This window comes from Vulpes vulpes, chromosome 9 (assembly GCF_048418805.1).
Source record: "Vulpes vulpes isolate BD-2025 chromosome 9, VulVul3, whole genome shotgun sequence".
In the NCBI taxonomy this organism is placed as follows: domain Eukaryota; kingdom Metazoa; phylum Chordata; class Mammalia; order Carnivora; family Canidae; genus Vulpes; species Vulpes vulpes.
This window is the reverse complement of record NC_132788.1, coordinates 6,512,651-6,640,000: the sequence shown is the minus strand read 5'-3', so window position 1 is coordinate 6,640,000 and position 127,350 is coordinate 6,512,651. Positions and strand designations below refer to the sequence as shown.

Genomic DNA, 127,350 nt, shown 5'->3' with positions numbered 1-127,350 from the left:
CTTGGAAGCTCTGTATCTCTCCTATTCTGAATGAGAGCCTTGCTGGATAGAGTATTCTTGGCTGCATGTTCTTCTCATCTAGGACCCTGAATATATCCTGCCAGCCCTTTCTGGCCTGCCAGGTCTCTGTGGAGAGGTCTGCTGTTAATCTAATATTTCTCCCCATGTAAGTTAGGGATCTCTTGTCTCTTGCTGCTTTAAGGATCTTCTCTTTATCTTTAGAATTTGCAAGTTTCACTGTTAAATGTAAGCTGTTGAACGGTTTTTATTGATTTTAGGGGGGGACCTCTCTATCTCCTGGATCTGAATGTCTGCTTCCCTCCCCAAATTAGGGAAGTTCTCACCTATGATTTGTTCAAATATGCTTTCTGGTCCTCTGTCCCTCTCGGCACCCTCTGGAACCCCAATTAAACAGATTTTTTCTTCTGAAGCTGTCATTTATTTCCCTTAACCTTTCCTCATGGTCTTTTGTTTTTCTCTTTTTTCCTCAGCTTCCTTCCTTGCCATCAACTTGTCTTCTATGTCACTCACTCTTTCTTCTACCTCATTAACCCTCATCATTAGGACATCCAGTTTGGATTGCATCTCATGTAGTTGATTTTTAATTTTGGCCTGATTAGATCTACATTCTGCACTCATGAAGTCTCTTGAATCCTTTATGCTTTTTTCCAGAGCCACCAGTAGCTTTATAATTGTGCTTCTGAATTGGCTTTCTGACATCCAATTGTAATCCAAAATCTGTAACTCTGTGGCAGAGAGGACTGTTTCTGATTCTGACTTTTGTGGTGAGTTCTTCTTTCTCGCCATTTTGCTCAGTGCACAGTGGCTAAAAACAAGTTGTACTGGAAAAACGAAGAAAAAAAAAGAAAAAAAAGGAGGGGTACCCTTTGGTTCTATATACTGTAATTCCCTCGACTTCCCCTGGAACTTTCCAGCGCTGCTCAGTCAAGAACTTGCTCTTCCCCTGTCCTTCCAGCTGGTCTTCTGGGGGAGGGGCCTGCTGTGCTGAAGCTCAGGTGTGTGCACCTGAGGGAGCTGCCTGGCCCCCTGCCAGGTGCACGGCTCAGTGGGAGCTGTTTACCCCATGAGGCCCCTGTCCCCTGGCAGCCCGCTCTGTCCCAGGCACAGGGTGACGCCAGGAGGAACAACACCACTGGCGGCGGCCAGATCTCCATCCCTGGAGTCAGCTCCTGCAGTGACTCCCCACAGTCTCCCAGTCCACAGGGGCCTGGGTGCTCCAGGGGGCAGGGGGCGCTGACCTGCACAGCACGGGGCCATCCGGCAGCAGGAGCGGCCTTGCTGTCCTGTGCCCTCCCTGCCTCCACCTGTGCCAAGGGGAGCACAGAGTCCAGGGCTGTGTCCCCCGGTGCCCTGGGCTCCGGGGCCTTCGCTGCTGGGATCCTACTCCCGGCCGGGTGGCCCCTTCCACGGGGAGCCGCCCCCTGAGCTGCTCCTGAGGCTCCACCGGGTGCGCGCTCCAGGCCTTTACAGAGCTCAGCCCGCACAGTGCAGAACTCTAACCAGGGCGCCCCTCCTCTGTTAGTGACCCCAGGAACCTGGAGGCCCCAATGCCCCTCCTGCAGTTCTTCTCAGGTTCCCTGCTAAGCGCCTTTCTGTCGGGGAAGAATCTGGTGCGGATTTTTAAAGTTCCTGATTCTCCGGGGCAGGGCTCTCCTGCCCTGAGGCTGTCCCTGCCCCCCTTAGCCTGGCTCCTTGGGGAGGCCACTTGATTCTTTTTTATTCCACCCCTCCCATCCCCCACCCCCCCGCCTTCCTACCTTGTTAGAAGCAAAACCTCTTCTCTCTGTAGCGTTCCAGCTATTCTCTCTTTAAATCTCAGGCCGAATTCATAGGTTTTCAGGATGATTTGAAGTTATCTGGGTAAGTTGGTGGGGACAGGTGACATGGGGACCCTACTCTTCTGCCATCTTCCCTCGCCCCCCCCCCCCGGGGGGGGGTTATCTTCTGATATATCACCCCAGATTCACATCTCCAGCCTCCTATTTTGCAAAAAGTGGTCACTTTTCTATTTGGAGAGTTGCAGCTATGCTTTTCTTAGATCCGTGGTTAAGTTTGCAGGAGTTCAGGATGATTTAGTACTCTCTAGCTGAATTCCTGGGAGCAGATAAAACTAAGGCCTCCTTCTCATCTGTCTTCTTGGACCCTCTCCTGATTGGTTTTTTAAAAATGTGTATTTATTTAATTATTTTAGAGAGAGAAATAGAAAACTTGAGCAATGAGGGGGAAGGGGGGCAGAAGAAGAAAGAGCATCCTGAAGGAGACTCCCCGCGATGAGCACAGAGCCTGACTTGGGGCTCCATCCCAGGACCCTGAGATCAGGGCTTGGGCTGAAATCAAGAGCTGATTGCTTAACCAGCTGAGCTACCAGATGCCCTGAAATATGATTGATTATTGAGTATTTATCTTGTATCCTGCAACAATGCTAAACTAACTTATTTGTTCTAGGATATTTTGTAGATTACATTGGAATTTCTACAGCGACGATCACATTATCTGTGAGTAGCGCAGTTAGAGTTTTCTTTCCAAAATGGAGGCCTTTTATTTTTCTTGACTGACTGCACTGGTTAGAATCTCCAGAACAATAGGAATAGAAGTGGTAGGATGGTCATCCTTGACTTGTATGTGATTAGGAGTAAAGCATTCAGTCATTCATCATTAAGTATGTTGTTAGTTATGGGTTTTTCCACAGATGCTCTTTATTAGGTTTAGTCCTTTCTCTTCCTATCCTAGAATTGTGAAAATTTTGATCAGGAATGGATGTTGGATTTTTTCAGATACCTTTTCAGTGCCAATGGAAATGATTATAAGCCATATAATCATTTTCATAAGGATGATTTATTTATATGGTTAATTACCTTGATTGATTTTCTAATGATAAAACAGTCTTGTATTCCTGGAATAAGACCCACCACCTTTTGTATATTATTATTATTATATATATTTTATATATCCATATATATATGGTATATATATGCATATATATAATTTTTTCTAAACCATATAATCATTTCTATAGGCATGATTTATTTATATGGTGAATTGCCTTGATTGATTTTCTTTTTTTAAAAGATTTTATTTATTCATGAGACACACACACACACACACACACACACACACACAGAAGCAGAGACACAGGCAGAGGGAGAAGCAGGCTCCATGCAGAGAGCCTGATGTAGGACTCGATCCTGGGTCTCTAAGATCATGCCCTGCCCAAAGGCAGGCGCTAAACTGCTGAGCCACCTAGGGATTCCCCACCTTGATTGATTTTCTAATGATAAAACAGCCTTGTATTCCTGGGGTATAAAATATATTTTATATACATTTGTATTTTTAAATTTAGTTTGCTAAATCTGGTGTTGAATTTTTGCATTATATTTATGAGGGGTATTGGTCTTTGCATTTTTCTTTTTTTTTTATTTGATGTCTTTATCTAGTTTTGGTATGTGGCAATGCTGTTCTCATAGACAAACTCTGTGGCCTCATAGAAAGATTAGGAAGTTCTCTTTGGTATTGTTCTCTAGAATATATAATTTCCTGTTTTCAGAGTATATTCTGAATAATAATTTATTTATTTCTTCCTCCAATGTTTGGTAGCTTGTATCAAGGAAGCCATCTAGCTTGAAATTCTATTTGTAGGAACTTTGAATTCAAACTTAATTCAACTTATTTTTACTTAATTTATGTAATATTTCTCTGTTAAACTATAATAGTTTGCATCTTTGAGGAATTTATCCATTTCTCTAATTTGTAGATATAGTGACATAAATTTGTTCTTGGTATTCTTTCTTATTATCCTTTTAACATCTGTGGAATCTGGAGTGATGCCACCTCTCTCATTCCTGATGTTGGTAATTTTTTCTTCTCTCTTTTTTTATGATCAGTTTGGCTAGAGCTTCATCAGGTTAATTCATCTTCTCAAAGAACCAGCTTTTGGGTTCATTGATTTTCTGCTATTGATATCTATTCTGAAGTAAGCCATCCAGAAAGATTGATCATGTGCCTTCATTTTTGTTTCTTAGACATTCATCTGAAAGTCCATCAGTCCCTCATATAAACGGTGACTAAGCAAATATTATTATTTGTCTAGTATTAGTTTGGGCAACTCAGAAGAAGCCATGTTGGCTCCTAACAAAGATTATGCCCCCAGGTTGGCTTTAGAATCCCTCAGTAAATGCTTCTCAGGGTCTTATCTGACATACACCCATAATTGCACTCACACAGTGCAATCCAGTCCAATGGAACAAAAAGTCCTTGTGTGCTTTCCATGTGTGAGGCATAGCATGGGTCCTGTAGAAGGAAAGTGCAAATATGAAGAAGATATACCCTCTGGCGTCAACAAGTACTCAGTAGAGTTTGGGAGACAGATACAAAGATTCCTGCAGGTGGGTAGCAGGCCAAAGTAGGTCAGCCTTCAGCAGAGAGGTCTAGACAGAGGAATGCAGAAGCCCAGAGGAAAGAGAGAGGATGCCTAGCAGAGTGCTTCTGGCAAGCTTCAGGCAAGTGACCACCCACTGCATGTGATGTGTGTAGGGAAAGTGATTGAATATAGAGGACAGTCCTATTCCATCTGTCAATCCCTAGAATGGTCCATGGAGGCAGGATTTGGCACTCTTAACCTTTTGTAGCCCACAAAGGGTTTGGAAGTGGAAAAACCGGTGGCAATGCCAGGCTTTTTAGAGGCTCTTGCGAATACAGTTCCATTGTCCATGAGGACGCTAGTGGTAAGTGACTTCATGTCCTCCTTGGAAACTGGGATGCCAATCTCTTTCTGGGCAAAATTGTCATGTATCCTGAGGATAACCCAAGCTTTCCTTGGAAAAAATCACCTTAATTGATATTTACTTTCCTTTTTATCACTCTGAGTCCTCAACATGTTGTCTAATAATTCTGTTTTTAGAAGAACATTGCCATGCCATACAGTGCATGATCTTTGTCCAAGGCATGGATCAAATGGTACTGCTATCTGGAAAATTTACAATTGTGTTTGTCAGCAAATGCTACTCATTCATGATTGTTCTTACCAATGCATCACTGGCAATGAGTGTAGTTTTTTTTTTTCATGAATGTGTAAATACACGCCCTCTGCTGGGCGGGCTTTGTGGCTGTACATCTTCCAAGGACTGACTCTATTACACCAGCTCAGAACCCAAGCAGCTGGATTGCCCTGGGCTGCAGTTTTCCAATGGCTGCCACAATTTTGACCGGCTTTCCTCTGTTGTGTGTGTGTCTCCTGCTGACATCTGGCTTTGCTGAGGCAGGCAAGCTGCTGGTAGTACCCATGGATGGGAGCCACTGGTTTACCATGCGTTTGGTTGTGGAGCAACTCATCCAAAGAGGGCATGAATTGGTTTTAATCATACCAGAGGTGAGTTGGCAACTGGGAAAATCCTCCAATTTTACGGTGAAGACTTATTCCACTGCTTACAATCTGGAGGAGTTGAATCAGATGTTCAAGACTTTCTCTGACTCTCACTGGAATATTCGGCAACAAAGTTTACTTACTATGTTCTTAGATTCATCCAGTGATGTTTTTGAACACCTTTTTTTACATTGTAAGAATTTGTTTAGTGATCCAAAATTAGTAGAATACATAAAGGAGAGTTCTTTTGATGCAGTGTTTCTGGATCCTTTTGATATGTGCGGCTTAATTGTAGCCAAGTATTTTTCACTTCCATCTGTGGTCTTCACCAGGGGATTATTTTGCCATTTTCTTGAAGAAAGCACACAGTGCCCCAGTCCTCCTTCTTATGTTCCCAGAATTTTTTTAGGGTTTCCAGATGCCATGAGTTTCAGAGAGAGAGTGTGGAATCACATCTCCCACTTGGAGGAACATTTATTTTGCCACTATTTTTTTAAAACTCCTTTAGAAGTTGCATCTGAGATTCTCCAAACGGCTGTCACGCCTTATGATCTCTATAGCCATACGTCAATTTGGTTGTTAAGAGCTGACTTTGTTTTTGACTATCCCAAACCTGTGATGCCCAACATGGTCTTCATCGGAGGCATCAACTGCCAGGAGGGAAAGCCATTGCCAAAGGTAAGTTACCTCTTCTTTTGTGTAGTAAGAATAATCTGGCTTTGGACATTAAAAAAAAGATTCCTTATTGAACTGTCATTTCTCATTTACAATCATCACATCTGGAAATCTTTCTCTAGTTAAATGAATTATTTTTGCCAATTAATTGCATCATGTGTCAACAAATCTTATAAAGCTGTGCTCTTTGATATGCACATGTATACAATTGTATAATTGTACATAATTTCCAGCCTGTGTTTTGTAGTACTATCCTTGTGAAACTACCAAAGAACACAGTAAGAAATGAAATTTCCCTCTTTGTTAATCTAATGCCATCCTTTATAGGAAAATGCCCTTAGAAGTTTAGTATGGTGCTTGTCCCATTTTTCTGAAATTATTTTATATATATGCATATATCTAATGCAAGGTCTCATGCCTGTTTTATTAAAATAAAATCTAATAATGGATTGGACCTATTGTTCTTTATCTTGGGTTTTCCACTTACTAAAAAATTATGAACATCTTTAAAGTCAATCCATACAAGTCTGTTGCATTCCTTTTATTGAAGATTTTATTTATTTATTTATTTATTTATTTATTTATTTATTTATTCATTCATTCATTCATTTGAGAGAGAGAGAGCGCACAAGCACAAGCAGGGGGACAGCAGAGGGAGAGTGAGAAGCAGACTCTTCACTCAGCAGGGAGCTCAATGCAGGGCTAGATCCCAGGACCCTGGGATCATGACCTGAGCCCAAGACAGACACTTAACGGACTGAGACACGCAGGCGACCCTTTCGCATTCTTTCTAATAGCGCATAAATTCTTTACTTTGGATGCACCACAATTCACTCAACCAAGTCATACTGATATTGAAGCTTTTTCCCCACTGTGTCCTTTATGAGCAAGACTGCACTAAACATTCTTAAATAATTTGTTTGCATTCTCACATTTCCACATTCTTGCTCTTCTCTCTGTAGGCTGAATGTCCTTAGGAGTAGGGGTTGCTGGGCCAAATGGTACACGCATATTACCTTTTAATTAATTTGACAAATTGCTTTCAAAAGATTGAACAATCTGACACTTTGGTCAACAAGAAATGAGAGCTCTAGTTTTTCCATACCCTCTCCAGCTTCAGATGGTGTCAGATTTTTAAAATTCTTTTGGCAAAAGAATTCTATATAGCTGCTTCAATTTTCAAAGATTGTCCACTTAATTTCATCTTATGGGAATTATGTATTCACATCCTTTAATCGTTTTTCTAGGGCCATTTGTCTTTTTTACAGCTAATGATTTTAAGTCTTTTGAGTAGAAGGACTATTATTATTACACTTTTTATGAAGTCTAAGTATTTTTTCATTGGCTCTTCTTCATCTTTTGTCATATATGGTTTTTCATTTTTGGTTAGTCAAACTTGTTAACGTTTTTCCTTTTGGTTTCTGGGTTTCAACTTGTCTGGGTTTTCCAAGCCAGAAATATACAAATGTCTTCCATGCTATTTCTTAGTATTTTTAATTCCCCCATTGTTAAGAGTTATACTTTTTTATGGTGAAGAATTTACATGGTGTAATGATCTAACTTTGTTACTTTTCTAAATGGGTAGTCATTGTCCCAATATCATGTAATAAAAATATCCATCCTTTATGTGTGGAATTGAAGTGTGTCTTTATTGTATTTTAAATTTACATATATGTTTGCACGTACTTTGAACTCTCAGTTTTGTTCCATCAATTTATTTATTTACTCATGTGCCAGTATCATATTTTGATTGTAGTAGCTTTAGTGCAAGTTTTAACATGTTTTAAAGTAAGCATCATACTCACTATTTTTCTAATTTTTCTTGGTGACTTTTGTAATTTACCCTCCTTCACAAAATTGAAAAATGTTTTGTCTATTTCCAAAAGTAAAAATAAAATATTAGGGTTCTGTTTATATGACGTAAAATACTTTTATTAATTTGAGTCAGATTGGCATTCTTTTTTGCTTTGAAGTTTTCCCATTTAGGGTGTAATATTTCTCTTTATTTATTCAGATCTTATGTCCTTTGATAAAAGTTAGCATTTTACTTCATATATCTTTCACTTTTTTTTTTTTTAATTTTTATTTATTTATGATAGTCACACAGAGAGAAAGAGAGAGGCAGAGACATAGGCAGAGGGAGAAGCAGGCTCCATGCACCGGGAGCCTGACGTGGGATTCGATCCCGGGTCTCCAGGATCGCGCCCTGAGCCAAAGGCAGGCGCTAAACCGCTGCGCCACCCAGGGATCCCTATCTTTCACTTTTTTAATTGAAATTTTTTCCTGGGCATGTCATTACTTTTGAAACTGTTGTGAACAGGGCATTTTTCATTGGTATTTTGAACTGATTATTAGTAATTAATCTATAGCTTTGGTTTTTGCACATTTATCTTTTATCTAGCCACATTCCTAATTTCTGGCCTTAGTTCCAAGATTGTTATGTACACAATATCATCTGCCAGTAGTAATCCTTCCCCATATTCATGCCTCTTATTTTGTGTTATTGGAGCATGTACCTCTTAAACATTGTTGAACAATTAGTTCAAAAAAAAAAAAAAGAACAATTAGTTCAGAACAATTTTTTAGTAGTTCCTGAATAATGTTAAATAGTTGGTCCAGGCAGTTTGATTGGGGTTCAGTATTTGGGATTGATAAGCTCCTGAAAAGTTCAAGAGTAAGATTCCTAGGGAATGCATTGCATCAAATTCCAAATTAAGAACCTGGTGGCATGTTTCAGTTAATTACCTTATCGGGATGTATTATACATTTTATCTACTGATCATGCGTCTTAAGGCTAATTACGTTTTGTAACATCTTATCTTCTCATACACTGGGAGCCTGATTTTCCTCTTTGAACTAAGGAGTGGCTGGGAATGGATCATGCCCTCAGTGAATCTGTGTTGTGGACATGCTGCTTATATAACTCAGACTACCCAGAGCTTGAACCACTTCTGGCTGGGATAGCGTTTTGTAACGGGGCTCTGTTCACCATGCCTGGACTATTGCAGGCACCAGGGTCTTCACATAGCTGAGGAAATTGTGCTCAGATTATGTATACACACCCATGTATGAAACCTAAGAAGATAATGATGGGTTTATTTAGCATGACTGCAAGCAAATGAGAACCAAGGCATCTGTTGGCCTGTAGGATGTACAGACTTATATAATGCATGCCATAGGTATCAGAATTTTGGGGAGGGGTATAAGAAAATTAAGCACACCCATCATCCTTACATTAAAAGTACATTAAAAGTGTTGTAAGAGGGAACATGTTAGTTTGTTTGTGTAAATTAACGATGCTGCACCAGAGATTGGCAAAGTTTTTTTTTTTTTTTTTTTAAAGGGCAAGAAGGCAAATATTTTAGCTTTTGCAGGATCACATACAATCTCTGTCTTGTAACTTTTTTGTTCATTGCTTTATTTGTTTACAGTTCTTAAAAATTGTAAGCTCCATTCTTAGCTCATGAGCTATACAAAAATAGGTTGTTCAGATTTTCCCATCCCTTTGGAGATGGAGTACAAGTTTTCTGGGTTCCCCTAGGGGATGGTCAGTAATAAGATACTGAGGGAGAAGAGGGATCTAGTAAGAAAAGGTAAGTTTTACTCAGCATGATACCCTCCAGTTCCATCCACGTTGAAGCAAATGGTGGGTATTTGTCGTTTCTAATGGATGAGGAATATGAGTGAAGTAAGTCAATCGGAGAAGGACAAACATTATATGTTCTCATTCATTTGGGGAATATAAATAATAGTGAAAGGGAATAAGGGAAGGGAGAAGAAATGTGTGGGAAATATCATAAAGGGAGACAGAACATAAAGACTCCTAACTCTGGGAAATGAACTAGGGGTGGTGGAAGGGGAGGAGGGCGGGGGGTGGGGGTGAGTGGGTGACGGGCACTGAGGGAGGCACTTGACGGGATGAGCACTGGGTGTTATTCTGTATGTTGGTAAATTGAACACCAATAAAAAATAAATTTATTTTAAAAAGAAAAGAAAAGGTAAGTTTTAGATATATGGTAATACACTACTCACCCTAAAAAAAGCCATTGCATCACCAGGTCATGAGAAGTTTTAATAAATGAGCTACTGGTACAAGACAGAGTTACTTAAAAGAGTAATACATTTGAATTTAAAACATTCGAGAGGTAACCAAAGTCCTTCTGATTCACAATGGGCCTGTGGTTTGTGGTGCATTTAACTTTATGGAAAGTACTGTGATTGGACACAAAGGTCTTGTTTTCTGCTTCTGTATTTGGAATTCCAACGTCATCATCCATCCATCTTCACATCAATAACAAGAGCACTGGATGCAGGGAGGGCTAATTTTGTAATGCTCCTGACCCCCAGGTACCTCTATTTTAGGATTTGCACATGTCCCTGAACCCTTGTGGTGGATGGGGTCTCAGTCTTGGGCCATCTGAATCCCATTCTCCTTGGTTCTATGTCTCCTGGCTTTTCCCTGGGCAGAGGCATAGATCTTGTCCCTCACTTCCAAAGGGATGGGACATTTCCTGGGTCACATCCCTGGGCTTCTTCTCCCCTGTACATCCCTGCAGGGCTTCCACTGGTGCTTTGCAAAGACAGACAACAAAAGGTTTTTCTTTCTTCCTGAAGACACTCGTTTCCATAGACTTTGTTGGGAAGCTATCAGGCATGTTACTAAGAGATGCTGCAGTGTGATGATCCTACACTGACATTTTCCAGACAGACTTGCATTGAGGATACAATGGAACTAGGTCTGTGCTACAGCTGGGAGGGCCAGAGGAGCTCTGGTCCAGGGCACAGAGTCGGGAAGTGGAAATGCCCATATGGTGCGTGGATGTGCACAGAAAGGGGAACGTGGAACCCCATGGCCAGGGAAATCTGGGAGTGCTCCAGAGACGAGATGATTCAGAGCTGGGACGGGAAGCCTATCTGGAAAAGTGGAAGGAGTGTCTGACCTTACAGATAGGCCTGCCTTACCCTTTTATGGTCTCTTGGACATAGGCCAGTGGCCCCTTGAACACTCAGTCTCAGCCCAGCCTGGCCTCTCTTCAAGCTAGATCAGAAGTGGGGCACACAGCAGCCTTGGAGAGGTGGGAAGAAGTAAGAGCTAACCTTTCTTTAGAGTGGCCGTCAGGTACCTGGGCCTGGAAGCAGAGGGAGTCTGAGCACAGCCCAGGGGTGTCAGTGGTGTCCTGAGTTGAGCTCATATTAACTTGGAATTGCTGCTGATACACCCAGGCTGGTAGAAGCCAGGTAAAGGCTGCCCAGAGGCACCTGTTTGTGGCTGTTGTATGGTAATGGGGCCGCAGGCGGCTCTAAATCCTGCTGCCATGGCTCCTTAGGCAGTTGTTAGTAAGCCAGCTGGCAGAGCAGTGCCACCCTCATCCTGTCTGGCATCATTTGCCTGTCTGTCTTCTCTGCTGGAAGAGCTCTCCTGGAGGCCAGGGTTGAGCCTTCATCTTTTTGTTTTTTCTTTAATCTGTTTCCTTTTTAAAGAAGGTTTAGATTCACAGCAAAGTTGAGTGGAAGAGGCAAACACATACCATATATTCTGGATCCTTATTGGTCCCTAGAGTCTAGTCCTGTGTTCTCGCTCCAGCACATTCTCAGCAGATGGTTGGTATATAAGTGACTTGTCAGCCACCAATGGGAAAGTGAAATCATGTTCTTTGTGAAATCTGGGTAATTAGGCCTGTCAACTAATTAGCATGGTTTTCTGCTCTTGGAAGAACAGGCTATGGTTCTCTCGATGGCAAGGAGATCAAGTTGCATAATTCTGAGGCTGAGCTTTCCAGGTTTGCTCTGTGTCAGCAGAAGTGCCCGGTACCACCCAGTTACCACCTACCCTCTACCCAGGTGATATGTAGTAAAAAATCAGTGATAGCTACAATTGGGCGGTGCATGTACTATTCCAAGCACAGATTATTTCTAATTAAGAATTAATTCATATATCCTAAAGGTTGCCCTTCAAAAATATGTAGCTCAGCAGTGGTTAGTATTTTCACAGAGATGAGAAACCATTAATATTGTCTAATTCCAGGCCATTTGCTTGCCCCCAGAGGAGAGTCCCTGCCAGTTGGTCATCACTTCCATCCCTCCAGCACCTGGCAACCACTCACCTAATTCTGTCTCTATGTCTTTGCTGCTGCTGGACATTTCACAGAAATAGAATCACCCAATGTATGGTCCTTTGTAATAGGCTTCTTTCACTTTGGTTTCAAGGTTCGTCTATTTTGTGACACGAACATTTCAAGGCTTAAATATTCCATTGCTCAGACCTCACATTTTGTCCATTTATCAGTGGCTGGACCTTTGGGTTGTTTCTACTTGATGGCTGTGATGAGTGCTGCTGCTGTGAACATTCGTGTACAATGAATCTGAGCCCAGATCTTCTGTGTTGGAGCCCATGAGCCTAACCTTGCTCAACTGCCTCCCTGTGCAGGCTGGAGACTTCTCAGGGCACATCGTGCCCCTGGTCTCTGGGGAACATTAGAAGCAGTTTAATTTGCTGAGGGTGGTCTTGACTTAAAGTACACGGCTTCTAATCACTCAGTGGACATGACATTTGTTGGCTTTGTGGAGCTTTTGTTTGGCGGTGGGGAGATGGCTGAGTGTGTGGGTGGGCTTAGGTTTTCATTCAGAATCACTGGGACTTCTTCTGCTTTCCTAGGATCCAGCATGCCTCCTGTGCCAACAGGCATAGGTTATGGCAAGACCTTGTATGATAGTTCAGGTGTGCATGACTAGCTGTGGGCGAGTCTGTTCTAGCCACGCCAGAAACCACCTTTCACTTGCACAGCCCTGTATCCACACCCATCACCCTCTTTAACCTCCCTCAGTCATGTGGTATATCAGGCAGGAGAAACGTGATCTTCCATCTCTGGGTCTCAGTTGAGAAGCCTGAGAGTCAGGAGATGGGTCATGCCCCAGGCTGACAGGTGGCAGGGCTGGAAGGGGACTCCAGGCTGCTCCAGGGCTCTCACCACCTTCTGACTCCACTTAAACTTCTCAAATCTTAATTTCCTAAAGGGAAGTGATCAATCACATGCTCATAATGTCATTGATAAATTTCTTCTCAAAATAGAGCACCTGGTTCTTTAATTTCATATGTGCATTCTCACAACTTGGAAAGAAGCAGGCAGGTGAAATGTAGGAGAGGTGCCTGGGTGACTCGGTAGGTTAAACATCTAACCTGTGGTTTCAGCTCAGGTCTTCATCTCAGGCTTGTATTTTCAAGCTCCATGATGGGCTCCACACTGGGCAGGGAGCCTCCGCTAATAAAAGAAGGAAAGAAAATTCAATTAAGTGTAGGAATAAAACAGGCAAAACAAGGGCTTGTTCATTAGTCAGCAAACATTTTTGGAGAGCCTACTGTATGCTCAGCATTCTAGACACTGGGCATATAGCAGAGAACAAAATAAATATTGTCCCTGTCCATAGGGTGTCCCATTCTAGTACAAGTGAGGAAGTGTTCTGCAGCTATCGGGGGTGTGGATGTTAGAGCTTCCTTTTTGTTCTGAGTACTGGCTGGTCAGTTGCTGCCATCAAATGCTTGTCATGTGAATCCTTCGTATTTTTTGATATTTCTACTTTTTCTTGCCCTTTAATTTTTCCACCTCCTTTTCTGTCCCCCTTTATTCCTCCTATACTCTTGTGTTCACAGTGCAGAGCTGATTCTTTCACTCATTGAGAGATTTTAGGGGTTACTTTCTGACCACCAGGGTGCCCCTTAGTTCATATCACATAGGACCTAGCTGCCTGATGACAGCCAGAGGAAGCCCCTCCGAGGGACCTGTCCTGGGCATCCACAGATTACAGATTGACTCACTAATCTCACAGCCCCCTGAGGGAGGTACAGATGCAAGCCCCATTTGAGGGAATGAGAATCAGGCACAGAGGGGTGGGGTTGCACAGCTTGGAAGGGGTAGGCTAACTCCAAAATTTTTGCTTTTAATGGCAGTCAGTGTAGGAATCGTGGTGTTAGAGGATATATTTTCAGGACTAGAGTCTGTGGTGCTTTTTTTTTTTTTTTTTTTTGGCTGTTTTTTTTTTTTCTGAGTTTGTCTTCTGATGGAACAGAAAATCCTAGCAACAGGAGTTCATCCATGAGAAGGGAGGGAACTAGATTTTTTTAAAAAGGTGAGACCAATGAGAATGGAAGGACAACCTGCCTGAACACATGGGATGCAGCTAAGGCTGCCCTAAGAGGGAAGTTCATGGCAATACACACGTTACGAAAAGAAAGATCTTAAATAAACTATTTAACTTATACCTCAAGTAACTAGAAAAAGAACAAACTAAGACCAACATTAATAAAAGGAAGGAAACAATCAGACCAGAAAATAGGGGAAATAGAGGTTAGAGAGGCAATTGTAAAGATTAATGAAACTTGAGTTTGTTTTTTAAAAAACAAATAAATTGACAAACTTTCAGCTGAACTAAGGAAGCAAACAGAGAAGGTTCAATTGAACAAAATAAAAAATGAAAGTGGAGATATCATAAGGGATGTCACAGAAATACAAAAGTCCATAGGAGATTCCTATTCACCATTCCCTACCAACACATTGGACAGCCTACAAGAAATTGATAAATTCCTAGGAACTTGCAACCTACCAAGACTGAATTATGAAGAAATATGAAATCTAAACAGCCAGTAATGAGTAAGGAGATTGAATCATTAATAATATGACTAATTTGATTATTAATCAATCATTAATCAAATGAATCATTAATCAAAAATCTCCTAACAAGAGTAACTTTTGGACTTAGGTTTTAAGTATCCTACAATTGATGTCAGCTCAGGTTTCGATCTCAGGGTCACAGGCTTAAGCACGACATAACCCCAGGTTATGCCTACACTGCTAGTCTCAAGAGACCTATGAATTGCCAGGGGCTGGGCCTGTGCTTTCTCCAGGGCAGCAGCCACTGGGTAGGTACTTGTGGCTATGGGCACTTGAAATGTGGCTCATCCTGAGATGCACTGTAGTGTAAAATACAGACCAGTTTTGGAAGACTTAGTATGGAAAAAGGAACCTGAAACATCTCATTTCTATTTGATTTCTTTTTTTTTAAATGGAACCTTCTTTTTTTTAAATTTTTATTTATTTATGATAGTCACAGAGAGAGAGAGAGAGAGAGAGGCAGAGACACAGGCAGAGGGAGAAGCAGGCTCCATGCACCGGGAGCCCGACGTGGGATTCGATCCCGGGTCTCTAGGATCGCGCCCTGGGCTAAAGGCAGGTGCCAAACTGCTGCACCACCCAGGGATCCCTTCTATTTGATTTCGTGTTGAAATGATCACATATTGCATAGACTGGGTAAAATAAAATATACTATTAAAATTAATTATACCTGTTTATTTTGGTTTTTACATGTGGCTACCAAAAAATTTTAAAAAGATGTATGTAACTCCTATTGCATACCTAGAGGACAATGCTGGATAGATGGTCGTACCCAGGGCTTTTGCATAGAACCTATTGATAAATAATAGATCTGACCCTTCACTGGTGTTATTAGGGAAAGGACAGCAGAGACCCGTGTGTGATTCTTAATTCATGGATCAGGAACACCAGGTTAGTAGACTTGCATACCAACCCCAAATTACAGATTCTGGGCCTGGGTGGATGTTTCTCTTCCACTTGGTTGCTCGCCAGAGGGATGCTCCAGAAGGGCCATCTGCATGCAGCCTCCTTTCGTGCAGAATGACACCTGTCATGCACCTGTTATGCAGAATGACATGTTAAAGACACCTGTCATGCAGAATGACACCACACCCAGAGGCCCACCTGAGCCAGAGACCCCACAGATGCAGTAATAGATGTAAACAAGAATTGCTTAAGGCCAACTCTTCCAAGGCCTATAGTTTCTTCTTAAATATTCTGGGATTTTTGCCTCTATTGGCTTGGATGAGTTAAAAAACCAAGACCCTGACCTGAAAAACTTGCAGTTAGTTTCCTTTGTACACTGTATCACTTATTATGCAATGTATGTGTTATGCAAAGCTATGAATAAGAATCTTTCCAACTGAAGGTCCTGTCCTATTAAAGTGGGTTATAAAATGTATTCACAGGGGGGTTGGAATCAACATTTAGAGAGAGACAGAGAAGAAAAGACAAGCAATAGCATAGGATTGGATTGGGTGGAAAAAAGCAGAGTTGTGAAGATAAAGGCTGTCATGTGGAGTTTTGTTTCAGATACATAGATCCATATTTGTGTATTGATTCAATGTTATATGTAAATTATTGCTACAAGGCCTCGGCCAAATTGTTTGAAAGCCACTCTCTTTGATCATCTATTGATCTTGTGCCAGCCTCTGCAAACCCATTTGTGCAAACTTTATACAGCGTGGGCCAGTGGTCGCCAATGTGCAGAACACTAGAATCAAAGAGAAGAACTGCTATTGATATACGTATTTAAGTAATGTGTAACAACGTCACTGACGTAAAGGGTATGTGATAAAGTGCACAGATGTGACATATAGGATTTAATGTGTTCTCACATACGTAAAGTCCAGCGAAATCATCATGACAATCAGGAGAATGATCAGCAGTATCAGTATCCTGGGGCTACTGTGACAAAGTACCACCAACTGTGTGGCTTACAACAATAGGCAATGGCCATCTTCTTAGGGGGACACCAGGAATATGGCATGAGGAGTCTGTTACACCTCAGGATGACCTCATCTTAACGAACTGTATCTGCCATGATCCCATTTCCAAATAAGACCATCTTCTGATTCCTCGGTTTAGGACATCAGTACATCTGTTCTGGGGAGGACATGATTTGACCCCTAACAAACTGCAAATGTTTCCTTGTGCCCATTTTTTTTTTTAAGATTTTACTTATTTATTCAGGAGAGACACAGAAAGAGAGAGGCAGAGACACAGGCTAACAGAGAAGCAGGATCCATGCAGGGAGCCCGATGCGGGACTTGATCCCGGGACTCCAGGTTCTCGTCCTGAGCCAAAGGCAGACACTCAACTGCTGAGCTACCCAGGTGTCCCTCCCTGTGCCCATTTTTAATTCTCCCAGCTCCACCCCTCCCTGAATCCTCCCCTTCTCAACCCGCCTCCCTGGACAACCAACCACTGATGTCCTTTATGTCACTGTAGAACTTATTGCATTTTCTTAATTTTGCATACATGAAATTATGCAATATGGACTCTCTTGTTTGACATAGCTTCTTTAGCAAAATTATTTTGAGATTCATCCTTGTTGTGTCATGTGTAGTAAGTAGTTCATTTCTTTTTTTTTTTTTTTTTAATTTTTATTTATTTATGATAGTCACAGAGAGAGAGAGAGAGAGAGGCAGAGACACAGACAGAGGGAGAAGCAGGCTCCATGCACCGGGAGCCTGATGTGGGATTCGATCCCGGGTCTCCAGGATCGCGCCCTGGGCCAAAGGCAGGCGCCAAACCGCTGCGCCACCCAGGGATCCCAGTAGTTCATTTCTATTTATTGTAGAGAAGCATTGTATTTATGGATAACAGCGCAGTTTATCCAGTCACATGTTGATAGGTCTTTGTGCTGTTCCCAGTTTTCTGTGGCTCAAATAAAGTGGCTCTGAATATTCGTATCCCATATAAATGGTTTTTGGAAGTTTTGTCCTTTTATATGATGGTCCGTTAGGTGCGGCCATAAGAGGAGACACAGGAGAGGCTCAGGGAAACAAAGTTTATATTACTCACAAGTCCTAGAGAAAGGGGCTGCCACGCAGGGCTACATGGGGAAGCACCAGGGTTGGTGAGGAGGCAGAAGCAGCAGGAGCCAGGACAGGGCCTGGGTCACTGACTTCATTGGTGTTTTCATGGAAAGGCAAGTCAGGGCAGAGCAGACGGCCTAGGACTGGCTAGTGTGAAGAACTCTGGTGGGTTCTAAGCTATAGGGGTGTTCCCTGGTTGCCTGGTCCCTAGGCCTGGGATGATGAAGGCAGAGGAATATTGTCTCCTATGGCTCTGGATTGGTAGTTTGCATCTCAAAGGCTTACAGTGGGCTGGGCTTCTTGGGATCTCTAAGAATCAGGGCTAGGGAAGGATGTGTGTGTGTTGGTGTCTCCCCAGCCAGAAGGTTTTGTAAGATGTCAGAGCTTCACCAGAAAATGAAAAGTATCAGCCACTCAGGAAGTGTACTTTCTTTTCTCCTGGGTGAATACCTAGGAATGGGAAGCCTTGGGCTGTATGGCAGGTGTAGGTTTCTAAGAAACTGCTGATCCACTGTAGGGTCTCACCAGCAGCAGATGAGTGCCCAGCCCTTCCAGAGAGTCACCAACAATGGGTGTGGTCTCTCTTTCACATTTCAGCCATTCTAAGATGTGTGCAAATTAAATTGTAGCTATAACTTGACATCTCTATTGAGCAATGATGTGGAGCACCTTTCCATGTGCCTGTTTCCCATCTCTATTGTCTTGTGGTGAAATGTCTGTTCAAATCTTTGTGTATATAAAAAAAATGTTGGGCAGCCCCTGTGGGGCAGCAGTTTAGCGCCGCCTGCAGCCTGGGGTGTGATCCTGGAGGCCCGGGATCGAGTCCTACATTGGGCTCCCTGTATGGAGCCTGCTCCTCCCTCTGCCTGTGTCTCTGCCCCTCTCTCTCTGTCTCTATGAATAAATAAAATCTTTAAAAAAATGTTTCCCTATTAGTGAGATTCAAGAGTTCTTTATAGATTCAGGACATAAGTTCTTTTTTTTTTTTTTTTTTTAATTAACTTTTATTGGTGTTCAATTTACCAACATACAGAAAAACACCCAGTGCTCATCCCGTCAAGTGTCCACCTCAGTGCCCGTCACCCATTCCCCTCCAACACCCGCCCTCCTCCCCTTCCACCACCCCTAGTTCGTTTCCCCGAGTTAGGAGTCTTTATGTTCCGTCTCCCTTCCTGATATTTCCCAACATTTCTTTTCCCTTCCTTTATATTCCCTTTCACTATTATTCATATTCCCCAAATGAATGAGAACATACACTGTTTGTCCTTCTCCGATTGACTTATTTCACTCAGCATAATACCCTCCAGTTCCATCCACGTTGAAGCAAATGGTGGGTATTTGTCGTTTCTAATTGCTGAGTAATATTCCATTGTATACATAAACCACATCTTCTTTATCCATTCATCTTTCAATGGACACCGAGGCTCCTTCCACAGTTTGGCTATTGTGGTCATTGCTGATAGAAACATCGGGGTGCAGGTGTCCCGACGTTTCATTGCATCTGAATCTTTGGGGTAAATCCCCAACAGTGCAATTGCTGGGTCGTAGGGCAGGTCTATTTTTAACTCTTTGAGGAACCTCCACACAGTTTTCCAGAGTGGCTGCACCAGTTCACATTCCCACCAACAGTGTAAGAGGGTTCCCTTTTCTCCGCATCCTCTCCAACATTTGTGGTTTCCTGCCTTGTTAATTTTCCCCATTCTCACTGGTGTGAGGTGGTATCTCATTGTGGTTTTGATTTGTATATCCCTGATGGCAAGTGATGCAGAGCATTTTCTCATGTGCTTGTTGGCCATGTCCATGTCTTCCTCTGTGAGATTTCTCTTCATGTCTTTTGCCCATTTCATGATTGGATTGTTTGTTTCTTTGGTGTTGAGTTTAATAAGTTCTTTATAGATTTTGGAAACTAGCCCTTTATCTGATATGTCATTTGCAAATATCTTCTCCCATTCTGTAGGTTGTCTTTTAGTTTTGTTGACTGTATCCTTTGCTGTGCAAAAGCTTCTTATCTTGATGAAGTCCCAATAGTTCATTTTTGCTTTTGTTTCTTTTGCCTTTGTGGATGTATCTTGCAAGAAGTTACTGTGGCCGAGTTCAAAAAGGGTGTGGCCTGTGTTCTCCTCTAGGATTTTGATGGAATCTTGTCTCACATTTAGATCTCTCATCCATTTTGAGTTTATCTTTGTGTATGGTGAAAGAGAGTGGTCCAGTTTCATTCTTCTGCATGTGGATGTCCAATTTTCCCAGCACCATTTATTGAAGAGACTGTCTTTCTTCCAATGGATAGTCTTTCCTCCTTTATCGAATATTAGATGACCGTACATTTCAGGGTCCACTTCTGGGTTCTCTATTCTGTTCCATTGATCTATGTGTCTGTTTTTGTGCCAGTACCACACTGTCTTGATGACCACAGCTTTGTAGTACAACCTGAAATCTGGCATTGTGCTGCCCCCAGCTATGGTTTTCTTTTTTAAAATTCCCCTGGCTATTCGGGGTCTTTTCTGATTCCACACAAATCTTAAAATAATTTGTTCTAACTCTCTGAAGAAAGTCCATGGTATTTTGATAGGGATTGCATTAAACGTATAAATTGCCCTGGGTAACATTGACATTTTTACAATATTAATTCTGCCAATCCATGAGCATGGAATATTTTTCCATCTCTTTGTGTCTTCCTCAATTTCTTTCAGAAGTGTTCTATAGTTTTTAGGGTATAGATCTTTTACCTCTTTGGTTAGGTTTATTCCTAGGTATCTTATGCTTTTGGGTGCAATTGTAAATGGGATGGACTCCTTAATTTCTCTTTCTTCAGTCTCATTGTTAGTGTATAGAAATGCCATTGATTTCTGGGCATTGATTTTGTATCCTGCCACGCTACCAAATTGCTGTATGAGTTCTAGCAATCTTGGGGTGGAGGCTTTTGGGTTTTCTATGTAGAGTATCATGTCATCGGCGAAGAGGGAGAGTTTGACTTCTTCTTTGCCAATTTGAATGCCTTTAATGTCTTTTTGTTGTCTGATTGCTGAGGCGAGGACTTCCAGAACTATGTTGAACAGCAGTGGTGAGAGTGGACATCCCTGTCTTGTTCCTGATCTTAGGGGAAAGGCTCCCAGTGCTTCCCCATTGAGAATGATATTTGCTGTGGGCTTTTCGTAGATGGCTTTTAAGATGTCGAGGAAAGTTCCCTCTATCCCAACACTCTGAAGGGTTTTGATCAGGAATGGATGCTGTATTTTGTCAAATGCTTTCTCTGCATCTAATGAGAGTATCATATGGTTCTTGGTTTTTCTCTTGCTGATATGATGAATCACATTGATGGTTTTACGAGTGTTGAACCAGCCTTGTGTCCCAGGGATAAATCCTACTTGGTCATGGTGAATAATTTTCTTAATGTGTTGTTGGATCCTATTGGCTAGTATCTTGTTGAGAATTTTTGCATCCATGTTCATCAGGGATATTGGTCTGTAATTCTCCTTTTTGGTGGGGTCTTTGTCTGGTTTCGGAATTAAGGTGATGCTGGCCTCATAGAACGAATTTGGAAGTACTCCATCTCTTTCTATCTTTCCAAACAGCTTTAGTAGAATAGGTATGATTTCTTCTTTAAACGTTTGATAGAATTCCCCTGGGAAGCCATCTGGCCCTGGACTCTTGTGTCTTGGGAGGTTTTTGATGACTGCTTCAATTTCCTCCCTGGTTATTGGCCTGTTCAGGTTTTCTATTTCTTCCTGCTCCAGTTTTGGTAGTTTGTGGCTTTCCAGGAATGCGTCCATTTCTTCTAGATTTCCTAATTTATTGGCGTACAGCTGTTCATAATATGTTTTTAAAATCGTTTGTATTTCCTTGGTGTTGGTAGTGATGTCCCCTTTCTCATTCATGATTTTATTAATTTGAGTCTTCTCTCTCTTCTTTTTAATAAGGTTGGCTAATGGTTTATCTATCTTATTAATTCTTTCAAAGAACCAACTCCTGGTTCTGTTGATCTGTTCCACAGTTCTTTTGGTCTCGATATCATTGAGTTCTGCTCGAATTTTAATTAACTCTCTTCTTCTGCTGGGGGTGGGGTCTATTTGTTGCTTTTTCTCTAGTTCCTTTATGTGTAAGGTGAGCTTTTGAATTTGAGATCTTTCCAGTTTTTGAATGGATGCTTGTATTGCGATGTATTTCCCCCTCAGGACTGCTTTTGCTGCATCCCAAAGATTTTGAACGGTTGTATCTTCATTCTCATTAGTTTCCATGAATCTTTTTAATTCTTCCTTAATTTCCTGGTTGACCTTTTCATCTTTTAGCAGGATGGTCCTTAACCTCCACGTGTTTGTGGTCCTTCCATACTTCTTGTTGTGATTAAGTTCTAATTTCAAGGCATTATGGTCTGAGAATATACAGGGGACTATCCCGATCTTTTGGTATCGGTTCAGACCCGATTTGTGACCCAGTATGTGGTCTATTCTGGAGAAAGTTCCATGTGCACTTGAGAAGAATGTGTATTCAGTTGAGTTTGGATGTAAAGTTCTGTAGATATCTGTGAAATCCATCTGGTCCAGTGTATCATTTAAAGCTCTCGTTTCTTTGGAGATGTTGTGCTTAGAAGACCTATCCAGGGTAGAAAGAGCTAGATTGAAGTCACCAAGTATAAGTGTATTATTATCAAGGTATTTCTTGAGTTTGGTTATTAATTGGTTTAAATATTTGGCAGCTCCCACATTCGGGGCATATATATTGAGGAGTGTTAAGTCCTCTTGTTGGATAGATCCTTTGAGTATGAGATAGTGTCCCTCTTCATCTCTCACTATAGTCTTCGGGGTAAATTTTAATTTATCTGATATAAGGATGGCAACCCCTGCTTTCTTTTGAGGACCATTTGAATGGTAAATGGTTCTCCAACCTTTTATTTTCAGGTTGTAGGTGTCCTTCTGTCTAAAATGAGTCTCTTGTAGACAGCAAATAGATGGGTCCTGCTTTTTTATCCAGTCTGAAACCCTGCGCCTTTTGATGGGGTCATTAAGCCCGTTCACATTCAGAGTTACTATTGATAGATATGAGTTTAGTGTCATCATATCTATTCAGTCCTTGTTTTTGTGGATTGTTCCACTGAACTTCTTCTTAAAGGGGAATTTTAAGAGTCCCCCTTAAAATTTCTTGCAGAGCTGGTTTGGAGGTTACATATTCTTTCAGTTCCTGCCTGTCTTGGAAGCTCTTTATCTCTCCTTCCATTTTGAATGAAAGCCTTGCTGGGTAAAGTATTCTTGGTTGCATGTTATTTTCATTTAGGACCCTGAATATATCCTGCCAGCCCTTTCTGGCCTGCCAGGTCTCTGTGGAGAGGTCTGCTGTTACCCTAATATTCCTCCCCATAAAAGTCAGGGACTTTTTTTCTCTTGCTGCTTTAAGGATCTTCTCCTTATCTTTGGAATTTGCAAGCTTCACTATTAAATGTCGAGGTGTTGAACGGTTTTTGTTGATTTTAGGGGGGGATCTCTCTATTTCCTGGATCTGAATGCCTGTTTCCCTTCCCAGATTAGGAAAGTTTTCAGCTAGGATTTGTTCAAATACATATTCTGGCCCTCTGTCCCTTTCGGCGCCCTCAGGAACCCCAATTAAACGTAGGTTTTTCTTCCTCAGGCTATCATTTATTTCCCTTAATCTATCCTCATGGTCTTTTAATTGCCTGTCTCTTTTTTCCTCAGTTTCCCTCTTTGCCATCAACTTGTCTTCTATGTCACTCACTCGTTCTTCCACCTCGTCAAGCCTCGTCGTTAGGACTTCTAGTTTGGATTGCATCTCATTTAATTGATTTTTAATTTCTGCCTGATTGGATCTAAATTCTGCAGTCATGAAGTCTCTTGAGTCCTTTATGGTTTTTTCTAGAGCCACCAGTAGCTGTAAAATAGTGCTTCTGAATTGGCTTTCTGACATTGAATTGTAATCCATATTTTGTAACTCTGTGGGAGAGTGGGCTGTTTCTGATTCTTTTTTTTGAGGTGACGTTTTCCTTCTAGTCATTTTGCTCAGTGCAGAGTGGCCAAAAACAAGTTGTATTGGGAAAAGGAGAAAAAGAGAGAGAAGGAAAGAAAAGAGAAAAAGAAAAAAGAGAAAGAGGAAAAAAAAGGGGGGGGGGAAGAGAAGAAAAAGAAAGAAAAAGAAAGAAAGGAGATAAAAGAAAAAAAAGGGGGGGGTGGGGCGGGGTAAGCAATCAGAAATCAAGAAGAAAGAAAGAAAAAAAAAAAAGCACAAAACAAAACAAACAAATAAAAAAAAAACACACAAAAAAAAACCAAAAACAAAAACAAAAAAAACCAAAAGCAAAAACCACGGGGAGTATCTTCCGATTCTGTGTACTTTAAGTCCCTTGACTTCCCTTGGAACTTGTCCCTCTAGCTGGTCTTCTGGGGGAGGGGCCTGCTGTGCTGATTCTCAGGTGTGAGCACTTGGGGGAGCTGCTCTGCCCCTGCCTGGTGCAGGGCTCAGTGGGGGTTGTTCACCCCGTGAGGCCCCGGGAGGAAGCCACAGTGGCGGGGGCAGCTCTGGGACCCTGAAGTCAGCCCCCGCAGTAGCTCCGGGGCTCTCCGTCTGCAGGGCCTGGAGGCTCCCAGGCGGGGCCGCTGATCTGCTCAGCTCGGGGCAGGAGCGTCCTCGCTGTCCTGGGCCCTCCCGGCCTCTGCCTGTCCCGGGGGGAGGCCGGATCCTGGGCTGTGTCCCGGCGCCCTGTGCTCCGGGGCCTGCGCTGTTGGATTCGCGCTCCCGCCCCATAGCCCCCTCAGCGGAGCCGCCGCCCGAGCCCCTCCGAGCTGTTCCCGGAGCCGCGCCGCCCCCTCCGCGGAGCTTCTTCCTCCGCCCGAGCCGCCGCCGCTGAGCTGTTCCCGGAGCCGCGCAGCCCCCTCCGCGGAGCCGCCGCCCGAGCCCCTCCGAGCTGTTCCCGGAGCCGCGCAGCCCCCTCCGCGGAGCCGCCGCCCGAGCCCCTCCGAGCTGCTCCGGGTCCCGCCGAGCGCTGCAGCCCTTAGGGAGCTCGGCGCACTCTCCGGGGCGCAGTTCCTCTGTTACTGTCCCCGGGAGCCCGAGGGCATCCCCGCCTTTCTGGGGATCCTGCTCCAATTCCCCGGGAGGCCTTTCCGCGGGGAAGGTCGGTGCAGCTCCTGCTCCTCCGGGCCTGGGCTCTCCTGACCTGGGGACACTCGCCCCAGCCTCAGCCCGGCTCCTCGGGGCCCCTCCCCCTTGGAGGCCTTTTGTTCCTTTATTTCTTTTTCCCCGTCTTCCTACCTTGATAGAAGCGCGGACTCTTCTCACTGGAGCGTTCCAGCTGGTCTCTCTTTAAATCTCAGGCCGAATTCGTAGATTTTCAGGATGATTGGATGGTTTTCTAGGTAATTTGTTGAGGACAAGTGACTTGGAGACCCTGCTCTGCCGCCATCTTGCCCCTCCCCCCCAGGACATAAGTTCTTAATCAGGTATATGCTGTACAAATATTTCCTCCCAGTCTGTAGATTTTCTGTCTATATATTCTTTTTCTATTCTATTGTTTTCTTTTCTTCTTTTTTCTTTCTTTCTTTCTTTCTTTCTTTCTTCTTTCTTTCTTTCTTTTCTTTTCTTTTTTAAGGATTCTATTTCTTTATTTAGAGAGAAAGTGTGAGTGTGGAGAAGAAGCAGAGGGGGAGGGACAAGCAAAGGGGAGAGGATCTCAAGAAGATTCCCTGCAGAGCATGGAGCCTGACTTGGGACTCCATCTCACCCCCTCATGATCTGAGCAGAAACCAAGAGTTGGATGCTTACCTAAGTGAGCCATCTACTTGCCCTGGATTCTCCTTTTTTAAAAGTAAAATTTTAATTTTAGAATAAACTTAGATTTACAGAAATGTTGCAAAATGCAGTTGAAAATATTCCCGTATACTCTGTACCTACCTTCCCCTATTGTTAACAGCTTCTTTTACTACAGTGCCTTTGTCACTACTAATGAACAAATATTGATATGATTAAAGTCTATATTTTACTCAGATTTCATTTATTTTTACTTAATGTCCTTTTTCATTTCTTGGTTCCCATCCAGAATATCATATTATAGTGTCTCCTCTAAATTGTGATGGTTTCTCAGGCTTTCCTTGATATCGATGACATTGGCAGTTCTGGGAAATATTGTTTGGGAATTTTGTAGAATGCCCCTCGATTTCAATTTGTCCTTTTTTTTTTTTTTTTTTTTAAAAAAAATCATGATGAAACCAGACTTTAGGTATTTAGGAGGAAGACCACAGAGGTGATGTCTTTTCTTGCTTTCTGGCTGATAGATATTTGATTCTTGAAAAGGCTATTGTTTTCTGTACTGAATGGCCTTTGCATCTCCATAAAAGATCAGCTGTCCATATATCTATGGATTTATTCTGGACTTTCTAATCTGTTTCAATGATCTGTTTATGAAACACTTGATTACTCTAGCTTTACAAGAAGTCTTGAAATGTGTTAGGAAGTGTTAGTCCTCTGTCTCAGTCAATTGTTGGATAGACTCTTTAATTATGACATAGTATCCTTCCTCATCTCTTATTAGTGTCTTTAGTTTAAAATCTAATTAGTCTGATGTAAGGCTTGCCACCCCAGCTTTCTTTTGACATCCATTAGCATGATAAATATTTTCCACACCCTCATTTTAAATCTGGAGGTGTCTTTGGGTCTATAGTGAGTCCCTAGCAGACAGCATATAAATGGCTATTGGTTTTTTCTTCAACCTGACACCCTGTGTCTTTTGATTGGGCCATCTAGCCCATTTACATTCAGAGTGATTATTGAAAGATATGGGTTTAGTGGCATTGTATTACCTGTAAAGTCACTGTTTCTGTGGATTGTCTCTGTTCCTTTCTGGTGTGTGTTCCTTTTTGCTCTCACTTTGCTAAATGTTCCCTTTTAATATTTCTTGTAGGGCCATTTTGGTGATCCAAATTCTTTTAGTTCTATTTGTCCTGGAAGCTTTTTATCTCTCTTTCTATTTTGAATGACATCCTAGCTGGATAAAGTATGCTTAGCTGCCTTTTTTTTCATTTATCACCCTGAATGTATCGTGCCAGCCCTTTCTGGCCTGCCAGGTCGCTGTGGTTAGGTCTGCTGCCAGCCTAATGTTTCTACCTTGCAGGATATGGACTTCTCCTGAGCGGCATTCAAGATTTTCTCTTTGTCTCTGAGACTTGCAAGTTTCACAATGATATGTTGGGGTGTGATGGATCTTTATAAATTTTGAAGGGGGTTCTCTGTCCTGGTGGACTTGAATGCCTCTTTCCTTCCCCAAATTAGGGAAGTTCTATGTAGAATTTGCTCCAATATACCTTCTGCACCCCTCTCTTCCTCTTTTTCTGGGATCCCATATTCTAATATTGTTTCCCTTTATGGTATCATTTATCTCTTGAATTCTCCTTTGGTGATCCAGTTTTGTTTTTCTCTCTTTATCTCAACTTCTTTATTCTCCATCATTCTGCCTTCTATATCACTAATTTCCTCTTCTGCGTCATTTATCCTAGCGGTTAGAGCCTCCGTTTTTTATTGCATTTCATTAATAATCTTTTTGATTCTGACTTATTTAGATTTTTGTTCTTTTATTTCTCAGAAAGGGATTCTGTAGTCTTCTATGCTCTTTTTGAAGCCCAGCTAGTATCTTTATAATTGTTATTCTGAATTCTAGTTCTGACATATTACTTCTGTACCTACTGATTAGGTCCCTAGCAACCAGTACTGCCTCTTGTCCTCTTTTTGGAAGTGAGTTTTTCCATCTTGTCATTTTCTCCGAGAAGAATTGACGGATAGAACAAAATACTAAAATGGCAACAAGGACCCCAGAGAAATATACACTAAACAAATAAGAAGAGTCTTGAGACAACAAAAAACAAACAAGCAAACAAAAAAGGAATATAACCAGACAGGTGAACAGAATAGAGCAGTACCAGGATCCTGTGTGAATTTTAGTCTGTTTGTTAGAAAACTAGATCCCAAAATTGTGACCACAGAAAAACTGATCAATGTACAAAAAGTACAATGAAAAGATAGAATGTAACTGTAAAAATGAACATTAAAAGACAAAAAAAAAAAAGAGAGAGAAGGAATATAAACAGACAGGTGTACAGAACAGAGCAATACGCTATATCCTGAATGTATTTTGGTTGGTTTGTTAGAGGAAACTACATCTCAAAATTGTAAAGAAACACACACACACACACACACACACACACATACAAAATTAAAGACAAAGATGAATATTAAAAAAAAAGACTTTATTTTTTTTTATTTTTTTTAAAAAAAAGATTTTTAATAAACAGAAAAGAACCAAAAAGAATGCAGAAAATCATAGCAAATATGATCAGACAGGTGACGAGAACAGAGCTATATACTAGATTCTGGGTGTATTTTGGTGCGTTGGAAGAAACTGCATCTGAAATTGTAAGAGAAATAAAAATGAGATATATACAAAAGTAAAAGCAAATATAATGACAATAACTGTAAACATGAATATTAAAAAAGATTTTATAAAAAGACTTGATAAAATAAGATATGGAAAAAGGAAATAGAAAAATAGGGCAGCCCCGGTGGCGCAGAGGTTTAGCGGGGTGTGATCCTGGATATCCGGAATCGAGTCCCACGTGGGGTTCCCTGCATGGAGCCTGCTTCTCCCTCTGCCTGTGTCTCTGCCTCTCTCGCTCTCTTTCTCTCTCTCTCTGTGTCTCAATAAATAAATAAAATCTTAAGAAAGAAAGAAAAAAACAAAATTGAAAGACAAAGAATAATGGGATAAAACCCATGAATTCTATGTCTTATATTCCCCAGCGCTGGGTGTTTGCAGTTCTCAGTGTTCAGTAAACAGAGTCTTGGCTGGATGTTCTTGCTGATGTTCTGGGGCAGGGGCCAGTTGTGTTCATTCTCAAGTGTCTGCCCTGGGGGGGATTGCAGCTCCCTTGACAGGGGGCCAGGCTAAGTAACCAGCTCCCAATTGCTCCCTGTGGCTTTTGTTCCCTGAGGTCTTACCTCACCCTTGTAGAGGATGAGAGGTAAAAAGGCAGCCTTCCAATCTCCAGCAGACTTCTAAAAGTTCAGATTTTGTGCTCCACTGCTCTAGCACTTTCTGGTAGCCAGCTTATGGAGTCTCCCTCCTCCCAGGGTTTATCTTCTGATATATCACCCCAGAATCACATCTCCAGCCTCCTGTTTTGTAAAAAGTGGTCACTTTTCTATTTGGAGAGTTGCAGCTATTCTTTTCTTAGATCCGTGGTTGAGTTTGCAGGAGTTCAGGATGATTTAGTACTCTCTAGCTGAATTCCTGGGAGCAGTGAAACTAAGGTCTCCTTCTCATCTGTCTTCTTGGACTCTCTCCTGATTGTTTTTAAAATTTTTTATTTATTTATTTATTTATTTTAGAGAGAGAAATAGAGAAGGTGAGCAGTGAGGGGGAAGGGGGGCAGAAGAAGAAAGAGCGTCCTGAAGCAGACTCCCCGCGATGAGCACAGAGCCTGACTTGGGGCTCCATCCCAGGGCACTGAGATCAGGACTTGGGCTGAAATCAAGAGCTGATTGCTTAACCAACTGAGCCACCAGATGCCCTGAAATATGATTGATTATTGAGTATTTATCTTGTATCCTGCAACAATGCTAAACTTATTTGTTCTAGGATATTTTGTAGATTCCGTTGGAATTTCTACAGAGATGATCATGTTGTCTGTGAAGAAGGCAGTTAGAGTTTTCTTTCCAAAGTGGAGGCGTTTTATTTTTCTTGACTGACTGCACTGGTTAGAATCTTCAGAACAATAGTAGAAGTGGTAGGATGGTCATCCTTGACTTGTATGTGATTAGGAGTAAAGCATTCAGTCATTCATCGTTAAGTATGTTGTTAGTTATGGGTTTTTCCACAGATGCTCTTTATTAGGTATAGTACTTTCTCTTCTGATCCTAGTTTTCTGACAATTTTGATCAGGAATGGATGTTAGCTTTTGTCAAATACCTTTTCAATGCCTATGGAAATGATTATAAGCCATATAATCATTTTCATAGGGATGATTTATTTATATGATGAATTACCTTGATTGACTTCTAGTGATAAAAGAGCCTTGTGTTTCTGAGATAAGACCCACTACTTTTTGCATATTATTATTATATATCTTTATATACCATATGTATGGTAAATATATTTGCGTGTATATATATATTTTTCTAAACCATATAATCATTTCTATAGGCATGATTTATTTATATGGTGAATTGCCTTGACTGATTTTCTATTGATAAAACAACTTTATATTCCTGCGATAGAATATATTTTATATAAGTTTATATTATTTAATTTAGTTTGCTAAATTTGGTGTCAAATTTTTGATTTATATTTATGAGGAGTATTGGTCTTTACATTTTTCTTTTTTTGATGTCTTTATCTAGTTTTGGTATGCGGTAATGCTGGTCTCATAGACAAACTCAGTGGCCTCCTAGAAAGATTAGGAAGTTCTCTTTGCTTCTGTTCTCTAGAATATATTATTTCTCTTTTCAGGATATATTCTGAATAATAATTTATTTCTTCCTCCAATATTTGGTAGCTTGTATCAATGAAGCCATCTGAGTTTGAAATTCTATTTGTAGGAACGTTTGGATTCAAAGTTAATTCAACTTAAAATATACAAATTATTTTTACTCAATTTATGTAATATTTCTCCGTTAAACTAATAGTTTGCATCTTTGGGGAATTTGTCCATTTCATCTAATTTGTAGATATACTGACATAAATTTGTTCTTGGTATTGTTTCTTATTATCCTTTTAACATCTGTGGAATATGTAGCGATGCCAACTCTCTCATTCCTGATGTTGATAATTTTTTCTTCTCTTTTTTTTTCTGATCAGTTCGGCTAGAGCTTCATCAGGTTAATTCATCTTCTCAAAGAACCAGCTTTTGGGTTCATTGATTTTCTGCTATTTTATATCTTATTGATATCTATTCTGAAGTAAGCCATCCAGAAAGATTGATCATGTGCCTTCATTTTTGTTTCTTAGACATTCATCTGAAAGTCCATCAGTCCCTCATATAAACGGTGACTAAGCAAATATTATTATTTGTCTAGTATTAGTTTGGGCAACTCAGAAGAAGCCATGTTGGCTCCTAACAAAGATTATGCCCCCAGGTTGGCTTTAGAATCCCTCAGTAAATGCTTCTCAGGGTCTTATCTGACATACACCCATTAGTGCACTCCCACAGTGCAATCCAGTCCAATGGAACAAAAAGCCCTTGTGTGCTTTCCATGTGTGAGGCATAGCATGGGTCCTGTAGAAGGAAAATGCAAATATGAAGAAGATATACCCTCTGGCGTCAACAAGTGCTCAGTAAAGTTTGGGAGACAGATACAAAGATTCCTGCAGGTGGGTAGCAGGCCAAAGTAGGTCAGCCTTCAGCAGAGAGGTCTAGACAGAGGAATGCAGAAGCCCAGAGGAAAGAGAGAGGATGCCTAGCAGAGTGCTTCTGGCAAGCTTCAGGCAAGTGACCACCCACTGCATGTGATGTGTGTAGGGAAAGTGATTGAATATAGAGGACAGTCCTATTCCATCTGTCAATCCCTAGAATGGTCCGCAGAGGCAGGATTTGGCACTCTTAACCTTTTGTAGCCCACAAAGGGTTTGGAAGTGGAAAAACCGGTGGCAATGCCAGGCTTTTTAGAGGCTCTTGTGAATACAGTTCCATTGTCCTTGAGGACGCTAGTGGTAAGTGACTTCATGTCCTCCTTGGAAACTGGGATGCCAATCTCTTTCTGGGCAAAATTGTCTTATGTATCCTGAGGATAACCCAAGCTTTCCTTGGAAAAAATTGGAAAAAATCACTTTAATTGATATTTACTTTCCTTTTTATCACTCTGAGTTCTCAAAACATTGCCTAATATTTCTGTTTCCAAAAGAGCATTGACATGCCATACAGTGCATGATCTTTGTCCAAGGCAAAGATCAAATGGTATTGCTGTCTGGAAAATTTTCAAGCATGTTTGTCAGCAAATGCTACCCATTCATTATCGTTCTTAGGAGTGCATCACTGGCAATGAGTGTAGTTTTTTTTTTTCATGAATGTGTAAATACACGCCCTCTGCTGGGGCGGGCTTTGTGCCTGTACTTCTTCCACGGACTATTACACCAACTCAGAACCCAAGCAGCTGCATTGCCCTGTGCTGCAGTTTTCCAATGGCTGCCACAATTTTGACCGGCTTTCCTCTGTTGTGTGTGTGTCTCCTGCTGACATCTGGCTTTGCTGAGGCAGGCAAGCTGCTGGTAGTACCCATGGATGGGAGCCACTGGTTTACCATGCGTTTGGTTGTGGAGCAACTCATCCAAAGAGGGCATGAGTTGGTTTTAATCATACCAGAGGTGAGTTGGCAACTGGGAAAATCCTCCAATTTTACGGTGAAGACTTATTCCACAATTTACAATCTGGAGGAGTTGAATCAGATGTTCAAGACTTTCTCTTATTCTCAGTGGAAAACTCGGCAGCAAAGCTCACTTTTTTGGGTCTTAAGTCCATTAAAAGACAGTCTTCAACCCCATTTTTTACATTGTAAGAATTTGTTTAGTGATCCAAAATTAGTAGAATACATAAAGGAGAGTTCTTTTGATGCAGTGTTTCTGGATCCTTTTGATGTGTGCGGCTTAATTGTAGCCAAGTATTTTTCACTCCCATCCGTGGTCTTCACCAGGGGATTATTTTGCCATTTTTTTGAGGAAAGCACACAGTGCCCCAGTCCCCTTTCTTATGTTCCTAGACCGTTCTCCATATTGTCAGATGCCATGAGTTTCAGAGAGAGAGTGAGGAATCACATCTTCCACCTGGAGGAACATTTATTTTGCCACTATTTTTTAAAAACTCCTTTAGAAGTTGCATCTGAGATTCTCCAAACAGCTGTCACGCCTTATGATCTCTATAGCCATACGTCAATTTGGTTGTTAAGAGCTGACTTTGTTTTGGACTATCCCAAACCTGTGATGCCCAACATGGTCTTCATTGGAGGCATCAACTGCCAGGAGCGAAAGCCATTGCCAAAGGTAAGTTACCTCCTCTTTTGTGTAGTAAGAAAAATCTGGCTTTGGACATTAGAAAAAAAAAAAGATTCCCACTGAACTCCAGATTTGACATTTACACTCCTGAACCCCAGATTTGACATTTACATTTGGAGATTTTTTTTTTCCTGGTTGAAAGAATTCTTTTGTGCCAATTCATTGATTCATGCATTAGCAAGTCTTATAAAGCTGCCCTCTTTGACATGTATTTGTATACAATTGATATAATTGTATATAATTTCTAGGGTGCATTTTGTAGAACTATCCTTTGGCAACTACTGAAAAACACACTAAGAATTGAAATTTCAGTTTTTTTAGAAAAAATCTAATGCCATAGATTTTGCCATACAGGAATAATCCTTTTTTAAAAAGATTTTATTTATTTATTTATTTATTTATTTATTTATTTATTTATTTATTCATTCATTCATGAGAGACAGAGAGAGAGAGAGAGGCAGAGACATAGGAAGAGGGAGAAACAGGTTCAGTGCAGGGAGTCCAATATGGGACTCGATCCTGGGACTCTGTGATCAGGCCCTGAACCAAAGGCAGATAGTCAACTGCTGAGTACCCAGCTGTCCCATATAGGAATAATCATATTGCCATGTAGAAATGCCCTTAGATATTTTGTATGGTATTTCTCCCATTTTTCTGAAATTATTTTATGTATATGCATATATCTAATGTAAATTATCACACCTATTTTATTAAAATAAAATCTATAATGGATTGTACCTATTGTTCTTTACCTTGGTTTCTTCACTAACTAATAAATTATGAACATCTTTATAGTCAATCCATAAAAATCTGTTGCATCTTTTTAAAAAGATTTAATTTATTCATTTGAGACAGAGAGAGAGAGAGAGCACAAGGAGGGGGGGACAGCAGAGGGAAAAATAGAAGCAGTCTCCTCGCTGAGCAGGGATCCCAATGCAGGCCTACATCCCAGGACCCTGGGATCATGACTTGAGCCCAAGGCAGAAAGTTAACTGACTGAGACACCCAGGTGCCCCTGTTGCATTCTTTTTAATATTTACATAAAATTCTTTACTTTGGATATGCCATGGTTCATTCAACTCATCCATACCGATAGATTTTTAATCTTTTTCCCCACTGTGTCCTTTATAAGCAAGACTATACTACACATTTTTAAATAATTTGTTTGCATTCTCACATTTCAACAGTCTTGCTGTTCTGTCTGTATAGGCTGCATATCCTTAGAAGTAGGGGTTGTTGGGTCAAATGGTACACCCATATTATCTTATAACCAATTCAACAAATTGCTTTCAAAAGATTGAACAATCTGACACTTTGGTCAACAGTACATGAGAGCTCTAGTTTTTCCATACCCTGTCCAGCTTCAAATGTTGTCAGACTTCTAAAACTCTTTTAACCAAAAAAAAAAAAAAAAAAAAAAAAAAGAAGAAGAAGAAAGAAAAGAAAAAAAATTCTACATAGATAGATTGGTCATTGGATTTCATCTTTTGGGAATTGTGTATTCACCTTCTTTAGTCCTTTTTCTAGGGCCATTTGTCTTTTTTAGAGAAATGAGTGTAAGTCTTTTGAGTAGTAGGACTACTAATATTAACACTTTTTGTGTTCTGCAAATATTTTTTGACTATTCTTTATCTTCTGTCATATAGAGGTTTCATTTTTGGTTGGTGAAACTTGTTACTGTTTTTCCTGGTGATTTCTGGATTTCACCTTGTTTAGGTCTTTCCCAAGCCTGAGATATATAAACACTTTTCCCATACTATGTCTTAGTATTTTTAATTCTTCCAGGGTTAATACATTTTTTACAGTGAAGAATTTATATGGTACAAGGATCCAACATCATGTAATGAAGAAATCCATTCTTTATCTGTTGAAATGCATCTTTATCATATTTTAAATTTCCAGATTTATTTACTCTTTTGAACTCTATTTGTGAACTCTCAGTTTTTTTCCATCGATTTATTTATTTACTCATGTGCCAGTATCATATTTTTATTGTAGTAGCTCTATAGTCTGTTTTAATATGTCATAAGGTAATCCCCATACTCACTGTTTTTCTAAATTTTCTTGGTGATTCTTGTTTTTGACTCTCCTTCACAAAATTGCGAATTGTTTTATCTAGTTTTAAATAAAATAAAGCAATAGGGTTCTGATTATATGACAAAATGCTTTTATTAAATTGAGAGAGAATGACATCATTTTGCTTGGAACTTTTCCTATTTAGGATTGTAGTATTTCTCTTTATTTATTCAGATCTTACTTTATATGTGTCAATAAACTTTTGCATTTTACTTCATATGCCTTTCACTTTTCTTGTAACATTTATTCCTAGGCATATTACTATTTTTGAAACTATTGTGAACAGGGCATTTTTCATTGCTATTTTGAGGTGATTATTAGTAATTAATGTATAGCTCTGGTTTTTCCACATTTATCTTCTATCTAGCCACATTCCTAATTTCTCTTCTTAGTTTCTAAGACTCTTAGGTATACAATGTCATCTGCCAGTAATAATCCCTCCCCAAATTCATACATCTTATTTGCCTTATTGGAGCACGTCCTTCAGAAACATTGTTGAACAATTAGTTCAGAACAATTATTCAATAGTTCCTATTGAATAATGTTGAATAGTTGGTTCCGCCAGTTTGATTTGGGGTTCAATCACTGGGATTGACATGGTCTTGTAAAATTCAAGAGTAAGATTTCTGATGAGTACATTGCATCTAAATCCAAATTAAGAACCTGGTGGCATGTTTCAGTTAATTATTTTATTAGAGACTTACTGAAGGCTCAGTAAATTTTGCAAAAGTCATGTTTTCTCATATAGTGGGAACCTGATTTTCCCCTTTGAATTAAGTAGTGGCTAGAAATGGATCATGCCCTCAGTGAATCTGTGTTGTGGGCATGCTGGTTATGTAACTCAGACTACCCACAGCCTGAAGCATATCTGGGAAGGATAGCATTTTGTAAGGGGGCTCTGCTCACCTTGAAATGAGCCGAGCCACCAGAATCTTCACATAGCTGAAGAAACTGCACTCATACTAGGTACACGTGCCCATATATGAAACTTAAGATAATGATGGGTTTATTTAGCATGACTGCAAGTAAATGAGAACCAAGATATCTGTTGGCCTGTAGGATGTATAGACTTTTATAATACATGCCAGTGATATCAGGAAATTTGGATGGGGGGGGGAATAAGAATAATTAAACTCTTTCCATCGTACTCACATTAAAAGTGAATTTTAGTGTTGTAAGAGGGAACATGTTAGTTTGTGTAAATTAATGATGCTGCATCAGAGATTGGCAAACCTTTTTAAAGGGCAAATATTTTAGCCTTTGCAGGGTTATATATGATCTCTGTTTAATAACCTTTTTGTTTGTTGCTTTGTTTGTTTATAGTTCTTTAAAATTGTAAGTTCCATTCTTAGCTCATGAGCCATACAAAAATAGTTTGTTCAGATATTCCCATCCCTTTGGAGATGGAGTACAAGTTTTCTGGGTTCCCCTAGGGGATGGTCAGTAATAAGATGCTGAGGGAGAAGAGGGATCTAGTAAGAAAAGGTAAGTTTTAGGTATATGGTAATACAACACTCACCCTAAAAAAAGCCACCGCTGCTCTCTTTTTTGTCACTCTATTTAATTTGCATTTTCTAGAATTTTGCATAATGGAATTATGCAATATGGACTCTCTTGTTTGACATAGCTTCTTTAGCAAAATTATTTTGAGATTCATCCTTGTTGATTCATGTGTAGTAAGTAGTTCATTCCTATTTATTGTAGAGAAGCATTGTATTTGTGGATAACGTGCAGTTTATCCAGTCACATGTTGATAGGTCTTTGTGCTGTTCCCAGTTTTCTGTGGCTCAAATAAAGTGGCTCTGAATATTCGTATCCCATACAAATGGTTTTTGGATGGAAGCATTCTGTGTCCTTTTATATGATGGTCCGTTAGGCGCAGCCATAAGAGGAGACACAGGAGAGGCTCAGGGAAAGAAAGTTTATATTACTCACAAGTCCTAGAGAAAGGGGCTGCCATGCAGGGCTACATGGGGAAGCACCAGGGTTGGTGAGGAGGCAGAAGCAGCAGGAGCCAGGACAGGGCCTGGGTCACTGACTTCATTGGTGTTTTCATGGAAAGGCAAGTCAGGGCAGGGCAGACGGCCTAGGACTGGCTAGTGTGAAGAACTCTGGTGGGTTCTAAGCTATAGGGGTGTTCCCTGGTTGCCTGGTCCCTAGGCCTGGGATGATTAAGGCAGAGGAATATTGTCTCCTATGGCTCTGGATTGGTTAGTTTGCATCTCAAAGGCTTACAGAGGCCTGGGCTACTTGGGATCTCTAAGAATCAGGGCTAGGGAAGGATGTGTGTGTGTGGGTGTCTCCCCAGCCAGAAGGTTTTGTAAGGTGTCAGAACTTCACCAGAAAATGCAAAGTATCAGCCACTCAGGAAGTGTACTTTCTTTTCTCCGGGATGAATACCTAGGAATGGGAAGCCTTGGGCTGTATGACAGGTGTAGGTTTCTAAGAAACTGCTGATCCACTGTAGGGTCTCACCAGCAGCAGATGAGTGCCCAGCCCTTCCAGAGAGTCACCAACAATGGGTGTGGTCTTTCGTTCACATTTCAGCCATTCTAAGATGTGTGCAAATTAAATTGTAGCTATAACTTGACATCTCTATTGAGCAATGATGTGGAGCACCTTTCCATGTGCCTGTTTCCCATCTCTATTGTTTTGTGGTGAAATGTCTGTTCAAATCTTTGTGTATATAAAAAATGTTCCCTATTAGTGAGATTCAAGAGTTCTTAATAGATTCAGTATATAAGTTCTTCATCAGGTATATGGTGTACAAATATTTCCTCCCAGTTTGTGGATTCTGTCTTTATTGTCTTCTTTGTTTCTTTCTTTGTTTCTTTCTTTCTTCTTTTTCTTTCCCCTCTCTCTCTCTTTCATTCTCTTTCTTTTCTCCTTTTAAAGATTTTATTTCTTAATTTTAGAGAAAGAAAGAGAGAGAGTGTGTGAGTGTGGAGGAGAAGCAGAGGGGGAGGGACAAGCAAAGGAGAGAGGATCTCAAGGAGACTCCCTGCTGAGCATGGTGCTGGTCTTGGGACTCCTCACCACCCTGTTTTCATGATCTGAGCTTAAACCCCGAGTTGGCTGCTTACCTAAGTGAGCCATCTAGTTGCCCTGGATTCTTCTTTTTTAAAAATAAAATTTGGATTTAGAATAGACTTAGATTTACAGAAATATTGTAAAATGCAGTTGAAAATATTCCCATATACTCTGTACCTACCTTCCCTTACAGTTAACAGCCTATTTTACTACAGTGCCTTTGTCACATGAATGAACCAATATGATATGATTAAACTCTATATTTTACTCAGATTTCATTGATTTTTACCTAAAGTCCTTTTTCATTTCCTGGATTCCATCCAGAATATCATATTATAGTGAGTGTCTCCTCTAAATTGTGATGATATCTCAGACTTTCCTTGATTTTGATGATATTTGAAGTTCTGAGAATTATTGTTTAGGTACTTTGTGGAATGCCCCTCAGTTTCAGTTTGTCCTTTTTTAAAAAAAATCTTGATGAAACCAGACTTTAGCTATTTTGGGAGGAAGACGACAGAGGTGATGTTTTTTCTTGCTTTCTGGCTGATGGATATCTGATTGTCGAAAAGGCTATTGTTTCCTCTACTGAATGGCCTTTGCATCTCCATAAAAGATCAGTTGTACATATGTCTATGGATTTATTCTGGACTTTCTAATCTGTTTCAATGATCTGTTTATGAAGCACTTGACTACTCTAGCTTTACAAGAAGTCTTGAAATGAGAAGTGTTAGCTTTCTGTCTCAGTAGGCTCAGGTGCTGTCACAGAATACTATAGAGAAGTTCAAAAGTTTGAAGTCCAAGATCAGGTTACTGCCATGTTTGCGTTCTGGTTAGAGCCCTTTTCTGGGTTGCAGTCTGGTGACTTCTTGTATACTCTCATGACAGAGAGAGAGAGAGAGAGAGAGAGAGAGAGAGAGAGACATGGTCTCTGTTGATCCATAAAAGCACTGATCCCATTCATGGTGGCCCCAATACCTTATCTAAATCCTAATTACCCCCAAAGCTCCACTTCCTTATACCATCATATCAGGATAGAGTTTCAAATATGAATGTTAGGGAGATATAAGTATACAGTGTATGCCATTTCCAAGTTTTTTAAAGTTATTTTGGCCATTTTAGATCTTTTACATTCCCATATAAGTTTTTAAATCAGTTTTCCAATTTCTGCAAAAATGCCTGCTGGGATTTTGGTTGAGATTATATTGTATCTACAGATCAATTTGGGAGAGAATTGTCATCTTAACAACTCTGGATCTCCCAGTTCATGAACGTGATTTATCCCTTCAGTTATTTATATTTTCTTTAATTTCTCTCACTAATGTTTTGTGGTTTTCAGGGTACAGTGTTTCACATCTTTTGTCAGAGTTATCCCATAAGTATTTCAAAATTTTGATGCTATTTAAATGATATTTTGAAATTTTCATTTCTGATTGTTCATTGCTTGTATATAGAAATACAATTGGTTTTTTAGCTCCCTAGAACATTTTATTAATTTACTTTAATTTTTAAAATTTTCTTTAAATTCAATCAATTAATATAGAATATATTATTGGTTTCAGAGGTAGAAATCATTGATTCATCAGTCTTACATAATACCCAGTGCTCATTACATTCTGTGCCCTACTTAATGTCCATCATTCAGATGCCCCATCTCCCACCCCTCTCCGCTCCAGCAACCCTCAGTTTTTTCCCTAGGATTAAGAGTCTTTTATGGTTTGTCTCCCACTCTGATTTCATCCTGTTTTATTTTTTCCTCTCTTTCCCCATGATTCTCTGTTTTGTTTCTTAAATTGCACATTTGAGCGAGATGACATATTATTGCCTTTCTCTGATTGAAATATTCCACATAGCATACTGTCCTCTAGTTCCATCCATGACATTGCAAATGGCAGGATTTCATTGTTTTGATGGCCGAGTAGTATTCCATTGTATATATATCCCAAATCTTTATTCATTCATCTGTCGATGGACATCTGGGCTCCTTCCATAGTTCGCCTAATGTGGACAATGTTGCTATAAACATTGGGGTGCAGGTGCCCCTTTGGATCACTACATTTGTATCTTTGGAGTAAATACACCATAGTGCAATTGCCGTGTTGTAGGGTAGCTCTATTTTCAACTTTTTGAGGAACCTCCATACTGTTTTCCAGAATGGCTGTACCAGCTTGCATTCCCACCAACATTGACGAGGGTGCCCCTCTCTCTGCATCCTCACCAACATCTGCTGTTTCCTGACTTGTTAACTTTGTTGAATTGCTGTATGAGTTCTAGCAATGTTGGGGTGGAGTCTTTTGAGTTTTCCACATAGAGTATCATGTCATGTGCAGAGTGAGATTTTAACTTCTTTGCAGATTCTGATGCCTTCTCTTTGTTTTTGTGTCTGACTTTTGAGGCTAGGACTTCTAATACTATGCTGAATAGAAGGGGTGAGATTAGACATCTCTGCATATTACTAACCTTAGGGGAAAAGCTCTCAGTTTTTCCCCATTGAGAATGATATTGACTGTGGGCTTTTCATAGATAGCTTTTATGATATTGAGGTATGTTCCCTCTATCCCTACCTGGTGAAGCGTTTTAATCAAGAAAGGATGTTATACTTTCTCAAATGCTTCTTCTGCATCTATTGAAAGGATCATATGGTTCTTCTCCTTTCTTTTATTAATGTAGTGTATCCCATTATTGGTTTGTGGATGTTGAATCACCTTTGCAGCTCAGGGATAACTCCCACTTGTTTGTGGTGAATAATCCTTCCAACGTACTGTTAGATCCTATTGGCTAGCATTTTGCATTCATGTTCATCAGTGATAATGGTGTGTAATTTTCCTTTTGGTGGAATATTTGTCTGGTTTTAGGATCAAGGTAATGCTGTGCTCCTAGAAAGAGTTTGGAAGTTTTCAATCCATTTTTTTTTTTGTTTTGTTTTGTTTTGAAACAGCTTCAGGAGTATAGGTATTAATTCTTCTTTAAATGTTTGGTAGAATTCCCCTGGGAAGCCATCCGGCTGTGGACTCTTGTTTGTTGGGAGGTTTTTGTTTACTGCTTCAATTTCCTTGCTGTTCAGGTTGTCTGTCTCTTCCTGTTTCAGTTTTGGTAGTTTACACATCTCTAGGAATGCATCTATTTCCTTCAGATTGCCTAATTTGTTGGCATACAGTTACTCATAATATGTTTTTATAATTGTATGTATTTCTTTAGTGTTGGTTGTGATCTACCTTTTTCATTCTTATTTTAATGTTTTGGGTCCTTTCTCTTCTTCTTGATATGTCTGGCCAGGGGCTTATCAATCTTATTAATCCTTTTAAAGAGCCAGGCCAGGTCTTAGTTTCGTTGATCTGTTCTACTGTTCTTTTGGTTTCTATTTCATTGATTTCTGCTCTCATCTTTATTTTTGCTCCTCTCCTGCTGGGTTTAGGTTTTATTGGCTTCTATCATTGGCTGCTCCCATATTAAGGGCTTAAATATTTACAATTGTTAGATCTTCTTGTTGGATAGACCCCTTAATTATGACATAGTGTCCTTCCTCATCTCTTATTACAGTCTTTGGTTTAAATCTTATTTGTCTGGGGATCCCTGGGTGGCGCAGCGGTTTGGTGCCTGCCTTTGGCCCAGGGCGCGATCCTGGGGACCCGGGATTGAGTCCCACGTCGGGCTCCCGGTGCATGGAGCCTGCTTCTCCCTCTGCCTGTGTCTCTGCCTCTCTCTCTCTCTCTCTCTCTGTGACTATCATAAATAAATAAAAATAAAAAAATAAAAATAAATCTTATTTGTTTGATGTAAGGTTTGCCACCCCAGATTTCTTTTGACATCCATTAGCATGATAAATATTTTCCACACCCTCACTTTAAATCTAGATGTATCTCTGGGTCTATAGTGAGTCCCTAGCAGACAGCATATCAATAGTTATTGTTTTTTTCTTCAATCTGATCACAGTCTTTTGATCGGAACATTTAGCCTATTTACATTCAGAGTGATTATTGAAAGATATGGATTTAGTGGCATTGTATTACCTGTAAAGTCACTGTTTCTGTAGATTGTCTCTGTTCCTTTCTGGTGTGTGTTACTACTGGGCACTCTCTTTGCTTAAAGGGTCCCTTTTAATATTTCTTGTAGAGCTATTTTGGTGATCCAAATTCTTTTAGTTTCTATTTGTCCTGGAAGCTTTTTATCTCTCTTTCTATTTTGAATGACATCCTAGCTGGATAAAGTATGCTTGGCTGCATATTTTTTTTCATTTATCACCCTGAATATATCGTGCCAGCCCTTTCTGGCCTGCCAGGTCGCTGTGGTTTGGTATGCTGCCAACCTAATGTTTCTACCTTGTAGGATATGGACTTATTCCCCTGAGCTGCATTCAAGATTTTCTCTTCGTCTCTGAGATTTGCAAGTTTCACTATTATGTGTTGTGGTGTGATCTAATTAATTGATTTTGAAGGGGGTTCTCTGTGCCTGGTGAACTTGAATGCCTCTTTCCTTCCCTGGGTTAGGGTAATTCTCTGCTTTAATTTGCTCCAATATCCCTTCTGCACCCCTCCTTTTCTCTTATTCTGGGATCCTAATTATTCTAATATTGTTTTCCTTTATGTTATCACTTGTCTCTCGAATTCTCCCCTTGTGATCCAGTATTTGTTTTTCTCTCTTTTTTCCTCCCCTGTAGATTCTTCTTTCTTTCTTTCTTTCTTTCTTTCTTTCTTTCTTTCTTTCTTTCTTTCCTTTTATTGGGGGTTTCTACAGAGATGATCACGTTATCTGTGAATAAGGCATTTAGAGTTTTCTTTCCAAACTGGATGCCTTTTACTTTTTCTGACTGACTGCATTGGTTAGAATCTCCAGAACTTCTATGAATAGGAGTGGTAGGATGGTCATCCTTGACTTGTATGTGATTAGGAGTAAGGCATTCAGTCATTCCTCATTAAGTATGTTGTTAGTTATGGGTTTTCATAGATACTTTTATTAGGTAGACAGTGTTCCCTTCTTACCTTGTTTTCTGACAATTTTGATCAGTAATGGATGTTGGATTTTGTCAAATACTTTTTCTGTGCCTATGGAGATGATCATATGGTTGTATTTTTCAGTCTATTTTTATGGTGAATTACCTTGATTGATTCTCTAATGTTAAAACAGCCTTTTTTGGTGTAAGTCCCACTATCTTTTTGTATATAATTATTATATAGACCTCATATTTTTATATACATTATATTATTGAATTTGATTTGCTAAAATTTGGTATAGAATTTTTGCATAATATATATGAGGGTATTGGTCTATAAATTTTTCTTTCTTTCTTATGATGTCTTTATCTAGTTTTGGTATGTGGCAATGCTGGTCTCAGAGACAAATTCTGTGGTCTCATAGAAAGATTAGGAATTTCTCTATTTTTCTGTTCTCTTGAAATATTATTTGCTCATTTCGGGATGTATACTGGAATAATAAATGGTTTTATTTCTTCCTCCAATATTTGGTAGTTTGTATTAGTGAAGCCACCTGGGCTTGAAGTTTTATTAGTTGGAAAGTTTGAATTCAAACTTAATTCAACTTAAAACATACAAGGTACTTTTATTCAGCTTATTTATTATTTCTCTGTTAAACTCTAGTAGTTTGCATCTTTTGAGGAATTTGTTCATTTCATCTAAGTTGTAGAATATATTGGCATAAATTCATTCTTGATATTCTTTCTTATTATCCCTTTAGCATCTGTTGAATCTGTAGTGATGCCACCTTTCTCATTCCTGATATTGGTAATTTTTTTCTTCTCTCTTTTTTTTCTAATCAGTTTAGTTAGAGCTTTATAAGTTTAGTTCATCTTTTTAATGCACAAGTTTTTGGGTTCATTGATTTTTTTCTATTTTTCTTCTATTTTCTACTTTATTGATATGTATTCTAAAGGATCCTCCTGGAAAGGAAGATCATTTGCTACCATATTATTTTTCAGACATTAATCTCAAAGTTCCTCAGTCACAGAGGAAAATGGTGACTAAACAAATATCTAGTAACCTAGTTCAGTCATCTCCGAAGGAACATGCTGGCTCCTAACAAAGATTATGCCCCCAACTTGACTGTAGAATCCCTCACTAAGACTCAGGGTCTTATCTGACATACACCACTGAGCTCACTGATAAAGGTGTGTAGAAAACTCACATAATGCAATTCAGTCCAATCCAACAAAGGGTCCTTGTGTGCTTTCTCTGTGTGAGACATAGCATGGGTCCTGTGGGAGGAGGGTGCAAATATGAAGAAAATACATCCTCTGGCCTCAATGAGTGCTTGGTAGAGTGTGGGAGACAGATACAAAGATTCCTGAAGGTAGGTAGCAGGCCGAGTGGGGCAGCCATCACAGAGAGGTCTATAGAGGAATGCAGAGAGGAATGCAGAAGCCCAGAGAAAAGAGAGAGAATGCCTAGCAGAGTGCTTTTGGTAAGCGTTAGGCAGGTGATCACCCACTGCATGTGATGTGTCTAGAGAAAGTGATTGAATATAGATGACAATCACATTCCATCAATCAATCCGTAGAATGGTCCATGGAGGCGGGATTTGGCATCTTAGCATTTTGGAGCCTCAGAGAGTTTGGATATGGAACAAACACATGGCAATGAGAGGCATGTAAGGGACTCATGTGAATACAGTTCCACTGCCCACGAGGAAGGTAGTGGTAAGTGACTTCAGGTCTTTCCTTGGAAACTTGGATGCCAATATCTTTCTGGGCAAAATTGTCTTATGTATCCTGAGAGTAAAAACCAAAATTTCCTTGGAACAAATTGCAAAGATATCACCTTTTTGAAGTTTATTTTTCTTTTGATCGCTCTGAGTCCTCAAAGGCATTGCTTAATAATTCTGTTTCCAAATGAGTTTTGCGTGACATACAGTGCATGATCTTTGTCCAAGGCAAAGATCAAAAGGTATTCTTATTTGGAAAGTGTACAAGTATGTGTGTCAGCAAATGCTATTCATTCATTATTGTTCTTACCAGTGCATTACTGGCAATGAGTGTAATTTTTTTTTTTACGAATGTGTGGTTACATCCCCTTTCCTGGGACAGGCTTTGTGTCTGTACTTCTTCCCTCAATTCTATCACACCAATTCAGAACCCAAGCAGCTGGATTGCCCTGGGCTGCAGTTTTCCAATGGCTGCCACAATTTTGACCGGCTTTCCTCTGTTGTGTGTGTGTCTCCTGCTGACATCTGGCTTTGCTGAGGCAGGCAAGCTGCTGGTAGTACCCATGGATGGGAGCCACTGGTTTACCATGCATTTGGTTGTGGAGCAACTCATCCAAAGAGGGCATGAGTTGGTTTTAATCATACCAGAGGTGAGTTGGCAACTGGGAAAATCCTCCAATTTTACAGTGAAGACTTATTCCACAACTTACACTATGGAGGAGTTGAATCAGATGTTCAAGACTTTCTCTTATTCTCAGTGGAAAACTCGGCAGCAAAGCTCACTTTTTTTGGTCTTAAGTCCATTAAAAGACAGTCTTCAATACCTTTTTTGTTGTGCCCAAGATTACGTATCTGAGAAACCACCAAGGAGCTGACACCGATGCAAACACATGAGGGTTTATTTACAAGCTGGAGCTTGTGTCCAAGTATACCCGACACAGCAGAGCAGGGACTTGGACACTGAGGGGGGTTCCAGCTTAGTTTTATGGGCTGGTCTAGGGGACCTCTAGAGGTGGGGGAGGAATTTCTCAAGCTCTGTTCTCATTCTGATATGGGGCTTTTCACAGGGGCCTGAGATGGCTGTACTTGTGCTAACGCTGAATTTAAGGTGGAATGGCCTAATTTTCAAAGCCTCCACATTTCCGCCTCTCAGAGGAACCTAAGGAAGGACCAAATCATGGGTCCAGGTTGCTCTCAGAGTGAGCCAGGGGGAATGATTAAACCAGGATTCGAACCAACCTTGTTGCTCTTCTCGTTCCCGTTTACGTCTCAGTGAAGAAGCAACCTCCTATGTTTAAGGCAGCACATAACCCCCCCCACCCCCCCCACCCCCGTTGTAAGAAGACTAAGTCTAATCCCCTTCTATTTTGAAGGACAACTTCAGACTAGGGAGTCTTGGAGGTGGGAAAGAGGTGAGAACAGTGCAGTCTTAGCTTAAGGGGATTGTCCTTGTCCAGTTGGCTTTTCCAGTCTGGAACAAAATCCTTGTGAATGGCATGTGGATCAGCTGGCCGGATGTGGGTGTAGCAGACCCAGGGAGTAATCCCGTCGACCTTGAGAGTGGTGGGAGTGGTCAGGATCATGATGTAGGGTCCCTTCCAGCAAGGTTGAAGTGTTTGGTGTTGGTATCTCTGGACATAAACCCAGTCACCTGGCCGGTATTGATGGGTGCCCGGGGGTGGCCAAGTCTTGTAGAGGCCCTCAGCTTAGGCCACACCTGCTCATGGGTTCGTTGTAACGTTTGGAGGGAGAAAAGAAGTTGGTGATCATCAAACTCAGCAAGCACCTCAGGTTTTAAATTGGGGATAATAGGTGGAGGAATACAGAACATGATCTCATAGGGGGTCAGTCCCATCTTATATGGAGAGTTCCTCACCCTATATAGGGTGAAGGGGAGGAGAGTTACCCAGTCCCGGCCAGTCTCCAGGGCTAATTTATTTAAGGTCTCCTTTAATGTTCTGTTCATCCTCTCTACCTGTCCTGAGCTTTGGGCCTTATATACACAATGTAATTTCCAATCTGCCCCAAGTACTAGTGCCACTCCCTGTGTTACCTTAGAGACGAATCCTGGGCCGTTGTCTGATCCAATCTTAACAGGAAAACCATACCTCGGTAAGATGTCTTCCAGCAGTTTCTTGGTTACACTCTGTGCTGTTTTATGTTTGGAGGTAAATGCCTCTGTCCATCCTGAAAAAAGTATCTATGAACATCAGTAAATACCTGTATCCGCATTTTCTAGGTTTTACCTCAGTGAAGTCCACTTCCCAGTAGGCTCCTGGGCGGTCCCCTTAGAGCCAGGTGCCCGGGTTAGATCCATGGGCGGTGGCATTAGTTAACTGGCATGAGTGGCAGCTCACCACAATCTGCTCAATCTTTGCTCAAGAGTCTTTAATAGTGATCTTTGCATGTCATATGAGGTCTTCCATCTTCTTTGTTCCCATATGAGGACTCCGATGCATTTTTGGATAGGACTCGCCATCCTAGTTCCTCCGGCAGGATGATGCTGGAGTCTGCGGCCCTCCATCAGCCACGCAAGCACTGGGTCATAGGCAAGCGTTTGATCCAGTGTAAGTCAGCATCAGCATAGTTGGGGGTGTCTGGCAGGGTCGATGCCCCCAGATCGGGTCCGTGGTTACGGCTGCCCCCAGGTATCTGATTCCTTCTTGGACGAAACTGCCGCCGTCCATATACCAGGTGGTGTCCGCGTTTGGCAGTGGCTGGTCCTGGAGATCAGCTCTGATTCCATGCACCTGTGCCAAAATTTCTTGACAGTCATGCAAAGGGGGGTCCCAGTCTGGGTTAGGGAGACGAGAGGCATGGGGTATTGGTGGATCCTGACAGGGTCTGCCCCCGGCTTTAGTTCTATGTATATGGCCGGTCGGTGCCGGGCCAGCCCAATCCTCCCAGTTTCTGCCCATGCTTGGGGAAATTCCCGCAGCCAATGGTCAATGTCAGTCATTGGGGCTGAGGGCGTTTGATGGAGACGATATTCGTCTTCTAAACGCAGGATAAGCACCTGAATCAGGTGCCCCTCCTTGTTTAGGATTTTTGCCCCTTTGAGATGGAAGTGAATTTGTGCCCCCATCTTGGTGAGCAAATCCCGACCTAACAATGGGTAGGGACACTCAGGGATGACCATGAAGGAGTGGGATACCTGGCCCATGCCGAGATCCACAGTTCTTCGGGTAGTCCATGAGTACTGTTTGGTGTCCGTGGACCCTTGCACCCATGAAGTCTTGCTTGCCAATTTCCCTTGGGGTTGTAATAAAACCGAATGTTGTGCCCCAGTGTCCACTAGGAATTCAACGGGTTGCCCCTCCACTCTGAGAGTTACCCTGGGCTTGGGGAGGGGTGCCAAACCCCGACTCCCCTAGTCGCCCAGGTCCTCCATCTCCAAGATCTTGGCAGGGGCCTTAGATCTTTTGTTAGGGCACTCTTTCACCCAGTGGCCCTCTTCCTTGCAATAAGCACATTGGTTTTTGTTCAGCTTAGGGCACTCCTGATGGGGACCAGGGCCATCCTCCTTACCTACCCCAAAGCCAGCTTATTGAGGTGCCTCCGTCTTTCCCATGGGTCGTCCATGGTTGTGGCCAGCAGGATCTTGACCAGGTTTCAGGTCTGCCGGTCACTTAGTTTGGTTTGCTGCTCTTTCAGACTTTCTCTATTATTATAGACTCTTTTTGTTACTATTACAAGCCCTGCAAGCTCTTCTCTCCCAGTCTCTCTACTCTTTGCAATTTCTTTTTAATGTCCGGAGCAGCCTGGTTAACAAAGGCCATGATAATTGCGGGGCTTCTGGGCTCGTAGGGGTGCACTGCCTAAAAGCCTCCATGACTCTCTCTAAGAAGGCTGCTGGACTGTCGTCCTTGCCCTGTCTCACATCATAAACCTTGGCCAGATGGGTAGGCTTGTGTGCGGCAGCCTGGTGACCTGCCAGCAGAGTCTGGCGGTAGAGCCGGGGCCTCTCATTACCTTCAGCCAAGTTGTGGTCCCAGGTGGGGCAGGATAAGGGGAAGGCCGCGTTTAAGAGGTCTGGGTTTTGGGTGGGCTGTCTGTCTTCTCCCAGGACAGACTTCCGGGCTTCCACCTGAACTCGTTCTCTCTCTTCGGTGGTGAAGAGAACCTACAAGAGCTGTTGGCAGTCCTCCCAGGTAGGCTGGTGGGTAGAGAGAACAGTATCTAAGAGCCCAGTTAGATCTCTCAGATTATCAGAGAACTTTGCACAGACAGTTATGACAAGGACACAGTAAAGCAGACAAACATTCCAGTGCGGCCGCGGAGACAAAACAAAAAGTAAACTGAAAGGCTGCCAGCCGGCCCTCCTTACAGACGAGGACCCCATCCTTCTTACAGACGAGGACCTCTGTCCTCCTTACAGACGAGGACCCATCCCCCTTACAGACGAGGACCCCGTCCCCCTTACAGATGAGGACCTAAGTCCCCCTTACAGATGAGGACCTCCACCTCTTACAGATGAGGACCCCATCCTCCCTACAGGCGAGGACCTCCGTCCTCCTTACAGGTGAGGACCCTGTCCTCCTTACAGATAAGGACCCTGTCCTCCCGGCAGGGGCAAGGGACCTCTCCTCAAGACCCCTGGTTGACAGCCCACCAGCGCGTCCACCTAAGCCAATGTCGACCCAATACAGATTGGAATTCCTACAGGTAAAAGTACAATTTAGAGCTCTCAGAGAATATGCACGCAAAAGGTGGAAAAAGTTGAATGCACTCACCATGTGTGAAACCCTCCGGATGGGGTTCTGGGGGTCTCTCGGATCCCGGACAAGTCCCCAAGTGTTGTGCCCAAGATTACATATCTGAGAAACCACCAAGGAGCCGACACCGATGCAAACACATGAGGGTTTATTAGCAAGCTCGAGCTTGGGTCCAAGTGCACCCGCCGCAGCGGAACAGGGACTTGGACCCCGAGGGGGGGGGTTCCAGCTTAGTTTTATGGGCTGGTCTAGGGGAACTCCAGAAGTGGGGGAGGAATTTCTCAAGTTCTGTTTACATTCTGATATGGGGCTTTCAAGGGCATTAAGCTCTATTCTCATTCTGATATGGAGCTTTCTAGAGTGTTAAGCTGTAAGCTGTTTTTTCCTGTAACTGAAGCAAGGTAAATGTCAGCTCTTCTTCACAGGGGCCTGAGATGGCTGTACTTGTGCTAACGCTGAACTTAAGGTGGAATGGCCTTAATTTTCTCGGCTGCCACATTTTTAACATTGTAAGAATTTGTTTAGTGACACAGATTTTTTTTAAAGATTTTATTTATTTATTCATGAGAGACAGAGAGAGAGAGGCGCAGAGACACAGGCAGAGGGAGGAGCAGGCTCCATGCAGGGAGCCCGATGTAGGACTCGATCCCAGGTCTCCAGGATCATGCCCTGAGCCACCTGGGCTGCCCTAGTGATACAAATAGAATTCCTAAAGGAGAGTTCTCTTGATGCAGTGTTTCTTGATCCTTTCGATGTGTGTGGCTTAATTGTAGCCAAGTATTTTTCACTCCCATCCGTGGTCTTCACCAGGGGATTATTTTGCCATTTTCTTGAAGAAAGCACACAGTGCCCCAGTCCCCTTTCTTATGTTCCTAGACCTTTCTCCATGTTGTCAGGTGCCATGAGTTTCAGAGAGAGAGAGAGTGAGGAATCATATCTCCCACTTGGAGGAACATTTATTTTGCCACTATTTTTTAAAAACTCAAGAAGTTGCATCTGAGATTCTCCAAACAGCTGTCACACCTTATGATCTCTATAGCCTTATGTCAATTTGGTTAAGAACTGACTTTGTTTTGGACTATCCCAAACCTGTGATGCCCAGCATGGTCTTCATTGGAGGCATCAAATGCCAGGAGGGAAAGCCATTGCCAAAGGTAAATTACCTCTTCTTTTGCATAGTAAGAATAATCTGGCTTTGGGCATTAGGAAAAAAAAAAAAAAGATTCCTACTGAACTCCAGATTTGACATTTACATTCCTTACATTTGGAGATTTTTTTTCCTGGTTGAAAGAATTCTTTTGTGCCATTTTATTGATTCGTGCATTAGCAAATCTTATAAAGTTGCCCTCTTTGACGTGCATATATATACAATTGATATAGTTGTATATAATTTCTAGGGTGCATTTTGTAGTATCATCCTTTGGAAACTACTGAAAAACACAGTAAGAAGTGAAATTTCACTTTTTAAAAATTCTAATGCCATCTCTTTTAGGAAAATGCCCTTAGCAGTTTTGTATGCTGCTTTTCTTTTCCCATTTCTGAAATTATATATATATACACACACACACATATATCTAATGTAAATTGTCACATCTATATTATTAATATAAAATATAGTAATTGATTGGACATATTGTTCTTTACCTTGCTCTTTTTTTAAAAAAAAGATTTTATTTTTTTATTCACGTGAGACAGAGAGAGAGAGGCAAAGACCTAGGCAGAGGGAGAAGAAGGCTCCTTGCAGAGAGCCTGATGGGAGACTAAATCTGAGCCAAAGGCAGAGGCTCAACCACTGAGCCACTTAGCCATCCCCCTTGCTCTTTTCACTTTCTAATAAATCATTAACATCTTTATAGTCAGCCTATACAAATCTGTCACATTCTTTTTAATAATAAAATTCTTTATTTTGGGTACACTATAGTTCATTCAACTCATCCATACTGATAGATATTTAAGCTTTTCCCACTGTTTCCTTTATAAGCAAGACTATACTAAACATTCTTAAATAATTTCTTTGCATGCTCACATTTCCACATTCTTACATTCTTTCTCTTCTCTCTGTAGGCTGAATGTCCTTAGGAGTAGGGCTTGCTGGGCCATATGGTACACGCATATTACCTTTAATTAATTAATTAATTTAATTAATTAATATTTAATTAATATATTTAATTAATTTGAGAAATTGCTTTCAAAAGATTGAACATTCTGACACTTTGATGAACAGTACATGAGAGCTCTAGTTTTTCCATACCCTCTCCAGCTTTAGATGTCGTCAGACTTTCAAAACTCTTTTAACAAAAAAAATTCTACATAGCTGCTTTGATTTTCATACATAGATTGGTCACTTGATTTCATCTTTTGGGAATTATGTATTCACCTTCTTTAGTCGTTTGTCTAGAGCCATTTGTCTTTTTATAGCTAATGACTGTAAGTCTCTTGAGTAGTAGGACTATTAATATTAACACTTTTTATGTATTGCAAATATTTTTTGACTACTCTTTATCTTTTGTCATATAGAGTTTTCTTTTTTGGTTAGTGAAACTTGTTACCATTTTTCCTAGTGGTTTCTGGATTTCACCAAGCCTGAGATATATAAACATTTTTTCCATACTATGTTTTAGTATTTTTAATTCTTCCAGTGTTAATACGTTTATTACAGTGAAGAATTTACATGGTATAAAGATCTAACATTATTATTTTTCTAGATAGTCCATTGTCCCAACATCATGTAATGAAGAAATCCATTCTTTATCTGTTGAAATGCATCTTTATCATATTTTAAATTTCCAGATTTATTTACTTTTTTTTTAAAAGATTTTATTTATTTATTCATAGAGACACAGCTAGAGAGAGAGGCAGAGACACAGGCAGAGGGAGAAGCAGGCACCACGCAGAGAACCCGATGCAGGACTCAATCCCGGGTCTCCAGGATCACGCCCTGGGCTGCAGGCAGCACTAAACCGCTGCGCCACCAGGGCTGCCCTTATTTACTTTTTTGAACTCTACTTTTGAACTCTCAGTTTTGTTCTATCAATTTATTTATTTACTCATGTGCCAGTATCATATTTTTATTGTAGTAGCTCTAGAGTCTGTTTTAATATATAATAAGGAAATCCCCATAGTCACTATTTTTTCTCTATTTTCTTGGTGATTCTTGTTTTTGCTTCTCTTTCACAAAATTGCAAATTGCTTTGTCTAGTTTCAAAAATAAAATAATAGGGTTCTGTTTATATGACAAAAAGGTCTTTGTTAATTTGAGAAAGATTGACATCTTTTTGCTTTGATGTTTTCCTACTTAGAGTTGTAATATTTGTCTTTATTCAGATCTTACTTTATGTGTATTAACAAAAGTTTGCAGTTTACTTTATATGCCTTTCACTTTTCTTGTAACGTTTATTCCTAGGCATATTACTATTTTTGAAACTATTGTGAATAGGGCATTTTTTCATTGCTATTTTGAAGTGATTTTTAGTAATCGATTTTTAGTATAAAAATTTTTAGTAATTTTTAGTATAAAGTAATGTATAGCTTTGGTTTTTGCACGTTTATCTTCTATCTAACCACACTCTTAATTTCTCTTCTTAGTTTCTAAGACTCTTAGGTATACAATATCATCTTCCTGTAGTAATCCTTCCCCGTATTCATGCTTCTTATTTTGCTTTATTGGAGCATGTACCTTCAAAACATTGTTGAACAATTAGTTCAGAACAATTATTTATTTTTTTAAACTTTATTTATTTATGATAGTCACAGAGAGAGAGAGAGAGAGAGAGGCAGAGACACAGGCAGAGGGAGAAGCAGGCTCCATGCAGGGAGCCCGACGTGGGATTCGATCCCGGGTCTCCAGGATCGCGCCCTAGGCCAAAGGCAGGCGCTAAACCGCTGCACCACCCAGGGATCCCCAGAACAATTATTTGATAGTTCCTGAATAATGTTAAATAGTTGGTCTGGCCAGTTTGATTTGGGATTCAGTCCCTGCAATTGACAAGGTCTTGACAAATACAAGAGTAAGATTCCTGGTGAATACATTGCAACTAAATCCAGATGAAATATCTTATGGTATATTTCAGTTAATTATTTTATTAGGGACGTATTGTACATTTTATCTACTGATCTGGCTGTTGAAGGCTCAGTAAATTGTAAAAGTCACATTTTCCCATATAGTGGGAACCTGATTTTCCCCGTTGAACTAAACAGTGGCTAGGATTGGACCATGCCCTCAGTGAATCTGTATTGTGGGCATCCTGTTTATGTAACTCAGATTACCCACAGCCTGAACCACTTCTGGAAAGACAGCATTTTGTAAGGGGGCTCTGCTCACCTTGTCTTGCATACCACAGGCACCAGAATTTTCACATAGCTGGAGAAATTGTGCTCAGATTACACACACACACACACATACATATATGAAACCTAAGATGATAATGATGGGTTTATTTAGCATGACTGCAGGCAAATGAGAATGAAGGTATCTGTTGACCTGTAGGATATGCAGACTTATGTAATGCATGACATTTACCTCAAGAAATTTGGGGGGGGGGCAAAATAATCATTAAGCAATTCCATCATCCACACATTAAGAGTGAATTTAAGTGTTGTAACAGGGATCATGTTAATTTGTGTAAATTAAAGATGTTGCATCAGAGATTGGTAAATTTTTTAAAACATTTATTTTATTTTTTTATTGGAGTTCAGTTTGCCAACATATAGCATAATACCCAGTGCTCATCCCGTCAAGTGCCCCCCTCAGTGGTAAACTTTTTTGTCAAGGGCATGAAGGTAAATATTTTAGACTTTGTAGCATCATATTCCATCTGTATCTTGTAAACTTTTTGTCTGTTTGTTGGCTTGTTTGTTTACTGCTCTTTAAAAATATAAAATCCATTCTTAGCTCATGAGCCATACAAAAATAGGTTGCTCAGATTTTTCTATCCCTTTGGAGGTGGAGAACAAGATTTCTGGGCTCCTTCAGGGAAAAGTCAGAAATGAGAAGACTGAAGAAGAAGGGGGATCTAGTAAGAAAACATAAGTTTTAGATAAATGGTAATACTTTATTATCCCTGAAAAAAGCCATTGCACCACCAGGTCATGAAAGTCTATTAGTAAATGAATGCTACTGGTACAAAGCAGGGTTACTGAATTTGAATTTAGAGCACTCAAGAGGTAACCGAAGTGCTTCTGATCAGCTGTGGGATCATGACTGGTGTTTGCAGTTTTTTTTTTAAGATTTTATTTATTTATTCATGAGAGACACAGAGAGAGAGGCAGAGACACAGGCTCCATGCAGGGAGCCTGATGCAGGACTCGATCCCAAATCCTGGGATCATGCCCTGGGCCCAAGGCAGGCACTTAACCACTGAGCCACCCAGGTGTCCTTGTGTTTGCAGTTATTTTTAAAGAAAAGTACTGTGATTGGATGCAGAGGTCATGTTTCTCCTAATACAATTGGGGTTGCAACATCCCCATTCATACATCTTTCCATCAATAACAAATACATGGAAGTAGGATAATTTTGTAATGCTCTTGACTCCCAGGTACCCCTATTTTAGGATTTGCACATGTCCCTGAGCATTTTGTAATGCTCTTGACTCCCAGGTACCCCTATTTTAGGATTTGCACATGTCCCTGAACCCAAAGTTAATGGGGTCTTTGACTGGCTCATTTGACTCCCTTTCTCTTTGGTTTTTTACTTCTGGCTTTTCCCTGGGGGCAGGGACAGAGACCTTGTCCCTCACTCCAAAAGGATGGGACATTTCCTGGGTCACATCATTGGGCTTTCTGTCTGCTGCACATCCCAGCAGTGCTTCAACTAGTGCTTCCTGAAGGTAGAAAACAAAAGGCTTTTCTTTCTTCCTGAAAAGACACTCATTTCCATAGACTTTGTTGGGAAGCTATCAGGCATGTTACTAAGAGATGTTGCAGTGTGATGATCCTACACTGACATTTTCCAGACAGACTTGCATTGGGGATGCAATGGAACTAGGTCTGTGCTACAGCTGGGAGGGCCAGAGGAGCTCTGGTCCAGGGCACAGAGTCGGGAAGTGGAAATGCCCATATGGTGCGTGGATGTGCACAGAAAGGGGAACGTGGAACCCCATGGCCAGGGAAATCTGGGAGGGCTCCAGAGACGAGATGATTCAAAGCTGGGACGGGAAGCCTATCTGGAAAAGTGGAAGGAGTGTCTGACCTTACAGATAGGCCTGCCTTGAACTTTTATGGTCTCTTGGACATAGGCCAGTGGCCCCTTGAACACTCAGTCTCAGCCCAGCCTGGCCTCTCTTCAAGCTAGATCAGAAGTGGGGCACACAGCAGCCTTGGAGAGGTGGGAAGAAGTAAGAGCTAACCTTTCTTTAGAGTGGCCGTCAGGTACCTGGGCCTAGAAGCAGAGGGAGTCTGAGCCCAGGGGTGTCAGTGGTGTCCTGAGTTGAGCTCATATTAACTTGGAATTGCTGCTGATACACCCAGGCTGGTAGAAGCCAGGTAAAGGCTGCCCAGAGGCACCTGTTTGTGGCTGTTGTATGGTAATGGGGCCGCAGGCGGCTCTAAATCCTGCTGCCATGGCTCCTTAGGCAGTTGTTAGTAAGCCAGCTGGCAGAGCAGTGCCACCCTCATCCTGTCTGGCATCGTTTGCCTGTCTTCTCTGCTGGAAGAGCTCCCCTGGAGGCCAGGGTTGAGCCTCCATCTTTTTGTTTTTTCCTTAATCTATTTCATTTTTAGGAGAAATTTTAGATTCACAGCAAAGTTGAGTTGAAGAGGCAAAGGCACACCATATACCCTGGATCCTTATTGGCCCCTAAAGTCAAGTCCTATGCTCTTAACCCTACACGTTCTCAGCAGATGGTTGGTAAGTAAGTGACTTGTCAGCCACCAATGGGAAACTGAAATCATGCTCTTTAGGCCTCTCAACATTAGGCTTGGCTTTCTGCTCTTGGTAAGAACAGGCTGTGGTTCTCTTGATGGCAAGGAGATCAAGTTGCAGGATTCTGAGAGGCTGAGCCTCCCTGTTTGCTCTGTATCAGTGAAAGTGCCAAGCACCACCTGTTTACCACCTGCATCCTTGCCCTCTACCCTGGGATAAGATCCCAAATGCTTTCCAAACCAGTGCTATACTGGATCACTCAGAGGATTTTAGAGATGTGTAAAGCCATATATGATTTCATAGCTACCTACTATATAGAGATCCATAAAATATATTGAACCATATACAGTTTTGTATGTTTGGCTATTCATATCTTCAAATATTTTAAAATTTTATGGTTTTATATATCTATTAAAGGGTGTATATGTATGAAAGGCTTTAATATATGTAAAAGGTTATATATTTATAAATGTGCTTCTATTTTTGCAACATATATTTATAAATATAATTTTAAAGTAAGTTTATTCTTGCTTTATACCCAATGTGGATTTTGAACCCATGACCCTGAGATCGAGTCACATACTAAAAAAAAAAAAAAAAAAAAAAAAGAGTCACATGCTTTCCTGACAGAGCCAGCCAGGTGTCCCAAAGTAAGCATAATTATTTATGAGGAATTCTGATCCTATAGAGGAATTCTGAAATTAAGTAGACTCCCTTAACAAAAAAACACTGGATATGGCATAACTGCAAAAGTCCATTTTTATCAAAAGACCTATGGACATTGCATATTTCTCCTGCCTTGTTTCAGATGGGCAACATGTCTCTTGGAAAAAGCACATAGTTTGTTGTACCTTGCTTGAGAACAGGAGTCATAGTCTCATCTGTCTGATAGAAGAAAACATAGCCAGATGATAGTGTGTTATGCACATGTGCATTTTAGTGTGTGCATGTGTGTGTTTGTAGTCCCGTGTCTCAAGTGCCATGAGGGAGATTTTCCTAAGAGTCTCCTACAACAAAATCTCCTTTAATCTGTCCAGGGGAGTTATATTCAGGGATGTAATTAAATACTTTCACATGGATGGCAGATTATCATTCAGGAAAACACTAAAGTAGTTTTAGTGGGGGAAAAAATCATTTCCAGAATTTTTCAATTTTTAGTGAGTTCTAACAGAATTGATTACTGGGTCCAGCTAGAAAGAATTCAGTCTGAGTCTATACAATTCAGGGCAGTTGCTCTAGCTCTGGAGAAATGGAAACAGGAAAAGTTTATGCATGCTTCTTCATTTCTCTCAGCTTCTGGCTTCATCCCAAAAGTCAAATTCAAATTCAAATGGATCTGTTAGTGGGGAAACCCAGAACCTCTCACTAAGATTATTTATTTCAACTTTTTATTATCAAAGTCTTCAAACATGCACAAAAGGAGAGACTGTAGAATAATTAACACCCATATATTGATCCCTAGGTTAAATAATTTTCAATATTTTAAGTATTTTGCTGTACTAATTCATCTATCCCATTGTCTCTTTCTTAAATTTTTTGACTTCTTTAATTCTTTTTAAATTAAAAAAATTTTTAAAATTCATTTATTTATTTGAGAGATAGAGAGAGAACAGTGTGGGGGGAGAAGGGCAGAGGGAGAGAGAGAATCTCAAGCAGACTCCCCACTGAGTGTGGAGCCCAATGCAGGGCTCGAGCTCATCATCCTTAGATCATGACCTGAGCTGAAATCAAGAGTTGGATGCTTAACCAACTCAGCCACACAGGAATCCCTCCTTGACTGTTATTTTTTAAAGGAAGTTCTTGACGTGTCATTCCATCCCCAGACTTCACCAAATATAAAAAATAAGGAAAATTTTGTTATTACATAGCTGCAGTATCATGATCACACCTAACAAAATCAATAATTCTTTAACATTATCTAATTTCTAGACTATTTGTTAAATTTCCCCAGTTATCTCTGTATCTTTTAAATACAGATAAATGGAATAGAATTACAAATTTAGAAATAAACCTATACATCAGTGGCCAATTGATCTTGACAAAATGTCAAAATTGTACAGCAGTAGAAGAATAGTCTCTTCAACAAATGGTGCTGGGACAGCTGGATATCCACATACAAAGAAATGAATATCAACCCTCGCCTGACACCATATATAAAAATTAAAATGGATCAAAGACCCAAATATAAAAGGCAAAACTATTAAACTTTTAGAAGAAAATATTGAACTAAATCTTCATGACCTTACTTACATTTGGCAATGGTTTCTTAAGTATAACACCAAAAGTACAAATAACAGACAAGGAAATTGATAAACTGGACTTTACCAAGATGAATGACTTTTATGCGCACACAATTAAGAGCATGAAAAGACGACCCATAGAATGGGCGAAAATATTCACAAGTCACATATTTGATAAGATTCTGGTATCCAAAATAGGTAAAGAACTCGAATGACCCAATTAAAAACAGACAAAGACTTGGAATATAGACATTTTTCCAAAGAGGATGTATGAATGGCCGAGAAGTACAGGAAAAGATGCTCATCATTAGGTACTAGACAAATGCAAATCAATATCGCAATGAGATACCAATTCATGCCTGATATGAATATACTTTAAAAAAGAGGGGGGGGGGGATAAGAATTGACAAGAATGTGGACAAGCTAGAACCCTCATCCATTGTTGGTGGGAACATAAAACGATGTAGCTGCTGTAGAGAACAGTTTGGTAGTTCCTCCAAAAGTTAAACGTAGAACTACTGTATGACCCAGCAATTCTGCTCCCAGGTATGTATCTAAAGAATTGAAAACAGGTACTGAAACCGAAGCTTCTATAGGCATGTTCGTAGCAGCACTGTTCGTAATAGTGAAAAGGCAGAAACAACCCAAATGTCTTTCAAGTGGTGAATGGATACACATAATGCCGTCTATTCATATAGTGGAATATCACTCAGCCGTAAGAGTGGATGAAGACCTGATATCTGCTCTGTAATATGAATAAACACTGAAAATGCGATGCTCAGTGAAGGAACCCAGACACGAAGGGCCATATGTGCTATGATTCCATTTTGGTGAAGTACCCAGAATAGACAAGCCCACAGATAGAACACAGATGAAGGGTCGCCAAAGGCTCAGGAGAGGGGGAAATGGGGAACGGCTGCTTAATGGGGAACAGATTTCCTTTAGGGCGATGAAAACGTCCTGGAACCAGACAGTGGTGATGGTTACATGGCGCTGTGGCTGAACTAAATGCTACCAAATTGTCTGCTTCAAAATGATTATGATGAATTTCATGTCATGTGAATTTGACCACAATTTTCTTATAAAGGGAAATGATGTCTTTCAGCAGCTGGTTTGTTTGAACAGAATACAAACACGCTTCCTATGTTGCATCATTTCTTCTAACACTCCATTAATCTGTAACAGTTCCCTCCCCTTTCATAACGGCTGTACCTTTTTGTAGTTAACTGGGTCAGGTGTCCTGGAGGATACTCCCTCTTCCAGTCTGTGTCATTGCTCTCTGGCGGCAGTGTGGAAGCTGTTCTTGGAAACTGGAAGGTGGTGTGGGTTTGACGGATCCAGGTTCCACTGTTTGACAGGCACACTTCATCCACAGTGGGGTGTACTTCGTATTGCATCACGCCGGAAGGTACCTGGCTCTTCGAGTGGAGAGTCACATTGTCGTGTGTCTGCTTTGGCTTCCTGGCGGTCCTGAGGGACCCAAGACCGGGTGACCAAGCCTGGGTCATACTGGACAAGTGTGAGCCAATAATCTTTTGGTTTGGACTTGGGCCCCCAGGGCATGGTTGGCACAGTTGACGAAGCTTTGTGCCATCTAGCCTCTGCCCACCCCTCTGTTGCGTCTTTTCCCCTGTTCCTATTCCAGCCACACTGCGTGCTTCTGGTCTCTCACCCACCACGTTCCGCCGGGCCTCAGGCCTGCTATCACCTTTCCTTCCAGCACTTACCACAATGGCAATTAATGAAGTCTTCAACAACACTGTGTGGTGTCTGTTATACCCCTGTGTGCTATCAGCTCCACGAGGGCAGGAACCACATCTGGCTTTTCCGTTGCCCTGTCCCTCGGTGCTGGTGCTGAAGGATCGAGGCCTTGGGAGATTGTTGAAAGAGGAAGAAAGGCAGGTGTCCCGAGTCAGACTCCTTAGCTTGTGGATTTTACCCTCCTGTTAGGAGCACAAAGCACCTTGCAGGACAGAACAGGTGGAAGTGCTGGCCCGTGTTTTATGTTTCTGTCAAACCGCTTTCCAAAAATTCGCATCTACTCTTCGAGGCCTCCCATTGTGAGGGAGCAGGGCAGAGCAGATTGGTCACCTCAGGGAGCCACCTGGTAAGTGAGAAATTGCCAGTGGCTGGGAGGACTTTTAGGAACAAGAGAGTCCACCTGTGCTTGCAAGTTGTTATCTCTGTGCTGCATTGATACAGCTCCCTCCTTAGGGACCCTTGACCTTCATGAAGGTTTTGCTTTGAGAAACAGCCTGGCATTGAGAATTGCTTCGGGGGTGGCATCAAGGGACTGGGTCCCTTGTTTGATTTGAAATAAAAGGATATCTGGAAGACAGAGAAGAGAAGACCAGGAATCAGCAAGAGCTTCATTCAGGAGTCAGAAGGTTTAGGGGAAGGGCCTGGGACTCTTGGCAGGGTGTGTCATCTAGACCATGAGGAGCAAGATGATCTCAGCTGATAAGCGCATAGAACCGACTCTAGATTTCAGAAAATCCCTCTGCATACATTTCTCCTTTGCCATCTCCTCCACCCTTTTTGCTTTTCCTCTCTATTCTGTTCCTCTTCTCCATCTCCTTTCCCACCCATGTCTTTCCTCTCTGTGTCATCTCCTCACCTTGAGCCCTGCCACCAGGGCTCCGAAAGGAAGGATGTGCACGGGCGGGCTCATGCCTGGAGGCTGTGGGGGGTTAATAAGGAAGCAGTAAAGCTGAGCCTCCAGTCATGGTTTAGACGCCGGAGGACTTGGAGGACGTACATTACAGGGTCTGAGCATGAGCTCTGGAGCCATCCCAGCCTGGGTTCATAAACACGCCAGCTCTTTCACGTGGCAGCAACCGGAGTTCCTAAGTGGGTGAAATAGGGATAACGCAGTACCACCACGCAGAGCTCTTTTCCAGACTAAATGCAACAGTGCATGGGATGCGGTAAAGAATCGGTGATAGCCATAATTGGCTGGGGCACAGATCATTTCCAACCTCCATGATATTAGGCACATGATCAGATATCAATAATCCCTTCTTGTTGGGAGGCTTTCATGAATTAACTTAACCCTCTGATGGGTGGACTATCCCCTTAGGGAGAGTTTGCAAATTAAATATACCAAAAGCTAAGGAATGTTAATATTACTAGCAGCCCCATTCCACACACACATAATGAAACTGAGGCAGAGAGAGGTTGAGAGGCCTGCCCATGGTCACATCTCTAAAACGCAAGGAAGCCAGGACTTGAACACAGACAGATGTTCTTTTTTTCTTTTAATTGAGATACAATTCATGTATCATAAAGTTTGTGTGTTTAAAAAATGTGCAGTTAGGTGGTCTTTAGTATTTTCAAGGTATGAGCAACCATCGTCATTCATTCCAGGCCATTTCATTGCCTCCAAATGAAACCCCTGCCCACTGGCAGTCACTGCCATCCCTCCAGGCCTTAGAAACCACTCATCTGCCTTCTGTCTTCATGGATTTGCCTATTCTGGACATTTCGCAGAAACAGAATCACCCAGTATGTGGACCTCTGTGATTGGCTTCTTTCACTTTGTTTTCAAAATTCATCTGTTTTATAGCACAAAAGCAGTACTTCATTTCTTTTTATGGCTGAATAATATTCCGTTGTATGGACCTCACATTTTGCTCATTCTTCAGTGTCTGGACACTGAAGAATGTGTCTTCAGTGTCTGGACACTGTTCAGTGTTTGGGTTGTTTCTATTTGATGGCCATGATGAGCAATGCTGCTGTGAACGTTCAGGTACACACGAACCTGAGCTCGGACCTTCTGATGTTGGAGCCCAGGTGCCTAACCTTGCTTGACTGCCTCCCTGTGTAGACTTGAAACTTCTCAGGGAACATCATGCCCCTGGTCTCTAGGGAATATTAGATGCAGGGAAATTTACTGAGGGTGATCTTGACTTACATCACATGGTTTCTAATCACTCAGTGGACATGGCATTTGTTTGCTTTGTGTTGTTACAGACAAACAGGCAGGTGCCTCCTTCCCTCTTTTTTGGTTATTTAACTATCACAAAAGGTCCGTCATTGAACAAATATCTGTGTGTGAGGCTTGCTGCCCAGTAGGGGAGGCAGATGTTTATCAATTACAAATCATGAAACATGCTTTGAAGGAAAAGGAAGTTTTTTTTTTTTAAGGATTTATTTATTTACTTTAGAGAAAGAGAGAGAGAGAAAGAGTGAGGATGAGTGGGAGGGGCAAAGGGAGAGAGAGAGAGAGAGAGAGAGAGAGAGAGAGACTTTCAAGCAGACTCCCCACTGAGCACAAAGCCTTATCCTGAGGCCTCATGACCCTGAGATCTTGACCAGAGCTGAAATCAAGAGTTGGATGCTCAACCAACTGCACCACCCAGGCACCCCCAAAAGTAAAGGGTTTATTTATTTATTTATTTATTTATTTATTTATTTATTTATTTATTCATGAGAGACAGAAAGAGAGAGAGGCAGAGGCACAGGCAGAGGGAGAAGGAGGCTCCCTCCATGGAGACAAATTTGGGACTCAATCCCAGGACCCCAGCATCACAACCTGAGTCAAAGGCAGATGCTCAATCACTGAGCCACCCAGGCATCCCAAGGAAAGAGTTTAAAGAGAACTGATAATAGCAGACTTGCAGGCTGAGGAGGAGCAATCTTGGGTGAAGTTGGGGAAGGGTGTGCCAAGCAGAGGAGCAGGTGAGACACGAAGCCTCATAGTGCAAGGTCTTTAATGTTTGGAACCCGGGCATGTTCTTCCTCCTTTACCCCGTGTTTGTGGGTCTCTTTACTCTAGTAAATACAAGCAAGTGGAAATCTTATTGACTACGTCCTTTGAGTAGTCCCTTTGTCATGGCTAGTGGCCATGACACTCCTCACTACTCCAGGCTTCTGGAACCACCACCCATGTCAATGCAAACCTCCCTGAGTGGGGATAGACACAGTCCTTACAGTAGGACAAGTGCCCATTGGGGATGTCTGGCCAGGTAAGCCATCTTTCTCTGGACTGCCATGTCCCAGCCATGGATGGTCCAGACTTGACCATGTTGGACTTGCACCAGGACCTGGGCACAGAGCACAGAGCACAGAGCACTGATTTCTGCAGCCTACCCAATGGATTAAACTGCCCCAGGATCCCACATTACATACACTGTCGTATCACTTGATGAGCTGAACCATAGCGGACCATTCAAACATAGACATATTTGTGTAGTTATTTAATAAAACATTTATTAATTTGATTGTGCCATTTTTTGTACTCTGCATTTAGCAAATGTCCTTTTTTCAGGTCCCAAGCACTTTTCAGATGCTTTTAAATCTTGTAGGTCCAGGCTCCGTTCTCATAGGTTGTGGGTGATTGGAGGGCCAACCTTTCTAAACACCTCCTGCTCCTATTATGTCATCACCTCCATGCACACCTATGATTCCCCCTGTATGCAAAATGCCAGGTGTCCTCCACTGACCTTTTTGGGAAATCCCAGGATCTACCTCCTTCTCCCCACTAATACATGGCCATGTCCCAAGGGGGTCTGCAGGAATCCCCGAGAAGATACTGGCCTTTGCCCAGACTCTTCATGATGCCTGAAGACAGGTCAAGCTCCACATGGCCAGGGCAGTTCCTACCAGCTTATGTTTAGGATCTCTGCAACCACTGGGACTGACAGACCGACCCACTGGATTCACACACACACACACACACACACACACACACACACACACACACACCATTCTTAGGAATAGCCCAAATAGCCCAATCTCAGAAGGAGGATTAGAAATGTTTTCTTTTCTTTTTTTTTTTTTTTAAGATTTTCTTTATTCACGAGACATATACACACACACACACACACACACAGACAGAGAGAGAGAGAGAGGCAGAGGGAGAAGCAGGCTCCATGCAGGGAACCTGATGAAGGACTTGATCCCAGGTTTCCAGGATCATGCCCTGGGCCGAAGGCAGGTGCTAAACTGCTGAGCCACCCAGGGATCCCCTAGAAATGTTTTCTAAAGCTCTCTTAATTTGCAAGACATCTCTCTAGTGATGTTTTGCAAAGTGAGGTTAGTTCCTTTCCTTCATCTCCTTCCCCCAATGTATTGTGGGCCTGCTAGGAATGAGAATGGACGCCCTCCTTCCCATCCCCCGGAAGTTATGTGCTTCTCCCAGGCTTCTTGTTTAACAACACAAAGACCAGAGCAAGGCTTTGCTAGGAAGAGCCCAGGCCAAGGTCCTCAGCAGAATGGGGGTCTGGTGTGAAGCAGTTGAGGTTTATAGCACATCTGGCTTCTCCTATGTCTACATACTTGTGTAAGTCTTTCTGCCTCCCCGTGTACTGCTCTTAGAAAGGACCTGTTTAATTCACCCCTGCCCTGGAGGGATGGACCTACTCTGTGCTCACTTTGTAACCATCTTGGGGTCTTATTGCGATCTAGATGGAGTCAAACCAGAATGCTGCCCTCCTCTTGGCTCTGATCATTGTGAATGGAAATCCTGCTGGTATCCCTCCCTGTAGGTTACAATGAATTTGCATCTTGGCTGCAAATTCCCAGGGCCAGCCCTGTGCTTGAGATAATCCCTTCCATGCCACTCCTCAGGCTCCTCCTGCTTTCCAAGATCCCAGCATGCCTCCAGAGTCATTGGGCATGGGTTATGACAAGACCTTGTGTGACAGTTCAGTTGTGCGTGACTAGCTGTGGGCGAGTCTGTTCTAGCCAGGAACCACCTTTCACTTGCACAGCCCCATATCCACATCTATCACCCTCTTGGAACTCCCTCAATCATGTGGTATATCAGGCAGTAGAAACGTGATCTTCTCTCTGGATCTCAGTTGAGTAACCTGAGAGTCAGGAGATGGGTCATGTCCCAGGCTGACAGGTGGCAGGGCTGGAAGGGGAGTCCAGGCCCATTTGTTTAGTCTTCTATCTGGGCGCTCACTGGCACAATTGCCTTTGAAAAAAAAAATCCCCTGATCTAGAACAGTGATTCTCAAAGTGTAGAAATGGGGGGATTCCCGAAGGCCTTTCAGGGGATCCCTGAAGTCAAACGATTTCATAATACTGCTGAGATGTTACTTGCTTTTTCTATTTCATCTTCTCACCATGGTACTGTGGAGTCTTCCAAAGGCACCGCGACACATGGTATTGCAAAGGCATAGTGCGGAGGTGGGTAGCAGAGTCCCTCCGTCATGGACAAAGTCAGACATTAAAGGGGCTTGCTTGCAGAACGTGTGAAACAGTGTTCCGCCTCCGACTAATTTTTTGTTTGTTTGGGGAAATATAGTACTTTTTCCCTAAAGTTGTCAGTCATGTTAACTTGTCTTGGGTTTAGTCTTGTTACCGTAAATGAATGAGGAAGTTCCTTTTTATATGTGTTGATTTCAGTTTCTAAAACGGTTCATCTGAGTAGACATGACCCACACAAACAAAAGTTTTCTAGGGTCTTCTATCATTGCTAAGAGTGTTAAGGAGGCCTGAGACGGTAAAGGTTTGGGAATGGCGGATCTAGAAGGGGCCAATTCTGTATTTCCTTCTGAGCTGCGGAAGTTCCCTAAAAATGCCCTTTCCATAGGTGGCAAGCTCAGTTTCTCGCCCGTGCAAGGATAATCGGACGTGTACTTTGGGGTTTGAATTGGGTGAGATGATAGATGGGTGCTATGGGTTAACTCGTGTCCCTGGAAAGACATACACAGGGCGAAGGGTGAACGTGAAGGTAGAGCTGAAGTGATGCCTGTCTACCCCCTGTAACGCCAAAGATCACCGGCAAACCACCAGAAGCTAGGAGAGAGGAACGGATGCTGCCTCGGAACCTCCAGAATGATTCAACTCTGCTGATGCCTTGGCCTCAGACTCTGGCCTCCAGAACTATGGGAAGAAATTTCCGTCGTTGAGCCAGCCAGTGTGTGATACTTTGTTGCAGAGACCCCAGGACCCGAGACAATGGGAACCTGTTCTGCAAACCAGAAAGTTCTGTAGGTGTCAGAGGTCCTGATGTTAGAGCCTCCTTTTTGTTCTGGGTACAGGCTGGTCAGTTGCTACCGTTAAATGCCTTGGCATCTGAAGCCTTCCCATTGTTTGATATTTCTACATTTTCTTCCCTTTTGATTTTTCCACCTCCTCTTCTCTCCCACTTTATTCCTCCTATACTCTTGTGTTTACAGTGCAGAATTGGTTCTTTCACTTGTTGCGACTTCTTAGGGGCTACTTTCCAATCACCAGGGTGCCTCTTAGTCTGTAGCATATAGATCCCAGCTGCCTCATGACAGCTCCCGAGAGGGAGCCTCTCGGTGGGACCTGTCCCAGGCACCCACAGGTTACAGATTGACTCACTAATCTCACAGCCTCCCCTCCCACCCCGGGCAGGGGGAGGTACAGATGCCACCCCTGTTTGAGGGATGGGGAGTTCAGGTACAGAGCGGTGGGGGTTGCACAGCTTGGAAGGGCTAGGCTGACTCCAAAATCTTTGCTTTTAATTACAGTCAGTGTGGGAATTTGGTGTTAGAGTGACTATCTTCAGGATTAGAGTCTGGCTTCTGATGGAACAGGAAACTCCCAGTAACAGTGGTTGACCCAAGAGAAGTGGGGAGCTAGATCGGACTCCCCTCTGCCCCTTCAGCTTCATGCTGCCCACCTTTTAATCCAGCTATCGCTGTGGTAACCAGGTCACCGGAGTGTGGAGTCAGCAGCTCCATCGTGTTGTTTCAAGTCTTGAATTTGGCATCTGTTGACACATGCTTTCTGAGATACGTCGAGGAAGTGGCGAAGTGCTAAGAGCTATTCGTCTGCGGGCATCGTGACCATGCAGGGGATCCAGGAAGCTCAGGGCAGGGGACTGCTGCCAACCTCCAGGGGCCTCCCAAGCTGTCCTCAAAATATGACTGAGTTTGGGGTGGAGAGACAGAACGGTGGAGAAAAAGAGAAAGATAAACCCAAAAGCTCAGCTGAAAGCTGATAAGGGACCTCATTGGCTCGAGATGGCTATGTGTATAAAAATGGTTAAATATTAATTTAGGTTCTTTTAAAACAAAGGGCAAAATTCAGAGCAAGGTGAGGTAGGCAGGGGCTGTGAAGAGAACGAGTTAGTTTAGGGAAAATAGCCAGGAGTCCCGAGAATTATTTAGAGGGGGAAACTGTTGATTCTCGTGGCTACCTGTCCTCCCCCCAGATGGCTCGCCTCCTTCATTTGTTTCAAAAGGTTTTCTTCCTAGTGCTCTGGGGGGAGGCTGTAGGTGACAAGCTTCTGGTGGTCCCTCAGGACGGAAGCCACTGGCTCAGTATGGAGAACATAGTTGAGCTCCTCAGTGAGAAGGGGCATGACATTGTGGTGCTGGTGCCAGAAGTCAATTTGCTTCTGAAGGAATCCAAACACTACACGAGACAAATCTACTCAGTGCCATTTGGCCAGGAAGAGTTGGAGAACCGTTACCGCTCTTTTGGAAAGAATCACTTTGCTGAGAGATGGCTCCTGAACGCTGCTCAGATGGAGTACAGAAATAGCATGCTTGTGATTGACATGTGCTTCACCAACTGCCAGAGCCTTCTGGAGGACTCGGCCACGCTCAGTGTCCTCAGGCAGAGCAAGTTCGATGCCCTTTTCACAGACCCAGCTCTGCCCTGTGGGGTGATCCTGGCCGAGTACCTGGGCCTGCCCTCCGTGTACCTCTTCAGGGGCTTCCCATGCTCCCTGGAGCATACTATCAGCAGGAGCCCAAACCCTGTGTCCTACATTCCCAGGTGCTATACTCAGTTCTCAGACAAGATGACATTTCCCCAACGGGTGGGCAACTACCTCGTTAATTACCTGGAGACCTACCTGTTCTACTGTCTGTATTCAAAGTACGAAGATCTTGCATCCAATATCCTCAAGAGAGATGTGCACTTACCCACCTTGTATCGGAACGGCTCCATTTGGCTGTTAAGATATGACTTTGTGTTTGAGTATCCCAGACCAGTCATGCCCAACATGGTTTTCATTGGAGGGACCAACTGCAAGATGAAGGGAGTCCTGCCTCAGGTTAGTGGTTTTTTTTTTTTTTTTTTGGTTGCTCTGTTTCTTCATGGGCAGACATTATTCTGATGTGCTCAGTCTTCTCTCATCACTTGGCTCTTTGAGCCAACTCTCACTTGGGAGGGCTTCCTCAATGAGGAGATGCCAGGATCAGAGTAGAGGGGCGTGGTGGGGGTCTGAGGCTGAGGTTCTTTTTCTTTTCTTTTTTTTTTTAAAGATTTTATTTATTTATTTATTTATTTATTTATTTATTTATTTATGAAAGACACTGAGAGGAGGCAGAGACACAGGCAGAGGGAGAAGCAGGCTCCCTATGGAAGCCTGATATGGGACTCAATCCCAGGAACCCAAGATCCCGACCTGAACCAAAGGCAGGTACTCAACCACTGAGCCACCCAGATGCCCCAAGGCTGAGGTTCTGAATGAAGCTGAGGCTTTGGGGGAAGACAGGGTATATGCCTGACAATAAGAGGAGGTACCTTTAGCTGGGTCATCTGGGGACAGTCATGGAGCATATAAGGAGCCTTGGAAATTTCCAATCTAATCCTACACCCACCCATTGAGGAAACAGGTGAGGGCTTGACTAGGAGGACACAGAGCTGTAAGGACAGTCCAGGTGGAAACTCATTCTCCCAGTTCGGTACCATGCCTTTTTCCAGGGTCCTGAACCAGAGATCAGCAAACAATAGCCAGGGGACCAAATCTGCCCAAAGCTAAGAATGGTTTTTATTTATTTTATTTATTTTAAATTTTTTTAAAAAGATTTTATTTATTTATTCACGAGAGACACACAGAGAGAGAGAGAGAGAGACAGAGACACAGGCAGAGGGAGAAGCAGGTTCCATGCAGGGAGTCTGATGTGGGACTCGATCCCTGGTCTCCAGGATCAGGCCCTGGGCCAAAGGCAGGCATTAAACCACTGAGCCACCCAGAGATCCCCCTGGTTTTTATATTTTTAAAGGAATGTTAAAAAGAGCAACCACAAAGAATACGGGATGGAGATGTATGTGACTCACTACCTGACCCTTTACAGAAAAAGTATGTTGACCTCTGACCTAAGGCAAATGGTTTTAGATGCCTTCCTGACATATGGGAAGAGAGCCCAGAGTTACTTTGGAAATTAAAAACTTGTGAGGTTTTTGTATTTGTATTTATACCTCTGAAAGGCTTCAGATCACCCTTTCCCAGCAGAATTCTCTTTTTCAATGCATTTTTCATCAGAAAGAAAATCCCAAGCAGGTCCCAAAGACTCTTATCCCTCTTCTTGAATATCTGCCAATTTCTTTGTTGGCACGTTGGACAGTTGGCCATGCCTATAAGAGCTGGTAGGAGCAGGGGCAATGAGCATAATCAGACTGGTTCCAGGAAGCATGGGGCACAGAATACAAATCCCACATGCCAGGGAAATTTAACCCAGTAGTCAGTCAATAAGCAAAAATATCATAAGAAATATATGGCATAAGAAGGAAACAATCGCATTTTTGCAAAAAGAATTGCATGTAGTCATATTGAAAACCAGACTGTAGGGAATGTGTTTTTTGAGCATCATGAATTTACATGGGATTCTCAGTTATTACCCAAATATTACCACAGAGAACATTCTGTAATACACAGTATATAATTATCAACTTGTATTTGTATATTGAAAATTAAAGTGATCAAAATCAGAGTTTTTTTGGCTTAAATGATCTAACCATTTCAACACTCTGGGAAAAAAAAATGTGTACTTTGCAGTGATGGAAATGTTTTGGAATCATGTAGATGTGGTGGTTGTACCACATGGTGAGTGTACTAAATGCCTCTGAACTGTTCGCTTTAATATTGTTGATGATGTTATGTGACTTCATCGAAAAAAATTGCTTAAAAAAAAGAAGATACATCATAGATCAGGAAAAATAAAGGCCTAATTTATAGCTGAAAACAAACCACCACCAACAAAAAACCCCGCATACTCCTTAGTAGGCAAATAACTTTATCAGGTAATACTAACCACAATACAAGTGTCCATTAAAGTTTGGAGACATATTTGGCTTCAGAAATAATCCAAGAAATCCAGACTATAAGCAATGAAATTCAATTTTGAGAAAAAAAAAAAGAAATTTTGCTGAGCAAGTCAGCAAGCACGTTTCATAAGTAGCTATGGGCTTAATTATAAAACCAGTATAATTAAGTTTCTTATTATGCTTCTGCTACTGTGCAGAGCCTTTTGAAAACCAGAGCTTTGTGAACACTCTGCATAAATAATGCTATGATTCACCACCTGGGGAGGTGTGCTTATTCTCAGGGTAACTTGTGTGCTCCCAGGCTTGCATGTATGACAGAGCATGAGATCACTCCCCAACGCCCAAGGTAGCGTGACTGACTACGGCTCCTCCTGCCTCCTCTGCCTAGGGAGGGACTGGGGACCTCAGAGGGTTCCCTGGTTGGTTTGGCCCAAGATGCTCTTGGAGAAGCTGCTCAGGTGCCTGGTTCCCACTGGGAGACCCCAGATGTCCTGAACCCAACGCCTCCTCTCCAACCCTGAGTTGCGACTCATCTGTCCCATGGCTAACTTCTTTGCCTTAGGTTTCCAATATCTCCATTAAATTAAAAAAAAAAAGTTTTATTAATTTAAGAGATCTCTACACCCAATATGGAGCTCAGACTCAAGCCCCTGAGATCAAAAGTAGGACGCTCTACCGACTGAGCCACCCAGGTTCCCCCCAAATCTCCATTTTAGAAGAGAGTTTGGCATTACATTTCACTATTAGAAGGGCCATTGAGGTGTTTTTCTTAGAACAAAGGATTTCAGGGGTAAATCCCAGTCTCTTCCAAATGCAAAGCAGAGAACTGCTCAAAGCTTCAGGAACAGGTTTCCAATCTCCCTTTTAGGGGCTACACAAACCCAGGGAGCTCAGGCTCCCATACCAGCACCACCTCTCTGCCCAGGCTGCTCTGTGGGAGGGAATGCATCAGAGTCCAGCCCTAGCTTATACCTGGGTGGAAAGGGCTAGCTTTCCCTCCCCATTGGCTCCAGAGATTCCACCCTCGTCCCCCTTATGTTGGTGGAGTAAAAGTGATAAGACTTGGATTCAAGCCCAGCTTTGTGGCTGAGGCAGGTGGCTTATCTCTGGCATTGTTCATGTCTCCATCTGTGAAATGGGAACACTCTAAAGGTCAGGGTTTGGGGCAGGCAAGATGGAGTTCATTGGAGAATTTTGAAAACCACAAATGCAACACACGTAGGACAGGCTTCTTTAGGCTGGAATAACAGGACAGAGCCCCCCCATGCAGGAGAGAGTCCTATTCTCCTGTACACGAGCAAACCAAAGTTACCAGGCAAGACAGATGAGCTGCCTAAGGCCACGGGGTGCAGCGAGGAGCTGAAGCAGGACGAGAACCCACCTCCTTGTCACTCTCCCATCCCAAGGCCACATGTTTGCCCAGCACTCATTTTCCAAAGATATAAGACCTGGAGTGTAGCAGACTCATGAAGGGAAGAAATGAGGTTGGACAATGAGTCAGCAGATTTGAAGAGCTTCCTCCTGGCCAAGTGACCTTAGATTTCAGTCTTCTTATCTCAGAATGGGGTGGAGATCATGTGCCTTGCTCCTCACAGGGCTGTTTGAGGATCACTTGGGCAGCATGTGGAGGTGCCTGATAGACTGGTAGGGAAGCCATGGTCTCTGGCCCTCCCTTCTCTTGACCTTTGTGCAATGCTGAGTGAGCTGATACAAACAGCTTGGCTTTCTTGCAGCATCTTAGGGGGAGTGTTTTCGCAGAAAGCTAGATCCCAATTCCCAAGGACTAGCTCTTTTGTTCCCGGGTGTCCCCTTCTGGAATCATCTAGATAGCATTTCTCAAACGGGAAATTTTGCACCCCTGGAAGGCAACTTTTGGAGACATTTTTGGTGTCACAATTAGGGGGTGAAACTGACATGTAGTAGATAGAAGCCAGGGATGCTGGTAAAAGTCCTACAAAGCACAAGAAATAGCGACCCACCCACTCCTAACGAAGAATTAATTATCTGTTCCCCAATAGTGCTGAAGTTGAGAAATACTGGTGATCTAAATCAGTTCCATGTGAGTATCAGTGACTTCTACCCAGGGCCATAGCTGAGTGATGGGGGGCCACAAGAATCCTCTGCCCATTCCCTGAGCCATGTGGTCTCCCTTCAGGGGTCTCTACAAGCAATAGTCACCCAAGCTGCAGCTTCCACGTTTTTTGGTTGAGCTGAGGACTGAATTCCAGTCAAGTCAAAGCAACAAAACGCCAAAATGCCAAGTCATTCTTAATAGGTACTTTTTAAAGTACATAATTAAGGTCAATGTCTACAATACTTTTTGTGGTTTGCTTTTCTTTCAAAAAGGATTTTGAAATGTGTTTGTATTTATGACTGATTGGACATGTAGAACATTTTGATAGTATTGTTTCTGTTAATAATTATCCAGAGTAGCACAATGCTAGCATGAGTCAGCCTTTTTTAAAAAAGTATCCTACATGAGTATCTGAAAAATTTCAACCTTGGTTGATTAATGATTTGTGTAATTCTAAGAGAATGAGATTAAACGGGTTTAAAAAACAAACAACGTTCCTGAGATATAAGTCATAGATCATACAATTCATTCTAGGAAGGTTTACAGTTCGATGGTTTTTAGCATATTCTGAGCAACCATCACCACAATTGGTTTTGAAATGTTTGCAATCACCCCTAAAAAACCCCCTGCCCAGTGAGTAGTCACTCTACAGCCCCTGCCAACCACTGATCTACTCTTTGGTCTTTATGGATTTGCCTATTCAGATCATCTCAAACAAATGGGATCACAGAATATGTGACTGGCCTTTGTATTTTTATTTAATTATTTATTTAAAAAGATTTTATTTATTCATGAGAGATGCAAGGAGAGAGGCAGAGATATAGGCAGAGGGAGAAGCAGCATACCAGTAGGAGCGTGATGCAAACTCAATCCCAGGACCCCAGAAACATGATCAGAGCCGAAGTCAGACACTCAGCCACTGAGCCACCCAGGTGGCTGAACACCCAGGTGCCCCTCGACAGGCTTTTTAAATATAGCAGAATATTTTCAGGATTCATCCAGGATGTGGTATTGTATTTTATTGCTGAATAATATTTCCTTCTATGGATATACCACACTTCATGTACATACTCATCAGTCGATGGACTTTTGTGTTTTTTCTATTTCTTGGCCATTGTGAATCCTGCTGCTGTGAACATTCCTGCGGACATATGTTCCAATCTCTTGCATATGTACTGAGGAGCGGAATTGCTGGGTTGTGTGATAAACCTTTGAGGAACGGCAGGATTGTTGTTCAGAGTGCCTGCTTCCTTTGTTTTATTGTGATAAAATACACATAAAGTAAAACTGACCTTTTTAAAGTGTGCTCTCCAGTGGTGATTGATACACCCGTGATGTGATGTACATCATCACCATTATCTAGTTTCAGAACATTCTTATCACCCCAAAAGGACATGCATGTGCCTTTCTAAGTAGTCACTCTGATTCTACCCTCCCCAGCTCCTGGCCACCACGAATCTGTTTTCTGTCTATAGATTTGCCTATTCTGGCGATTTGATGGAAATGAAATCATACAGGATGTGGCCTTTTGTATCTGGCTTCTTTACTTAGCTTAATGTTTCAAGGTTCATCCATATAATAACACGTGTCGGTACTTAATTTCTTTTTTAGAGATTTATTTATTTATTTGTGGAGGAAGGGACAGAGGGAAAGAGTGAGAGAGAGAGTCCTTAAGCAGACTCTTCACTGAGTTCGGAGCCTGAAGCGAGGCTCAATCCTGGGGACCTGAGACCAGGACCTGAGCCAAAATGGAGTCACATGCTTAAGTGACTGAGCCATGCAGGTGCCCTGATACTTCATATCTTTTGTGGCTGAATAATATTCCCTTGTGTGGATGGACCACCGTTTCTACATTTATCAGTTGACAGATATTTTCTTTAAAGTTTTATTTATTTAAGTAATCCTTCTGTACACCCAATGTGGGGCTCAAACTCATGACCCTGAGCTAAGAATTGCATGTTCTTCTGACTGAGTGAGCCATGCGCCCCCGCTGATGGACATTTCTATGATCTGTTGATGGGTTTCCATTCTTTGCAATTGTGTACAGTCCTGCTATGAGCATTTCTGTACAATATTGTGTTGAACAGTTGTTTTCACTTTTTTTTTTATTATAGCCACCCCAGAGGGCAAGAAGTGATATCTTATTTTTTTTTGCATTTCCTTAGTGACTATTGATGTTGAGTATATTTTCATAGGCTTGTTGACTGTCCTTATATCTTCTTCAACAGTAATCTATTCTGATCGCTTTTGTATTTAAAAAAACTATTTCGGTTGATGTTGTTGAGTGTTGGAGGGAGTTTTTGGGAGGATGTTCATGCGGGTTTACAAGGGGGATGGTTCCAGGCATTTGGAGGCTTCTCAACTCCTCCTCGGAAGGAGGAGTCTTCAGAATGAATGTTCTACCCACCATTCTTTCAGTCGGACTGGTTTCCAAGGATGTGGCCTTGAGGGAGTCAGGTGTTGACAGTATACTATCCAGATGGTATACATAAGTGAACCAAGTTAATGTGTCTATATAGACTTCTAGATTTGGCAGGCAGCAGCAGAGATCTACTGGTCTTGTGGCCATTCAAGACAAGCCTTGTGAGGAACATCCCTTGCTTCTTAGCCCTGCCAACATCCATCCAGATCAGCCTGCCTTGTTTTCAGTGTGTCCTTGCCTCCATATCCAGCGGCCAGACTGTGAACCAACAATTGGTGAACTAGCCAGCAAGCTGAAGAAATGGGCTCTGGGAAAGAGATGTCATGAGAGAAACCCTGAGTTAGCTGTTGACCTTTTCATAGGATGAGGGGCACCTACGTCAGACGCTTATGGACTGCCATGTGAGTATGGGGACACATGAAAACACGCGCTGGATCGATGGGCGTGTGGCGACACTGCTCAGGGCAGCCTGTTGTAGAGAGTGGAAACAGATGACTGTGTGCTGGGCCGGCTGCTGTGGGGGGCAGGTCAGCAGACCACTGAAATTCAACTAGAGGCTAAAGCCTGAATCACAAGGTTGGAAGAGGGCTGAGGTTGCAGAAGGAAGTGCGATGCCCACTGGTCTGCTGGCTTTGAGGCTGATCAACAAGGTATGGGTTGGACCCCATGATAGAGACCACAGAAGGAAAATGCCCCTGGAACTTTGGTCCAAGCTCTGGAAGGGGGTGAAACCCGATGATGAGTAGTGGATTGACTGAGGTGCTGGCCATTTCCTGGCCACGTGGGTACAATGGCATTAAGACAATCTCCCTGTTAAGAGGGAGAAGCTATGCAGTGGGTGAGGCTAGAGGTAGGAGAGGTGGCTGCTAAGAAGTGTAAGGAAACTCTACCCTCCCTCCTGGTTACCCTTGAGGTCCTGTGCCATCATCCTGTCCCCTTTGTCTCCTTCCATTTCTGCCCTCATTTGTTTGCTGCCCAAGGCCTTCAGACAGCATTATTTAGAAAAACATTTTGCAAGAGTTTATAATCATTATCTGTGGGACCAGCGACTGAGAGGAGCTACTCCTGTATTACCAGAAGCCCCAAAGGCTTCTAGGTGATTTTGAAAACGTTGTTTTGTCAAGTTTAAAATCCCAGTGAGATTCTGTTTGGCTTTCATGCTTATGAAATGAATCTATTGCTTCACTGGGGACAGAATCAGGAGCATTACAGTGTGAAATCTTCCCATCCAGCATGTTGCAGTCTCTTTATTTATTCTACCTAGATTGATATCTTAGAGTTGTTAAAGAACGAAAGTCCAACCTGTAAATTTGCAGATCAATTGGCCTTATTAAGGATTCATGAAGTGAGCAGCATCCCATCTAGGAAGCAGAGGGGAGCTCTGAGGCCTTGTATGAAATGGGTGGTTTTCACGGGAAGGAGGGCCAGGAAGTGAAAGACCCTAGTCCCTAAACAAGGTAGCAGGAGACAGGAGAAGAGGAGTGGAGTCAGGGACTGATTGGAGGCTTTGTGACAGCTCCCCTTGTTCCAAGGTGACCAGGCTCTGGAGGAGGGTGCTCTGTGGTCCCTTATGTCATCCATAAGGGTTATCTTGCCGATTTATGCTTTAGATAACAAAAGATCTTATTCTGAGAAGTAAGTATGGATGCTCAACAAGTCTTGCAGTGTGTTCACATGTGCACTGCAGGATCCTTCAAGGTATTTCCTTATTTGACAGGCACTTCAAGTAGGTTCTTTTCCATGTGTTCCACACACACACATGGGTGTGTTCCATGTTCCCCACAAATGAGAGGAAAGCACATCAACAGTTTGCAGCTAAGTTTCCATCCCACAGAGAGGTTATGCTTGAGACTGGGGCATTGGTGACTCTCCAGAGCTCAGTCACAGCTCTTGGCACAGGATCAACCAGGAACTAGGAGGAGATCCAGTGAATTGGGCATCCACAGCCCTGTTTTGGGAATTGGATAGCGGGCAACAGAGTCAATTAGAATGTTCCTTGGAGAGAGCACAGAGGCAGGTGAGATGTTTCCTAGATAAGGGGGATTGATTTCTCCTTGTGTGGAAGCAGAAGAGTGGGGCCAGTGGTGGAAGAGTGGGACAGGCCTAGTCTGTAATGATTAACACAAGGAGGGCATGCTGCCTGCCAGCTACCTGCCCTGCGAAGCGGCTCAGTGATAAGATGAAGTCAAAGAAGATAAATGTAGGAGGCATAGCCTGATCTGCAAAGCCGGCTGCTTTGGGCTCCTACAGACATGGCTGCAGGGTTCCTGGCTCCCCTGCCAGTGCTCACGGGGCTGTTGCTCATCCTGTATGTTGGACGCTGGGTTGAAGGCGGGAAGGTACTGGTGGTGCCTATGGATGGCAGCCACTGGCTTAGCATGAAGACGGCTGTGCAGAAGCTCCATGCCAGAGGCCACCAGATGGTGGTGGTTTCCCCAGAGTTGAATATGCATATCAAAGAAGAGAATTTTTTCACCCTGACAACCCATGCCATACCTTACACCCAGGAAGAATTTGATCACCTCCTACTGGGTCAGAGGTACCTGGTTTTTGAAAGAATGCCTTTTCTAAAAAGATTGTTGAAAACTATGGAACGCTTGAAAACTGTTTCTTCCTTTTATCAAAGGTCTTGTGAGGGCCTTTTGCATAACAAGAACCTGATCAGGCACCTGAATGCCAGTTCCTTTGATGTGGTTTTAACTGATCCTGTTCACCCCTGTGGGGCAATACTGGCTAGGTACCTGTCCCTTCCCTCTGTGTTTTTTTTGCGGAACATTCCATGTGATTTAGATTCTGAGGGCACACAGTGCCCAAACCCTTCCTCATATATTCCCAGATTATTAACAAGGAATTCAGACCACATGACGATCCTGCAAAGGGTCAAGAACATGCTCTACCCCCTGGCCCTGAAGTACTTTTGCCACTTTTCTTTCACTCCTTATGCAAGCCTTGCCTCTGAGCTTCTTCAGCGAGAGGTATCCCTGGAGGACATTCTCAGCTCTGGATCTGTGTGGCTGTTCAGAGGGGACTTTGTTCTAGAGTATCCCAGGCCAATCATGCCCAACATGTTCTTCATTGGAGGCATAAACTGTGCCAACAGGAAGCCATTGTCTCAGGTCTGTATTGGATCGTATGTGCGATCAGTGTTCCAGGTGGAACACTTATGTTTTTTTAAAGCTTACTTCCAGGTGCTTGCTTATCTGCCAGTCTTTGTGAGATTTCTTCTACCTCTTGTTCTCCTGTGAGTTCTGTGAAATAAATGTTAAAGTACTTCCACTCATGTAGTAAAGGTTTGCAATGGTCACAAAGAGAATTGAGAGGCAGGGGTGCAGGTCTGTGATGGGATCGACAAGCGCCAGCATGGTCAAACGAGACTTTCCTTTCTTCTTCTTCTTCTTCTTCTTCTTCTTCTTCTTCTTCTTCTTCTTCTTCTTCTTCTTCTTCTTCTTCTTCTTCTTCTTCTTTCTTCTTCTTCTTCCTTCTTCTTCTTCTTCTTCTTCTTCTTCTTCTTCTTCTTCTTCTCCTCCTCCTCCTCCTCCTCCTCCTCCTCCTTCTCCTCCTTCTCCTTCTCCTTCTTCTTCTTCTTCTTCTTCTTTCTCCTCCTCTCCTTCTCCTTCTTCTTCCTCTTCTTTCTTCTTTTTATAATTTATTTATTCATGAGAGACACGGAGAGAGGCAGCGATACAGGCAGAGGAAGTAGCAGGGTCCCTGTAGGGAGCCCAACGTCGGACTCGATCCTGGGACTCCAGGATCAGGCCCTGGGCTGACGGCAGCGAAACCGCTGAGCCACCCGGGGTGCCCTAACAGGCTTTTTATTTTTTTATTTTTATTTATTATTTTTTTTAAATTTTATTTTATTTATTTATGATAGGCACACAGTGAGAGAGAGAGAGAGGCAGAGACACAGCCAGAGGGAGAAGCAGGCTCCATGCACCGGGAGCCTGACGTGGGATTCGATCCCGAGTCTCCAGGATCGTGCCCTGGGCCTAAGGCAGGCGCCAAACCGCTGCGCCACCCAGGGAACCCTAACAGGCTTTTTAAATATAGCATGATATTTTCAGGATTCATTCAGGTTGTAGTATTGTTTTTTATTGCTTAATAATATTTCCTTCCATGGATATACCACACTTCATGTACGTACTCATCAGTCGATGGACTTTTGTGTTTTTTCTATTTCTTGGCCGTTATGAATACTGCTGCTGTGAACATTCCTGTGCAGGTTTTATGTGGACATATGTTCCAATCTCTTGCATATGTACTGAGGAGTGGAATATCTGGGTTGTGAGATAAACCTTTGAGGAATGGCTGGATTGTTGTTCAGAGTGCCTGCTCCCTTTGTTTTATTGTGATAAAATACACATAAAGCAAAACTGACCATTTTAAAGTGTGCTCTCCAGTGGTGATTGATACACCCGTGATGTAATGTACATCATCAGCATTATCTAGTTTCAAAACATTCTTATCACCCCAAAAGGACATGCATATGCCTTTCTAAGTAGTCACTCTGATTCTACCCTTCCCAGCTCCTGGCCACCACGAATCTGTTTTCTGTCTATAGATTTGCCTATTCTGGCGATTTGATGGAAATGAAATCATACAGGATGTGGCCTTTTGTATCTGGCTTCTTTACTTAGCTTAATGTTTCAAGTTCAGCCATATAATAACAGGTGTTGGTACTTAATTTCTTTTTTAAAGATTTATTTATTTGTGGAGGGAGGGAAAGAGTGAGAGAGAGAGAGTCGAGTCCTTGGGCAGACTCTTCACTGAGTTCGGAGCCTGAAGCGAGGCTCGATCCTGGGGGCCTGAGACCAGGACCTGAGCCAAAATGGAGTGAGATGCTTAAGTGACTGAGCCATGCAGGTGCCCTGATACTTCATGTCTTTATGGCTAAATAATATTCCCTTGTGTGGATGGACCACTGTTTGTACATTTAGCAGTTGACAGACATTTTCTTTAAAGACTTACTGAGGTAATCTCTGCACTCGATGTGGGGCTCAAACTCACGACCCTGACCTAAGAGTTGCATGTTCTTCTGATGGATTGAGCCAGGCACCCCTGCTGATGGACAGACATTTCTATTACCAGTTGATGGGTTTCTACTCTGTGCCATTGTCTATCCTCCTGCTATGAGCATTTCTGTAAAGGTTTTGTTTAACAGTTGTTTTCAGTTCCTTTTTATTTTTTTATTTTTAATTTTTTTATTTTTTTAAAATTTGTATTTATTTATGATAGTTCAGAGAGAGAGAGAGGCAGAGACATAGGCAGAGGAAAGCAGGCTCCATGCACTGGGAGCCTGATGTGGGATTGTAACCCGGGTCTCCAGGATCGTGCCCTGGGCCAAAGGCAGGCGCCATACCACTGCACCACCCAGGGACCCCTCAGTTCCTTTTTATTATAGCCACCCTAGGTGGCAAGAAGTGATATCTTATTTTTATTTGCATTCCTTAGTGACTATTGATGTTGAGTATATTTTCATAGGCTTGTTGACTGTCCTTATATCTTCTTCAATAGTAATCTATTCTGATCCCTTGTGTACTTAAAAAAAACTATTTCTGTTGATGTTGAGTGTTGGAGGGAGTCATTAGAAGGATGTTGATGCAGGGTTACAAGGGGGCTGGTTCCAGGCATTTGGAGGCTTCTCAACTCCTCCTCAGAAGGAGGAGACCTCAGAATGTATGTGTTGTCCACCATTCTTTCAGTTGGACTGGTTTCCAAGATGTGGCCTTGAGAGAGTCAGGTGTTGTGGACAGTATACTATCCAGATGGTATACATAAGTGAACCGAGTTAATGTGTCTATATAGACTTCTAGATTTGGCAGGCAGGGGCAGAGATCTACTGGTCTTGTGGCCATTCAAGACAAGCCTTGTGGGGAACATCCCTTGCTTCTTAGCCCTGCCACCACCCATCCAGATCAGCCCGCCTTGTTTTCAGTGTGACCTTGCCTCCATATCCAGTGGCCTGTTTGTGAGCCAACAATTGGTGAACTAGCCAGGAAACAATTGGTGAACTAGCCATTTTTATAGGATGAGGGGCACCTATGTCAGACGCTTATTCACTGCCATGTGAGTATGGGGACACATGAAAACACAGGCTGGTTCGATGGGCGTATTGGCGGGGCTGCTCAGGGCACCCTGTGACAGAGAGTGGAAACAGTTGTCTGTGTGCTGGGCCGGCTGCCGTGGGGGGCAGGTCAGCAGACCACTGAAATTCAACTAGAGGCTAAAGCCTGATTCACAAGGTTGGAAGAGGGCTGAGGTTGCAGAAGGAAGTGCGATGCCCACTGGTCTGCTGGCTTCGAGGCTGATCAACAAGGTATGGGTTGGACCCATGATAGAGACCACAGAAGGAGAATGCCCCTGGAACTTTGGTCCAAGCTCTGGAAGGGGGTGAAACCCGATGATGAGTAGTGGATTGACTGAGGTGCTGGCCATTTCCTGGCCACGTGGGTACAATGGCATTAAGACAATCTCCCTGTTAAGAGGGAGAAGCTGTGCAGTGGGTGAGGCTAGAGGTAGGAGAGGTGGCTGCTAAGAAGTGTAAGGACACTCTACCCTCCCTCCTGGTTACCCTTGAGGTCCTGTGCCATCATCCTGTCCCCTTTGTCTCCTTCCATTTCTGCCCTCATTTGTTTGCTGCCCAAGGCCTTCAGACAGCATTATTTAGAAAAACATTTTGCAAGAGTTTATAATCATTATCTGTGGGACCAGCGACTGAGAAGAGCTACTCCTGTATTACCAGAAGCCCCAAAGGCTTCTAGGTGATTTTGAAAACGTTGTTTTGTCATGTTTAAAATCCCAGTGAGATTTTGTTTGACTTTCATGCTTATGAAATGAATCTATTGCTTCACTGGGGACAGAATCAGGAGCATTACAATGTGAAATCTTCCCATCCAGCATGTTGCAGTCTCTTTATTTATTCTACTAGATTGATATCTTAGAGTTGTTAAAGAACGAAAGTCCAACCTGTAAATTTGCAGATCAATTGGCCTTATTAAGGATTCATGAAGTGAGCAGCATCCCATCTAGGAAGCAGAGGGGAGCTCTGAGGCCTTGTATGAAATGGGTGGTTTTCACAGGAAGGAGGGCCAGGAAGTGAAAGACCCCAGTCCCTAAACAAGGTAGCAGGAGACAGGAGAAGAGGAGTGGAGTCAGGGACTGATTGGAGGCTTTGTGACAGCTCTCCTTGTTCCAAGGTGACCAGGCTCTCGGGGGAGGGTGCTCTGTGGTCCCTTATGTCATCCATAAGGGTTATCTTGCCCATTTATGCTTGAGATAACAAAAGATCTTATTCTGAGAAGTAAGTATGGATGCTCAACAAGTCTTGCAGTGTGTTCACATGTGCACTGCAGGATCCTTCAAGGTATTTCCTTATTTGACAGGCGCTTCAAGTAGATTCTTTCCTGACCATTGCAAGAAATGTCCTGATGGAAAAGGAGCAAAACCTACGAGCTAGTGTCCCCTCCCTGTTTAAAGAAAGCTGCCTTAGCAGTGTTATATATTTTTCTGGGTGTGTTCCATGTTCCCCACAAATGAGAGGAAAGCGCTTCAACAGTTTGCAGCTAAGGTTCCATCCCCACAGAGAGGTTATGCTTGAGACTGGGGCATTGGTGACTCCCCAGAGCTCAGTCACAGCTCTTGGCACAGGATCAACCAGGAACTAGGAGGAGATCCAGTGAATTGGGCATCCACAGCCCTGTTTTGGGAATTGGATAGCGGGCAACAGAGTCAATTAGAATGTTCCCTGGAGAGAGCAGAGAGGCAGGTGAGATGTTTCCTAGATAAGGGGGATTGATTTCTCCTTGTGTGGAAGCAGAAGAGTGGGGCCAGTGGTGGAAGAGTGGGACAGGTCTAGTCTGTAATGATTAACACAAGGAGGGCATGCTGCCTGCCAGCTACCTGCCCTGTGAAGCGGCTCAGTGATAAGATGAAGTCAAAGAAGATAAATGTAGGAGGCATAGCCTGATCTGCAAAGCCGGCTGCTTTGGGCTCCTACAGACATGGCTGCAGGGTTCCTGGCTCCCCTGCCAGTGCTCACGGGGCTGTTGCTCATCTTGTGTGTTGGACGCTGGGTTGAAGGCGGGAAGGTACTGGTGGTGCCTATGGATGGCAGCCACTGGCTTAGCATGAAGAAGGCTGTGCAGAAGCTCCATGCCAGAGGCCACCAGATGGTGGTGGTATCCCCAGAGTCGAATATGCATATCAAAGAAGAGAATTTTTTCACCCTGACAACCCATGCCACACCTTACACCCAGGAAGAATTTGATCACCTCCTACTGGGTCAGAGTTACCTGGTTTTTGAAAGAATGCCTTTTCTCAAAACATTTTTGAAAACTATGGAAGGTTTGAAAGCTGCTGCTTTGATTTTTCAAAGATCTTGTGAGTCGCTGATGCATAACAAGAACCTGATCAGGCACCTGAATGCCAGTTCCTTTGATGTGGTTTTAACTGATCCAGTTTATCCCTGTGGGGCAATACTGGCTAGGTACCTGTCCCTTCCCTCTGTGTTTTTTTTGCGGAACATTCCATGTGATTTAGATTCTGAGGGCACACAGTGCCCAAACCCTTCCTCATATATTCCCAGATTATTAACAAGGAATTCAGACCACATGACGTTCCTGCAAAGGGTCAAGAACATGCTCTACCCCCTGGCCCTGAAGTACATTTGCCACGTTTCTTTCACTCCTTATGCAAGCCTTGCCTCTGAGCTTCTTCAGCGAGAGGTATCCCTGGAGGACATCCTCAGCTCTGGATCTGTGTGGCTGTTCAGAGGGGACTTTGTTCTGGACTACCCGAGGCCAATCATGCCCAACATGTTCTTCATTGGAGGCATAAACTGTGCCAACAGGAAGCCATTGTCTCAGGTTTGTATTGCATCCTATGTGCGATCAGTGTTCCAGGTGGAACACTTACGTTTTTTTAAAGCTTACTTCCAGGTGCTTGCTTATCTGCCAGTCTTTCTGAGATTACTACGTTTGTTCTCCTGTGAGTTCTGTGAAATAAATGTTAAAGTACTTCCACTCATGTAGTAAAGGTTTGCAATGGTCACAAAGGGAATTGAGAAGCAGGGGTATAGGTCTGTGATGAGATCAAGAAGCGCCAGCATGGTCAAACGAGACTTTCCTTTCCCTTTTTTTTTTTTTTAATTTATTTATTCATGAGAGACACAGATGGAGGCAGAAATACAGGCAGAGGAAATAGCAGGGTCCTTGCAGGGAGCCCAACGTGGGACTCGATCCCCAGACTCCAGAATCAGGCCCTGGGCTGACGGCAGCGAAACCGCTGAGCCACCCGGGGTGCCCTAACAGGCTTTTTAAATATAGCATGATATTTTCAGGATTCATTCAGGTTGTAGTATTGTTTTTTATTGCTGAATAATATTTCCTTCTATGGATATACCACACTTCGTGTACCTACTCATCAGTCGATAGACTTTTGTGTTTTTTCTATTTCTTGGCCGTTATGAATACTGCTGCTGTGAACATTCCTGTGCAGGTTTTATGTGGACATATGTTCCAATCTCTTGCATATGTACTGAGGAGTGGAATATCCGGGTTGTGAGATAAACCTTTGAGGAATGGCTGGATTGCTGTTCAGAGTGCCTGCTTCCTTTGTTTTTTTTTTTTTGCTTCCTTTGTTTTATTGTGATAAAATACACATAAAGCAAAACTGACCAATTTGAAGTGTGCTCTCCAGTGGTGATTGATACACCCGTGATGTGATGTACATCATCACCATTAACTAGTTTCAAAACATTCTTATCACCCCAAAAGGACATGCATGTGCCTTTCTAAGTAGTCACTCTGATTCTACCCTCCCCAGCTCCTGGCCACCACGAATCTGTTTTCTGTCTATAGATTTGCCTATTCTGGCGATTTGATGGAAATGAAATCATACAGGATGTGGCCTTTTGTATCTGCCTTCTTTACTTAATGTTTCAAGTTCAGCCATATAATAACAGGTGTTGGTACTTAATTTCTTTTTTAAAGATTTATTTATTTGTGGAACGGGGGGCAGAGGGAAGAGTGAGAGAGAGAGAGTCGAGTCCTTGAGCAGACTCTTCACTGAGTACGGAGTCTGAAGCGAGGCTCGATCCTGGGGGCCTGAGACCAGGACCTGAGCCAAAATGCAGTGAGATGCTTAAGTGACTGAGCCATGCAGGTGCCCTGATACTTCATGTCTTTATGGCTAAATAATATTCCTTTCTGTGGAATGACCACCGTTTGTACATTTAGCAGTTGACATTTTCTTTAAAGTCTTACTGAAGTAATCTCTGCACTCGATGTGGGGCTCAAACTCACGACCCTGACCTAAGAGTCGCATGTTCTTCTGACGGATTGAGCCAGGCACCCCTGCTGATGGACAGACATATCTATTACCAGTTGACGGGTTTCTACTCTGTGCCGTTGTCTATCCTCCTGCTATGAGCATTTCTGTAAAGGTTTTTTTTTTAACAGTTGTTTTCAGTTCCTTTTTATTATAGCCACCCTAGGTGGCAAGAAGTGATATCTTATTTTTATTTGCATTTCCGTAGTGACTATTGATGTTGAGTATATTTTCATAGGCTTGTTGACTGTCCTTATATCTTCTTCAATAGTAATCTATTCTGATCCCTTGTGTATTTAAAAAAAACTATTTCTGTTGATGTTGAGTGTTGGAGGGAGTCATTAGAAGGATGTTGATGCAGGGTTACAAGGGGGCTTGTTCCAGGCATTTGGAGGCTTCTCAACTCCTCCTCAGAAGGAGGAGTCCTCAGAATGTATGTGTTGTCCACCATTCTTTCAGTTGGACTGGTTTCCAAGATGTGGCCTTGAGAGAGTCAGGTGTTGTGGACAGTATACTATCCAGATGGTATACATAAGTGAACCGAGTTAATGTGTCTATATAGACTTCTAGATTTGGCAGGCAGGGGCAGAGATCTACTGGTCTTGTGGCCATTCAAGACAAGCCTTGTGAGGAACATCCCTTGCTTCTTAGCCCTGCCACCACCCATTCAGATCAGCCCGCCTTGTTTTCAGTGTGACCTTGCCTCCATATCCAGTGGCCTATTTGTGAGCCAACAATTGGTGAACTAGCCAGGAAACAATTGGTGAACTAGCCATTTTTATAGGATGAGGGGCTTATGGACTGCCTATGTCAGACGCTTATGGACTGCCATGTGAGTATGGGGACACATGAAAACACGGGCTGGTTCGATGGGCGTATTGGCGGGGCTGCTCAGGGCACGCTGTGGCAGAGAGTGGAAACAGTTGTCTGTGTGCTGGGCCGGCTGCCGTGGGGGGCAGGTCAGCAGACCACTGAAATTCAACTAGAGGCTAAAGCCTGAATCACAAGGTTGGAAGAGGGCTGAGGTTGCAGAAGGATGTGCGATTCCCCCTGGTCTGCTGGCTTCGAGGCTGATCAGCAAGGTATGGGTTGGACCCATGATAGAGACCACAGAAGGAGAATGCCCCTGGAACTTTGGTCCAAGCTCTGGAAGGGGGTGAAACCCGATGATGAGTAGTGGATTGACTGAGGTGCTGGCCATTTCCTGGCCACGTGGGTACAATGGCATTAAGACAATCTCCCTGTTAAGAGGGAGAAGCTGTGCAGTGGGTGAGGCTAGAGGTAGGAGAGGTGGCTGCTAAGAAGTGTAAGGACACTCTACCCTCCCTCCTGGTTACCCTTGAGGTCCTGTGCCATCATCCTGTCCCCTTTGTCTCCTTCCATTTCTGCCCTCATTTGTTTGCTGCCCAAGGCCTTCAGACAGCATTATTTAGAAAAACATTTTGCAAGAGTTTATAATCATTATCTGTGGGACCAGCGACTGAGAAGAGCTACTCCTGTATTACCAGAAGCCCCAAAGGCTTCTAGGTGATTTTGAAAACGTTGTTTTGTCATGTTTAAAATCCCAGTGAGATTTTGTTTGACTTTCATGCTTATGAAATGAATCTATTGCTTCACTGGGGACAGAATCAGGAGCATTACAATGTGAAATCTTCCCATCCAGCATGTTGCAGTCTCTTTATTTATTCTACCTAGATTGATATCCTAGAGTTGTTAAAGAACGAAAGTCCAACCTGTAAATTTGCAGATCAATTGGCCTTATTAAGGATTCATGAAGTGAGCAGCATCCCATCTAGGAAGCAGAGGGGAGCTCTGAGGCCTTGTATGAAATGGGTGGTTTTCACGGGAAGGAGGGCCAGGAAGTGAAAGACCCTAGTCCCTAAACAAGGTAGCAGGAGACAGGAGAAGAGGAGTGGAGTCAGAGCCTGATTGGAGGCTTTGTGACAGCTCCCCTTGTTCCAAGGTGACCAGGCTCTCGGGGGAGGGTGCTCTGTGGTCCCTTATGTCATCCATAAGGGTTATCTTGCCCATTTATGCTTGAGATAACAAAAGATCTTATTCTGAGAAGTAAGTATGGATGCTCAACAAGTCTTGCAGTGTGTTCACATGTGCACTGCAGGATCCTTCACGGTATTTCCTTATTTGACAGGCGCTTCAAGTAGATTCTTTCCTGACCATTGCAAGAGATATCCTGGTGTGGAAAAGGAGGAAAACCTACGAGCTAGTGTCCCCCTCCAAGTTTAGAGAAAGCTGCCTTAGCAGTGTTATATATTTTTTGGGTGTGTTCCATGTTCCCCAAAAATGAGAGGAAAGCGCTTCAACAGTTTGCAGCTAAGGTTCCATCCCCACAGAGAGGTTATGCTTGAGACTGGGGCATTGGTGACTCCCCGGAGCTCAGTCACAGCTCTTGGCACAGGATCAACCAGGAACTAGGAGGAGATCCAGTGAATTGGGCATCCACAGCCCTGTTTTGGGAATTGGATAGAGGGCAACAGAGTCAATTAGAATGTTCCTTGGAGAGAGCACAGAGGCAGGTGAGATGTTTCCTAGATAAGGGGGATTGATTTCTCCCTGCGTGGAGCAGAAGAGTGGGGCCAGTGGTGGAAGAGTGGGACAGGCCTAGTCTGTAATGATTAACACAAGGAGGGCATGCTGCCTGCCAGTTACCTGCCCTGCGAAGCGCCTCAGTGATAAGATGAAGTCAAAGAAAATAAATGTAGGAGGCATAGCCTGATCTGCAAAGCCGGCTGCTTTGGGCTCCTACAGACATGGCTGCAGGGTTCCTGGCTCCCCTGCCAGTGCTCACGGGGCTGTTGCTCATCTTGTGTGTTGGACGCTGGGTTGAAGGCGGGAAGGTACTGGTGGTGCCTATGGATGGCAGCCACTGGCTTAGCATGAAGAAGGCTGTGCAGAAGCTCCATGCCAGAGGCCACCAGATGGTGGTGGTATCCCCAGAGTCGAATATGCATATCAAAGAAGAGAATTTTTTCACCCTGACAACCTATGCCACAACTTACACCCAGGAAGAATTTGATCACCTCCTACTGGGTCAGAGTTACCTGGTTTTTGAAAGAATGCCTTTTCTCAAAACATTTTTGAAAACTATGGAAGGTTTGAAAGCTGCTGCTTTGATTTTTCAAAGATCTTGTGAGTCGCTGATGCATAACAAGAACCTGATCAGGCACCTGAATGCCAGTTCCTTTGATGTGGTTTTAACTGATCCAGTTTATCCCTGTGGGGCAATACTGGCTAGGTACCTGTCCCTTCCCTCTGTGTTTTTTTTGCGGAACATTCCATGTGATTTAGATTCTGAGGGCACACAGTGCCCAAACCCTTCCTCATATATTCCCAGATTATTAACAAGGAATTCAGACCACATGACGTTCCTGCAAAGGGTCAAGAACATGCTCTACCCCCTGGCCCTGAAGTACATTTGCCACGTTTCTTTCACTCCTTATGCAAGCCTTGCCTCTGAGCTTCTTCAGCGAGAGGTATCCCTGGAGGACATCCTCAGCTCTGGATCTGTGTGGCTGTTCAGAGGGGACTTTGTTCTGGACTACCCGAGGCCAATCATGCCCAACATGTTCTTCATTGGAGGCATAAACTGTGCCAACAGGAAGCCATTGTCTCAGGTTTGTATTGCATCCTATGTGCGATCAGTGTTCCAGGTGGAACACTTACGTTTTTTTAAAGCTTACTTCCAGGTGCTTGCTTATCTGCCAGTCTTTCTGAGATTACTACGTTTGTTCTCCTGTGAGTTCTGTGAAATAAATGTTAAAGTACTTCCACTCATGTAGTAAAGGTTTGCAATGGTCACAAAGGGAATTGAGAAGCAGGGGTATAGGTCTGTGATGAGATCAAGAAGCGCCAGCATGGTCAAACGAGACTTTCCTTTCCCTTTTTTTTTTTTTTAATTTATTTATTCATGAGAGACACAGATGGAGGCAGAAATACAGGCAGAGGAAATAGCAGGGTCCTTGCAGGGAGCCCAACGTGGGACTCGATCCCCAGACTCCAGAATCAGGCCCTGGGCTGACGGCAGCGAAACCGCTGAGCCACCCGGGGTGCCCTAACAGGCTTTTTAAATATAGCATGATATTTTCAGGATTCATTCAGGTTGTAGTATTGTTTTTTATTGCTGAATAATATTTCCTTCTATGGATATACCACACTTCGTGTACCTACTCATCAGTCGATAGACTTTTGTGTTTTTTCTATTTCTTGGCCGTTATGAATACTGCTGCTGTGAACATTCCTGTGCAGGTTTTATGTGGACATATGTTCCAATCTCTTGCATATGTACTGAGGAGTGGAATATCCGGGTTGTGAGATAAACCTTTGAGGAATGGCTGGATTGCTGTTCAGAGTGCCTGCTTCCTTTGTTTTTTTTTTTTTGCTTCCTTTGTTTTATTGTGATAAAATACACATAAAGCAAAACTGACCAATTTGAAGTGTGCTCTCCAGTGGTGATTGATACACCCGTGATGTGATGTACATCATCACCATTAACTAGTTTCAAAACATTCTTATCACCCCAAAAGGACATGCATGTGCCTTTCTAAGTAGTCACTCTGATTCTACCCTCCCCAGCTCCTGGCCACCACGAATCTGTTTTCTGTCTATAGATTTGCCTATTCTGGCGATTTGATGGAAATGAAATCATACAGGATGTGGCCTTTTGTATCTGCCTTCTTTACTTAATGTTTCAAGTTCAGCCATATAATAACAGGTGTTGGTACTTAATTTCTTTTTTAAAGATTTATTTATTTGTGGAACGGGGGGCAGAGGGAAGAGTGAGAGAGAGAGAGTCGAGTCCTTGAGCAGACTCTTCACTGAGTACGGAGTCTGAAGCGAGGCTCGATCCTGGGGGCCTGAGACCAGGACCTGAGCCAAAATGCAGTGAGATGCTTAAGTGACTGAGCCATGCAGGTGCCCTGATACTTCATGTCTTTATGGCTAAATAATATTCCTTTCTGTGGAATGACCACCGTTTGTACATTTAGCAGTTGACATTTTCTTTAAAGTCTTACTGAAGTAATCTCTGCACTCGATGTGGGGCTCAAACTCACGACCCTGACCTAAGAGTCGCATGTTCTTCTGACGGATTGAGCCAGGCACCCCTGCTGATGGACAGACATATCTATTACCAGTTGACGGGTTTCTACTCTGTGCCGTTGTCTATCCTCCTGCTATGAGCATTTCTGTAAAGGTTTTTTTTTTAACAGTTGTTTTCAGTTCCTTTTTATTATAGCCACCCTAGGTGGCAAGAAGTGATATCTTATTTTTATTTGCATTTCCGTAGTGACTATTGATGTTGAGTATATTTTCATAGGCTTGTTGACTGTCCTTATATCTTCTTCAATAGTAATCTATTCTGATCCCTTGTGTATTTAAAAAAAACTATTTCTGTTGATGTTGAGTGTTGGAGGGAGTCATTAGAAGGATGTTGATGCAGGGTTACAAGGGGGCTTGTTCCAGGCATTTGGAGGCTTCTCAACTCCTCCTCAGAAGGAGGAGTCCTCAGAATGTATGTGTTGTCCACCATTCTTTCAGTTGGACTGGTTTCCAAGATGTGGCCTTGAGAGAGTCAGGTGTTGTGGACAGTATACTATCCAGATGGTATACATAAGTGAACCGAGTTAATGTGTCTATATAGACTTCTAGATTTGGCAGGCAGGGGCAGAGATCTACTGGTCTTGTGGCCATTCAAGACAAGCCTTGTGAGGAACATCCCTTGCTTCTTAGCCCTGCCACCACCCATTCAGATCAGCCCGCCTTGTTTTCAGTGTGACCTTGCCTCCATATCCAGTGGCCTATTTGTGAGCCAACAATTGGTGAACTAGCCAGGAAACAATTGGTGAACTAGCCATTTTTATAGGATGAGGGGCTTATGGACTGCCTATGTCAGACGCTTATGGACTGCCATGTGAGTATGGGGACACATGAAAACACGGGCTGGTTCGATGGGCGTATTGGCGGGGCTGCTCAGGGTACCCTGTGGCAGAGAGTGGAAACAGTTGTCTGTGTGCTGGGCCGGCTGCCGTGGGGGGCAGGTCAGCAGACCACTGAAATTCAACTAGAGGCTAAAGCCTGAATCACAAGGTTGGAAGAGGGCTGAGGTTGCAGAAGGATGTGCGATTCCCCCTGGTCTGCTGGCTTCGAGGCTGATCAGCAAGGTATGGGTTGGACCCATGATAGAGACCACAGAAGGAGAATGCCCCTGGAACTTTGGTCCAAGCTCTGGAAGGGGGTGAAACCCGATGATGAGTAGTGGATTGACTGAGGTGCTGGCCATTTCCTGGCCACGTGGGTACAATGGCATTAAGACAATCTCCCTGTTAAGAGGGAGAAGCTGTGCAGTGGGTGAGGCTAGAGGTAGGAGAGGTGGCTGCTAAGAAGTGTAAGGACACTCTACCCTCCCTCCTGGTTACCCTTGAGGTCCTGTGCCATCATCCTGTCCCCTTTGTCTCCTTCCATTTCTGCCCTCATTTGTTTGCTGCCCAAGGCCTTCAGACAGCATTATTTAGAAAAACATTTTGCAAGAGTTTATAATCATTATCTGTGGGACCAGCGACTGAGAAGAGCTACTCCTGTATTACCAGAAGCCCCAAAGGCTTCTAGGTGATTTTGAAAACGTTGTTTTGTCATGTTTAAAATCCCAGTGAGATTTTGTTTGACTTTCATGCTTATGAAATGAATCTATTGCTTCACTGGGGACAGAATCAGGAGCATTACAATGTGAAATCTTCCCATCCAGCATGTTGCAGTCTCTTTATTTATTCTACCTAGATTGATATCCTAGAGTTGTTAAAGAACGAAAGTCCAACCTGTAAATTTGCAGATCAATTGGCCTTATTAAGGATTCATGAAGTGAGCAGCATCCCATCTAGGAAGCAGAGGGGAGCTCTGAGGCCTTGTATGAAATGGGTGGTTTTCACGGGAAGGAGGGCCAGGAAGTGAAAGACCCTAGTCCCTAAACAAGGTAGCAGGAGACAGGAGAAGAGGAGTGGAGTCAGAGCCTGATTGGAGGTTTTGTGACAGCTCCCCTTGTTCCAAGGTGACCAGGCTCTCGGGGGAGGGTGCTCTGTGGTCCCTTATGTCATCCATAAGGGTTATCTTGCCCATTTATGCTTGAGATAACAAAAGATCTTATTCTGAGAAGTAAGTATGGATGCTCAACAAGTCTTGCAGTGTGTTCACATGTGCACTGCAGGATCCTTCACGGTATTTCCTTATTTGACAGGCGCTTCAAGTAGATTCTTTCCTGACCATTGCAAGAGATATCCTGGTGTGGAAAAGGAGGAAAACCTACGAGCTAGTGTCCCCCTCCAAGTTTAGAGAAAGCTGCCTTAGCAGTGTTATATATTTTTTGGGTGTGTTCCATGTTCCCCAAAAATGAGAGGAAAGCGCTTCAACAGTTTGCAGCTAAGGTTCCATCCCCACAGAGAGGTTATGCTTGAGACTGGGGCATTGGTGACTCCCCGGAGCTCAGTCACAGCTCTTGGCACAGGATCAACCAGGAACTAGGAGGAGATCCAGTGAATTGGGCATCCACAGCCCTGTTTTGGGAATTGGATAGAGGGCAACAGAGTCAATTAGAATGTTCCTTGGAGAGAGCACAGAGGCAGGTGAGATGTTTCCTAGATAAGGGGGATTGATTTCTCCCTGCGTGGAGCAGAAGAGTGGGGCCAGTGGTGGAAGAGTGGGACAGGCCTAGTCTGTAATGATTAACACAAGGAGGGCATGCTGCCTGCCAGTTACCTGCCCTGCGAAGCGCCTCAGTGATAAGATGAAGTCAAAGAAAATAAATGTAGGAGGCATAGCCTGATCTGCAAAGCCGGCTGCTTTGGGCTCCTACAGACATGGCTGCAGGGTTCCTGGCTCCCCTGCCAGTGCTCACGGGGCTGTTGCTCATCCTGTGTGTTGGACGCTGGGTTGAAGGCGGGAAGGTACTGGTGGTGCCTATGGATGGCAGCCACTGGCTTAGCATGAAGAAGGCTGTGCAGAAGCTCCATGCCAGAGGCCACCAGATGGTGGTGGTTTCCCCAGAGTCGAATATGCATATCAAAGAAGAGGATTTTTTCACCCTGACAACCTATGCCACAACTTACACCCAGGAAGAATTTGATCGCCTCCTGTTTGGCCTGAGTTACCTGGTTTTTGAAAGAATGCCTTTTCTAAAAACATTTTTGAAAACCATGGAAGGTTTGAAAGCTTCTGCTTTGATTTTTCAAAGATCTTGTGAGTCGCTGATGCATAACAAGAACCTGATCAGGCACCTGAATGCCAGTTCCTTTGATGTGGTTTTAACTGATCCAGTTTATCCCTGTGGGGCAATACTGGCTAGGTACCTGTCCCTTCCCTCTGTGTTTTTTTTGCGGAACATTCCATGTGATTTAGATTCTGAGGGCACACAGTGCCCAAACCCTTCCTCATATATTCCCAGATTATTAACAAGGAATTCAGACCACATGACGTTCCTGCAAAGGGTCAAGAACATGCTCTACCCCCTGGCCCTGAAGTACATTTGCCACGTTTCTTTCACTCCTTATGCAAGCCTTGCCTCTGAGCTTCTTCAGCGAGAGGTATCCCTGGAGGACATCCTCAGCTCTGGATCTGTGTGGCTGTTCAGAGGGGACTTTGTTCTGGACTACCCGAGGCCAATCATGCCCAACATGTTCTTCATTGGAGGCATAAACTGTGCCAACAGGAAGCCATTGTCTCAGGTTTGTATTGCATCCTATGTGCGATCAGTGTTCCAGGTGGAACACTTACGTTTTTTTAAAGCTTACTTCCAGGTGCTTGCTTATCTGCCACTCTTTCTGAGATTACTACGTTTGTTCTCCTGTGAGTTCTGTGAAATAAATGTTAAAGTACTTCCACTCATGTAGTAAAGGTTTGCAATGGTCACAAAGAGAATTGAGAGGCAGGGGTGCAGGTCTGTGATGAGATCAACAAGAGCCAGCATGGTCAAACGAGACTTTCCTTTCCTTTTTTTTTTTTTTTAATTTATTTATTCATGAGAGACACAGAGAGAGGCAGAGATACAGGCAGAGGAAGTAGTAGGGTCCCTGTAGGGAGCCCAACGTCGGACTCGATCCCGGGACTCCAGGATCAGGCCCTGGGCTGACCGCAGCGAAACCGCTGAGCCACCCAGGCTGCCCTAACAGGCTTTTTAAATATAGCATGATATTTTCAGGATTCATTCAGGTTGTAGTATTGTTTTTTATTGCTGAATAATATTTCCTACGAAGGATATACCACACTTCGTGTACCTACTCATCAGTCGATGGACTTTTGTGCTTTTTCTATTTCTTGGCCATTATGAATACTGCTGCTGTGAACATTCCTGTGCAGGTTTTATGTGGACATATGTTCCAATCTCTTGCATATGTACTGAGGAGTGGAATATCTGGGTTGTGAGATAAACCTTTGAGGAATGGCTGGATTGTTGTTCAGAGTGCCTGCTTCCTTTGTTTTATTGTGATAAAATACACATAAAGTAAAACTGACCTTTTTAAAGTGTGCTCTCCAGTGGTGATTGATACACCCGTGATGTGATGTACATCATCACCATTATCTAGTTTCAGAACATTCTTATCACCCCAAAAGGACATGCATGTGCCTTTCTAAGTAGTCACTCTGATTCTACCCTCCCCGGCTCCTGGCAACCACAAATCTATTTTCTGTTTATAGATTTGCCTATTCTGGCGATTTGATGGAAATGAAATCATACAGGATGTGGCCTTTTGTATCTGGCTTCTTTACTTAGCTTAATGTTTCAAGGTTCATCCATATAATAACACGCGTTGGTACTTAATTTCTTTTTTAAATATTTATTTATTTGTGGATCGAGGGACAGAGGGAAAAAGTGAGAGAGAGATTAGAGTCCTTGAGCAGACTCTTCACTGAGTACGGAGCTTGAAGCGAGGCTCGATCCTGGGGGCCTGAGACCAGGACCTGAGCCAAAATGGAGTGAGATGCTTAAGTGACTGAGCCATGCAGGTGCCCTGATACTTCATGTCTTTATGGCTAAATCATATTCCTTTCTGTGGATGGACCACTGTTTGTACATTTATCAGTAGACAGACATTTTCTTTAAAGTCTAACTGAAGTAATCTCTGCACTCGATGTGGGGCTCAAACTCACGACCCTGAGCTAAGAGTCACATGTTCTTCTGACGGATTGAGCCAGGCACCCCTGCTGATGGACAGACATTTCTATTACCAGTTGACGGGTTTCTACTCTGTGCCGTTGTCTATCCTCCTGCTATGAGCATTTCTGTAAAGGTTTTTTTTTTAACAGTTGTTTTCAGTTCCTTTTTATTATAGCCACCCTAGGTGGCAAAGTGATATCTTTTTTTTTTTTTTTTGCATTTCCTTAGTGACTATTGATGTTGAGTATATTTTCATAGGCTTGTTGACTGTCCTTATATCTTCTTCAATAGTAATCTATTCTGATCCCTTGTGTATTTAAAAAAAACTATTTCTGGTGATGTTGAGTGTTGGAGGGAGTCATTAGAAGGATGTTGATGCAGGGTTACAAGGGGGCTTGTTCCAGGCATTTGGAGGCTTCTCAACTCCTCCTCAGAAGGAGGAGTCCTCAGAATGTATGTGTTGTCCACCATTCTTTCAGTTGGACTGGTTTCCAAGATGTGGCCTTGAGAGAGTCAGGTGTTGTGGACAGTATACTATCCAGATGGTATACATAAGTGAACCGAGTTAATGTGTCTATATAGACTTCTAGATTTGGCAGGCAGGGGCAGAGATCTACTGGTCTTGTGGCCATTCAAGACAAGCCTTGTGAGGAACATCCCTTGCTTCTTAGCCCTGCCACCACCCATTCAGATCAGCCTGCCTTGTTTTCAGTGTGTTGTGAATCCATATCCAGTGGCCGGTTTGTGAGCCAACAATTGTTGAACTAGCCAGGAAACAATTGGTGAACTAGCCATTTTTATTGGATGAGGGGCTTATGGACTGCCATGTGAGTATGGGGACACTTGCAAACACTGGCTGGGGGATCCTTGGGTGGCGTAGAGGTTTAGCGCCTGCCTTAGGCCCAGGGCGTGTTCCTGGAGACCCGGGATCGAATCCTACGTCGGGCTCCCGGTGCATGGAGCCTGCTTCTCCCTCTGCCTGTGTCTCTGCCTCTCTCTCTTTGTGACTATCATAAAAAAAAAAATTAAAAAAAAAAAAAAGGAAAACACTGGCTGCTTCGATGGGCGTGTTGGAGGGGCTGCTCACGGCCCCTGTGGCAGAGAGTGGAAACAGATGACTGTGTGCTGGGCCGGCTGCCGTGGGGGGCAGGTCAGCAGACCACTGAAATTCAACTAGAGGCTAAAGCCTGATTCACAAGGTTGGAAGAGGGCTGAGGTTGCAGAAGGATGTGCGATGCCCACTGGTCTGCTGGCTTCGAGGCTGATCAACAAGATATGGGTTGGACCCCATTGTAGAGACCACAGAAGGAAAATGCCCCTTGAACTTTGGTCCAAGCTCTGGAAGGGGGTGAAACCCGATGATGAGTAGTGGATTGACTGAGGTGCTGGCCATTTCCTGGCCACGTGGGTACAATGGCATTAAGATAATCTCCCTGTTAAGAGGGAGAAGCTGTGCAGTGGGTGAGGCTAGAGGTAGGAGAGGTGGCTGCTAAGAAGTGTAAGGAACCTCGACCCTCCCTCCTGGTTACCCTCGAGGTCCTGTGCCATCATCCTGTCCCCTTTGTCTCCTTCCATTTCTGCCCTCATTTGTTTGCTGCCCAAGGCCTTCAGACAGCATTATTTAGAAAAACATTTTGCAAGAGTTTATAATCATTATCTGTGGGACCAGCGACTGAGAGGAGCTACTCCTGTATTACCAGAAGCCCCAAAGGCTTCTAGGTGATTTTGAAAACGTTGTTTTGTCAAGTTTAAAATCCCAGTGAGATTCTGTTTGGCTTTGATGCTTATGAAATGAATCTATTGCTTCACTGGGGACAGAATCAGGAGCATTACAGTGTGAAATCTTCCCATCCAGCATGTTGCAGTCTCTTTATTTATTCTACCTAGATTGATATCTTAGAGTTGTTAAAGAACGAAAGTCCAACCTGTAAATTTGCAGATCAATTGGCCTTATTAAGGATTCATGAACTGAGCAGCATCCCATCTAGGAAGCAGAGGGGAGCTCTGAGGCCTTGTATGAAATGGGTGGTTTTCATGGGAAGGAGGGCAGGAAGTTATTAGTAAAAGACCCCAGTCCCTAAACAAGGTAGCAGGAGACAGGAGAAGATGAGTGGAGTCAGGGCCTGATTGGAGGCTTTGTGACAGCTCTCCTTGTTCCACGGTGACCAGGCTCTCGGGGGAGGATGCTCTCTGGCCCCTTATGTCATCCATAAGGGTTATCTTGCCCATTTATGCTTTAGATAACAAAAGATCTTATTCTGAGAAGTAAGTATGGATGCTCAACAAGTCTTGCAGTGTGTTCACATGTGCACTGCAGGATCCTTCACGGTATTTCCTTATTTGACAGGCGCTTCATGTAGATTCTTTCCTGACCATTGCAAGCGATGTCCTGGTGTGGAAAAGAAGCAAAACCTAAGAGCTAGTGTCCCCTTCCGTGTTTAGAGAAAGCTGCCTTAGCAGTGTTATATATTTTTTGGGTGTGTTCCATGTTCCCCAAAAATGAGAGGAAAGCGCTTCAACAGTTTGCAGCTAAGGTTCCATCCCCACAGAGAGGTTATGCTTGAGACTGGGGCATTGGTGACTCCCCGGAGCTCAGTCACAGCTCTTGGCACAGGATCAACCAGGAACTAGGAGGGGATCCAATGAATTGGGCATCCACAGCCCTGTTTTTGGTATTGGATAGAAGGCAACAGAGTCAATTAGAATGTTCCCTGGAGAGAGCACAGAAGCAGGTGAGATGTTTCCTAGATAAGGGGGATTGATTTCTCCCTGCGTGGAGCAGAAGAGTGGGGCCAGTGGTGGAAGAGTGGGACAGTTCTAGTCTGTAATGATTAACACAAGGAGGGCATGCTGCCTGCCAGTTACCTGCCCTGTGAAGTGACTCAGTGATAAGATAAAGTCAAAGAAAATAAATGTAGGAGGCATAGCCTGATCTGCAAAGCCGGCTGCTTTGGGCTCCTACAGACATGGCTGCAGGGTTCCTGGCTCCCCTGCCAGTGCTCACGGGGCTGTTGCTCATCTTGTGTGTTGGACGCTGGGTTGAAGGCGGGAAGGTACTGGTGGTGCCTATGGATGGCAGCCACTGGCTTAGCATGAAGAAGGCTGTGCAGAAGCTCCATGCCAGAGGCCACCAGATGGTGGTGGTTTCCCCAGAGTCGAATATGCATATCAAAGAAGAGGATTTTTTCACCCTGACAACCTATGCCACACCTTACACCCAGGAAGAGGTTGATCGCCTCCTGTTGGACCAGAGTTACCTGGTTTTTCAAAGAATGTCTTTTCTAAAGACATTTTTGAAAACTATGGAAGGTTTGAAAGCTGCTGCTTTGATTTTTCAAAGATCTTGTGAGTCGCTGATACATAACAAGAACTTGATCAGGCACCTGAATGCCAGTTCCTTTGATGTGGTTTTAACTGATCCAGTTTATCCCTGTGGGGCAATACTGGCTAGGTACCTGTCCCTTCCCTCTGTGTATTTTTTGCGGAACATTCCATGTGATTTAGAATCTGAGGGCACACAGTGCCCAAACCCTTCCTCATATATTCCCAGATTATTAACAAGGAATTCAGACCACATGACGTTCCTGCAAAGGGTCAAGAACATGCTCTACCCCCTGGCCCTGAAGTACTTTTGCCACTTTTCTTTCACTCCTTATGCAAGCCTTGCCTCTGAGCTTCTTCAGCGAGAGGTATCCCTGGAGGACATCCTCAGCTCTGGATCTGTGTGGCTGTTCAGAGGGGACTTTGTTCTGGACTACCCGAGGCCAATCATGCCCAACATGTTCTTCATTGGAGGCATAAACTGTGCCAACAGGAAGCCATTGTCTCAGGTTTGTATTGGATCCTATGTGCGATCTCTGTTACAGGTGGAAGTTTACTTCCAGCTCCTTTTTTGTCTACCAGTCGTTCTGTGATTTCTTCATCTCATTCTCATGAGAGTTTGGTAAGATAAATATTAAAGTACTTCCACTAGTGTTGTAAATGTTTGCAATCGTCACCAAGAGAAATGAGAGGTAGAGGTGAGGGTCTGTGCTGGTCTGAACCAGCTCTGGCATTAGCAACCAATACTGCCCTTTTGGAAATGCACTGTCTTCATGTTTGTGCAATTTTCTTTGTGCAGGAACAGGGATGCTGATTTGTGAGCGGATCTATCAGGAATTGTTTTGTGTGTGTGTGTGTGTGTGTGTGTATGTTTTTTAAGATTGTATTTATCTACTTGAGAGAGCGAGAGAGCGCGATTATGACTATGGTAAGGGGCAGAGGGAGAAACAGGCTCCTTGCTGAGCAGGGAGCCCAATGCAGGGCTGGATCCCAGGACCCTGGGATTTCAACCTGAGCGGAAGGCAAATGTTTAACCACTTAACCCGTTGAGCTGCTCAGGTGACTCCCATCAGGAGTTTTTGCTTATTCAATAGAAGGAAAAAGGCACTGCAGATTGCGTTTGTTGACATAATAGCTTTTAGTGGCCCTGTCTTGGAAAGAATTAGAGTGTGACCCGATCACAGGGGACCTAACCTCCACAAGGAAGTAGAAGTGTCAGAGAACTTGAGTAAATAATGTGGGAGTGAGACAATGCAGATGAGACAAGAAGGGGTCCGTGCGAGCCATAAGAAAAAGAAAGGAATTCAGCTTTTGAGAGGTGGAGCTGTGCTGACTAGTTTTCTGACCTGGGGTTGAGATCTGGTGTATGGCATGGGCACGATCAGTATTGGACTGCAGGTTGGCTAAGTCTTTCACTTGTGATGCTGAAGCCATTAGAGGATGGTGGGAGGGACTAGGATGGAGATCAAGCTATGAGCGTATAAACCCAGTGAAGGGGGTGGGCAGTGATGAACATCTAAAAGGGGAAGGGGATGTTCAGAGGGGTGACTGCATCACCAAGCCCACCCCACCCCACATTTCCATGGTAGGAACTACTGCTTTACTAATAGTTTCACAGGCAACTTACATTAATCCTGGATATTTGGGTTTAATTGAAGTAGGACTCATGGGAGCTATTTGTTTCTTAGTCCACTGAGTTAGCCATCTTTTTTTTTTTTTTTTTTTTTTTTTTTTTTTACCATTTATGCCATATTCACTTTGTTTATGTTAACTTCCATGACTTTAGATCTTTACATGGTTTTTGTATTCTTATTCCTGCAGCTCTTTTTATGTATATATTATTGCACAGGACCCTAATGTCATTTCTGTTTTTGCCGATACCAAAAGGGATTTATCCTACTTGGCTTTCTTTTTCCCTCACATAATGCATTTATTCACTTATAAAATATATATATATACTTAATAGATTTGTAAAAGTTGAAAAATAGAAAGGCATTTAAGAAGTCATTGTTGGTTTTTTGCTTTAAAATTTTTTTTAGGGCAGCCTGGGTGGCTCAGTGATTTAGCCTCCCTTGGCCCAGGGTGTGATCCTGGCGACCTGGGATCGAGTCCCATGTCGAGCTCCCTGCATGGAGCCTGCTTCTCCCTCTGCCTGTGTCTCTGCCCCTCTCTATCTTACTGTCTCTCATGAATAAATAAATAAAATCTTAAAAAAATATTTTTTAAAAAAATTTAAATTCCAGTTAGTGGAATTTAAATAATAGTATAATATTAATTTCAGGTGTAGAATTTAGTGGTTCAGGACTTCCATAAAACACCTGGTGCTCATCCCCAACAAGTGGACGCCTTCATCCCCATCTCCTCATTCTCCCATCCCTCCACCCACCACCCCTCACATAACCACCAGTTTGTTCTCTGTATTGAGTATGTTTCTTGACTTTTCTTTTTCCTCCCCCATGTTTGTTTTGTTTCTTAAATTCCACATACGAGTAAGATCATATGGTATGTGTCTTTCTTTGACTTATTTAACTAGCATTATAGCTAAATAAGTCAGCTCCATCCATATGTTGCAAATGGCAAGATTTCATTCCTTCCTATGATTGAGCAAAATTCCATTATATATCTAAATATATATTGCATCCTTTTTTTTTGAGAGAGAGAGAGAGAGGGACAGAGAGAGTGTCTGCAGGGGTGGGGAGGAGGAAAGGTGCAGAAAGAAGGAAAGAGAACCTCAAGCAGGCTCCATGCCCGGCATGGAACCCTATGTGGGGCTCAATTCCATGCCCCTGAGATCATGACCTTAGCCGGAATTAAGAGTTGGATGCTTAACTGACTGAGCCATCCAGCTGCTCCTATACCACATCTTTATCCATTATTATTTTTTTTAACCACCCATTCTTTTGATGGACATTTGGGCTCTTTCCATAATTTGGCTATTGTAGATGCTGCTGCTATAAACAGGGTGTGTGTATCCCTTCAAACTAGTACTTTTGTATTCTTTGGGTAAATATCTAGTAGTGCAATTGCTATATCATAAAGTATTTCTATTTTTAACTTTTTGAGAAACCACCATACTATTTTCTGGAGTGGCTACATCTTTTAGTTTTTCTGTGAATATATTCTTTGGAGTTAACCACACTGGTTCAAATTTTTCCTCCCATTTTTCTAGCTGAATGGGCTGGTGGGCAGCCTCACTATTTTCACAATGAGCACACAATAAATATTTTCTATTATCATTATTTAAAAGGTGCCCAGCAGGACAAAGTATGTCATCTGAAGACCTTTAGATGTTTGTGCCAATTTATTTGGTACATGAAAGATAATTTACACTGAAATTCTCAAGTGTTTTATGTGATAGGTGCACTGTTCCCACTTTTGTTCCACTAAATTCTTTTTTTACTTTGAGATCTTGTCACTCTTGTTTGGTTTGGTTTACCCTTAGATGTGACTTCTTTACCTAGTTTATGGAAACTTTTTCCAAGTATGAAAGATCAATATGTAAGTCTTTCATATTTTTGCTCCTTTCTTTCTTAAGATTTATGATGGGTGAGGGGCACAGGGGTGGCTCAGTCAGTTAAGCACTCGACTTTTTTTTAAAGATTTTATTTATTTGACAGAGAGAGAGTACAAGCAGGGGGAGCAGTAGGCAGAGGGAGAGAGAGAAGCAGGCTCCTTGCTGAGCAGGGAGCCCAATGTGGGGCTCCTAGGGTCCTGGGATCGTGACCTACGCTGGGCATGGAGTCTACTTAGAAAGACTTATGATGGGTGAACTTATTTTGTTGGTTTTCTCAAAGAAATAATTTTGGGAATTGTTTTTTTTTTTTTACTTTTTTTTTCTATTTCATTAATGCCAGCTTGCTTTTTATTAATAATGGTCAGTCTTGTCTTTTGGTTTATTTTATAGTTATTTTTCTAATTTTCCTTAGGTAAACATTAAGTTCCTTTCTGATAATATTTTCTTAATAATGAAGCATTGAAGGTAACAGAACATATTCTATGTCTCGTAGGTTTTGGCATAAATTGTTCATATGTTGTTTTGTTTTGTTTTTGCTCATTTAATTTTCTGGTTTGGGTTTCCTCTTTAAGTCCATGGTTATCTTCAAAGCTGTTTATTCCCATATAATTAAGATTTATTCTAGCTATCTCTTATTTTTTCTAACCATTTTAGATTTTAATTAGATAATATTTCTTATGAAGTCCCTACGTTAAATAATTTGATAGGTTTTCTTTGTAGTCAGAATTGCCTAATGGAAGAATAATGCAGGCCACATATATAACTTTAAAAAATTAGTATGCATGTTATGAAAAAGGCAAAATGAGGGTTAAAATTATACATTTCATCAAATATGTATAAACATACTTTCAACATCCTAAATATAAAATTATTAATGAGATATTTTACATTCTTTTGCCTTCATACTAAGTCTTCAAAATCTGGTATTTTACACTTATAGCGTATCTCAATTTGGACTGGCCACATTTCAAGTGCTCAGTAGTCACATGTAGCTAGTGGCTATTATTTTGGGTAAGATGTGATTAACATCTGTAAATGTTCCATAGATACACTTAAAAATGTGTGTTTAAAATTTTTCTATTTAAAAAACCTCAATATGCTCAATTATCAAAATGTCTTAAAGTACTTATTTAATTGGTGTGCTCCATGGGATGGTGCTTGTGAGTCCTTGTAGAGAATCCACTACAGGGTCCTTGAGATGGTCATCTCTGTACCAGACAAAGTGCTGTTTTCTCTACCCTGTTTTCCCTACTCTGGTCTTTCCACAGATTCCTCAGTATTCCTCAGAATACTGAGTGGTATACAGGACAGTGATTTTGGCGCTGACATTTTTTAAAAGAGGTTTTCAGTTTTGAAAATTCTTTAAATATTTTACATTTATGTAAAAGGGAAACTTTTCACTTAGCACTAATCCAGATCTATAACTAAATGTTGTCTTGCTTCAACAAATGCTGTTAAAACCCCTGGCAACCACCATTCTACTTTGTCTTCATGAACTTGACCACTCTAGGTACCTTATATAAATGGAATCATATAGTATTTGTCTTTTTTCGACTGACTTATTTCACTTCACCTAATATCCTCAAGGCGCATTCATGTTGCAGCATGTCAGAATTTCCTTACTTTTTAAGGCTGAATAATATTCCATCATACGGATTGAGCACATTTTTCTTATACAGTCATCCACTGACTTGTGGGTTGCTTCCACTAGAGCCCTTAAATCCATGACCTGTGAGTAGCCCCTGACTGCCACTCTTACTGGACCCAACTAAAGACTTTTCTGACCAATGGAGACATGTTAACTGATTGTATAGGCACAAATGCACTTGGTCTGTCCTATACAAAGTGGCATTTTTTAACCCTTAATTGGCATAACCATCATGAAAATGTGCACCCTTTTCTATGACTTCAAAACTCTTGACATCTCTTCTCTCCCTGCTCCTCCTCCCCTCTCCACCAACAACTCTTGAGTATCTTTACTGGTATGAGTTCCCTAGCCTGGCAAGCAAATGAACTCATTTTTTAAAAGCCCTGGTGTAGTCTGTTTTATTGTTACTTCTGGTACAGTTAGTGGGTGAGAAGCACTGCCTGGGTACCTTGGTGACCATTTGATGTAGTTTTAACAGACTGTGTACCCTGTGGGACAGTAGTGGCTGAATCCTACGTTCCTGCTGTGAATTGTTCACATGCCATTCCATGGGGACTGGGCTCTACCGGGACCAAACTCAACATCATACATTCCTAGTTACTGCTGTGCTCAGGTCACATGACCTTCCTGTAAAGAATTACAACTATGCTGCATTTTTAGTCTGTTCAGTTCAGTTTTTTTTTTTTTTTTTTTGCTCCCATGCCTCATGCAAACTTCTCCTTAGACATGACCAAGGAGGATGGCACACTTTGTGATGGACTATCCCAAGGCAACCATGGCCAAAATGGTTTTCACTGTGGGTATAAACTGTGCCAACAGAAATTTACTCTTTCAGACGTATGTTGCCTCACCCAATCAATAATCCAAGCTTTCCAATATTCTTAGTTTTTGTCAACTTAATTTGAGACAAGAAACATCCTGCGCATGGTGATGGGATAGTTTCGTGTAGCCTCAAGGAAACACTTCCCACACTTCCATCAATAGTCATACAACTAAGTTGGGTATGGGCTAGCAACTGGATTTGTATTGTTTTGAGTCATCACTACCACTGTTTGTTTTTTAAGTGACCTGAATAAAACCCTCAGGATGCTATTAACTAATCGTGTAACCGTGAGGGATTCACTTAAGCATTTTGCCCAAGCCTTTGGAGGAAACATGTTCCTGCTTACACCGACTTCAGTCCACTGGATGGGGATTTCAGACTTCTGACGTCCAGATCATCAAGAGAATAAATCTGCATTGTTTTAAGCCACTGAATCTGTGGTAATTCGTTACAGGAGCCATAGGAAATGAATACACCCACTTTGCCAGGTTTCCCTGTTTTTAAAAAAGGTGTAGGCTTAATATTCTATTTCAACGGAAAACTCTCAGTATTCACCAGGATTTATGCGGGGCTAAAAACCATCCTGAAGCCAGAAGTATTACTATATTCATACCTTTTACCACCATGTGTTGGAGAAGAAAAACTGAAGTAAGACCATTTATCTTGGCAATGTTACCTTCAGAGCAAATTACCTGGCTCGCATTTCAAACACGATGGAAAGGTAAGGTTCAAGGTGCTGGAAACATTCTATCCTAATACTAGGAAATAGTCACCGTGTGCCTCGGGATTATGTTTAATATATAGCAAAGTGCCTACAGGTATTTACAACCGTTTTAGAGACAAACAAACGGAGGTCCTATTCGTGTGGTCCCAACAATGACAAACAGGCACTGGCACGAACTGTTTATAAATTCTTGAGTACAGCTGTTCTGAAAGTAGAGTTCACTTGCAATCTTCCAAAAAAAAAAAAAAAAAAGCCAACCAAACCAAACCAAACCAAACACCAAAGTCCTGCTATTCCTCACAACGTGCTCTAAAATGAAACGTGGACTGGAAATCACTTGGTGTCAAGGCGCAGCAACTGCTCTTTGCCATTTATCACCAGGGACTTCAACTCTCCGTCTTCTTCCACCTCCACCCGTTCTTGGCCATTCTCGACGGTTCTCTTGGTGGTGATCTTCTTGCCATTAACGATTTCGGTGGAAGTCGACACGGATTTGAAGTTGCCCGTCCCGCCGCTACCATAGGACATGGTAAAGGAAGACAGGCCTCCGTTCCCCAGGGAACTGAATCCCGTATCCAAAGAGGGAAAACCTCCCCCGAATGCTGGAAATTCACTGAAGGCGGAGAAGAAGGGGATGGTCCCCCCGCAGCCGCCGCCGCCCCGGGAGCTCCTCCGTCCGCCCACGACGCTCTCCAGAGGGTCTCCGAAGAAGTCGAAGGCAGAAAACGGGTCTTGGCCCCCGAAGAACTCCCTGAAGACCTCGGCCGGGTCGCGGAAGGTGAAGACGTACTCGAAGGGGTCGTGGCGGGGCCCGCCGCCGCCGCCGCCGCCGCCCTCCACTCCCGCCTCGCCGTACCGGTCGTACACGTCCCTCTTCCGGGCGTCCGACAGCACCTCGTAGGCCTGGGCCACTTGCTTGAACCGCCTCTCCGCCTCCTCCTTGTTCTCAGGGTTTTTGTCGGGGTGCCACCTGAGCGCCAGCTTGCGGTACGCCTTCTTGATGGCCTCGGACGACGCCCGGCGGGGCACGCCCAGCACCTCGTAGTAGTCCACCATGTCGGACGGCCCCCGGCTCGGCCCGCGGGCCACCGGCACGACACGCGGCGAGGCCGGCGGCTCCTCCGTGGCGCGGGCCCGACTGCGGGGCGACACCCGGAGCGGGCGCCTTTGTGACGTAGCTCGCATCTCATTGGTCGACGCCTTACCCAGAATGCACTGCGGGCGAGGCTTGCCGCTCCTCTGGGCTCTCTGTCACATGTTTCGCACGGCCGCGGGCGCCCCGCCCACTGAGGCCCCGCCTTCTCTCTGGCCCCGCCCACCCGGCCCTCGAGCGCGCCGTGGGGGATGGGGGGGGGTGGGCTGCGATCTGCAAATCCCCCGCAGAAGAAAGAGGAAATCAGCAGGGACTAGGGCCCCGCTCCCGCGCTGGGCCCTGGCACGGAGGGAGACGGATTTTGCTAAAAAAGCAGGTTCTCTGGGTTTTTGGCTTCAGGACCCTTTTGCTTTTTTTTTTTTTTTTTTTTTTAAGATTTTTTATTTATTAGAGATACAGAGAGAGAGAGAGAGAGAGAGAGAGAAGCAGGCTCCATGCGGGGAGCCCGATGTGGGACTCGATCCCGGGTGTCCATGATCATACCCTGGGCTGAAGGTGGCGCTAAACCGCTAAGCCACCGGGGCTGCCCTTTCTTTTTCTTTTTCTCTTTCTTTCTTTCTTTTCTTTCTTTCTTTCTTTCTTTCTTTCTTTCTTTCTTTCTTTCTTTCTTCTTTCTTTCTTTCCTTCTTTCTTTCTTCTTCCTTTCTTTCCTTTCTTCTTTCTTTTCTATCTTTTTTTTTTAGTGTAGGTTGTATCTGTCAGTACTTCTTATTCCATTAGAAATGAAAGCAATCGAAAAATCCATCAGTTTAAAAGCAATGAAGCCATTACATGCTAACAGGACTCCTATTTTTATGGGAAAATAACTTTTTCCAAAAAAAAAAAAGATGTATTTATTTATTTTAGAGAGCGTGCATGTGCAAGGGAGCAAGGACCGGAGAAGAGTATACGATGAGGGAGAGGGAAAGAATCCCAAGCAGACTCCTCTCTGATTGTGGAGCCTGCATGGGGCTAGGTCTCAGGCCTCTGGCCTCATGATCCCAGCAGGAATCAAGAATCCTGTGCTTCGTTGACTAAGCACCCAGGTGCCCCCAAATCACTTTTGCAAAACAAAAAATCAGTGAAGAGAGGCATCATATTACGTTTTTTTCCCCTCATCTCTGTGGTTTAAGACAAGAGAACGGGATTCTTGTATTTGCTTCTGCAGTCAATCTATCATGGGTGATGAGGCCACTGAGAAACTCCACTGCACCTGTAAGAGAGCATGTGAGTGAAAAGCCAAATATCATTATGGAAATAGTTTTGACTTTGCAAAATTCCCCTAAAAAAAGTTCTTGGGTGTACCAAGGATGTCCTGGCCCAGAGTTTGAGAACTCCTGGTCTAGTGTATCAAAATGACCAAGACTTGATGGCCATGTTGATAGTGCTGTGGGTCAACCTGGGTGCAGTGATTATTTCCACTAAAACTGCTATACCATGATCTTTCTTTTTGGTGTGTTTGGACATCTGACCTCTCTCTACTTTCTCCTTATTCTCTGACACTATATTTTTTGCTTTGGTATATGGCAAGGCAATACCAATAAAGGTCATTTAGTTCTAGGAGGAAAATGATTAACCAGTGAACTCTGTAATATTTCATCATAAAGGGTAGTAGATTCAGTAAGGCACTCTATGTCACCAGAGCGAACTTTATGTTACCTTGAGGGACGGAGTTCAATCCTGGAGCTGGCACCTTATAATCACGCAATAAACAGTAATAGGAAGCAGATTGGGAGTAGGGTCTAGTGTGAATAAAGCAACGTGGGAAGAGCATGTTTGGGGAAGGTCAAGTGATTCAGAATGAGTGGAGGGAAAGTTGGAAGGATGGGTCGAGGTGAAAGGACTGGAGAGGAGGAATGAGCTCAGACAGGTGGGCTGAAAGTCCATTCTAAGAATTTTGCGGGCAAGGCTACATCTTATTCTGGGTCCTAGGAAGCTGTTGACCAATGCTTCAGGGATGGTGATGGGGTGGGATAGTGCAGGGTGCAGCTGATGCTGGAACTTAGAAAGGATAGATGGGAGTTGGGGGCCCTGGGAGTCTGAGGCCCTGAAACAAGACTATGGCAGCTGGGTTTCAGAGACAGTGGATTAAGCACTCGCTTGCCTGGATATGGGGTCCACAGCAAAGGAGAAGGGAAGTCATATAGATACAAAAACATTTACTGAGTGCTTACTGTCTTCAAAACCATGGACTGGCATCTGTGCTGAAAGCCTGCTTTGTAAGGGCAGAGTCGCGTCCCAAACCGTCCAGGTATGCAGAAGCCTCATAAAGTCCTGAGGCTCTATGTGATACAGGAAAATCATAAAATCATCGTGGTGGTGATTGTGTGTGTTTACCGCCCTTTTGCTCTGGGTAATTTACAGATGAACTCTTATGACATTGAGAGTTCAGAAGAATTATTGTCCTTAATGTTTAAACTGGACTATGAATTTCAGAATTGCAGATAGGGGCATACCAGTGAGTCAAAGCATTGCTGCCTCTTTTTCTACCCACCCAGAATCTTAGTCCAGGAGAATGGAACATGCTTAGAGTGGAGAGGGGGTGCATGTGGGTGGGGAGCTTCAGAGTGCATGTGTGTTTGAGCATGCATGTGTACGTGCATCCATATATAAGCACATACAAGACTGGAGGTCTGTGGAGGAAGGGGTGTTATGGGGAAAAGGGACTCTCAGTACCAGAATGAAGGAGGCCCTGTGAACATGCGTCACAGGACATTAAAACCTTAACGTTAGCAGTTTCTCCATGACCTTCCTAACAGGTCCCCAAATATGGGTGGCCAGCGATGTCCATGATCAAAATCTTGGGATCTGTGCTCTCATCTGTCTATGCTCACATTTGCCTTTTCTTTGGGAGGGGTATTCCTATTTGTGACTACCATACTTGCTCCCTGGCCCTTCACTTGATCTTTTGGGGCACCAGCCAGGGCTGGGTATTACTGTGTGAGCACATTCTACTTGGTCCCAAAGTCCCACCATCTCTCCCCATTTAGTTTGGGTAGTGACTGTGAGAGTCACTGCTTTACTTCTGGTTCCTAGTTGGCTGTAAACTTCAAACCTGGCCATAAGAGCTGGATACTGCTAGAGGCCATGGGGAATTGTGGTCAAGAGCAGGGTCATCACGCTCTGACCTGCATCTTGGCTCTGTCACTTAGTAAATGCAGGACTCTGGCAGGTCGTATTGTCTCTCTGAGCCTCAGTGTCTTCCTTTGTAATGTGGGAATAACGTTATCTGCCTTTAGGGGATTCCGTAAGATGTGTTGTAAAGCGCTTAGCACCATGCTTGGCTCCTAGGACATACTCAAGACATATATGTTCTTATATGTTTTGTTCACTTTTCCCCTTTGCTTCAACCGGGTCATCAGAATTTCTCAGAGTGTCTGCTCTCCCTGTTGCCTGTCTGAGAGAATGCACCTGTCCTGCAAGAGGCCTTCTGTGCATGCGTGCTCAAGTGGGGTTCCCTTCCCGCAGTTTACTAGCCAGCAGCATTCATCTCCTTCTTGGCATGTTCCACAGCCTCTGACATGCCTGTTTATCTGTTTACATTGTCAGTCTGTCTCTTCTGATGGAGCTTGAGTTCTGGGGAGGCGGGAGGCTCATCTGTGGCAGTCTTTGTTGGCATCCCCAGGCCCGGCGCCATCTAAATAAGTATTTTGTTGAATGAGTGCATCAAAATGATGCAGCGTTGGGCAGAGTCCTTGGCGACCAGTGGAGAAGAACATCCTGCAAGGCTGCCATGGGCCAAAAGTAGGCTTACAGCGGCATGTTTTTCTCTTTCTAAACGGTATATTCTGCTTTCTATTTCATATCCTGAAAAAGAAGTCGAATTTATCACCACATAGCCTTTTTTCTCCCCTCTTGGTCCATGGAAATACTCATTTCATGCATTCAAAGGTGCTGGAGCTGTTTTCCCTTCTCTGGCCCATCAAGAATGTGATTTTAGTGGTTGGTAAAGAATTCCCCCCAGTTAAACTGTGGTTGCCTGTCAAGAAAGCTAGTACGCTTGTCGGGATGCGCACCGAGTGATGTACGGGAGTGGTGAATCATCATACTCTACACCTGCAACTAATATTACACTGTGTGTTAAACTAACTGGAGTTAAAAACTTCAGAGTAAATAAATAAAACATAAAAATACTTGGGGGACAAAAAAAAAAGAAACCTAGTAAAGCTCTGCCCAGGTTAGCTAGCTCTAAAGGTGAACTTCCTACTTATCTTCAGCTGGCGAATAACTACGGTCATGTGACACGATCAACCATTAACTTTGAGTATGGATTGGTTCTTGCAACACGAAGTAGGAGAGGGCAAACTCTTGGTAGGAGAGAGTCTTGGTAGCAAAGACAAGGGCACCATGGCAGCAGGGGCTCCGGGGCCACGTCCGCTGGTCCTGGGCCTGCTGCTGTGCGCCTTGAGCGCCCCCGTGTCCCAGGGCGGGAAGCTGCTGTTGGTCCCCGTGGATGGCAGCCACTGGCTGAGCATGCTTGGGGTCGTCAAGCAGTTGCACCAGAGGGGACATGAGGTAGTGGTGATAGCTTCCGAGGCCTCTGTGTACATCAAAGGAGCAGCATTTTACACCCTGAAGAGGTACCCTGTGCCATTCCGAAGGGAAGACGTGGAAGCCACTTTTATCAGCCTCGGGCGCGGTGTTTTTGAGAATGTGCCTTTGCTGCAGCGTGTGATCAAAACGTACAAGAAGGTCAAGGAGGACTCGGCTCTGGTTTTGTCTGCTTGCTCCCATTTACTGCATAACAAGGAGCTGATGGCCTCGCTGGCAGAGAGCAGCTTCGATGCTGTGTTGACGGACCCCTTCCTTCCTTGCGGTCCCATCGTGGCCCTGTACCTGGCCCTCCCCGCTGTGTTCTTCTTGCACGCACTGCCATGCAGCCTAGATTTTCAAGGTACCCAGTGCCCCAACCCACCATCCTATGTGCCCAGGGCTCTGTCCCGTAACTCAGATCACATGACCTTCCTACAGCGGGTGAAGAACATGCTCATTTTCTTGTCCGAGAGCTTTCTGTGCAATGTGGTTTATTCCCCATATGAACCACTTGCCTCGGAAGTCCTTCAGAAAGATGTGACAGTCCAGGAACTTATGGGCTCTGCATCCATCTGGCTTCTCAAAGGTGACTTTGTCAAGGATTACTCCAGGCCCATCATGCCCAGCATGGTTTTTGTTGGTGGGATCAACTGTGCCAGCAAAAACCCACTATCCAAGGTGTGTATTTGAGGGGGAACTTTACAAGCTTATATCCTCGCAAGTACTTTGAATGGATGAACCTGCCCCCGATACATGCTGAACTAGTCTCAAATGCCCTCTTTCGTTAGTTTCTACATTCTACATTCTCCTGAGTCTGGGTTGTAATTTATATCCTTTTTTTTTTTAAAAAAAAAGATTTTATTTATTTATTCATGAGACATACAGAGAGAGAGACAGACACAGGCAGAGGGAGAAGCAGGCTCCCCACAGGGAGCCCGATGTAGGACTCAATCCCAGGATTCTGGGATCACGCCCTGAACCGAAGGCAGACGCTCAACCACTGAGCCACCTAGGTGTTCCTATATCTGTCTTTGGCATCCTCTTCTGGGTTTATTTCTTTGTATAGGACACTTTAGGAAATTATACTTTGGGCATTTTATTCTGTGTGTTCCAGTGAATAGTAATCAGTTAGATGAAACAAAGGATAATTGCCATAAGCACAGAACAATGATTGTAGGGATCCTTGCAGAGAACACAAATCTGTAGTATGCACCTTACGCTTGATTGGGTCAGGCACACAAGGGTCAAGGAAATAATTCTTCGACATCTATGGGTCCTTGGTGGGGAAAGTAACCTTTATGTTTCTGGTTAAAGATGCAGTTGCTAGATGCAGCTATAGGAAGCTGGCTTCTACGGTCTTTTCTCTTCTAATAAGCAAACGTTAGACAGTCAGATTCTGGCATTGGGCAGAAAGGTCCTGAGTTTCATTCCCTGCAATGCTTTTAAGTTAAGTTTTTCCCATACAGAATTTGAGATATGCAAAAAAGTAGCATTCACATCCTCTTCCAAGTCGCAAGGGAGGGAATAGAGAATAACAGGAGGATCTCTGTCAGATGGGGAGTTGGAAAGGATTCTCCAAGGAGGGGACATATCAGTGGGCATTCATTCATTTATTTTTCAAATATCAGTTGAGGATCCACTGGTAGCCTAGGCACTTTGCAGGTGCTGAGTCTGGCTCCTACTAAGGGATTGTCATCATCCTCAGCGAGTACTGAATCTTATTCCCAGAGTGACTCCAATGTGAATCACATTGCCATGGCAAGGAGAAACTTTGAAGGGCAGGAAAAACACCCTGTGAGAAATCCAGTGTTGTGTGGGTGCTTCCACCCCATTACCGCATGACTAGATCCCCTTTGTGGGGCTCTGATTCCTCCCCCATAATGTGAAGAGAGATCTAGTGACCCAGCAGATCTCCCACCAATAAGATTCTGATAATCCACGGCCTGTTGGAGAAGTATATGTCTGATGGAGTGATCAGGTTAAGAAAGGAGATGGTGTTGATTTTTTAGGAAGCCAAATGAGAGAACCTCACGTTATAGAATACCAGTAATAATTATCTTTCCAATGTAGGAGAAGGTGAAATATTACCAAACCAGTGATCACATCATAGATCAAAGGAAAGAGAGCTAGTCAGCATGTCCCAGTTAGAGCGGAATTAAAGAGAAATACTTTTTGGCGTCATTATTATAGGATCCAAGTGAAAACAATTGTGTTTCATATTTACTTTGAAATTTAAAACTTTGGAGATGTGCATGCATGATAGAAATTCCATTCGAAATAGGAGGGCTTGCTTATAAATCTGCACGATACCCTCGGCGACACTGGCCTTGTTTCTATTCCTGGGACATTCCAAACTGTTTCCCAGTTCAGGACCCTTGATGTTCCATCCTTCTGAGAGGCTGTGCCTGAATTTGTGAGGTGGCTATCTTCTTATTTTCCAGGTCAGCTGCAATGTCACTTCCTCAGGGAGTCCTCTCTAAGATAGGATCCTGTGCTCTTTCCTTCCTAGCACATCAAGTACTGTGATCATCTCATTTTAGATCATTGTTTATTGACCGTCTCTTTCATAGATGTGGGGGCAGGGACCACTGCTGCCTGTTGCTTCACCCTTAAGGCCCGGCGATGGGTCTGCACGTGATTGGTGCCTCGTAAACGTCAGCGTCTTGGGCATATAATCGGTACTTACCAAATATTTGTTAAAGGAATGAACAAAAACCACAAAAGGGTATGAACTGAGGGCTAGTCACCAGATAGGCGGTAATCACCTTTTACAATTACAATCGCCTTATACTTTTACAACATGTAATTGTATAGAAGTTTTTGCTGTTTGCTTTACAAAAAAAAAGGTAATAATGTATCCCCATTGCTCACCTATCAATATGTCATGGATATGGTTTCGGTTCTAAATATTATATCTATTTTTTTAACTGTTCCATGTTGCATGGCATTTATGTGCCACAGGGCATTCTGTTAGCCACATGATCTAGTTCCCTGGGAAGAACACTGAAGTTTGTGTACCGGGTCTTGCTCTTTTTGTTGTTACTTCAAATATTACCTTATCAGAGGTTAAGTCCTTTGTAGTTTTCTTCATATTTGTTCTGTTCCTTTCTTGTTTGGTTTTTCTTAAGTATTTTACACTTTTTTCTTTTTGTTACTAATGTGGAAGTGATAGATTTCCATTTCTGTTCGTAGCTGGTTATCTTCTCCCTATTCAGTCCCAAATCAAAATTCGGCCTAATCGAAATATTGATTTCATCCTTTTAAAAAAACCAAATTAGCATGTAGACTTCCATCCATAAAGAAAATATGGTTTCTTCTGTTCTAAACTCCATGCCAGGTATTGGTCTTATTGAAGTCACTGGAATCTCTAAAAACAATTGAATAATTTTGGCAGTCGCAAGGATTCTTGTCTTGCTCCTGATTGTAATGAAGATTGATTTTTGGGACACCTGTGTAGCTCAGCAGTTGAGCATCTACCTTCAGCTCAGGGTGTGATCCTGGGTCCATGTCGCGCTCCCTGCGAGGAGCCAGCTTCTCCTTCTGCCTGTGTCTCTGCCTCTCTCTCTGTGTCTCTCATGAATAAATAAATAAATAAAATCTTTAAAAAAAAGATTGATTTTCATTTCATCATTTTGTATTATGTTTGCCATTGTTTTTTGGCAAGTAGTCTTCATTTATTTCCATGATTTTCTTCTTTATTTTAGTTTACTTACTGGGAGGGACTACAGAACTTTATCAATGGTCTTCCTCAATTTTATAGTTTTGGCATGATTTATTAATATATCCCCCCCTGGAATTTGTCTAAGTGGTGAGTTGTCATGACTATGTATTGGTTGCTGCCTTACTTGGTGCAAGCAAGCCTGGGAGTGGGAATGTCTTTATAAACCTTACTGGACAATAACCCTCTTTGCCCTACTTAATATTTTTAATTTGAAATTCCACTTTTTTTTATATTAACATTACCATTCCTGCACTATCTTGTTTACATTTCCCTAGTGCCTCTTTGGTACCCATTTGTCTTCAAGCTTCTTTTTATTTTTCTTTTTAAACAACATGGAGTTGATATTTTTAACCTTGGGAGAATTTTGCCTGTTTGCAATTAATTTAACAATTCAGAGATTTGATTCTAACTTTTCCAGTTTATTTTTATTTTACTTGGCCATTTTCCCTTTTCCTAATTTTTGCTGTTTTGGCTAGTTGTTGATTATCTTCTTTTGTCCCCCTTTTTAAATGAGAGAATGAGAGAATGAGAGAATCCTAACTCTGGGAAACGAACCAGGGGTGATGGAAGGGGAGGTGGGCGGGGGGTGGGGGTGACTGGGTGACGGGCACTGACGGGGGCACTTGATGGGATGAGCACTGGGTGTTATTCTATATGTTGGCAAATTGAACACCAATACAAAATAAATTTATTAAAAAAATAAATAAATGCTCTTCTATACTTCCATTCCTCTAGTGGAGACCAGCCTGGTCCCAATGCTCTTGGTCAAAATCCTGAACTTCAAGAATAGAGATACAATAGTTAGTTAATAAGGAGAGTCCATATGGAAAGCACACCTGGTGTGGGGCGTGTCTGGGATACCTGACAGACAAAAGATAGAATAACATTGAGAGCAAAGGAATGAAACTCGGGAACTCCAAGATGTCCTTCCCTGCTCAGGGTGAGAGACCAGCTTGGTGGACATGCGGGGATTTGGAGATGGATATCATCTTGACTTGATGATGGTGAGGAGAAGAAAGACTGGTGAGCAGGGAAGCTTGCAGTCTTTGCTGGTGGCTCTAAATGTGTAGTAATAAAGCAATAGTTTTCCAACATGCTAAGTGCTTACCAAGGATTTTGAAAAACAAAAGACATTTGGGAAGAGAAAATCTAATAAAAGCTTGGAACTCAAAATACTAAATTCTCAGCAAAAGTTAGGACCTGTGTTAAAGGTTTCAATGGGGTGGGCAAGTGCTTTCACTTCAGAGGGAAGGCCTTGTTCTTTTTGGAAGGGGATAAGAGGTGGAGGAATCGAGGGCATTAACCTATCGCTTCACTCTTTGGCAACTCTAGAGTCTGTGAAGTCAGGGCCAGGTTTAGGGACATTGTGCCAAGTAGAGTGTGGACTTCACTGTTATTGAATACCAGAAGAGGCATTGGCTATGACAACACAGTCTCTGCAGTTTGCCCTCCTGTAATCTGTAGATGAACTTTCATGACATTTAAACTTTAATCTTGCCATGTAACTTTGGGTATTTATTGACCTGTGGGTTCCATTTTATGATAATCACACCCTGCTGGGTGCTGACTGGGTGTGGGAGAGTGTGCAAGGAGGGGAACTCAGACGTGATGCTTTGTAGACATGGTAAAAGTAAGAGGGGGATTCATGAAGGAGGGAAGGTCCTAGGAAGTGAGGTAAGCTGTTTACCTTCACTCAGGAGAAAGAACTCAAAAGGTACTTGGAGATGAGCTGTCCTTTCGCAGGAGAGAAGGATGTGGTGTGGAATCCCAGGGAGGAAGGACTTCAGAAAAACCATCCTTAGTATATTTTTGCCATAGACCAAAAATGCAGTGTGGTGATGGGGAGGATGATGCTGGCTGCCTTGACCTTTCAGACGAGCCCAGTGGAGAAGGCTGGGACACAGCTGCTGGGAGCCAGAAGGCCTCGAAGAGAGCTGGTGGGAGTGGGCCAGGCAGGGCACTCATTCCTGAAGAGGGCTGGGCAGTATTTGGGCTCTGCTGGTCATGCTCTGAACCAAACTTAAAAGAAGTCTCTTAAAATCATGTGTGCAGAGCCCTGGGGGAAGTCCTCTGCATGTCACACCCGGGGTGGCCAGCGTTCTGGTTTGAACAGGACTGAAAGTCTCATATCTCAGGAAACTGCTCCGTTCTGGGCAAACCTCACCACATCCCACAGTCCCATGAATGTCCTTGGCATTCTTGGGAAACGTATAAAACCATTTGGGAGACTCTAGGGGAGTTAATTAGATCATTAATAACCTACAGTTGGGGGAAAATTGCCACACTCACACCATGCTCTATTTCCTCTGCGTGGAATTGCCACTCTGTGTGAGCATGCCAGCGTGTGCCTGTGTGTGTATGTGTGATGTTTCCTGAAGACCATGGTATTCTGGAGTTGGCTTCGAAGGCCAGGTCAGGCTGGGCTGAGATTATTGCTGAGGGTTGAGTCTGGCGGCTTCCTTCCTCTCTTCCTGGGGACACAGCCACCACTTTCGCCTTCAGATTCCCCTGTTTCTACACTGCAGCTAATGCTGCTGTTCTTCTAATTGCATTATCTTTTTGTTGCTTCCTCTCAGAGCTTTTGTCCGACATCCATCTCTAACGTCTATTCCTCATTACTTTAGGGGTAGAGGCTTGATAGGTCACAATCTGTGATCTGTACTTACTAGTGGGGTCCCGGCCATCACTATCTCTCAGCCTTTATATACAGACCCTTCCAAAAATCCCATCCTCCTGCTTCATCCAAGGGAAACACGGATTGTCCATTTTCTAGTAGTTGTTTCATTATTGAGTAGAAAAGCACTCACAGTTCGTTCCTTATTTCTTGGGTCATCTGGCCCAGAAGTTTCTTCAGAAACAAGTCCCATTGCTTTGTATTGAGCTTACCTAGCCAAAGCTATAATGCCCAATGGTGGTCTTGGTTGGAGGGGTCAGAGTGGCCTCATACTTGCAATCTTCCTTTGGTGATGCTGATGGGTATATTGCTAGAGGGGATCAGCTTCTGGAATGGGACAGGAATATTCTGTGGGGATCATGTGCTGGGTGGGTTGAGACTCACTGCTTGCGTTTATCCTTCCCACTGGTGGCTTTGGTACTCAGGGTTTGCTCACGTGCCCTTTGTCGCCTCTCTGAGCTCTGCAGAAGGGGCTCAGATCCTGGAGCACCCTTGGCAAGGTTTTCGGTCCAGTTTTATATCTCTCATACCTAGGGAGAAATATTTTGCTTTTTGCAGTGCATTATGAAACCAGCAAAGAAAGATTCAGTTATCTTTCTGCATGTTCTTGCTAAGGCAGGCAAGTTGACATACACTCTTAAGTAGAAAGCTCTTCTCCAGGAAAGGTAGGAAATTTCCAGGTTGACTGGTTAAGTTTCAGCACCGAGTTGAGATGAATATGATCCCTAATCACCACAATGTATTGGCTGCCATATGGAAGACTCTGCTATAGGCTGTGGGGAAGCAAGAATTGTTATAGGCTGTCTTGGCTATTTTGAGGTTTCTCCTTAACTACGAGCCTCATCCACAACATTATTTGCAGCTTTCTGCTTAGGCTCCATCTATTCTTTCCACATAAAAGGAATATTCCAGAAGCCTTGGAAAGTAATACACATCTTTACTATAGATTTTCCTAAATGGGCAGTGCAAGAGTTTTAGTCTGCAGAAAGCTTTCTGAAATCCTCCTTGGACACCTTTCCTCTCGCTCAGGGTCTCTCTTCATCGATCTGCTAAATAGCACTCTCCCTTCTCTGTGATGCTCATTCATCTTTCCCCCTTCCTTCTGTACTACCTTCTGCTCTCTCCTTTAGTCTCCCCGAAAGCCTGCTTTATCCCAAGACCCTCCCGGCAGCTTGAAGCCCCTGAGAAGTGGATCTGGTTTTATCTCTGTTTGCTTTTCCTTGGAAAATTAGCCTGCTACCTGGATTCTGAGTCTCAAAGAAGGACCCAGGAGACAACCCAATATGCAAGAAGCCTTCCCCCTTTGGAAGGAAGTAAGGAAGGGTGTAATATGAACTAATATTTTATGCCTCTAACACACACACACACACACACACACACACACACACACACACACCTTTAATCACATTCTTAAGATGAAGAGATCTGATTTATAGCTGAATGTATGCAGTTCCCAAAGAAGAGGAGAAAAAACTTAACTGGAAATTTCTCTTATGGTTCTAGGAATTTGAAGCCTATGTTAATGCTTCTGGAGAACATGGAATTGTGGTTTTCTCTTTGGGCTCCATGGTCTCAGATATTCCTGAGGAGAAAGCTATGGAAATTGCTGATGCTTTGGGCAAAATACCTCAGACGGTAAGAAGCTTCCATATGATTCTATCTTCACAAGGGTTGGAACACCAGACTTCTAGGATCAATGCTAAATCCTACTAGTTGGACTTTAGGTTTCCCTGCCACTTCTCAATTATTAATCTAAAGTTCTTTTTGCCGTGTCACTCTCAACTACTCTGTGAAACTTGTCTACTTCACTTGGAGGTCTTATTTTCTCTAAGAAATTCAAAAGTGTACTAAGGAGAATTCATTTCATTTCATTTCATTGATTTATTTTTAAAGATTTTATTTTTTTAAGCTGTCTCTATACCCAGTCTGGAGCTTGAATTTACAATCCTGAGATCAAGAGCTGCATGCTCTACTGACTAAGCTAGCCAGGCCCCTCCAAGGGGAATTTATTTTAAAGATAAAATGAATAGGATAGTGAACAGGATAGTGTTTCTTTGTATTACATAGGAGTACTTCTGCAAAAAGCTACTGGTCAGGACACTGGATTCATTTCTTATATTTCTGCTTCTGTAATTCTACATCCATTCACTTTATTAAGTAAACTTCCCCTTGAAGTGCAGAAAATCACAAAAATCATAAATGTACAGCTTGATGAATTTGCACAAATACACAGAATGTTACCAGTCCCCAGAAGCCTTCCCAGTTGCTACACCTTCCACCCTTGCCCAGTTTATGTTCATTCAGAGGACTCCACATTCTAGCTATCACTATCACGGCAGATATTTTTGAATAATTGTGTTCTTTAAATTCTGTTTTTGTCTCTTCAAGGTCCTGTGGCGTTATACTGGCACTCCACCACCAAATCTTTCAAAGAATACAATACTTGTCAAGTGGCTGCCCCAGAATGATCTGCTTGGTATGTGGGCAGGATTTGGTGCATAGGTCAAACCCAAGTGAAATTAAGAAAGTGGCTTGTGTATGGATGTTCTCAAGGACTGTTTAGCTGGAAACTATTATGGCCAAAGTATCCTACATAGCTTTTTACCCAGTGGGGCATCTGAGCCCACATTCTCCTCTGCAGACTTCTGCAGGAGCCACGCGTGGGTGGCACTGGGTCCTTAGAGTGCTTTCAGAACCTAAATGGTGTCAGACCGTGAAACTCCGTGGCTTGACCACTCTCATCCCTCCTTGCTTTGCCTCTCAGGTCACCCGAAGGCTCGCGCCTTTATCACACATTCTGGCTCCCACGGCATATATGAGGGAATATGCAACGGCGTTCCAATGGTGATGCTGCCCTTGTTTGGTGATCAGATGGACAATGCGAAGCGCATGGAGACTCGGGGGGCTGGAGTGACCTTGAATGTCCTGGAAATGACTTCTGAAGATTTAGCAAATGCCCTAAAAGCTGTCATCACTGACAAAAGGTAAGAGAAAAGATACAGAGGAATACTACCCATATTTTGCCCATCTCATTCGCAACAAATATTCAAATGTGAAAACAAGTACATAAAAACCGAATTTATAAGTAAGATGATTTGGGGATTATTCTTGTTCAGTTTATAAAAGGATATTTTAATTCCTATGGGACGTATCAGTGAAATGATTTTAAATACTATTTCCCTTGGTAGGATTAAAACTTCAATTTATTAAGAAAATATTGTCACCAGATAGACATCTGATCTATAAGTTCCTGCAAAGAGAGAAATATTTCCTTACAAGAAGCATAGTGTCCATAAGATAAAAAATAAACCAGGTGCTTCGAAGTGCAGCTCTCCCTACCACTGGAGCCCGTGAGAAATTTTGTTCATGGGGATTTCTAAATTGGAATGGGGTCTTGTGGATATCACAGACAAACCCTTATAATAAAGGTAAAGATAAGTTTGCTCAAATGTGACTCTGAAAACAATTCAAGAGGCAAAAGCCATCAGATCAGATGATCTCTGCACATGAAATTTATCACGTTGCTGTCAAGTTCACTAGTAAGAGGCTGGCCAAGACCTTCCGGGAAGAAGTGATGGCCCGGGCTAGACTTCGTCCAACAATTAATAATGTGTGTACACGCATGCGTGTGCATGCACGTGTGAATGCCTGTGCATGTGTGTGTGTCTACGAGAGTGTCAGGAGTCTTCACCCATAGTTGCTTCATTTTGAAAGAGACCGTCAATCAGAAGGACAGATGTGAAAAGGCTGCAGTGTGTTCAGATGGGAGGAGACATTGCACAGGGTGATACAGTGAACCTGGGCAAGGAGAAATGGGGGGAACATGGGGTGCTCATGGATGTGGTGCCAATGGATGAGAAAGAAAAGTCCACAGAACCCCTGGGGTAAATGCCCAGAGCGCCCAGAGCAGCGGGTGGCATCCCTCCATTCTGATGGGCGTTTCCTGGCAGCCCAGGTTGGCGTCAGGCCACGCTGCTCCAAAGTCCATGCAGTGAAAACCTGACTTCTCTCCAAGTGCTGACAAAACTCCTTCCGGAGGTTCATATTAGTAGCACAATTTTGATCTTCTGTCGAGTGGTATTGATGACTACCTGGAACCTAAAAATGACCTGGTAAAAGTTCTCTTATTTTTTTTAAAAAACATTCATTAACCAGCAAACTTCATTTATTTGCCTGGGAGTCATCTCTGCCTAGTTGTGAATCTCCATGTTCCCAACACTCCAAACTGGGGCATAAAACGAAGACAAATGGAAAGATTTCAAACATCAGGTGATGCAACCAGGCCATAACAGGTGCTCAATGAATAGTGGATGAAGGAATGAAAGTTCTAGAAAATCTCTCTTGTTTAAGAGAAGATTTCTATGAAAGGAAGATGTTTAATGTGACTTATGGCCACATATTATTACCACATAAAATAATGTTTTGAACTATAATGACAGGTTTGTTTAAAGACAGCAGTTATAATTTCTCCTGAATAAGAGTGTCTTACTTTGGTCTTCTTCTCCTTTTCCTTTTAATCCCTCTCCCCCTCCTTCTTTTTCTTTTCCTAGCGCGCCCCCACTAAGAGTCAAAGCATCCAATCCAGTTTGCATTTGGATGTTCCGATGCAGCTGTTAACACTGTCCAAAATCAACAAAAATCTGTCTTGTAGAACAGGCTGCGTAGACACAGCCTCCCGCTAAAGTTAGCACTTGGATGGTGTGAGGTGTCACCAAAGCCACGTATGCCACCACCTTGGAGATGGCACTTAGAAATCGCTTTTGCTTTGACTAGATGTGAGTGTTTAAAACCGTGAAAGGAAAACTCACTAATTTCTGACATGACCTTTTATTTCTTTCTCTTACTGTAAAGAAAGTATCTAATTTCCTACAAAAATACCAAGAAAAAAGAAAGAAGAGGAAAGGAAGCAAGGTTCAAATAATTTAATATTATAATTTTGGCTTCCAGTTTTCTTTCTACATTTTTTTTTTTTTAAATTTCAGAGGTGAAGACCATTTAGCATGTGTGTGTGTGTACATGCATGTGTGTGTGTGTTTCTTTTCTGTCTATAATGGAAACACATTTCCTCTACCAAGTTTGCAAAATCTGGTAGCCTGCTTAACCACAGCAAGCCTAAAGGGAGGGTGTTCCGCTGAGACCCCATTCCAGACATTCACACAACTGTCTTTGTGTTTAGCTATAAGGAGAACATCATGCACCTCTCCAGGCTGCACAAGGACCGCCCCATCGAGCCCCTGGACCTGGCTGTGTTCTGGGTGGAGTTCGTCATGAGGCACAAGGGGGCTCCCCACCTGCGTCCCGCAGCCCACGACCTCACCTGGTACCAGTACCACTCTTTGGACGTGATCGGCTTCCTCCTGGCCGTGGTGCTGGGGGTTGTCTTCATCACTTACAAATCTTGTGCCTTTGGCTGCCGGAAGTGCTTTGGGAAAAAAGGACGGGTTAAGAAATCTCACAAATCCAAGGCACACTGACCAGTGGGTGGGAAATGACGTGGCCTGAGGTTGCAACCAGAGGCGATGTTAAATTCCTGTTCTGCTTATTAGAGAAACACTTAGCTCTGAGTGAGATGCCCCAGAGTGTTTTTTTTTTTTTTTTTAATAAAAACAATCTAATTGCTGATCACGCCCTAACAGGTAGAGACACTGGAATGTTTTCTGGCCCCTGTAGTATGTTTAATCTGGACTACACTTGTCATCCTTCAAAGGACTTGCCAAGAGGGTTGGACGGGTCCGTCCTGCACTTTGCATTACTTTTTTTACTTGGAAGTGAGGCCTGTTTGGGGGCACAGGTTTCAGAGGTACTCCACCCCAAGCCCCCACCTGGAAGCATGGTTCTAACATCATCATCTGGCTTCTGTAGACTTGTGATCAATTCCCTCACCAGAGACGGCAGGTCCTAACGTATGCTTCACAGATGTCACTTTGTGAATTTAAAGAAGGAGACGTTTATTCCCTTAGGGCATAGTGCCTTGTACATGAAATAAATGAATGACAGAGGGTCTTTTGAGAACAGTGATTTCTGACTTTACGGAAAAAGAATGATGTACAGAATTGATGAGTGATGTGTTCAAGAGGATAATCGTGGCTTGTGCCAAATGGATCTCAATTTGAGAAAAGCCCAGAGTGTCTCACAAGTGTATTTTCTCTGATGTTTTTCACAACTGAAAACATTAATAAATTCATACAAATCATATTGCTTAGGTGTTCTTCTCTTCATTGTTGTTGCATTTATTGGTTGTTAAATGATGTGTGCTAATTACAAAAATAATACATGCTTATGACAGAAATTAGAAAAATACAGACATGCACACACACACACGGGAATATAAAAGTCTGGTAGTCATATTCCCCAGAAATAACCACAGTTACTATTTTGGCAAATGCATATACTTAGAAAATACTGCAGCTATACTAAATATGTATAGTATATTTTAACACTCTTTTTCACATCACTTTGCCGGGACTGTCCTCCCCACACTTTTCTTTCTTCTTCTTCTTCTTCTTCTTCTTCTTCTTCTTCTTCTTCTTCTTCTTCTTCTTCTTCTTCTTCTTCTTTTCTTCTTCTTCTTTTTTAAGATTTTATTTACTTCTTCATGAAAGACAGAGAGAGGCAGAGGCAGAGGGAGAAGCAGGCTCCCTGCAAGGAGCCTGATGCAGGACTCGACCCCAGGACCCTGGGATCACGAGCTGAGCCAAAGGCAGATGCTCAACCGCTGAGCCATCCAGGTGCCCCATCTCCACACTTTTCTATAACATTTAATTTGTTTTTAGTGGCCAGGAAGTAATTATTGCATGGATATGGAAGGATTTGTTTAACCAAGACTTCTGGGTGGATTCACTTTTATTTTCTCCTATAAAAGAGCCCGAATGGACTAGCTCAATAGCTAGATCTTTGCACGTCTTCATGACTGTTTCCATCAGCTCCATGGTTGTCTAAGCCTGGGTTCCCTTGAGGCAAGGATTCCAGGGCAAGTAGCTTATTTGGTAAGTGAAGGAAGCCCTGACACGGGGTTAGGGAATGGGACCTGGAGTGAGGGCCTCCAAGAAGCTGTTGTCCTGTGAGAGGCTGGAGCTGAATCTCCCCATTGATGCTGGGAGCCAATGTAAGATGCCAGACTTATCCCACCTTAGTGAGAAGCAAAGTCCTGGGCTCTCTGAGCACCTGCCCTGTCCATGACCGGCTGCTCCCAGGTCGTGTTAATATCCCTTCGCCTCCAGTCTACCACAAAGACAGGCAAGGGGACCCTAAAAGCCAGAGAGAGCCCCCGGGGAGAGAAACTGAGGTGTAGTGTTGGAGGTGGGCCCTTGGGTACTCACACAGAAGGACAGGAATCTGGGTGGGGCACCACAGCATTGCTCCCCTGGGGAAATGTAGATCAAAGGGGAATCTTGTTTCAAATTTAAAAAAAAATTATTTATTTTAGAGTGAGCACGTGCACGCGTGCGCGCGAGAGAGTGCAAGAGCAGAGGGTAGGGTAGGGGAGAGGGAGAGAGAGAATCACAGACAGACTCGCCACTGAGTGCAGAGCCTGATGCAGGACTCAGTCTCACAACCCTGAGATCATGACCTGAGCCGAAACCAAGAGTTGGACACTCAATGACCTGAGCAACCCAGGCACCGTGGGATCTTTTTTTAAATGTGCTTTTATTACTATTATTACTTCAAAGGTTGGTTTTTTTTTTTTTTAGCTTATGAGCCATTTGTGTTTCCTTTTTGGAGAATATCCTCAGCCTGTTTTCCTATGGGGTGTTGAACAATTCTGAGGATTTCTTTGGAGAGTTTACTGCATCAATGAGAAAATCTTTCTGGCCTATACTGTATTTTTTCCACTTGTTCCATGCCTTTAATTTTGCTCACCCGTTTGTGTGTTTGCTGCTTTGTGCCTTGTGTGACACGTAAAAGTTTTAAATGTGTAGGCTTCAAACTGTGGCTGGGGCCACGTGGATAGCTAGTTATCCTTGACCCCAGCCCCATTTATTCCTTCCCCTGGCTGCTTTTGGCACACAAGCTGTTCATGCCAGATCCCTCCCCACATCTTTGATCCCTGCAGTGACTCATGGACTACGTTCGCCATCCTTCAAGACCCTCTCAGTCCATCCAGGGACCATCTCCCGGCCTCACTGCCCCTGGCTCCCTACCCCACCTCTTAGGACCTGAGCTGCTTTGCCCTCCACCAGCTCATGCTCCTTCACACTTTCATTTTTCTGGCCTGAATGTCCTCTTGTTGGGATATTCTAAGCACAAAAGGGGTCTTTTTTGTAAGGAGGAGGCTTCCTTAGGACATGGGGCTCATGTCCCGGCCTCGGTGCTGCCTGGTGGAGCCGCTTTTGTCCTGCCCAGTCCCTACGTGCTCTGGGTGCTAGTGCTAGCTACACTTCCTTCTCCTCTTGGCCTTATCTGCTTCTCAATCCCCAAGATCCCATAGGACCACGGAAACTTGACCAGATTCTCTCTTACCCAGAGTCTGAAATTCCAGGGAGGAAGAAACTGGTCCAATCAGGTGTCCACTCCTGGTCATCCAATCAGAAGTGTTGAGGGAGGGATTACCAGGGAAAACATGGCCACGGGGAACCATAACTGACCCCAAGGGTCAAGGAAGAGGGAGTCTTAGTGAGCTGGGGAGATGCTCCCAAACATGTCCACTACCCAAGTATGTTGTGTCCATTTTTTCTACTCCGGGTCTTGGCACTTTCATGCATTTAAGCTCACAGGTTTCTACAATTCAGTACTCTCTTATTTTCAAGTTAATTCCCATAGAAGCAGAGGTGGGAAGCTCAGTGGAGTGACAGCACATAAGAGTGACTGATTTCTTGAATGAATCGTATGGGAGTCAAATATTATTGTCCTAATCTGAAGAAGAAAATAAACCCTGAAAAATATTTTTGTTTCAGAAAACCAAGGAGAGCCCACTTCTTTCTCCTTGATCTCATTGTCTTAGTGTCCTCTCTGGAGAGTGTGTTCAGGGCCATCCCAGTTTTTGCCATGGCTTACACACTCATTGGGTGTGCAACAAAAAAATGGCCCCTTTGTCTACCCCTCCTGATAGCCATGCCCTTCACGATGTGGCTTTGCAGCTCTTCCCATGGAGAGGAGGGACCGATTTCCCACTGCCTTGAGATTGGCTGGCCTGTGACTTATTTTGGCTAGTAGCATGTGGAAGAGGGAGCGGGAGCCAGTTCCAAGTCTAGGCCCCAAGAGGCCTTCATGTTCCTGCCCACTCTCTCAGAAGCCCGCTTACCTGCTGTGAGAATGGCTTGGACAAGCCCTGTCATGTGAGAGACAGGTGTCCCAATCCCCTTAACCGCTTCAGCCCATAGTTAGCCAACCACCAGACTTAACAATCTGTGGGAGGCTGTCCTAGACCAGCCAGTTCTCACCCAGCCCACCAGCTGACTGCCGATGTCTGAGTGACTCCATGGTTGGATTGGCCCAGATTAACAGAACCACCCAGCTGACCTGTAGGTTTATGAAGAATAATAAATGGTTGTTCTCAATCATTAAGCTTTGAGGCGGTTTATTATACAGCACTGGCTAACTGATACATCCAGTCCTAGCCCTAAATCCCTGATCTTTCATGTATTAGGTCTTTAGACTGTCAGAGAACAAAGGTGTCCTACCCATCTCTATATTCACTGCTACATGGAGAACCATGTTAGCTGCACACAACAGGCAGGCAGGTAGGGTCTGCGTAATGGAATGGCAACCACGTCACCTTATGTTACCAGCATGTCTCCAGTCTCCATCCACCACCATCTCCCATACACTGTAATCTCCTCCCCAACCTCTAACTCATCCTAACTTCCCCCTGACCCTAGCAATTGAAGCAAAGTCTCGGGAAGGAATTATTGATCACCTGAGGGATCTTTGGAGCAGGAGAGCAGGCCCAGAGGGAGTGGGAGGAGGTAGGGCAGAGGTTGCTATGAAAGAGCAGCAGGTGATAACTGTCTTCTTATGCCT

The 127,350-nt window shown here is 43.1% G+C and overlaps 2 protein-coding genes and 5 pseudogenes across 5 annotated transcripts; 6 read left to right on the top strand and 1 right to left on the bottom strand.

The window, feature by feature from the left end:
• Nucleotides 1-4,301: 4,301 nt before the first annotated feature.
• On the top strand, nt 4,302-7,032 carry LOC112925450 (UDP-glucuronosyltransferase 1A8-like; annotated as a pseudogene).
• Nucleotides 7,033-31,863: 24,831 nt separating this feature from the next.
• LOC112925484 (UDP-glucuronosyltransferase 1A1) lies at nt 31,864-123,585 on the top strand. 4 transcript variants are annotated; one of them, XM_026006219.2, is made up of 5 exons: nt 31,864-32,760; nt 118,894-119,025; nt 119,779-119,866; nt 120,155-120,374; nt 122,567-123,585. In XM_026006219.2, the coding sequence occupies exons 1-5, from the start codon at nt 31,906-31,908 to the stop codon at nt 122,862-122,864; spliced, it is 1,593 nt and encodes a 530-aa protein (XP_025862004.2). In that variant the 5' UTR covers nt 31,864-31,905; the 3' UTR covers nt 122,865-123,585. The 4 variants fall into 4 exon arrangements, with proteins under 4 accessions (XP_025862004.2, XP_025862005.1, XP_072575230.1 ...); XM_026006220.2 differs by lacking the exon at nt 31,864-32,760 and adding an exon at nt 67,335-68,328; XM_072719129.1 differs by lacking the exon at nt 31,864-32,760 and adding an exon at nt 97,691-99,130.
• Nucleotides 76,909-80,810, top strand: LOC112925445 (UDP-glucuronosyltransferase 1A3 pseudogene; annotated as a pseudogene).
• Nucleotides 82,526-83,862, top strand: LOC112925444 (UDP-glucuronosyltransferase 1A3 pseudogene; annotated as a pseudogene).
• Nucleotides 87,859-92,207, top strand: LOC140593819 (UDP-glucuronosyltransferase 1A3 pseudogene; annotated as a pseudogene).
• LOC140593820 (UDP-glucuronosyltransferase 1A3 pseudogene) lies at nt 93,007-94,050 on the top strand (annotated as a pseudogene).
• LOC112925485 (dnaJ homolog subfamily B member 3) lies at nt 105,664-106,386 on the bottom strand. The gene has a single exon (XM_026006222.2). It carries the CDS (start codon nt 106,384-106,386, stop codon nt 105,664-105,666), a length of 723 nt encoding a protein of 240 aa, XP_025862007.2.
• Nucleotides 123,586-127,350: the final 3,765 nt, after the last annotated feature.

What these genes read in the sequence shown, in the direction of transcription:
- LOC112925485 (XM_026006222.2), bottom strand. Translation starts at nt 106,386, where the DNA reads ATGGTGGACTACTACGAGGTGCTGGGCGTGCCCCGCCGGGCGTCGTCC.
- LOC112925484 (XM_026006216.2), top strand. Translation starts at nt 110,729, where the DNA reads ATGGATTGGTTCTTGCAACACGAAGTAGGAGAGGGCAAACTCTTGGTA. An exon ending in GCAAAAACCCACTATCCAAG is followed by an intron (nt 111,674 to 118,893) that starts GTGTGTATTTGA and finishes TTATGGTTCTAG; the next exon opens with GAATTTGAAGCCTATGTTAA. An exon ending in GCTGTCATCACTGACAAAAG is followed by an intron (nt 120,375 to 122,566) that starts GTAAGAGAAAAG and finishes CTTTGTGTTTAG; the next exon opens with CTATAAGGAGAACATCATGC.